Below are 137,598 nucleotides of genomic sequence, written 5' to 3'. Positions count from 1 at the left end.
AGACACTACCTTCCAGTTTGGCACCTGGGGCTATTCTTGTCATTGATCAGTTACATTTTATTCAAGAGACAGTATAGAGGGTAGTGAAGCTGGCCCAAGGCCCTCTTTCTGATAGCCAAACTCCTTGCGATGAGAGACCGCAAGTTCTCAGCTCCTAAAAATATTTGATGCTGGTTTTCAAGATGAGGAACCAGGCACAAGGCAGTTACTAATTTACCCAGTTATCACCAAGACAGGAGCTGACCAACAGGAGGAGGCTTGTGAGATTCAGGAAAGCTCTTCATTGCTTTCAGCACCGATTTTAGGGATCATGCATATTTTTATTAGCTTTGCTAGAGATAACTGAAAAGTTTTTTGTGGCCCAATAAACCTCTCCGCTGATGCAATAATCTAAATCAGACCAAATGAAACTGAATTAGAAAAAGCCCAGGTTTAATGGATTCTAGTGCTCCCTGGTGGCCTTCCAGGCCCTCAGAGAGGAGATGGGGAAGGAAGACTAGAAAACCATGTGTTGGTTCTCTTGGGGGAGGCAGTTTAAGTTGACCCCTCAAGACCACCCTGTGGGAGTGGTCTTGAGCATCTCTGGGGAGGGGTCACCGTTTAGGGACTTTCTCGGAGGTTGAGTCTGGACTGAGGCAACTTCCAGAGGAGGAGGCTTGGGATGGAACTTCCACCCAAACATTCCAGACTCTTTCAGTATAGGGATGCCAGGGGCTGGGGCACCATGGAGATCCTTGTATTTCTCAGGAACTTGAGGGTTTGAACCAATTTAAATCACTGGTCTTTCCCTGGGGCCTGCACAGATGTCCAAAGGTGACCTTTCAAGGTCTGAGGGCTTAAATTTCACCCTCAGAACTTGCTAATGTCACCAGTTTCTAAAACATATATCCTGTGAAGAGCTTGACAAAGATCCCTGTTTCTTTAACCCTCACCTACAATCATCTTCTGTAGTGCAGACCGCCATGTTTCTTTCTCCTATAGAAAGTCCCAAACCCTAGACTGCAGGAGTCAGGTCCAAGTTTGCTCGCATCTCCACACACTTGACAGTCTCGGGCATACCTTTTTGTTTGTTTGTTTGGTTTGGTTTGGTTTGGTTTGGTTTGCAAAGATGGTGCTTTCAGTGGCTGGCCTGGCCTGCAGCTAACATGCCTGCTTTGAGTAATTCCAGGCAGGCCTTTACCCATGGTTGCACAGTTCCCAGTGTAGGGAACCTATGAGCTAGTCCATGCACTGACTGGACCCCTTGTCCTGTGAACTTGGCCCTTTGTTGCCGACCTGCAAATTTCACTTAGCAATTGAGAATAATTTCTAGGCATGGAAGACATTTGAAAAAATTTGGGGTAAATAGCCAGATTCCCCATTTCTTCTTCTCCTTGTTTTGGCATTTGTTGTGAGGGTTTGGTCTTTTATTTGTTTGTTTGGTTGGTTTTTTTTTTTTCAACAGGGTTTCTCTGTGTAACAGTTCTGACTGTCCTGGAACTGATTTTGTAGACCAGGCTGGCCTGGAACTCACTGAGATCCACCTGTCTCCCAAGTGCTGGGGTTAAAAGTATGCATCACCACCACCCAACCTGTTGTGAGGGTTTTAGGTCTAGGTACATAGTATTGGTTTGGCCTCCACTTCAGGGATCTTGGAATACTGTTGCTTGGAAATTTGGTATTTAACCAGCCTTAGCTAAAGTGCAAACTCTGAGATTAACACCTAAGCTCACTTGAGACTGAGATAAAGAAATATGAACAGCAAAAGAGGCTTTTATACACCAGCCTGTTATAGCAACTTGCTTCATCTGAAAAACCTATATAAGATTTGAAAATGGGGCCTAGAGAGATGGCTCAGAGGTTAAGAGCATTGCCTGCTCTTCCAGAGGTCCTGAGCTCAATTCCTAGCAACCACATGGTAGCTCACAACCATCTGTAATGAGATCTGGTGCCCTCTAATAATGAGATAGGCACCCGTGCAGGCAAAACACTGTATACATACTAAATAAATATATATTTAAAAAAAGATTTGAAAATGGAAAATTAATCATATGAACCGGTAACTTTAACTTGTTCCATTCTGTCATAAAATAACTTAGATTCATCTGGGGTTTTTAATAAACTGGTAAACTGATATTATTATATTGTTCTATCTCATGGAACTGTTGATAAAATAACAAAATAGTTTCTTTTTTTTTTTTTGTTTTCGAGACAGGGTTTCTCTGTGGCTTTGGAGCCTGTCCTGGAACTAGCTCTGTAGACCAGACTGGTCTCGAACTCACAGAGATCCACCTGCCTCTGCCTCCCGAGTGCTGGGATTAAAGGTGTGCGCCACCATCGCCCGGCTAACAAAATAGTTTCTTCAAATTTCTGCATTATCTTGCCACTGCGGCCACCACAGCTCCCTGAAGACCACGACAGGGAGTCTATGTCCTCACTGCCACAGAAGAGGTCTGTTCCCACTCAGGGAACAATGACAGCACTCAGTGACACAATCGGGAAGATGTAGTTTCCCCCTCACCCTCTGCTCGTTCCACCTCAAGAAGACAACCCCCTTAGCCTCCTGTAGAACTGCTCCAAGGGCTTCCGAGAGATCCCGCCTTCTCTCCTTACCAATACCTTGAGAGGAATGGAAATGTATTGCAAAAGAAGAAACAGCTCCACTTAGACCCTGGCTGGAACCCCTATTTTGTCTTCATTACAGTCTGTAAATGAACACAAAGTATGTGAATTAATTTGCAGAAAAGCATTATGTCTCTCTCCAAACGAGGAGCTGGATAGATGACTCAGTGGATGAAGTGAATGGTATGCAAGTGTCGGGGCGTGAGTTCGGATCCCCAGCACCCATGTAAGAGCCAGCTCCATACCAGCCGTCATCTCCCAGCACCGAGTGTATGGAGACAAGCGGATTCTTGTTGGCTGGCTTGCCAAAACAGTGAGTACCAGGTTAAATGAGAGGTTCTATCTCAGAAAGTAAGTTTGAGACCGATAAAGGGAACCCCAACATTGAGCTCTGGCTTCGACATGCATGGGCATGAACACCCCACCTGAACATACATGGATCTATCACAAACAAAAAAGAGAGGAAAGAAAACGAAGAAACTAGCTCTGAGAGGTCGAAGTCCATTCCAGTGTTCAGGTCAGAGACAAGACATGTCGTGCATGGTGAAGACGGCTGGAAACCCAGCTTCCTGTCCATGGTCTCCCCATTCTTCCTATCCCTCCTTATAAATGATGGAACTTTGAGGAATGGCCTGTCTGTAACTGAAAAGCCCAGTTTCACTGTCAGCCAATGAGGTCAGTGGCTCAAGGGAAAGATGCCCGGAGAAGAAAGGACTTGGCAGACTGGCAACCAGCAGGTGGAAGGTGGGGGACTTGCAGCCAGATTCCATCAAGCCAGAGCCACAGATGCAAAACGTGTGTGGAGTTCCTGGCGAGTCTAATTGCAGCAGTGTCCAGGTAGACTGGGAGAATCGTTCATTCTTGCGGTAATCAAGTCTCTCTCTCTCTCTCTCTCTCTCTCTCTCTCTCTCTTTTGGTTTTTCAAGACAGGGTTTCTCTGTGGCTTTGGAGCCTGTCCTGGAACTAGCTCTGTAGACTAGGTTGGTCTCGAACTCACAGAGATCCGCCTGCCTCTGCCTCCGGAGTGCTGGGATTAAAGGCGTGCGCCACCATCGCCCAGCTTAATCAAGTCTCTTGATGTCATTTTGATTCTGTCCATGAGCGTTCCTGTAAACCTGAAGAAAGATGACTGGCTAGGTTGTGTGACTGGCGTCCTTGACAATCTGCCTATTGTTAATTTCAGGTCAAGCTGACTATTGTTGATGTTTTACTCTTTTGGCTTTTGGCAGGTGCACCACGCAGCTCTCAAATCAATCACACATAGAGGTTTATTTTTAGTTATGGATGCCCAGCCTTAGCTTGGCTTGTTTCTGGCTAGCTTTCTAACTTAAATTATTCCGACTACCTTTTGCCTCTGGGCTTTTTCCTTTTCCTGCTTCTGTGATCTTTCTTTCACTCTTACTCTGTGGCCGGTTGTGTAGCTGGGTGGCTGGCCCCTGAAGTTCTCCTCCCCTTGTTCTCTCATTGCTCCTCCTTCTCCTCTTCCTTGGTTCTCCTTCTATTTCTACTTTCTGCCTGCCAAGCCCACCTATCCTTGTTCCTGCCTCACTATTGGCCGTTCAGATTTTTATTAGGGCCATCAGGCGTTTTAGACAGGCAAAGAATCACAGCTTCACAACATAAACAAAAGCAACACACCTTATTATCATTATATTCCCCAACAGGTCAATTATTTGAGGATGCAATATAGGGAAGTGAGACAAAACAGAACCGATGCCAACAATTACTAGTGCTAGGAGTCCCTTAGTGCATTTACCAGCTTCAGTAGTGACAGAAGAAATTTGAGCCACTCACAAGCTTCAGTGCTAGGTGTGGCTTAACCCACTCACTAGCTTCAATGGTGAAGGATCACCCTAACTCAGTCATTGGTTTCACCGCTGTCATATAAAGATTTCCCACCTATGAAGGAACCCGATTCTTCCCTGCTAACTCCTGAATATTAGTTTTTGAGCACTGGGCACACCACTTAATTCCAGTAACAGACAGAGACCTGGAGGTCAACAGATAATGGGAGCCGATATGGAGTAGACCAACCAAGAACTCAGTAAAGTTGGGTTTTATCCAGGAGAAAAGAATAGCTTTCTGGGGCAGTCCAAGGATGGAGGAGAGCCCAGAGGAACAGAGATGAGCGGCTCCCAAGAGAGAAGACTGAAGAGAAATCGGCTTCTTGAGCAGAATCAGCCTTTGGTTGAAGCCAAAGAAGTTACAATGATATATGTTAAGTGTCACACCTTTTACTTCCTATTCTGGGTCAGAGAGTGTATCAGCATCTAGGCTAGCTTGAGCTTGTTCCAGCTGCCTCCACTGGGCAGGTGCAATGGCCTCAAGGTGGAGAAGCTAAAGTCCACTCTTATTACCTCCTAGTTAAAGAGTCTGGAATTCATGGGGCACTAAAAATGATCACAATACCGTCTCCCTGGTGTCACCAAATTCAGAAGCAAGTCAGTCCTCAGCTGTGTTATGGCTGAAGGATGGCTCAAGCACCTGTCAGGCATCTACAGGAGAACGGATACTGCTGGAAAGTGTTGTGCTCAGTTAAGCAAACCAGGCTCAGAAAGACAAACGTCACAAGTTTTCTTTGATGGGGGGAACCTTGATTTAAATGTATGTGTCTGTATTATGTGTTTATGTATGTCTGTTTGTAGGTCATGGACTAGAAAGGGGCTCGTGAGGGCAGAGGAAGAGATCTTAAGGGAAGTAGGTTTCTTCAACCTGTGTAGCTTGGTCCTAGAGACCTGAGTGGAACAGTGGGGGAACGGAGAGAGGACAGACACACCCACAGAACACGTGGATCACATGGGTCATGCACACTTTGATAGGGTGGCATCAACTACGCAGCTACCCAGAACCACAGCTTGTTTGTTCCTTACAGCAGTGGGAGGAGTTAGCTAGTCTTGGGAGGAGCTCCCTGTAGGTGAGCAGTCTCAGGTTGTAAACATCTGGGTGGAGGAAACTACAGTTAGTTCTTTGCACGCACATCAACACTCATACTTTTACACATTGCCACCATTCACACTTGGGCCAGAAGAAGACTTTGCCATCCCTCTGAGCCTGAGCCTGAGGGAAAGGCTTTGCTGATTTCCAATGAGTCTGAGGTCTTGGTCCTTGACATACCAGCTCATCTCACACAATGCATATGCACTTAAAACTTCACTAGCCCAGGACTTCACTTGTTCCCTACAGGTAGGAGATAGAGAGGGCACTGGAACACAAGTAATTGGAAAGAAGAAAGAGCTCTAACTGGGGAAAGAAAGGAAACAAGCTAAAGGCAAGGAGGGGTCCTGGGAAGACAGGAGGGAAAGGAACAAAAAAAAAAAACAAACTGTAATGACCCATATGCATAAAGATACCAGGAGAAAACCCATTATTCTGTATTCTAATCTTAAAAATTAATTTAAAAATATCCAAGCCTGTTGTACAGGTTCTCGCAGTAAAGATCTAGTAACATCTGCAATAGAAGGGGCCACTGGAGGTCATTCTGTTCCGGCCTCCTGAAATGCCTGTCAGACCAGGTTTACTTGGATGCAGACTATGCATCTCTGAAGGTGACACTGAGAACGCACACAGACACATGCACGCGCATACATACACACACGCACACACAGTCTCTTGTATCAAAGAGTTGCATTTAAATCTGCCTTTGTCAGTGAGGAAATAGAGTCCCTCTTCTAGGTTCTTAGTCTTGCAAATAAAAGGACTTAAGAAAGGAGCCAGAAGGAAACTCAAGAACAGTTCTACTGGAGTGTTAAGGGAAAAACGACAGGGCAGTCAGCCGCCAGGAGGAAGCAATGGGAAGGGAAAGGCAGTTCTGCTTTCAGAATTGGAGGTGGGAAGCAGGCAGCCCAGCAATGGAAGCCTTGTAGCAGCTGCATGGGCAGACAAAGAGGGCATGCCATAAGGAAGGAATGCCCGCAGCGTCTGGGCAAACAGGATGAAGATTTGGAACGATGCTCAGAGAAGGACAACAGAAAGAAGAAAAGAAATCTCTGAGCTCTCACCCAGAAAGCAGCAGTCTTAGCAGTGAAGGTCTGCAAGCAACCTTGAGGCGGGTATTTAAGTGTGGTCTATTCGGGGGCATGGTTGTTTCTCCCATTTTCTTGCCGTGTCTTCTGGTGAGTCTTGCTTCTTCCCATCCCTGGCTTTAGGCTGGTTGTAAAATGGAATTTATCCTTCTATGGCAGAAGGTCTCCAGCATTGTCTGGGCCTGGAAGGCACCTGCTGTGTCCATCAAAAAAGTATGACCATCCATTGACCAAGTAAGAGGGACCACTGACCACCAGCCATCCTATACATCTTCAAGACAGCTGGCATATTGATATTCACATCTCAAATGGTGCTTGGTTAATGGTTAGCATTAATGGTGAATGGCTAGGGATAGGCAGGGAGGGATTCCTCACATAGTCTGGGGGACAGTCGTCCTCAGAGGGTGGACTGGCTGCTGGTCTTGGTTAAAACACTCCCCAGGGTCAGAAGAGGCCAACTCTTTTCTATCTCCACTAGGTGTTAAGTAGCCAGAACGTCTGTGCCCTCTCCTTCTCCTGTCTGTCCAGCAGGCTAAGGTGTGAGCAGCCTTCTTGGGTACCCAGGCCTGGGATCTTGGGCACCAGGCCTGCTACACTTGAGGAATCCTAAGGGATGCTACCCAGACCCTGGGTGGAAGGGCCAGTATTCCATTTCTAGCCCCAGACTCTCCTCCAGTTTTCTTGAAACCTTAAGCAATATCTCTCTCTTCTCTAGCCTCAGTCTCGCTGTGTGAACAATGAGGGGATGAGGGCCTACTTGCCTTCTGGGCTCTTCCTACTCTAACTGAAGGTCTGTTAACTTGTGGAAAGTAGATTTCACTTTGACCAGCAGAGGGGAGCAGTTGCCTGTGAACCAGCACCTAGGTGGTGTGAGGGCTGGGAAAACTGGGCGCAGGCTCCACAGAGGCCTAGTACAGACAACTTGCTGATGAACTGTCTCTAGAGAGGATGCCAGGAAGTCTTCCAAGCCCCTTCCCCACTCTGGGGAAACCTAAATACACTGCTCCTCTTCTGCAGGGAAGGGTGGGCCAGCCATCAGAGAGTCACAGTGTCCTCTCTAGCCTTGCCAGTTTGATGGAGAAGTGGTAACTTATTTAAGCCATAAAAGCAAAATAGGCAAAAAGAAAAATAAACAGGTAAAGAAGAAGCCCACAAAAGTGAGACATATACACACAGGTGACCGATTTATTCCCAACCCTCCCCCATTCTGTTCCCTTTAAACTTTCTAATCCCAGATCCCTTAGAAAGTCCTCCATGAGGGCCAGGAGGTGGTGGCGCATGCCTTTAATCCCAGCACTCAGGAGGCAGAGGCAGGAGGATCTCTGTGAGTTTGAGGTCAGCCTGCTCTACAAAGGGAGTACCAGGACAGCCAAGAGACCCTGTCTTGAAAAACAAAACAAACAAAAACAAAAAAGAAAGAAAGAAATAAGAAAGAGAAAGTCCTCCATGATTTTTGCCTACTAGTTACCACACAAATAAGGTCATGAACCAGGGCTGGGCATGAGATACCTGGTTGACACTCCAACCACAGATAAGAAGGCAGGGCCACCACTGCCCTGACCAGAGCTCTCTCTGATAGAGCTCACAGACACACCATAAGGTACCTCACTGCCTGAGAAAGATCCTAGAAGATAGTGCGGGAGGGAGACAAGGTGGTGGATTATTTGGCCACCATAAACACAGATATGGAGCTATATGCAGTGACGGTAATGGCCTGCCTGAGAAAATAGAAGTCTCCACTTAGAATGTTTCTTATTTAAATTTGATTGTGTGATGTCCCACAGCCACAAAGCTCACCCTTGACTTCTCATATCCAGTTCCAAGTCCATCCTTACAAGGGCCTATGTCAGCCTCGTGTCTAGCCCATCCCTCCTCGTACTCAGTGATGCATCCCTAGTGACGTCCTCCACACCTAGCCTGTACCTCATATTGGTGAGTCCCCTAGAGAAACCAGGGAAACCGGGGCGGCTCAGAAGGCACAACACGGAATGAAAGTAGCCAGGGGTGCGGGTGGGGATTCAGAGTTGGTGAGATTCTGGCAGACAGGCTCTGGAAGATTTGGACCAAAACATCAGAGCAGGGTACTCCCTAGGAACTGTGGTCACAAGTCAGAGATGTGAGGAACAGAGGTAGAGAGCATGGTGCTGTTGCAGCTAAAGAGGAAGAAAGTGTTGGATTATTTGGCCACCATAAACACAGATGGTCAGATGGGAGTGGGGCCTAAGGACTCAGGGCTGAGTTCTATGAGCTTCTCTGACCTTTCCCTCTAAGCTAGTGGGTCTCAGTCTCCTGTTCACTTGCTGGGTGAGGAGATGAAGGTAAGACAGCAGGACATACATCCTCAGGAGCTCTCCCCACAGACGGCTGTCCACTTGTCTCTCTGCCAAGCTGGGTCATATTGTGTGAGAGTTACTCTTTATCTATCCGTTTGACTGGGTCACCGTGCTAGTCAGTTTCCATTGCTATAACAAAATACCTGAGAGACACGAATGAGGGAGTATTTGTTTTGATTTAGTTTCAGACGTTATGGTCGGTAGCTGGCTCGTTGTTTCCAGGCCTGTCGGTGGCAAAATAGATGCTGTTTACCTCGTTTAGCCAGGGGGCAGAGAGAGAAGGAGCTGGAGGAGGTGTAGTGGGGTTCCATCCTGCCAGCCCACTGAATAGATGCCCAACTCTCTAGTCTCCACGGTCATATACATACATACATACATACATACATACATACATACATACATACATGTCCCTGTTGTAGAATATTAGTCGAAGATGTGTTCCATTTACTTATGCTGTGGAACATTTGTTTAATGATGCAAAGATGCATTGCATTCTTTTACATTGCATTTGTTTAACTCTGTGAAGCTGTGTTACCTTGCCTGTCTAAAACACCTGATCGGTCTAGTAAAGAGCTGTATGATCAATAGCAAAGCACCCTGGGACACTGACCCCTTGTGTTCACAGTCCTGGGAAAATGGGCCATCCCTGGCTGTTGTGGGTGGAGAGATGGAAGCTCTGAGTCAGTGTCTCATCATCCTTTTGTGCTTTCCGCCTCGTCCTTAGGATGAAAATATATAGAAAGTGTGAAAGATGGGAGCCGTGCCTCAAGAAGAAAGCTATAGTGCTTCCAACATCACCGCTTCAGAATGACAGTCTTGCACTGTGCATCATGAAAACAATTCAATTATTTTGTGATCTCTGTAATGATGTTTAGGAGCTGTGCTCCGTCCATTCTAGAAGTTTTTGTTCCAGCTAGTCCAAACAAGCCAGGCTAGAAAGATTCAACACTGATACCAGATACTTACTGGGGACATCGAACTTATCCACTGTTGTCATCATCATCGTTGCAGGATGGGGGGGGTGTAAAGGCAGGTGAACTCAGAGACAGGAATTGGTGTGGACTGCCGGCCCAGTGCTAGTTGCTAGATGGAGTGAGGGCCTCACCCCAACTTGGCCTTAGTGTCCTTGGAAGGGTCTTGGTTTTTTGGAGATAGTGTTTCACTGTAAATCCACTGAGGGACCAGGACTTAGAAGACCCCTTATAGCCAGACAGAAAAGGAGGAGCCCCAGTAGATAATAAAAACGGCAAATTTCTGGCTTCTTATACTGCGATCACAGACAAAGGCATACAGGCCTTTTCTCCCGGGGGTGTCTGACCAGTCTGACAAGTTCAAGGCTAGATCAGGACATGTTTACCCCAAAGCAGTGAATTTATTTGCCTCACTGTTTTTGTTTAAACTGACCAACCCTAAGCGAGAGTCGAAAGACCTTAAAAAACCCCTGCCCTCAACTAGAGTCGTGGCTTCTGCTCTGTGTGTGTGTGTTGAGGGGGGTCTTTTACTCCATGAACCCTACTATGGGTGTTTCCTCACCCCTAATCAAAGCCTATCTTCTCTGGTTGGCTTCTATCTGCTGTGTCCAAGATTCTCAGGGCACTTGGCGTTCTCTTGTCTTTTAGTGAAGAGAAAATGAACCTGACCAAGACCCAAAAATGATTGTAGGCACCAAGATGACCTTGAACTCACTCTGTAAGCTAGGCTGGTCTCTAGCTTCTGTTCCTACAGGCTGGAATTAGAGGCACATGCCTCCACACCTGATTTGGGAAATGTAGCATTTAGTAATAAACAGTGAGCAAGCTTGCTCGTTCTCTGGGCTGGGGGGGTATGGTGTCCTCAAAGCTGCTCACTTGTAAGCGCAACCTGACAAATGGCCCAGGCAAGGAGCAGTCGGCGCCCCTTGTCATCTCCTGCATCCAGGAGCAGTCAGGGCTGGAGGTGGGTTGCCTCCACAAACACCTGCCACAACGCCTGACATATATATCATATATCCCTGGCCAAATTTAACTTTTCTTTGGCTGCTCTGACTCATGGGACTCAGTGGAGGAGATACTGCTCACTCACCTGCTCACTCTGGTTCCTACAGCATTTAAACCAGAGGCAGGACTGGAGCATGGCTCAGCAGTGAAGCATGAACTAAGCACACACAGGGTTTTAGGTACAAGTCTGGCCAGTCTTAGCTGAAACACTCTGTGGATGGCTGGTGCCTCATAGGTACCGGGTGTCTCAGTCTATTGTTTGCTGTGGTAACAAACCACCCAAGTCTGGGGAATTGATAAGGAATGGAGACATTTATCACCTTTCCAGACACTGCAATGTCTGAGATTGAGGGCCAGGGCTGGGGTAGGGGCTTCTGACTACATGATCTCTGATAATACCACACGGGAAGGTGTGTGCGTGCGTGTGAGCCACTTCACCTCTTTAAGAAGGCCATTTCCCAAATAATTAAAGCAAGCTGACGGCAATGGTCTCCATTCATCCATTCAATGCGCAAGCGTGCACCCTTCTTAATGATACCACAGTGAAGGTGGCCATGCCACTGGCTTCGCTACTCCATTTCATCTCTCTCTGGCTCTGTCTTTAATGTTTTCCTTCCTGGTAGTTTCCTTCTGCAGTGGTTACCTTGGCTTCCAGGGATGACAGGCAACTTTGACAAGGGACTGATGTGCCTCCAAGCAACAGCCTGTCTCACAGGACAGGTTACCACGCCTGTAAATGAGGATGCTTGCCCACGGTGGCGAGGCTGCACGTGGAACAAGAGCAGTCAGATCACAGGACCCTGACTGCTTTCCTCAAGTGATTACAGGGTAATGACTTATCAGAACCCCTTGCAGAACAAAGCTGAGATAGACCAGCCAGACCCTAGCCTGGTAAAGATACGAGCCATGCATGCCTGTCCTAGCCGGGATTTTCATTGCGGTGATAAAACATCAAGGCCAATAGCAACCTAAGGACGAAAAGGTTTATTTTATTTATAGTTTCATACTACAGTCAGTTGCCCAGGGAAGTCAGGGCGGGACCTCAGGGCAAGAACCTGGAAGCAGGACCTAAAGCAGAGTTCATGGAAGGGTGTTGCTTACAGCTGGGTGGTGGTGGCGCACGCCTTTAATCCCAGCACTTGGGATGCAGAGGCAGGCAGATCTCTGTGAGTTCGAAGCCAGCCTGGTCTACAACAGCTAGTTCCAGGACAGACTCCAAAGCTACAGAGAAACCTGGTCTCAAAAACAAACAAACAAACAAATAAATAAATAAATAAATAAATAAATAAATAAGGAGTGTTACTTACTTGCTTGTTCTTCATGGCTTGCTCAGCCTGCTTTCTTATAGAACCCGGGGCCACCAGTTCAGGGGTAGCAACACCCACAATAGACTGGGCTCTCCACCCATCAATCATCAATTAAGAAATTGCTTACCCATAGCATTTTCTCAATTGAGGTTCTTTCCTTTTGGATGCCTCTAGCTTGTCTCAAGTTGACATAAAACTAGCCAGGACAATGCCCAAGTGCCTTCCTTCTCTTCCTAACCCTTGATGGTAGACTTGAGCCCGTTTTCCTGTTCTTGCCTATGTGCCCTCATTCATTAAATCTCCATTCTCTGTTTCCCTACTGCTTGTCCACTGGGACCCCCAGAGCCAGGACTCTTGCGTTATTATACCCGTAGCAGCAATGGCAATTTCAGTATGAGTCTTGGACATCTAACCATAGCACTGCCTGCATTATTTGATTTTCATATATATGTTCATCTGTAGCCTAAATGACAGGGAAGGGGGCAGTTACGAGGTGCCTGGGGATAGCAAGCTGTATGTATGCCAGATGTAGACTCCAAGTTTGAGTAGTCCGGATAAAGAGCCACAGGTAGTAGCCGGTGAAACCCCATCTCACCACAACGTGGCTGGGAGAAGCCTACTTCTATACCCCTGTTAGGGCTCATGTGCTTGGAAGCAGAGGCGAAAGGAGCATAGCCTGGGCTCTGCCACTGTATCACTAAAACCCCGGGTCTCAGGGATGGAAACCCACCCTGAAAAAAACATTATAAGATGCTTGCTTTTCATGCTCTCTGTACCTTCCACACATCTAGATACATCCAGAGCAACCCTTGACCCTGCCCATGGGCTCTGGACCCTAGCATGGCCTAGACACTTCGAAGACCTAGTTAGGAGTCTAGATGACTGGGAAACTTGAGCTATGAAGAATCTAGGGTATACTACAGGGTTAAGGGAAGATCTAGTTAGGTTCTAGGAGGGTCAGACCACTTCAAGGACTCTTCTACCACAGGGGCTTGACTGCAATCATTTTTGGATTCTCATTCAGATTCGAATTCCCTGAAAATAAAGAGTTCCCCTGGGAACCCTCAATAGTAGGGTGCTTGCCTGCACCCATGAGGCCCTGGCACTGTAAAATAATAAATAGTAATAATCTAAGGAAGGAACTAGACCATATCAGCTGCTCAGGGATGATGCCATCTACTCCAGGTTTTGTTTTTGTGGAAGAAACACCAGGTATGTCATGTGTGGACTGTCCTCCCTGGAGAAGGCCTAGACAGCTTCACCAATGAAGTCACACAGTACAACAGCTTGGCGCCATCATCAGAAGCCTTGGGAAGAGACAGACAGCTCAGGCGGTCATGAACCACAGATCACAGAGCTCAGGAGCCGCAGGCGAGAAACTCCTAAGACCTGGGGCAAAGCAGGAGGCTTCTGAGCAGTGTTAGATGTTTGCTAGTTTCACCATGGGAAAGCTCGCTCGAGGCCCACGGAGGACTCACATTGGTACACTTTATGGTGCATTTCAATGTCCTTTTATCACAGCTTTGTGAGGCTTGCCCTCAACTCAAGAATGCACCTCCACTCTTGTGGTTCTAGGCACTCTGGTGAAGGACTTTCTGAAACCCACGCAAAACCAGCCAGGGGGAGTTCGGCAGAGAGAGGGTTCAGTTAACTTGTTACCAAGATCCCTACTTAGAAGTAGGCGAGGAAAAGGAAATTAGAGGAAATACTCAGATCTGAAATTGGAGAAGTTACCTTCGTGAGTCTCTTTAGGAAATGAATACAGGTTTCATGTTTCTATGTAGACATATGAACATCTTTATATATAAAGATCCCCAAGTAGGTAGACTATGGCACAGCCTTGGATGCTCTCCCAAACAAGGGCGAAAGCATTTTGATATTTAGGGGAACTGTTGAGAGTTAAGATCAAGAAGCTATTATTATTATTATATCTCATTGCTTCTTTGTGGTTATTCAATAATGTCTTGTGACTGTCAGGCCAGCACTCCTGAGGCTCAGTCTCCAGTATTATCAAACAAAATAGCACATGCTGGAGAAAGTTTGGAAGATTAAGAAATTTAAAGATCACGTCTCATTCTGTCACTAGAATTAATCACAGTTAATCATTTTCTCTGCCTATGGTTATAAAGAATGAACACTAAAATTGTAAGATTTATCCTTGGCCAGAGAACAGGAGAAGCCTGGAGAACAACAGAGCTTATAAGTCAGCCGTTCTCTAAGAATGAACATTGGCTTTACATACCCGTGTGGTGGGGTCTATGGTACACCCATGTCGTTGTCACACCCCACACAGAGAGTGCCACAATGGCCCTAGCTGCACAGAGGAGAAAAGCGCGATGTAGTGAGGCTAAACAGCCAGTCTCATAGCCCATGAGTGACACTGATTAGACTCACCCAAATCTCCCATCCTCAAACACAGAGTCAGCCCAAGGACTGTAACCAACAGACGCTCTGTCACTAGGAAGACAATGTAAGATCCACGTGATGCCAGAGCTCGGATTTTGTTTCCAGGAGGCTGTGGAATCCTACCGACAAATAAGAGTCGAAAGAGCTGTGTCTTCAAAAACAAAATAAACTAAAACAAGCAAGCAACAACAATCTGCATGAAACTTTGGTCTCTGCCAGCCGCAAATTTCATACATCATTTGCCTAGTGTTTTGTTTTAGCTGACGTTGCCCTGCCCCAAGTACTTTGACAATCAAAGCCATGTAGGACTCGTGGGAGGAGAGGGGGTATTGTCTGCTATCTCAGGCCTGCGCTGAGGGCTGAGCCGAAGCTAGCCCCACGTCCTTTGCTGATTTGAGATCAGGGAGAAAAATCAAAGAACTAACTAGGAACTGGAAGATCACCGCCTGAGAATAGCAGGGGAGGGGCGTAGATGGGAGCAGCTTGCAACCTGCTCAACTAGCTGATTAGGTCTTGCCTAACACAGTCCCTTATGTCATGGAAGCACTAGTCACAAGAGCCAGCAGGTGGCAGCAACTCAAAGGTACCTTGACAGCTGAAGAACAGGGCATATGTGGCAAGTGGACTCAGTCATAAAAGGGGAGGGGATATTATTACACAATACACAGAAAGAACCTTGAGGACATATGACAAGTGACATAGGTCACCTACACCAAGACAATGATCACATAATTCCTTTAATATGATGTGCTGGCTAGTTTTATGTCAACTTGACACAGTTAGAGTCACCTGAGAACAAGAAACCTCAATTGAGAAAATGCCTTCATAAGATCAGGCTGCAGGCAGGCCTATGGGATATCTTCTTTTAAGTGATTAAAGTTAGAGGGCCAGCTCACTGTGACTGGTGCCACCCCTGAGCTAGTGGTCCTGTATTCTATAAGAATAAATGAGAAGCAAGCCAATAAGCAGCTCCCCTCCACGACCTCTGCATCAGCTTCTGCCTCCGGGTTTTCTCCCTGCTTCAGTTCCTGCACCAAATTCCCTCTGTGATTGAGTGTGACCTGGAATTGTGAGCAAATTAAACCTTTCCTTCCCTAAATTGCCTTGGTCATGGCGTTTCGTCACAGCAATAGAAATTCTAACTGAGACATCCGAGGTAAAGAAGGTAGTCCTGGTTGTCGAAGCAGGAGGCTGTGGGCCATCGAGAGCTAGGGAAGGTTCTAAACACTGGGCTGTGAGGTCCTACTGCCTCCTGGCCTCCGTGGCTCCTGGTGAGGTAACAGCTTGATGTAGGTAGAAGAAACTCTAAGTAATAGAATTGACACAGCAAAGGATATGTAAATATATTTGCTTAGGAAACATTAACTTACACAAAATAGAATTTAGCTAAGAATTTTTGTCCGCCCAAACACAGCAAAGGTAAGTAGTGTGCTAATCATGCCTGTTAGAGATAAGCCGAATTTACCATGCTAGGATGTAACTGTTCACCAGGATTGAGCCGCTATTTGGTCCATCCCCGAAGAGCATGGTTCTATCAGGCATCTCAAGGAGGCAGCGTAGGGTCACAATCATCAAGTCCAGATCTGCCATTAAGTCTTATCAGGAAAGACGCAATTCTGCCAGATGGACAAGCTGACCCTAGGTAGCAACTTTTTAAAAAGAACAACATTTAAAATAACTCGGGCAATATGCAGTATCTTTACTGTAAAATAGCCTGTCTGCTCAAGCAGCCGGGCTTGCAGACTCCTGGCTCTGTTTTGGTTGTTCAAAATCCAACGTGGGGCCAGGGCCCAAAAGAGGTTTAGGAAGGCAGCGTTTGTGGGATGTGTAAGCTTAAGGTGTACAATTTAGTAACATCTGTTGAACATGGACGGTTATTGGGGCCTTAGCCCCCGTTGGGGGGAACTTCACTAAAGAGCTCTCCTTCCTCACTTGGTATGCAATGACTTCCCCCGAGACGGTATCGCATTTCTGTTACAGGCTGTCAGTCTGGTAGGGGTCTCCTGTCAGTTGTGTCTCAGTTTCCAGACTGTTCCAGCATTTTTAAGATGAGGTATCTGGTCCACACATCCATGTGTGTTTACCTAGCTTAGAGCTTTCATTCCTTGGGTTTCGTACATTCAAAATATTAATCAATAAATGTCTCTCCAGAACTCTGGAAAACTTCAGCCAGGCTTTAAAAAGTTTGCTGGTCCCATTTTGTCTCTTGCTGACTTGCGTAGACCTTGAACTCACTCTACAGCCCCAGGCAGACCTTGAGTTTACACTCCTTCTGCCTTGCGCTCCTAGGCAGCTGGATTTCAGGTGTGTGCTGTCACATCTGGCACGAGGAGTGTTTTTCAACCTAGGGGGAAAGCTATTGCCTTATTTAATGTCAGGCGTATGTTTAAATATGTACATACAAAGGTATAGGAATTAATTCCTGCAAGTCTGTGAATGAGAACTTAGAAAAAGGACGATCTTTGAAGACCTTTCTTTGTTATTTTTCTGGGGAGACTGTTCACCTCAGGCAGGTGTCAAGAGACCAGAGAAATGATTCTACCCAAGTCCAGCCAGGTGAATCGTGTCGATAGAGGATACTTACAGGAACACGGCACAGGGTTACATATAAAAGCACGGTGGCTCAGGAGTTCATGATGCCCACTGCAAAGTTTCTAAGGCTTCTACAGCCCGGGCATCCAGTCCCACTAACGATTTTGTTTAGTAAAAAGCCGTTATCTGCACTCTGCTCTGGAAACAGAAAGCCACTGACGTTTATGAATACAGATGACATGAGGTACAGATGGCTTCTACCCAGGACTTTCAGAGTTTTTTTTCAGATTATTTCATGGAATAAGCTGTAACCTTTTTTTTTTGTAATTCACTCTGAAGTTGCATATGGAAACTTCCTCCAAATTCTATTAACTGAAGGGAGTGACTAAATGCCACCTACCCTTAGAAGGACAGGAAGTAGAGTCTATCTCTGAAATAAAAGTGAACCAAAGATTTGTGGCCATCTTTTAGGTCTACCACAGAGGGCTAGCCTGAATCCATCCTTCCCTCTTGCACGTGGCTCATCAATGATACTCTCATATTTTACCTAGAGTAAACCATTCACCATGTCCTCCTACGATGTATTTCATGCAGGAAATGCATTCACCGTGTCCTCCTATGATGTATTCCGTGCAGGTAATGCATTCACCGTGTCCTCCTACCGTGTACTTCATGCCCGTAATCTCACCTCTGTAGCAACTCTGTTTGGTAGGGCGAGGCAAGTAGGGCTGAGAAGTTGCAGATGTTCAAGGTCACATAAATAATAAAAGTTTCCATTTCAACTCAGTCCTAGCTGGGAAGGTAGCACACATCTGTCTTCCCAACATTTTGGAGTCTGAAGCAGGAGGATCATCAGTTCAAGAGCAGCCTGAGCCACATAGTGAGTTTGGGTTCAGCCTGGGCTACATAGTGAGACTGTCTCGAACAAAGCAACATAACACAAAACTAAACAGAACAAACCCCACTAAAACAAAAACAAGAAACCCTAATCAACCTAGCCCTACTGGGTAGCCACGCCTCTCCACTAATTTACCCTACCCCGCCTCACAGACACCGTGTACCTCTAACCTCCCCATCAGCTTCTCCTCCCATCAGCTTCTCTGTTTCTTCTTCTTATCCTCATCACAAGCTCCATCACGATTTCCACTCCCTACATCTCTTGCCAAGGTAAGCTCTACATCCCACCTCCTTTTTCACCTTACTGCGGCAACCACAGTCCCGAGTCCTCCACATCCCTGCCTGCCCAGATGAACTAAGGCCCTTCTTTAAGGCCCCATAACTTCCTGACTCCCATGTTTACTGCTTCCTTTTTGGACCACATTCTGCTGTATTCCATCAATTCCAAGTTAGACTGTGTTTTTGTGATTTCTGAAATGGGGTTGTTTTCAAGTCAACCCATAACACTTGAAATTTGATCAATGACGTTGTTTGCTCCTGTTGTGTCTCGTCACAGCTCAGTTCCTTTCCGTGGAGCTTTTCAGTCTCGGGCCACGACGACCCTGTGCTGGATAGTCTTATGTCACCTTGACACAAGCTAGACTCATCCGAGAGGGGTGAGCCTCAGTTGAGAAAATGCCTCCATAACATCCAGCTGTAAGGCATTTTCTTAATTAGTAACTGATTGGGGAGGGCCCAGGTCATTATAGATGGTGCCATTCTGGACTTGTGGCCCTGGGTTCTATAAAAAGCAGGCTGAGGAAGCCATGTAGAGCAATCCAGTAGGGAGCACCTTTCCATGACCTCTGCATCAGCTCCTGCCTCCTCATTCCTGCCCTGCTTGAGTTCCTATCCTGACTTCCTTCAGGGATTACACTATAGAAGTGTAAGCCAAATGAACCCTTTCCTCCCCAGCTTGCTTTGGTCATGGTGTTTCGTCACAATGATAGTAACCTTAATGAAGACAATCTCCGTGGAAGGTTCTACCAGCTCTGCTTAGTCTTTTCTTTTGGCACTTCCTCCCAGCTACCCTCAGATGGTGTGGACAGAATTGTGATTAACCCCCCATTTTTATCTTGTGGGTCCCTGGGTCATACATCTCCTACAGCCTTCCTCTCTGCTCCATCCTTCATCTTTCCTTGCTTATCTGTACCACAGTTCTGTATGCTCCTCATCTCAATCCCCTCCTGAAGAAGTCTCCCCATTTTGCCCCATCTTTCACGCTGCCATCACCTTTGGAAGGAATGTTTCAGAGACAGTTTACCTAAAGCATGATTGACACCGACATACGAAGGCCATCTATCATATATAGATTGCTACTGGCTTAGTCACTGTTCCATTGCTGTGAAGAGACACCAGGACCAAAGCAATTTCTAAAAGGAAACGTTTAATTGGGGGCTGGCTTACAGTTTCAGAGGGTGGATCTGTGATCGTCATGGCAGAGAGCATGACAGCCAGCAAGTAGGCACGGCATTGGAGCAGCAGCTGAGAGCTGACATCTTATCGGTAATCTGAAGGCAGAGAGACAGCAAGACAGGCCCTGGTATGATGGAGGAAGGTCATTGGCTAATAAAGGAACTGCCTTGGCCCATATTATTGGTTAGGACATAGGTAGGTGGAGTAAACAGAACAGAATGCCGGGAGAAAGAGGAAGTGAGGTCAGACCCGACAGCTCTCCTCTCGGGAGCAGACGCCTCAGCAGAGACGCCATGCTCCAGGCTCCTGGGCAGACACACGCGATGAAGCTCTGAACTAGAATCTTCCCGGTAAGACCGGTGCTCACAGATTGTTAGAGATGGGTTGATTGGGATATCAGAATTAGCCAGTAAGGGCTAGAGCTAAGGGCCAAGCAGTGATTAAAAGAATACAGTGTCTGTGTAATTATTTCGGGTAAAGTGAGCCGGGCAGGCGGCTGGGGTGTTGGGGACGCAGCCCCGCCGCCGCTCCATATTACAACACTGGTATGGGCTTTTGCAACCTCAAAGCTCACCCCCATCCCAGTGACACACCTCCTCCAACAAGGCCACACCTCCTAATCCTTCCCCAAACAGTTCCATCTACTGAAGGCCAGGTGTTCAAATATTAGAGTCTACAAAGGCCATTCTCATTCAAACCACCACGGTCACCAAAGAAACAAAGCAATTACAAAGTGAAAACCCCAATAGTGGAGTGATAAGATGTTTATGTGGAGCCTGGGGAGGTGGCTCAGTTAGCAAAGTACCACACAAACGTGAGAACCTGAGCTCAGATTCCTCGTACCCTGAGGGTAGCTGGGATTCAGGCACACACACCATTCCTGGCCTAGTGTTTTTGATGCAGTTATCATCCACCAGATACTGGCTTGAGATAAAGCCCTTAGTAACACTTCGGCAGCAGGACATCAGACTGTGGAGGTGTTTTCACAGTGTGAGAGTCATAAATACAATTCTAAAAGACACTAGGACCCATTTTTTTGTACATTTTGTGTATGCGTGGTGTGTGTACCCATGGAAGCCAGAAGATAGCACTGGATCTTCTGGAGCTACAGGTGGGTATGACATACACAAGCAGGTACTAGGAACCGAACTCCAGTCCTTCGGAAGAGCAGTAAGCACTCTAAACCACTGGGCCATCTCTGTAGCCACACCCACAAATGCTTAGACTTCTAAGCAGTTCAGTTGGGAACTAATTGGTTATACAGCAGTAGATAATGAATACACCTTCCTTCCTGAAGCGTAAGGACATCAGAGAACAAGTAAAGGCAGGCACGGTTTGGGAGGGGAAGACGGGAAAATGCCAAATGGTGGCTGCTAGCTCTGTGAAATTAAATGTGAGGTTTGTCACCTGCTGACAAGGAGTGGCAAGGCAGGCAAGGATTGGAACAGCTGTGCAGAATGGAAAAGGGACTTGGCAGGGAACATAGCCTAGACCGTCGGCTTCTTTGTGCTCACCGTCCTCTGTGAAAGCTCTCCTCAGGTCTTACAGCTGCTCCTGAAGCTAGATCAGAGTCTGTGTGGTGAGATTAGGTCCCACATGGGAGATTCTGAAACAAAATTGTCTGAGGCAACCCAGAGACCTTTTTGGGAGCAAATTTCCGACAGCAAGTTCAGGCAGACGATGGCCCTGGTGCCCCGGGAAAAGCACTCCCAGTTATCAAAAGTCATCTGGTGCCTCTGGAGAGTTGCAGTAGGGTAGACTATCCCAGGAGAGGATCAGCACGTTAATGTCCCCCGTCTTCCTCAGCAAGCTTTCCGCAACAAGGGGAAGCACCATCCCAACACCACACCCACAGGTTGATAGCCACGGAGCCCTGGGAGTCACCTTGACTCATCACCCCGGCCTTCCGACTTCTTAGCCTGGAACAGAGCTCGGAAACACACTGAGAAAGAACCAGACTAGGCTGCCATCTCCCACCGTTCCTTTAAAGATTTCGCACAGCCCGGCTCCTCGGGTCCCCACTAGCTTTCTAGAAACTGCGCGGCTGTGTTGCCCTGCAGAATGCCAACTCCTCACTTCTTCCTAGCTTGGCTTTTCTGTGCTGACTGTTCAGTTTGTAAATCGGGGAGCTGAAATCGCCCTGCAAAACGGTGCCTTTTCTAGCTCACACAATAGAGCCTATTCATCCATTGAGTTTCCACTCGCTCGGCGATTTGATTACTTGGCAACCAGTTGCTGAATGCCTGCTTGGTAATCAGACTGCGAGTTTCCAAGGCCTGGAATAGAAGGCGAGTGCTCCAGGGGTAGCGTGTAGGAAGCACTCAGCCTTCGAAGTAGTCTGAAGAAGCACTCAGGACATGTGACTTGAATTGTATGTATTGAATGAAGGATAGTTTTGTTCTGTTGGGCATTCTGGTGCAACAGAGAAAACTTTAAATTCTTTAATACAAAGGTAAAGGAATAAATTGATGCGGTGTAATAACCAGGCTGGGCTTCCCCTACAATAAATGGTGTAAATTACAGCATATAACTAGAAGTTAAAGGTGGTTTGAGACAGGAGGTAATATTTGTTTGGTCTTGAAGAGCAAATAAGTATTTTCTAGATAAGTTTTTTGTAGGTATTCCAAAATATCTCTCTCTCTCTCTCTCTCTCTCTCTCTCTCACACACACACACACACACACACACACACACACACTCCATCCCTCTTATTTTTTTTCCTTTATCATTTTTGAGAGAGGATCTTACTGTGTAGCCCAGGTAGCCCAGGCTGGCCTGGGGCTCTTGAGTCTCCTGTCTTTGCCTCCCTGGAGCTAGATGGGATTAGGAGTGGGAACACCTATGCCCAGTTCCTTAGGCCTTCTTTTGGTACTATGTTTCAGGAATTGTTTAGGTTAGAGCCTGGACTCCTGCAACCCTACCAAGCTAGATTTAGCTACCTCTTCTCAATGTATAAAGACACAGGCAATGGTGAAAAGTAGAGGAAGGAGATTGCTTCAGGGTGGCCAGTGGCTCCGGTGCAGACTGATGGTCAGTTTGACAGACACTTGGATTGCCTAGATCAGCCCTGGGCTTGCCTATAAGATGTTATTAAAATTAGATTAGCCTTCTAGGTATGTTTGTAAAGTTTACCCAGACTAGAATAACTGAGCTAGAAAGATCATGTTGACTGCTACAGATGAAAAGAAGAGAGGGAGCTGAGCGTCACCACCCACTGCTCCCTGTTTCCTGACTGTGGATGTGGTGTGAAAGGAGCCCATCATCAGCACCCACTGCTCCCTGTTTCCTGACTGTGGATGCAATGTGACCTCCAGCTCCTGCCATCTAAGACTTCCCACCACAATGGATATACCCTCTGACTGTAAAACAAAATAACCTTTTGCCCCTTTTTGTCAGGGCAAAAAATAATAACACCCTAAATCCATCTTTAGGGTTCTAACAAGAAATTTAATTTAAATATCTGACTTGTTGTTGCCTGATATTTAAGCAGCCCTGGTCAAGGTGTGGTCCCACCCATCACTGCCTCTACTCCACGTCTTCCCTGGAAGGTGGTCTGAACTTTCTTCCTAGGAGACAAGTAGGCTACCCCTCTGGCTAGCTCCAGGCTTTCCAGTCTCCTAGCACAAAATTTCAGGGGAAACTCCAGTTCTGTTGGGACCACTGTTCCAACCGCCCAATAGCATGGGAGGACAGCTCCCTTCTTTAGGTGTCTTCCTTCCTGCCGGAACAGTCACAGCTTCAGTCTCTGCTTTGCTTGTAAAAGTGCTTCTCAATATCTTGCTGGATTTTCAGTCTTTGAGTTTATCTTTGTTATAACAGGTTAGTGAAATTAGATGCAAATAGGAGTGATAAAATTCAAGAAAAAATATAAATTCCAATTTTCTTCCTGACTCTTTTTTTTTTTTGTCATTTTAAAATCAGGTGAACGACAGTCTTCCTTAATAGTAACGATCTCTTCAGGGCTGGGGATGTGACTCAGTGGTAACTCCCCTGCCACCAACACATGATTCTCAGGGTTCCATTCTAAATGACACAATTTTTTTCAGTGTCTTTGCTACCTTTCAACCTTTTCACATTACTCTTAGTTGAGAAACTGCATCCTGCACCTTGTTCCACACCAGACCAGTGTTCTTAGTTCTTGGCTTACTTTGGAATGGTTCAGGGGACCATCAGACACTGTACACACTAATCCAAAATGGCAGAAGGACTTGGAACAGCAAAGAGCAATAATCTAATTTGTCACTATCAATTCACTAGTGATTAAGTATGCTGAGAAAATTCTTAACTGCTTGGCAGCACAGAAAATTACCTTACACAAGGGAGCCGAGCTTGCTAAGCCAACAAGCTCTTGTGACTGGAATTCAGAAGGAACTTTTATTTGCAGCAAGAGGGGAGGATCAATATTGACACTCACTGAAATGTTTTAATGAAGGAGCCCTAGCATGTTTTAAGATTCACCTGACCTGGTGAGACCTGCCTGTGTTGGCCATGTGTGCCCATACTAACTAGGGGTGTTCCCCGAAGCTGCCCAACCTGCTCTACTTCTCTTCTATATGATTTGACAATCATAAAAAATTACAATGGAATAAAGAGAGAAAAGTGGGGACCACTGGAAACCCAAGTCCACCACAGCTCAGTCGCTTACTCACTCTTGGCCTTTCAATCAGATTCTTATCTTTGCTAAGCTGCGATTGTTATTGTATTAAACAGAAGTTAATGAGCATTTTTATACATAGTGCTACAGTTTTAAACCAACTTCAAGGCATGCAAGTAGCAAAACCATCAGCATTTCTGAGTCAGCCTTGTAAGAAAATGTTCCCTACCACTGGCCAAGCCTGGACCAACCAGAACCAAACAGGGCAGAGATTTGTAAATCTTTCCTTTCCATCTAACACATTATTGCAGGTTATCAACTTTTTGGACAACTTGGGATTCTAGTGAATGATTCTTCATGATCCAAATACTCACCCTGAATGAATCAAGCCAGATGCATCTCCCAGAGAAACATTTCTAACTCTCTTGATACCTGGCTTTTCATATCAGAGTGGTGGTTCTGGAGCAAGGGGCCTTGAGGTGCTCAGTACTAAACAAGCTCCATAGGTCTCCTTACCATGCACACTCACATGCCTTCACATGCCATGACACACATGCCTTCACATGTCCATGACACACATGTCTTCACATGCCATGACGCACATGCCTTCACATGACCATGACACACACGCCTTCACATGGCCATGACACACACGTCTTCACATGTCATGGCACACATGTCTTCACATGTCACAACGCACCTGCCTCCACATGGCCATAACACACATATCTTCACATGTTATGACGCATATGTCTTCACATGGCCATGACACACATGTCTTCACATGTCACAACACACATGTCTTCACATGCCATGGTGCGCACGCCTTCACATGGCCATGACACACACGCCTTCACATGGCCATGACACACATGCCTTCACATGGCCATGACATACACGCCTTCACATGTCATGACTCACACGCCTTCACATGGCCATGACACACATGCCTTCACATGGCCATGACACACATGCCTTCACATGTCATGACTCACACGCCTTCACATGGCCATGACACACATGCCTTCACATGGCCATGACACACATGCCTTCACATGGCCATGACTCACATGCCTTCACATGGCCATGAAGCACACGCCTTCACATGTCATGACTCACATGCCTTCACATGGCCATGACACACATTCCTTCACATGCCATGATGCAATGCCTTCACATGGCCATGACACACATGCCTTCACATGGCCATGACACACACGCCTTCACATGTCATGACACACATGCCTTCACATGGCCATGACACACATATCTTCACATGTTATGACACACATGCCTTCAGATGGCCATGGCCATGAACAATACTAATCTTCAGGAGAAAATAGAGCCTGTAGTCAGCCCTCTGTGTTTATGGCCTCCACATTTTTAATTCCAGCCAACCATGAGTCAAACACATTGACAATGACTGATTCTCTCTTCCTACAGTGTCCATCAGGGACTTTCAGGGTTGAGGGAAAGCTTCTAGAACCATCCATTTCAAAACAAAGAGCCTCTCATTTGCTGAGTGCAGTGTACATAGGAACAGAGTGACCCATCTGTGGATCATGTCAAGTCTTTTAAATCTCTCACCCCACTTGAGATAAAAGGATCTCAATGTCCAAGTTGCCACAAATAGTCTCACTGACTGCATTCTCACAAATACTAAGAGGGGAGGTTCTGTTGTTTGTCTTTATTGAGATGAAATTTACGTGGCATGATATTAACCATCTTAAAATAAACAAGTCTGTGTCAGTTAATACACCCACATTGTACAACTGTCTCTGTTTTACAGTTCCCAAACAATTTTACGACCCCAAAATGAAAGTCCACATTCACTAACCAGTGCAATACCTCCTTCTCCTGGTCTTTGGTGACCCCTAATCAGTTCTCACCGTGGATTTACCCATCTGGATAGTTCGCATTTGGAACCATCCAATAAATGACTTTTGGTCTCTGCTTCTTTCAAATAACAATATGTTTATCCACACTGTATCATGTATCAGCCTTTCATTTTCTTTTCTGGCTAAATAATATTCCTATATGGAAATGCGTGGTTTATTCATCCTCGGTGGTCATTTGGACCTCTGACTACCGTGAATGCAGCTGATAGGAAGATTTGCATAACCATATTTTGTTTTCAGTCTGTTTGGAGATAGGCCTCAGAAGTGGAATTGCTCAATCACAGGGAAGGTTTTATCTCTACTGCTGGGAAGGATTGCAAAGCAAATAAAACACCCGTGTGGTTTTGTTTCATTTTAAAGACAAGTTCTCCATACGCAGCTCAGACTGTAAGGCTGCCGATAGCTCACGGTCTTGCTTCTGATTCCCAACGGCAAGAATTGCGTGAGCCCAACTTGTGTGCATAGAAAATGTTGCTTTAGGGAGGCTTAAGCCAGTTTCTTCCCGATATACAGAATTCACCTGTTTCTCCCATCAGTCAGTGCACATTTTGTGAGCCATTTGTTCTGCTACTGAAGGCAGGAACCGATGCAGAAGCTGTGGGGGACATGGCTTACTGGCTTGCTCCATGTTGCTTGCTCAGTTTGTTTTCTATATAGCCCGGGGCTACAATGGTCGGGGCCTCCCACATCTATCATAATTCAAGAAAATATCCCACGTACGTGCCCACAGCCCAATCTGATGGCAACAATTCTCAACTGAGACTCTCTCTTTCAAGATGACCCTAGCGTGTGTCAAGTTGACAAAAAGCTAACTAGCACAAAGGCTATGGGAAACGACATAAAGAATGCTGCATGGTTCTTTCAGAACCTTCTGGAAGTGACTGTGAAGGCTGGCAGCAGGATCCAGAGCAGATATATTGTGGTCCTCTCCTAAAGCAGCCTGGAAAATTCTGGCCCTTGTATTCACAGCAACTGCAGCCTCTCCAGATGAGGTCTTTTTATTCTGCAGAGCGAGGCTGACAGGATTCAGTATGATGTCCGTGGGCTTTTCCGCCAACAAGCTGGGCAATAAACAAAGAACAGAGCTGTCTTTTGGTAGCTCTATGATCACAAGGTGTGTTCATTTGAAGGCAGAAAATAAGGAAGAAAAAAATTAAAGATGACCGCCAACACTGGATCACCTATACTGGAAAGATTTGAGAATGCCCAAAGGTTTTTGGTTTTGCTTTTTAAATAGTCAACTAGAGTGCGTATGTCTCTCTGAGGAGTTAATTATTAATTAAAAGTCATGGGCGAGATTGACAGCATGAGCTCCAAGCGCTTTAATTAAGCAGAGAACTCAAGCATAGTTCCTAATTTCAAAAGCAATCAAAAGATTACTAAGACTTAAACTAGACCTCATTCCAAAACCCCTTCAAGGGAGGCATTACAAGAACTCTAAGTTCTTAGCTAATTATTAGATATGATGTTAAGAATTGACTGAGTTTAAACTTCTTTCTAGAAAACATGAGGCCAATGCTCAAGAAAAAAAAATCGAGGTTCCAATTAAGTAAATCTACTTCACTGCTGCAATTGTTAGTAACAGATGATAGACAACAACAACAAAAAAAAACCCTGCTTTTACATTTTAATTTCACTTGTTTTCCTGCTAACTTTTGAAGTTATCAAACAATGTAGTTGGTCTCATTTTTGGTCAATTGAATTTAAAGTGTTTCAAATACCATAAACCTGTAGCTAAGAAACAGGTATACTGACTTGATACTCTGAGAGGAGATGGCCAGTCCTTGTCATAACAGTCATCAACTGTGGTACGTCTGTCTCAGTCTGACAATATTGTCCTAGCTTGTTCCATATTCTTGTGATAAATACTACAACCAACAACAACTTAGGCAGGAAGGGTTTATGTGGCCTACATGTTCCAGTTCTGGTTGATGACTCAGGGAAGTCAATCCTGAGAGGAACTCAAGCAGAAACCTGAAGGCAGGAACCGATGCAGAAGCTGTGGGGGACATGGCTTACTGGCTAGCTCCACATTGCTTGCTCGGTTTGTTTTCTGTATAGCCCGGGGCTACAATGGTCGGGGCCTCCCACATCTATCATAATTCAAGAAAATATCCCACGTACGTGCCCACAGCCTAATCTGATGGCAACAATTCTCAACTGAGACTCTCTCTTTCAAGATGACCCTAGCGTGTGTCAAGTTGACAAAAAGCTAACCAGCACAAAGGCTATGGGAAACGACATAAAGAATGCTGCATGGCTCTTTCAGAACCTTCTGGAAGTGACTGTGAAGGCTGGCAGCAGGATCCAGAGCAGATATATTGTGGTCCTCTCCTAAAGCAGCCTGGAAAATTCCGGCTCTTGTATTCACAGCAACTGCAGCCTTTCCAGATGAAGTCTCCTTATTCTGCAGAGCGAGGCTGACAGGATCCAGACTGATTACCTGATTGACGTGTTCAGTGGCATTGCAACTTGGAAATGTGTTCACTGTGTGGGTTTCTCTTAGAGCAATCTGTTATCACCCTCTTTTTATCTACCTGACGTTAGACCTCTAGATAGAGACACAAAATTCTGTAAAATAGTTTTATTGTAAATTTAATACATGCATTTTAACAGTTTTTATCTATTTATTGTCTGGAAATACTCTACTACTGAGCAACAGCCCTTTCTTCACTGTGTGTCACTGTGGGATATTTTGATCACATTCTGAAACTCCTGAGACTACACAATAAAGCCAGAGGTTGAACCAGGAGGTAGAGCTGACTGGAATTGACCATAGAGAAGCCAGCAATTTGGATAGAGAAGACACACAGGAAGGAAAGAGCAGGGCCTAGAGTCTGAGTTCTGGGATGAAGGAAGAGATGTGTCTCTTAACAGTGTCTCCAGCCAAAAAATAAGGTCAGCTACTTGCTACTCAGCTTCTCTGAGCTAGCAGATTTTTTTTTATCCCAGCCTTTGACTTCTGAATCTTCTTGATAAATAGAACTTAAATCCATATATGGCAGCTGCAGCAGAGCCAGGGCTGTGGGAAAGGAAGCCCAGCCGGTCTGCAGCCTGAGTGGCCAGCGGGGTGCTGACTGAGGGGCTACGGGGCAGCAGATGATAACAAAATTATCAGTAGATTCGTGTGCAGTCGCTAAGCTGACAGAAAAACATCAGAGTGTGTGTGTGCTTGTGTGTGTGTGTAACAAAGGTAGACCCCCCAAAAAAATCCTCAGAAGCACCCAAACTATGAAGAATAAGGATAAAAACCAATCAAATGCCTAGCTGGACCTGGTGACACAAGCCCTTAATCTCAGCCACTTGAGAGGCTGAGGCTTCAGGACCACAACTACAAAGTTTGCCTGAACTACAGAGTGAGTGTAATGCCAGCCTGGATGACATATTAAAACCCTGTCGAAATAAAAGGTGAAAAAAGAAGGTGTGGACACAGCTTAGCAGTGGGTGTTTGCTGAGCATCCACCAGGCCCTACGTTCAACCTTAGTACTGATGAGAAAATGCTTGTGTTCAGCCAGCTCTCCTGCTTCTCACCTTCCCGCCACTCTGAGTCTATTTACCTTCCTGCAGGCAAGCATAGCTACCACCCTGGTCTGGGTGGTTAAAGAGACATCCGGGGAGCAGCTTACCAGGTACATATTAGAATTGCCTGCCAGAAACATTCTTAAAACATGAGTGCAGATTACCGTCAAACAAACTGAGAAACTGCCACTCGCTAGAATTTTAATAATGGAATCTTTATTGATGTGTGTGTGTCAGGGGATAGGGTTTACGCTCCATGGCATGTGTGGTGAAGGCCAGAAGACAATTTTCAGGTTCTGTTCTCTCACCGTGGGTCCTGGTTATTAAACTTAGGCCACCAGGCTTAGTCAGCAAACTCTTTTACACAGAAAATGATCTTGCCTCCCCTCCACTATAATTTTAGCATATTCCTTCCCTAATCCCACGCCAAGACATAGCCTATACTCTGGTTCACTTCCTGCCATGTGCCAAACCAAACTACCAAAGATGTAACACCAATACCACTATATTTGATCACCTTTGCTTAGAATATGTGGAAGCATTAGTATAAATCCTTAAATCTCAGCTTAGAACTGAAGGACAGTTGTTTCTCCTTAAGTCCGGGGAAATTGGAAGCGTCAGAGAGAAAAAGGATTTGGGAGCGAGGGCAAGGTCTCAGAGCCTTTTGACTCTGTATCATTAATTAGCAACTATTTAGTATTCATCTATGCTGTGGTAAGGACTGAAGGCATCCCAGGTGTGTTCCCTGACACCAAAGAGTTTGCCATCTACTGGCAAATCAGCTAGGCAGACAGAAGAGAATCAGATAACAACGGGCTTGCACAAGAGCCCAATTTGGTAAAGTAATTGACCAAAGACGGTTCCACAGGTTTTTACAGAATGGTGGGATGTGATAAAATCAGTGCTGAGCAACATATCTGCATCTGCTCCAGCCCACTTCATAACCACCTCTCGGGTCAGGCTTGCCTGACCTTGGCGCTGGGACGAACCTGTCTCAGCACTCCTGCCGTCTCCCCAGACTATCCTCTCCCAGGCCATCTTGAACACAGCACCAGGGATTTTTCAAAGGCATACAAGGAACACTGTCTGTTTGCAAAGAAACAATGACTCTCCTGTGACCCCCAAAGAGCCTTCTTAGTTTTTAGTGCAAAATTCAAGGTCCTCCCATAAACTGTGCTAATATCCTTCCAGGCCTGCCTTTCCTACCCTAGGAGGAATCCTGTGCTTTGTAGAAATGGAACCACTCACCATTCTTCAAACCCACTTTCCCTCCCACGATTCCCACCTTGCCCCCATCCCGGGCCCTTTTCCTTCCCACAGTAGCAGAATCAGAGAATGCACTGGCAGGGGAGCTGTTTCTGGCTGACTGGGAGAGGCTGGGAACTGTGCTCCAGAGAGGTAGGAGGAGATGGGGAAGAGCCGAGTGGGACACTAGCTGCTCACGGGTGGGAGGGAGGAAGCTGATTCTGGGTGCTCATTCGTCCTTTAGGCAGCATACCAAATTTTTTTCTCGATACTTCTTACTCCACATCCTTGCGATGATCAGAAGTACATGCTCATTTCACACAGTATAATCTGGGACACTATAGAATCGCTGACAACTTTTCTATTCTCCACATCATTTACATATGTTCACACTGGTTTTTGTATGTGAAGTGGGGGAGTGCGCAGGGATGCGTGTCCCTGTGTGGGAGGGTGCTTATGTGTGTGTGTGTGCGCGCGCACATACACACACACACACACACACACACACACACACACACGGAGGCTGGAAGTCATCCACGGGTGTCATTCTCCAGGAGCTGTCCACCTTGTTTTCTGAGACACAGTCGCTCACTGGAACACTGGCTGGTTGGTCAGCTGGCCTGCAGTATCCATCTTTCTCTGCCGTTCAGTGCTGAGATTTATAAGTGCACACTTCATAGCTGTTTTTTTTTTTTTAATATGGGTGCTGGGTATCAAAAACTCAGGTTCTCAGGTTTGAGCACAAGCACTCGACCAGCTGAGGGACCTTGCAGACCAGATACACAGTTATTTTGATTTTATTTGTGTGTATGTGTATTTCCATGTAAGTATATGCTACGTGCAATTAGGTGCCCAAGGCAGGCCAAAAGAGGGTGTCAAAACCCTGGGAACTGAATCTATAGATAGTTGTCATCTTGCAGGCATGCTGGAACTGAACTCCTCTGGAAGAGAAACAAGTGCCTTTTAACTGCGGAGCCATCTCTCCAGCCCTCTTATTTTATTGGTATTTGAGATTGGGTCTCACTGTGTTGTGTAGCCAAGGCTGTCCTTGAACTCATAATCCTCTTGCTTCCATCTCTGAGTGCTGAGACTACGGGTGTATGACACGTCTAATTATCTGAATTAATGCAGGCCCGCCCAGCAGTGCACTTTACTGTGGGAGGCAGAGATCTTTAAGGCACACCCTGAATTACTGATATGAGATGAAATACATTGCTTCCCAAACCACATGCATTTCGTAAGATTGGTGTGGTTGCCATCCTTGTAATCCCAGCATATGGGAAGTTGAGGCAGGAGGACTGCAAATTCAAGGCTAGCTTGGGCTACATGGCAAGTTTGAGGCTGACTATAGAGCAAGACCCTGTCTCAGATAATAATGTATTTATGCCCCCTAGTTCATTAACAGTGTTGCTTAAGGGTGAGATTTACAAGAGTGTCTTTGAACTAGGGGAGGAACCTGCTTGGTGTCACCAGTTGGGATGGCACCAGAATGTGCTCATGTTTTCTGCACCTGCCCTCTCTGATTTGGTTGTCACCTACTTTCCAATTCCCTGCTGCAGGTTCATCTTTATCTCTTCACCCACGTCTCCTCCACCAACTCAGAGCCGAACCACTTAGATTCAGGTTCAAACGACTGGAGGAAAACCAGACCCCTTTGCTCACCGACCCCCACTTCCTTCTCCAGAAGGAAGATCAAGAAAGACTGCAATGAGAGCCGACCAAGCATGGACTCACAGCAAGTCACCCGGCAGCTCTGGTCTGTGGAACCAGGTCAGGCCCTTTTCTCTGCAGCCTCACCCCCTCTACCCCAGTCCCAGGTACCATCTCAAGGTGTCAAATACGTGGGTGCAGGCTGGGGTGTGAGCACTTCCCTAGCATATGAGGCTCTGCATTCAATCCTCGGCACCACAAAAACAAACACAGAGTTCTGTCAACTTCGCAGTAGCTGCTCTGTCTCTGAACTACTGAATCTCCTCTCAGTACCCAGAACCACAGAGATGAAACAGAACTCCGGGGGCATATCCCTACCTAAAACACTCCACTGGTTTTTGTTTTTAAAGACCGGATCTTGGGTTTGGAGAGATGGCTCAACAGTTAAGAGCACTTACTGCTTTTGTAGAGGATCCTAGTTGAGTTCCCACTACCCATGCAGGGCACTCACTTACAACCACCTGCAACTTTAGTTCAGGGGATCTGATGCCTTCTTTCGGCCTCCAAAGGTACTCACATTCATTGTATGTACACAGACACAGAGATCAAAAGCAAATCTGAGTTCAGGACCAGCCTGAACTAGAGAGTTCCAGGACTCAGAGAAGAACCCTGTCTCTAAAAACAAAACTAAAAACCGACAGCAGTGGAAGAGTGAGCTGGCCTGCAAAAGTATGAAAATCAGTAAAATTCGATTTTTACTTATTTAAATAGCAGAAAGATTCTTGCTTCCCTAGTTTGTCTTTATTGTGACGACTAAAGAAACTTCCATTGTAACTTAAGTGAAAACAGCCCCCAGCTGATCTCTGCTGCATAGGTGTGAGAGATCTCAAGGGAAGGGGGGCTGTCTTGGGGAAGGGTTGACAGTGATGCTGGCCCTCACTCATTCCCCTCTTCTATATCAGGACTTGGCCATTTGCCCGAGCTTGGTGCCCGAGCTTGGTTAAATGTAGCCTAGGCAGCAGCTAGCTCTCCCTAGGCAGGAAGTAAAAGAGGCCCCGTTAAATTACAAATCAGCCTCCTAAAGGTTGAGAACAAAGAGCAGCAGCAAGCCTCCTGCCGAGGTCGGAGATCAGCCACACCCTACTAGGGTTGGCATCACCACAAATGGGCCAAGGTGAGCAGAGTGGGGATGCAGTGGAACTCGTCCAATCAGGCAAGCCGCTGGTGGGCAGCTTTGTTTGGGCCTGAAGGCCAGGCCCAAAGTGTGTGGGTGCCCCACTAGCCTGGCCCATATTTTGCGTACAGAATTAAACTATCTCAGTAGAAATTGGTCTTTGTATAGTTTCTGCCGTAAGTCCTAGAAAAAGGCCCAATGCAGGCAGGTCATCCATTTTATCCTCCTTGTGTCCTTCTGACGTGGGAGTCTTCTGTTTTGTGTTGATTTCATTGGTTAAATAAAGAAACTGCCTTGGCCCTTTAATAGGACAGAAAATTAGGTAGGCGGAGTAAACAGAACAGAATGCTGGGAGAAAGAAGCCGAGTCAGGCAGTCGCCATGATTCTCTCACTCCAGACAGATGCAGGTTAAGATCTTTCCTGGTAAGCCACCTTGTGGTATTACACAGATTATTAGAAATGGGTTAGATCAATATGTAAGAGCTAGCCAATAAGAGGCTGGAACTAATGGGCCAGGCAGTGTTTAAAAGAATACAGTTTCCATGTAATTATTTCGGGTATAGAGCTAGCTGTGCGGGCAGCTGGGTGCCAGGAACGTAGCCCGCCGCTCCTATTACAACATCCTTCCCACTCAGGAGTTTTCTCAGATTTTCTTGATAAGCTGCCTTTGCTTTGCTCACTTCTCCCTTGTTCGTGACTTTATTCCTCACTGACTTCAGACACAGAACTCCAGAGTGACTGTCTCAGGTTGGCTTTTGCAACTTAAGCCCATCTGGCCCAAGAGAGGCCCTGTCTCTCTCAAAGATACGCATCAAATTTACTTATAATTAACTGATTCTCACAAAAATGGAAACGTGATTTAAAAGATTTTTACAAAGAACTGAACCCATGCTGATGGAGGAAGGTCATTGGTTAAATTAAAAGAAACTGCTTTGGCCCATCTCATTGGTTAGGAGATAGGTGGGAGGAGTAAACAGAACAAAATGCCGGGAGGAAGAGGAAGTGAGGTCAGACTCGACAGCTCTCCTCTCGGGAGCAGACGCCTTCAGCAGAGACGCCATGCTACCTGCTCCAGGGAAGACGCACGCTATGAAGCTCCGACCCAGGATGGAATTAGGCTAGAATCTTCCCGGTAAGCGCACCTAGGGGCGCTACACAGATGATTAGAAATGGGCTAGTCCAGGTGCGAGAGTTAGCCTTGTAGAGGCTAGATAGGAATGGGCCAAAGCAGTGTTTAAATGAATACAGTGTCCGTGTAATTATTTCGGGGCATAAGCGAGCCGGGCAGGCGGCTGGGGTTTTGGGGACGTAGCCCCGCCGCCGCCCCATATTACAACACCATGCCCTTTCTAAAATTTAAGTACAAGTGAAGAAAAAAAAGCATTTTTCAGGCTTCTAGTACAGGCTCCTGTAGTACATTCTGGTAATGGTGACCTATAAGGCATGACAAAAAACATGGAACTTGTTCATGATCTGCAATTACCATACCCTACTTTCTCTCTCTCTCTCTCTCTCTCTCTCTCTCTCTCTCTCTCTCTCTCTATATATATATATATATATATATATATATATATATATATATATATATATATATATATATAAAACCTTGACCTACAGTGCTTTGAAACTGGCCAATAGGCAGATGTCAGAATTCATATGACCATTAAAATAGTTCATGATGGCTGGAGGATATTTTATTTAAAGGTAAAATCATGACTCCCGTTAACATACTCCACAACCAAATCATTGCTGTGAGGATGCTAGTGAGACATCACAACTGTTCTCAAGAGGAATGGAGGAATGAACAGCAGACTAGACACGTAATCAGCAACGTTGAAATAAAATTGTTACATCAATAAAATCAGATTATATTTTTTTCCCTTGAGGTAGAAAACACCCCAAAATGGATGAGGGAGTAGATAAAAGATATACAGACATACGCAGAAATGGAGGGGTCTCCTTGAGATGGAGCTCAGTCAGGCACGGAGTCCAAGGCCAGAGAGTGTCTGGGATGATGGTGAGGCTGGAGAGGAAGGATATTTCTTGATGTTCATCTATCACAGAGCTAATCCACCATTAAGGTCAGCAGGGGGAGAGAGTAGACTCATCATCAGTTGGTATTACATTAATGTCCACCCTGAAGGCGATAGAGTGGTGCATCATACACATAATCTATTACACACACACACGTGTGCACATGATATACATATGTACATATATGATGTCATATACATATGTATGGAGTTTACATTTCCCAAATGCCATTATTCACAAAGATTACAAGGAAATAAACACAAATATGATTTCACTCTGGAACATTATGCATTTACATATATACTTTATATATATGTATGGATATATATTGACACACGTGTAGTCACACAATGCTGTGGTCTGTGTGCATGTTCATTTCCTTCATAGACCACATCACTTCATTACATACTGTACCCAAGCTGTGTCCTGGACCGTCTCTGTTTGCTAACTACTGACCCAACCACACTCCTGAGAGATGGCCAAGCCCACCCAGGTGGGGATGGCTATGTTCACAAGGCTGCAGTGTCTAAGCAGGCACGATCTGGTGCCATGCATTGCCTTCCCCTTTCTCCTCAGTGGCATGGACCCTGAACTTGGCCCCCTCCAAGGATGCCATGTGGCCCCAAGGGACCATGTGTCCCCGCAGGGATGCCACATGACCCATAGCAGCACCCCATGGCTGCCTCCTGTCACTCGTAGGCAGGCAGACCAAACAGCTCAGGCTGGAAATCCTCCAGGGAACTCAGCACCACGGTAGCCTTTCTTGTTAAGTCTCTACTCAGGTTTTTATCAGGAACCATGACAACCTGCATCCCAGCTGCCAGAGCTGCCTCCACTCCATTGGGGGCATCTTCAAAGACGAGGCACATGTCTGGGGCAGGAGCGGGATCGAACCTCCGTGCACAGGAGAGGAATATGTCTGGGGACGGCTTCCCGCTCTTGACCTCGGGATCATCTCCCAGCACGATGTGGTTGAATAACCCGAAGAACTCTTTGTGCCTGCTGGTCTTCATTTCAAAGGACACAGAGCCTGAGCTGGTGGCCAGGCCAAAGGGGATGCTGTTCTTTCGGAGGTGCTTGATCAGCTTCTCCGCCCCTGGCATGAGGGCAGCTGTGGGAAACAGATCTGCCAGCTTGGCCTGGCTCTCCTCTACCAGCTCCTCCTTGGACATGGGCAGCTGTAGGGTGTCGATGATGATCTGCGCGGCTTCTGGAGCCGTCTTCCCCATCACCAGGGACTTGACCTCCCAGCTGTATGTCTTCCCGTAGCGGCCGCACAGCTCCTGAAACACCACCGAGTACAGTCGCTCCGTGTCCAGAAGTAGCCCGTCCATGTCAAAGATGAGGTGGGTGACGCGTCGAGGCTGGGGCATCGCCATGGTGCCTCCTTCTCAGCCTGGGGTGGATGGAGGGGTTCATTTATAAATTAACAAGTAATAGTACCTGTATAATGTGACATAATGCTATTGATTTTGTCTTTAATGTATAGCCACATAGGTTAATATATAGAGAATTATATTTGTTCATGCTCAAAATATTTATCACACAATCAAAAAACTCGAAAGACAACTGGATTAAAAGATGGCATTTGGGCCGGGCGGTGGTGGCGCACGCCTTTAATCCCAGCACTAGGGAGGCAGAGGCAGGCGGATCTCTGTGAGTTCGAGACCAGTCTGGTCTACAAGAGCTAGTTCCAGGACAGGCTCCAAAACCACAGAGAAACCCTGTCTCGAAAAAAAAAAATTAAAAAAATTAAAAAAAAAGACGGCATTTGGAAGACATCTGGCCTTGCTATCATTATCATCAAGTGACTGAGGCTAATGTTTCATAATATCTCGGATTTTAATAGAAGGTGTATCTGGAAGTGGTTATTATTAACTATTATAGTTAGAGCACCCTATTATATTATCTACTATACCTCTATAATAGATATACCTATTCTATCCAGAGTGCTGCAAGGTGGGCAGTCTGGGAGGCAGGACCCAGGAGTGGTGGGATCTGCTCCAGCCATTGCTAACTACAGCCTGCCTGTCCACACCCGTGACAGGATAACAGTACCTTCTGCATAGAGCTTTCTCCAGAGACAAGTGAGTTAGTAAATGAAGGAATTTAGGCTATGGCCTCAGTTAACAAGGGTTAGGTGAGTGTTAACTAGGATTAACTTGGGTTTGGTTGAAATATTGACAAATACAAATGCCGGAATTAACCTTGCTACTTACTGCCCCTTGCTGGCCAATAGTGCTTTGTACACATTTTCCATGGGATAGCTAAATAAATATTTGGAATTAGCAAGATTTTCAGAGTTTAAGAAAACATTAATTATTCATTTTAGAATTTTTTTTTCACAAAAAAGTGTAGAGAATAATTAACAGCCATGAAATTAAGCCATCTAAAAGATGTACAAGAAGAAAAAAAATAACCTTTAAAATAATTAAATTGCTGGATCTGCGGGGACTGGATTATAATGCCAGTACTTAGGATGGAGAGTTCAGCAGGTCAGAGACACCAGAGAGAAGATACGGAATAGGTGAACTGCTGGACAGATGCACAGACACACAGGGTCTTTTCTAGGGGCCGAAGCTTCCTTGTTCATTTATTTTTCTCTTTCTGTCACTCCAACTCAGTTCTTTCTCTGTTCTCTTCTTCTACCCTGATGCTCTCCTTCTTCTTTTCCCCAGTTGTTCTCCTTCTATCTCTTCCTAGATGTCTTCCTTCTATATATCTTTGTATAACTTCTATACCCCAGCAAAATCTTTCAAACAATAAAAAGTTACAATGTGGTTACAGTCTATTTTTTAAATAAATTACTACAATGAATGCAAGTAAAACAAACAAACAAACAACCCAGCATGTTTCACATTACCCTTAGATGATTAAACATTTTGCATAATACAGGTGAAAAACAAATCACTCCCAAGGACCCTTATACATTCACGCCTAAGCAACTTATTATAGATTAACAAAGCATAGGCAAGCAAGGGTCTCAGTCAGTTCTTTTACCAGCAAGCTGCATTTTGTGGTTACAAAGAAAGGACCAAACATTTTACTATTTATCTCAAAAGGTAATTTTATAAAAAAAAATCCTAAAACAATCACTAATCTAAACTTTTATATATATAAAAAGCTATTTCTACTTTAAGTCCTCAGAGTGCACACCCACTCATCACGAATTTTCTATTAAATCATACCAGGATGCCAGGGCAGAAATGGGTACAAGAAATTAATCATCGTCTTTGATCACCAGCTCATCTTTAGCAAGAAAGGCATGTCAGCTAGTAATAACCAGACTGCCTGCCTTTACTCTCATCCCTTGTTCAGCTATTAAAAGTGTGCCTTTCTAAACATTAAATCGTTCCCCAAGATTTTCTACATCAAAGCCAATAACAAAAACACATTAATCTAACTTTACTAAGTCTCTCTTCCTCTCTTCTCTCTGAGACAGGGTTTCTATGTATCTTTGACTTTCCCGGAACTCACTCTGTAGACCAGGCTGGACTCAAACTCAGAGATTTTCCTGCCTCTGCCTACCGACTGCTGGGTTTAAAGGCGTGTACCATCACCTCCTGGTTCTAAATTCTTTCCAAGGGTGGTGGTTAAATCATTAATAAACTCCTGCATCAATGCTTGGAAAAGGCCAATCACTATTATTTTGGGTACCTGTAATACTGCCCATTGAGGGGCTAGAAACTCCGAGAGTTTTCAGATAACTCATAGATTATGAGGGACATGGTGACCTCGAGGGCAATAAGCAGAGCTGTGCCCAATAACAGCATAAAGTCCTCAGGACACACAGTTCTTGAGCTCTCCACTCCAAGGCTCACCCAGCCTGTTTATGTTGACTCCATGAATCCCAAAGCTGCTTGCTGTTCCTCTCACGTGACCCCCAACACTAGACAACATTGCAAAACTTTTGTCTCAAAAAACAACTAACAAAAAAACGCAAACCCACAAATAAGCAAATTTTTAAAACAAAGCCTTAAATTGCAGTACTCTGCAGTATGGACATTACAAACTTCGCATAATTTAGAGATCAAAGGAAACCTGTAGGAGCTGAATCTTTCCTGGGACCTGGAGATCTAACTCTCAAACCTTCTGGCTTGGTAGCAAGTGCCTACACCTGCTTATCCATCTAACGAGCCCCAGCGTTACCTTTTATTATTAATCACAATAATTTAAGAGATAGGTTCTAGGTGTTCCTGACTGTTTCCACTTTTCCTTCCACATGAAAGGTTTCAAAAACAGGATGATATAAAAAGTTGATGTTGCGAGACCTTTGCTGCTCATAACTTGCAGATGCTGGAGTTCCGTGTTGCTTCAAATCAGAAGACCATATCGGGCTAGTCTTCTTTATTGGTGACCAGATTGACTTGCCATCAGGTGAGAGTTCAGGCTTCGCAGGTGGCCCTGGTCCCCCTCCCCCATGACTAGCAGTTATTTCTGGGGGACTACCTGAAACCCTACAAACACCCCTGTGGCCTTCCCGACAAGCAGTTCCACTGATGCTCCTGACAAGAAGGTTTGTTTCAGTAGAGACTGAATCATGATGGTCTACCCTCTTTCCTGCATTTAGCTGGTATATTTGGATTTCCAAAAATACAGCCAGCACTAGAAAGGCAGAATAAACACACTACAGGGTTTCTCTGTAGCTTTGGAGCCTGTCCTGGAACTAGCTCTTGTAGCCCAGGCTGGTCTTGAACTCAGAGACCTGCCTGTCTCTGCCTCCCCAGTTCTGGGATTAAAGGCGTGTACCACCATCGCCCGGCAAACACTATTTTCTTAAATAACCACTTTTTAAAAAGTAAAGAATGAATGTTCACCACCGACAGTGTGGCAATCTGGTTTTGTTTCCGTTTTAATGTGGCTTACTTCCTGAGGGCAATGACACATTTAATGCTAACGATCAGTTTAGTTTCCCATTGTTTTGAGGCTCGAATTGTTCTCATTTTGTCTAGTGGGTATTCTTTTAGGAAGGACCTTGCTTGTCTCAGGATTCTCCCTTTCTGAAGCATGTTCTAAGAGGTACTGTTCACTCCCAGCTTTGACCTGGATTCAATCTCCAGGAATCCTGGCCCCTGTCAGTGTGGAGTTGTATTTATATCAATATCTGAGGGCCAATGGCAGTCATTACCCTAGGCCTTCAGTTTGCACTCCTATCTTCATTTCAAGATTATTAAAGCATGGAGGTTTTGGGTGACTCGTTTTTAAAAAGAGGAAACGGCGAGCAAACACGAAAGGGGTCAAGTGTCTAGCAGATCCCATGTCGGGATCTGAACACAGGGAAGGGCGCCCCAGGCATCCAGAGTGAAGGATCCCTACAAAGCTTGTTGGATTAGCCGTCCCCGCTCTAGGGATGTTGAGGCAGGAGGATTGCCCCAAGTTCCAGGCTAGGACGGACAGCAGTGTGAGGCCTTGTCTTACCTGAGCGTGGGCAACCAGGGGCGTCCAGGCAGGAAGAACACGGAAACGTGTAGCCGCTCTCGCGCTGCCGTTAGATCCGCCAATCAGCGTAGCCTCAGGCAGGGGGCCGGACATCCGAGGAGTCCATCCAATGGGTAGGCGATCCTAGTGGGGGGGAGGTGCAGACGGACCAATCACTGTAGTCGGCTCACGCCGGCAGGCCGGCAGCCAATCCTCAGCGCGCTCTCTCCGAAGCTCCGCCCACTGCTCTGCGCTCACTCGTGGGTGGCGGCGCGCTGCTCCTGCGGCAGCGCCGGCCGTGCTCACCAGTACCTGGAGCTGCTGGCGTGGACTGGCAGATATGGAGAGCTCCGGCTGTGAGGACCACGCGGGCCAGGAGGGGGAGACGTTCCTGTATTTCGCCTACGGCAGCAACCTACTGACCGAGAGGATCCACCTGCGAAACCCCTCCGCCGTGTTCTGCTGCGTGGCGCGCCTGCAGGTCAGTGCCGTTGTGCCCGCTACCGGGAGAGCCGGCCAGGGACGACCCCTCCCCGGAACTTTTGGCTACCCTCAGGGTTCGCAGCCCTCCACCGGCTGTCCTTTCCCACCATCCTATCGGATGCCATCTATGGGAACTAGCTGCTTTCCATCCTGTGCATGCCTTTGTCACAGGACTTGTCCCCACATTTTTTGAAATTCTGTGTATCTGTCTTTTCCTCCAGATCTGAGTGGTCCTGGTCTTGAGACCTGGATCAGAACCTGGAGTCGTGTCTTTCATATGGAGGTGCTCCCTCAGGAGTCCCGTGTCCCTATCCGATAAACTTTAACTAACTCTGGCGAACTGTTGCTCTTGACCACAGTTCATTTGCTTATTTAATTCGTATTCTTCTGGCACTCAGTGCTGGGCTTACAAAGATGACTGAGCAGCCTCGCTACTTGGAAGACCTACCTGTGTACAGTCCGATTGTGTGTCGTGCCTTTGATAACTTGAGCCAAGTACGCACGATCTTTGCTAACCTTGTCAGAGTTCTTGGTTTCAGGCAACAGAAACCGGCAGGTCTAAGAAAGAAAGGGGGCGGGAGAGAGGATGTTGGAAGATGTTAGAGAGCTCATCCTGTTGAAAGACTGGAGTACGGAGCTGAGTCAACAGGCAGGTCCGGTGTGTGTAAAACGAGCCTCGGAGGAGAGGACCAGCCCAGGCCTGCGCTGCACCTTTCCTGAACTAGTAAATCGATGCGGAGCTGGCTCTTGCCTGCTGCTATGCCATAGCTCTGCAGTTTCTGACACCTAAAGTGGAATCCCCGATGGTCTTGAACTCTAGCTTTAATTGAGAGCCTCTCTGGGTACCCTAATTGGCTAAGTCTCGACATGTATCCGTGTCCTTACTGCAAGACGATCATTGCTAACCAACTTCTAGCCTTTGAAGTTTGAAAACTGGGAGTCATGCTCTGTACTGCCTACCCGAAACTCCAAAGTGTGCAGGAAGGAAGCTCAAATGCTTAGTCAGGGCACAGGAAAGAAATATCGCATAAATAATAAATTATAGCTGTGGATAGCCTTAGAAGAGGACATTATATGACCAGAGAATCTAACCAAGATGCTCAGGAAAGCCCTCCTGAATAGAACTTTTAAGCTAAGACCTGAATGGAGAGATGAAGAGCAGAAAACAAACAAACAGAAACCAAGATAAGGTACTTGTTCAAAGGACCTGAGAAAAGAGGAAGTGGTTGTTCCAGTCAAAGTAGCTGGAGTCTCTAACACGTGGCACGAGGACTGGAGAGATAAGAAAGTATCACATCTTAATGTGACCACAGAGACCTTTGGACATCTCTTGCGGGCCCTGAGGATCAAAGCAAATGACGGGACTTACATCTTTGTAAGCGCATCCTGGTTACTGTGCAAAATGGAGCAAGTGTGGCTATTGGAAGTCTAGTTGAGATTTTGCCATGTTCATTTCAAAGATAATGCCACTGTGGTCTAGCAGGGAGGTGTCAGGGAAGGTAGATGGCTCTGAGCAACACCTAGAAGATAACATCATTGAACGTTGATGATTGTGTGTGGAGGGAAGCAATACAAATATGACTCAAGTTTTTGCACAACCAGATAGAGGACGGTGGCAGTGTTTACCGAGGAGAATCAGGTTTGGGAGGTAAAACTTATGAACCAACTTTGAATATAATTGAGTTTGAGACGCTACCTAGACAGCCAGGCGAACAGGAAAATATCAGTGAACATTTGTTAGGCATTACTGTGCTCTAATTGCTTTTGTGTCTCGTAAAAGAGACGCGGACTGGTTTTAGAGGTGACCGAAGCATTCGGTGGTATTAGAAGCTGCCGGAGGTGGTGAGGCTGTCTGGGAACATTGCTAAATTCAAAAAGGACCTAAGTTGAACCCCAAGAAACCCTGGCATTTCAAGATGGGGAGTAGAAAGGAGTTGACAAAGAGGTGAGAAAATCAGGTCAACCTCAATCAGGCTGGAGAGGTGGCTGCTGTGTCACACATGTGCAGTGAACCTTGGAACCAAACGGAATGAAACTGCCTATAGGCAGAGCTTTCCTGTCCCAGCCGCCTGCTCTCAAATAACCAACACAGAGGCTTAATGCTACTTATAAATGCTTGGAAGATAGCTCAGGCTAATTACTAGCTAACTCTTACACTTAAATTAACCCATATTTCTTACCTATGCTTCACCATGTAGCTTATGGCTTGTTACCTCATTTTTTTTTATACGTCCTGCTTTCTCAGTAGCCAACTGATGTCTTCCCTGACTCAGCCCTTCATCCCAGTATCCTCAGTTTGATTGTCCTACCTAACTTTATCCTGCCTTACTATAGGCCAGTCTTAGCTTCTTTATTAACCAATGAGAGTGATACATATCAGAGTAAGGAAGGATTATTCCACATCAATGCCTGCCGCATTTAGCAAGCAGTATGCTGCCAGTCTCTTCTACTGATGTTAGAATACCCAGTATGCTGCTGGAAGGTCTTGGGTACTTGGACCAGCATTTTCTCTGTGTTATCGAACAAAATTTTTGAGAAAACAGAGGTGACCAAAAAGGACTACAGCACTGTCATTTAGTCCATCCTGTGTGCTGTGAAGAGATCAAAGGACATCTTAGGCCACACAAGGCAGATGCCCTAACTCTGGTTGCCCATCGATGATCGTACAAGCTAACTTAGAATGGAGGCTCTGTTATTTGTTAGTTATAAGACTTTAGGGAAGTGACTTAATCCTTCTACACTGTAATTTTTCTGCTATAAATTAAGTAAAACACTGGTCCATGTAAAGTAACAGCTAATGTATATAGCACGTAATGAATATTCAGTAGGTATTAGCTGCTCTTAGGTACTGAAAATAAAATGATACAGTTCATGAAGATTAATGCTCATACACCCTAAACCAGCTCACTTAGCATAAATACAGTGATTCAGGTAAGATACTGTGCAGACATGTAACATCACCCAGTCTAAGTGAAAATACACGTGCATTTAAGTAGACTGAGAAGTCCTTTGCAAAAATGAAAGCTAAAGCTACCATATGACATATTGGATTTCCTTAAGGGTTTTTTTTTATGTTTAGATGCCTTTATGTTCAGAGCAAGCTTCATTTTTAAAGGAAGGTAAGAATGAATCTATAGTCCTTGAGATTTGGGTCTTGGTCTGTTTATCTTTATTTTCCACACTTTTGTACACGAAAACAAAGGTTATCGAATGTTTTTTCTCGCATGGAGTTCAAGGCAAATCATTTGTATTTTGAAGAGAGGAATTCTTGCTAAAATAGGTATTGATCCTATATCGCTTTGTTTTCTTTGCAGGACTTTAAGCTCGACTTTGGCAATTTCCAAGGCAAAACAAGTGAGAGGTGGCATGGAGGTATAGCTACCATTTTTCAAAGTCCTGGCGACGAAGTGTGGGGAGTAGTGTGGAAAATGAACAAAAGCAATTTGAGTTCCCTGGATGAGTAGGTGGCTTCTAATTATAAGTTACAATAGTTCTGACAGCGGTCGCGTCTGCGGATGCGCTGTAGATACACTTTATGCTTCAGAGCTAGTGCGACAGTTAGAAACTGCGGTTTATTTGTAAATCTACAAGAGGCACGCTTACTGATTGGGTCAGGGCGATGTTCGCAGTCTCAGGCAAAAAGACAGAAGCCCTGGTTTTTAAATTCTGTTTCTTTTATTAAAATTATCTTTTTGGTTTCACAATGCAAAAAGTCATGAAACTTTTTATAATTGTTGCATTTTTTATTGATTTTTGAAAGTGTGTTGGTTCTGTTTTTTTCAATTCTTTGAGGTTACACTTGAATAACTAAAAAGAATTTGTAAAGACATTGAAAAATACAGTAGAACTAAAATTCTCAGAGTTGTGGGAAGGCGTGCCTGATATGATGCACACTGCCAGGGAGAGCTGGCCTTGAAAAGAGCAGAGTGTCCGGGTGTGCTGTACTTGGCTGAAGCTGGAGGAAGCAGAGCCTCTGCTTCCTCTTCGGGTACGCTCTTGCTTCAGGGTAGTGCTTCAGGGCACAGAGGTACAAATAAGCAGATTGAAGCATGTTTTCAGACAAAAAACTATACAGAGATCTGCATGAGTGTACCAGTGCGCTTGTTGTCTTTGTTCACAGGATCTATAGATGTTAAGTCCCTTGTGTAAAGTGATACATGCGTGCATGTGACCTGCCGGTACCCACATGCATTGCAGCATCACTTGGGGTTACTTCACTGCGTATACAATATCAGTGTAGTTACTTCACTGCGTATACAATATCAGTGTAGTTTACCGGAATAGCTTTCCTTTTAAGAAAATAAGGACCAGGAAGAGAATCTGCATATGTTCAGTTAAGACCCAAGTTTTAGAAAATATTTTCAGTCCAAAGTTGGTTGGGTCTATGGATCCAGAAGCCAACTGCAACATTAAAATGTTAAGCATATCGAACATGGTAATGCACAAAAGCAAGGCTGGGCAAATGTTTAATTTCAGCACCCGGAAGACAGAAGCAAGTGGATCTTTGTGTGTTTGAACCCAGCCTGGTCTACATAGTGAGTTCCAGGCCAGACAGGGCTGCATAGCGGTTACAAAAAAAAATGCTAAGTGTATATTTGACATGGTGACACTTAGTGAGCAAACATGCCTATGCAAATACAGGGTTAATCTTATACTTCAACTTGAGTTAAGCATCTTACCTTATAAACCAGTCTCCTAAATGTGGTTAAAATGTTCTTCATTTGGTTTCAGGCAAGAAGGAGTTAAAAGTGGAGTATATGTTGTAATAGAAATTAAAGTGTCAACTCAGGAAGGGAAAGAGATAACCTGTCGAAGTTACCTGATGACGAATTATGAGAGCGCTCCCCCATCACCACAGTATAAGAAGGTGAGCTACTGGGCTGTGCGCAATCTTTAACTCCAGTGGGCTGAGTTAGAGGGCGTTTCATTGTTAGAAAGCTTTTACAAACTTGAAATCCCATATCAGTGTTTTAATCAAAATGTTTTAAATAAGGAAAGTGTATTCTAATAGATTTATAGTATCTATTACATATGTATAATAGTCTATACATACTATAATTTTTTATAGTTTTATAATTTTTTTCTTTAACAAACAGTAGCTCATAGAACCGATTAATTTTTTTTCATGAAGGGGGAGTGTGTTTTCCGTTGCGAAGTATTTTCTTCCCTAAATGAAAAGGTCACTAGGCCTTTTGGAGTCAGGGAATCCACCCTCCAAAACACAAAATCCAAGTGGGATGAGGCCGGATGCCCCTTGGTAGAAACCCAAGGTTAGGTACCTTGTGTGGCCTGTGCAGACCTGGCTGATGTAGAGGGTAACACAGGGGCTGAGCCTCTGGCATGGTGCCCATCTTGGGGATCCCTTGTCCTCTGTGTCTCTTCTAAGCAGAAGTAGACAGTGGCATTGACAGCTGCTGCCTAAAAGCTTTGCCTTTTTTTTTTAAAGGTTGTAAGTTTTTGCCAGGCGGTGGTGGCACACGCCTCTAATCCCAGCACTTGGGAGGCAGAGGCAGGTGGATCTCTGTGAGTTCGAGGCCAGTCTGGTCTTCAAGAACTAGTTCCAGGACAGCTAGGACTGTAACACAGAGAAACCCTGTCTCTAAGAAACCAAAAAAACAAAATTATAATTTTTCTTAAAACATCACCTAAATCTTATACTATAACAGTACATTTTGTCTTAATATAAAACATTTTAAGTCATGCCATTGAGTGGAACTGATACTCTGGCAATGCTTCAAGCTTTGAGATCCCTTCTGCAGACACCCTCAGAATGAGGAACAGTGGCTGTGGCTAGGTTTTGTTTTTTTTTTTTTTTGTTTTTTTTTTTAACAAAGTATCGATTCTTTAGTCATCTAAAGCCAATATTGTGGACGTTTGACAGTACAGACCAAGCTATGGTACACTAAAGCATGCCCCTAATGAAAAGGACGTCCTTGTTTTAACCCCTTCTAGGTTATCTGCATGGGTGCGAAAGAAAACGGTTTGCCGCTGGAGTATCAAGAGAAGTTAAAAGCGATAGAACCAAACGACTATAAAGGAAAGATCTCAGACGAAATGGAAGAAATCATCAAAAAGGGGGAGTCAAAGCTGTATGGAACATAACAGGACCCGAGGGTATTTCTGTGTGCTGGGATGGAATGTTTTTAGTGTTTGCAAGCAGGAACCTGGGACCTCCTGTTTGTGATCTATTGGTTTTCAACAGTTCTGTGAAGGGACTTCTCACTTTGGCAGTTCCGTATTTTCAACTGTACAAAAGATTTGGAATGGGGATAAGAATTCGGCAATTAAAGGGGGCCAGGAGGTCCTGGAGTGTGAAGTGGTGACTGCTGTGTGTTCTCCCGCGGACATATTTCGATCCCAAGTCGCATGGAAGCATCTCAGTGCGCTCTTGCACGGGGTAGGTTTGCAGCCCGGTGGCACATTGCTGCACTTGCTCCGGTTTCTGCTTGTTTTGATCAGCTTGTAAGAGTAAGCAAACTGTGGAGAGTTGGTGACAAAATTTTGAGACGCAGAAAGACAATACACTGTCCCTCGAGGAGCATCCATGACTGTAAGGGGTTTCCCGGCAAGTGCTCCACCTCAGACTGCACAGAGCAGCCTCGGCCTCAGGGAGTCTGCCTTAAGTAGGGGTGTGGATCTGGAGCCACGCTAGCCTTGAACCTGTGTCCCTCTTGTCTCTGCTTCTCCTGTAGTTGGGAGTACATACAGTCCTGTGCCGCTAGGCCCCGCTGAGCCTCCCCACTGTCCAGTTGTGAGAATTGCGCTTTTTGGGGCCTCTGTACCTTAGCTGCCTCTCCTGTGTGAATGGGGATAATGCAAACGCCTATATCTGAAGCTTATTCTGAAGGTTTCGTGAGGAAACGTGGCAAGCTTGGGACAGCCTGGCACTTAGTATTAGCAATCATATCAAGTTTTAGGACTTCTTTTGTCTTTTGAGACATAGCTCACTCTAGGCCAGAGTGGCCTTGTATTCAGGATCGTCTTGCCTTTCAACCTTCCTAGGTCTAGAGTTCCAGGAATCCTATGATGTGTGGCAGGGGATTCACTTTTTTTTTTTTTTTAACCAGTGGTTTGGGCCCTTTAACAAACAATACAATTCTTGAAAAACTAAGAAAAGTAATTACGTTTAGATCCTAGATTGCAGAAAAATAAGAGAAATCTTCAAACTGTTCCAGCCCCTCTCCCAGGAAAAGAGAGGTGAATCGTGAACTGAAAGACAAATACTGGGAAGAAATGACCCCAGCGTCCTGGAATAGAGCCCTGGACGTTCCTGAACATTCCTGTACAGAGTCAGATAAGAAACCAGAACCCTTGGGAAGGACTGACTCGGCTCCCACTTGCTAGCCCTTGTGTTCCCACGAGTGAAAGCAGAGAGAATAGAAACTTAGAGCTGGGGAAACTGCTCAGTTGGTAAAGTGCTTCCCATACAAGCATGAGACCCAAGTTCAGTTCTTAGTCCAAAACAACAACAACAACAAAACCCAAACAAACAACAACAACAAAGCTGGGCATGGCATTGCAAGCTTGCAATCCTCATGCTGGAAAAGCAGAGACTGGTGGGTCTCTGGGGATCCCTAAACTAGCAACCCTAACCTGCTTGGAGAGTCCCTGGGCTGCTGAGAGACCCTGAAGAGGGAGGTCGGTGGCTCCTAAGGAATGACACCAAGGTTGGCCTCTGGCATCTGCACACCCTCCCCCACATGAACATACTCACACAAATGAAGGTTTTTTAGCTATTTTTAGAACAACAACCTAGCTAGACTGGATCTGTGTGCTTGTCCTAGCACTCGGTGTAGTCCCGGGTTGAGGTGGGAGGATTGCCTGAGTCCAGTCTGGTCAGTATAGTGAAGCCTCATCTCAAAAATGACAGACAGAAAACCCACACCAGTTTAAAATAGGGTTGTATGGAGACTGATAGCTGGGAAGACGGAGTAGGTATGCTTTTCTCTATTTCTCCAGTTAAGTACAACTAAAATCTCTTATTATTCATGCAACAAACTAGGGCAAGCCTGAATGGGGAAGTGGCAGAGACTTCAGTAGGGCCTCGAGACCCAAGGCCCCGCGTGCTAAATTCTCTGCGTTCTCTTTTGCCTCATACAGTTCAGGTTTGTGACTAAGAAAAGCAGCACTCCAGAAGTACCAAAGAGGACATGCTTGGACACACACGGTCTGCTCTAGTGACAGTACCAGGAAAAGGACAGCCTGGCTATGTAAAACGAGCCAGCCGGTCATAGAGAAACACTGTAGACTCCAATGCACCGTTTCAGCAGAGGCTCAGAGGAGAGCCTGGATTTTCACACGCTCCAGGGATAGTAAGACAGCCTATGGCCACTTTCCCACCGCCAGTGTGTGTCAAACATTGGGCAGGACCTCCTGGCAGCACCACCTTCCCTGCTTGTGTCGTCGGAGCCATGGGGACTCAGCTCCCATCCATCACTGGTGGTTCTTCTTGGCCCCCCCCCCCATGCTAGAATGGATTCAGAGCGAGCCAGCTGAAACAGGACCTAAAGAGACCCAGAGGCTCATAAATCTCCAGTATCCTCAGCTTTCAGCTGATGGTCAGGTGTCAAGAACCAGGAAAATCCTAGACAACAAAATGTCCACCACCCAGCCAAAGTGCCCAATTCATCAGAATGCCTTCACCTAACACAGTGACTGAGTAAACAGGTACTACTGAGATGCCACAGCAAGCCCCAGGATCATGCTAAAAGCCGGGGAAAACAGCCTCAGTAAGGCAGAGGATAGAAAGACCTGAATGGTGATTTTAGTATTAGAAACCATAGCTGAGATATAAAACCACAGTGAGTGGGCAAAGGAAAGAACAAATGAACAGTAGCTGCCAGCGTGGGAAAAAAATACAAGAGGTGGGAGGCAAAACCAAAAAGCCAAGAGATTTTTGGAGCCTGGTTGATTCCTAACAGAAAAAGCAGGAAGAGGGTAGGCTGCAGAGAGGTCAACACATCCTGACTTTTGCAAAGGACAAAGAAGCTGGGTGGGCCTCAAGGAAGCCCAAACACTCCATAGTCAAAGTTTTGAAAACCAAAACTTCTTGGAAGTAGTGAGAAGTAACACTTTGAGAGAGAAAGCAATGTTGATGATTGCTTCACCCGTCAGAAATGGTGGAGACCAGAGAAAGCATGTTTTGTGAAGACAAGAAACTAAAACCCACAACACCCCCAGAATCTCTAAGAATAAGGGCAAAGTAAGACAGAAGGAAAAGCCAAAATAAATTAATAGAATTATCAGCCATCCTGCCCAAAATAATGAGGAAAATAAAGAGAAAAGAAATAATAAAAGAAGGAGGCCTTGAGCATCATAAAAATGAAAGGGTCCTGAGGAGGAAAACCAGGAGGAATGCAATAGGCTTCCCTTCTCAGTCTCCTAATTATACTGACAATGCAGTGAAAGTTGTGACACTAACTACTAAGGTCCTAAACCACAGAGCACAGTTAAAGAGGAAAGCAAAGAAGATAAGGGTTCTATATTTGAATGTGGAAAATACACCAGGAGGCATTCAATAAAACAAATGCAGAAAGGATTTACTCAAAATGAAAAATTAAATTTAAGAAAAAGAAAACACCTCATATCTGTTAGAAGACAAGAAGAAAGCTTGTGTGTGTACCTATGATCCTAGTACTTGAAAGGCTGAGGCAGGAGGATCATGAGTTCAGCCAGACCCAACTTAAAAGCAAAAATAAAATGGCAGAGTTATATTTCAGCATGCTAACGAAGTGGAAGTAGTCTGAGTGTGCAATTGGAGCTGCTGAAAAATCTCAGGTTAAGAGTGCTTACTGCTCTTTCAGATGATCGGTTTTGGTTCCCAGCACCCACACAACCACCTATAACTCTAGCTCCAGGGGATCCCAACACCCTCTCCTGGTATCCTCAGCACCAAGCATACAAGTGATGTAGATAGATACACGTTAGCAAACACTTGAACATGTAAAAATCAAGTATGATAATTAAAGGATAGAAATTGGCAAAAGGTATTTAAAACATAACCCAGCCTCGTGCTGTCTACAAGAGGCTTCCACTGCAAAGAGCGGAGCAGTTTGAAAGGGGAGGGTCTGGGGTGCAGACATGAGCCAAAGCAAACAAGAACCTTGTTCGTCTCAGACACGGTAAATGTAGAGCCAAGGAAACAGACAGTGGCTAATTTACCTAATTGATTTTTATGACTCTGGTATTAACTTGGTACCTAAAACACCATAATACAAAGAAAAATAATACAGGTGGGTGGCTGTGGATTTAAAAAAAGAAAGAAGCTTAAGGAAATAGGAGTTAATAGGGTTGGGTTGTACCTAAGACTTGTGAGCCATGACAAAGTGGTTTATTCCAGAGACCTCATGATGGTGTTGTGTCTGCAAATCTGTCAAGTCACTTCAGTGACAAAATGAAATAAGAAAGAGAAAAAAGCCACATATCAACTGATGCAGGAAAAGCATTTGGCACAAGTCAACACCATTCACAATTGAAACACTAAGAAAAATATGAAAAGGAAAGTAAATTTTACAGGGTTTATAAAAACTGTTCATGGTGCCGGGCGGTGGTGGCGCATGCCTTTAATCCCAGCACTCGGGAGGCAGAGGCAGGCAGATCTCTGTGAGTTCGAGGCCAGCCTGGTCTACAAGAGCTAGTTCCAGGACAGGAACCAAAAGCTACGGAGAAACCCTGTCTCGAAAAATAAAAAAAAAAAAAAAAAAAAAAACTTCATGGTAACACTACACTGAATGCTTTCCCCCTAAAATTGAGAACAATTTTGTTGCCAAGCCTGAGTTTGATCCCTAGGACCCACATGGTAGAAGGAGAAAACCAACTCCTTCAGGTTTTTCGCTGACTTCTTTTGCAAACACACACACATTTTAGGTGTAGTAATTTTTTAAAAAGTAGGTTGAACCATCCTTATTTATACATGGTTGACATAATTGTCTATATAGAAAATACCAAGGGAGGTTTTATTTTATTTCTACAATTAACAAAGTAAGTCCAGCTGGATCAGGGGATACAAGATAAAATACAAAAAAAAAAAAAATCCACTGAATTCCTTTACACTAGAGACGAACACATAGGCGCTGAAAGTAAAATTACAACCTCCCCAGGGCTGTAGCTCAGGAGGAGACAGCTTGCCTACGGTGTGTGACCCTGCATTTGATCCCCAGTATAGCAAAAAAAAAAAAAAAAAAAAAAAAAGCGGGGCCAGAGAGAGCTCAAGTGCTTAAGAGCACCAGCTACTTCTCCAAAGAACTCGAGTTTTGTTCCTAGTACCCACATGGTCGGTAACTCAGGATCTGATGCCATCTACTGGTCTCCGCAGGTACCAGGTATGCATGCAACGCACATCCATGCAGGCAGAACACTCATGCACATTAAAAAGCAAATATTTAAAAAGAATACCACTTGCAGATTTTTAGCTCTATTTTTTATAAAGCAGCCATTTTAAGCCGACAGTTAACCTTTTAGATGCTCAGTGTTAGAACTACCTCCAGTTTCAAAACACACCACCCTAAGTGAAACAGGGACAAAGGTACTGCCTTCTCCCCCCTCTAGTCTGTTCCCTGTGTATGTGGATTTAGTTAGCATGTGTATTTCATGTAAATGGGATCATTCAAGTGCCTGTTTGTGTAGCTCCTCCAGTCCAGTGTCCTCCAGCTACCCTTACCGTAGCAGGCATCTCAGTCCCATCCCTTTCTACGAATGAACACCACAGCTGTCTGCATACACCTCATTTTGTTTAGCCTTCATCCCATCGTGAGCATCTGGATTGTTCTCATATTCAATTATTATGAATATTTCTTCCAAGAGCATTTAAGTAACATAGTTTTAAAATGTTTTTGTACACATTTTTGAGTACCACTTTCTAATTCTCTTGTATTTACAGCTAGGAGCAGAATGATGGAGTGTGTGGTAATTCTATATATTTACCTCTTAAAGGAATCACCACAATTCCCCACTTGGGCTGGAACATTGTAATCTTGACCAATCATGTATACAATGGCTTTCCAAAAAATGAAAATGCTAGCTATGCCTATAATCACTGCACTTGGGAGGCAGAGGAGGAAAGATTGCTAGTTCAAGGCCCACAAGGACCACACAATGAGCTTCTGTTTCAAAATGATAGCTAAAAAGAAGCCAAAAACCATAAAGATGTTTAAGTTTCAATCTTAGAAAACTATAAGTAGGGTGTGTGTGGTAAAAACTACAAAACACTAGTGAAAGGAATCAAAGTGGACATAAGTGAATGGGTAACAAATGTAACAGTCGTGTGTGGGAAGACCCGAAGGAAATATCCGCAGGGAAGACCCATAGTAAAATTGTTGCTTCTTCCTGAACCTGGATCAGAATGAACAAACTGCTATCAAAGTTGCAACATGACTCATTTTTCTAAAACTATCAGAGTGGAACAGGTAAAGCAATTTCAGAAGAGAGAGAGAATAAAATGAGAGCTCAGTATAATTGCTGGTGAACGGATATCTGCATAGAGCAATGGAACAGAGAAGAGAACACAGGAAAGACCCTGGAGAACACACCAAACTGACTTCTGGCCAAGGCATGCAAGAACCTTTATAGCTAACGATCCTGAATCAGCGATGGAGATACGGAGAAGGGGGATTCTAGAGCCTAAGAACAAATGTCTGCTGTGACCTGGTCAGCCATGGTTGCACAGACTATAACCCCAGAATTTGGGGAGGACCATAGTGTGAGGCCAGTTTGGGCTCTATAACAAGACCCTGCTAAAGGAAAACAAGCAATCCCAAACCTATAAAACTATTAGAAAAAAGTTCTAACTGTCATTTTTAAGATCTGGGAGTTGGCAGAGTTTGGATTTGTCTCCAAAAGCATTATTGGTCAAAGGGAAGGTGAGTAAGCTTGGACCTCGCAAAACGAAAGGGCAAGCAGGGGTCCGGGGTATGTAGCTTGGTTGCTAACAGCCTTTGCCTGGCATGCCTTGGGTTTGGTCGATGGTGTCTGACCATGGTGGCATATGTCTGCAATTCCAGCTCTTGGGAAGCGGACTAGATGTTCAAGGTCATCCTTGACAATCTCGTGAGTTTTAGGACAGCCTGGAACATGGGAAACCCTATCAGAGAGAGGGAAGGAAGCAGAGAAGGGAGAGGAAGAAAGAAAAGGCAAAGAATAGGAGAAAATATTTATAAGCCACACATAGAACAGCACTTAGAAAGTGAACAAGAGACACGGAGACAGGTTTTCTTCAAGAGAATATACAGATGGCAAGTAGGCCCATGCAAGAAGTCCAGCAGCAGCAGCAGCAGCTAAAACCACAGCGATGTCTCACCAGGACAATGCAGCTGGCCAGAGATGTCTCACCAGGACAATGCAGCTGGCCAGACGGCCAAGACGAAACAGCACCAGAGGCTGGTGAAGAGCCGTGAAGCAGCCCCTTGGCAGGTTGATGATGGGAATGGGAAATGCTTTAGCTATTACTGGAGATAGCTCAGCAGGCTTTTGAGAAATTGACCTGCAGAAACGAAGACTTCAGCTGACACACAAGCTTGTGTGGGAATGAGCAGAGTGGTTTCCTCACAGTAAACAAAGTAAAATTTGCTCAGTCGTCTGTGAACAGGTGAGCAGTGCTTTTTTATAAAGCCACAGGACTCATATCTTGAATAGTGCCCAACAATAACAATAAAAGGGAAGTAAGTATTGATAGAAGCAATGATCTATGCGAATCCTTTCAGGATTATACTAAATGAAAACACAACAGTGAAATGCTATCCAGAGCTGGTGAGATAGCTCAGTGGGCAAAGGATCTGCTGCCAAATTCGAGTTCAATCCACTCCCAAATCCGCACGGTGGAAAGAGAAAATCAACTCCTGCGAGTTGTTCCGTGACCTCCACATGTGCACCATGGTCTGCATGAGCTTACACACTTAAACACACACAAAGAAAGGCCATACAGCATTTAAAATGTTATCCCAAATTCAACCTATGCATGATCCCATGTATTTAAACCTTGAAAAATTATAGAAATGGGAACGAGTTTGCGGTTGCCAGAGACTGAGCAGAGGGCGGGATGATGTGAAGATATGCTTCTGGTGGACCTGGTCTGTATACTGACTGTAGTACTGTCTATTTTCTGCTTACCGAGTCTTTTGGGACCGTACATAGCTCCACAGGGCTAGGGAAAATTGGGTTAAGGATGCATGGCTCTGTGCACTACTTCCAAATCTTCATTAATATACAATCATCCACCCCCCCCCAAAAAGACCACAAGAACAAGTAAGGAACAGCTGTCTCAAAAAAAAAAAAGTGAAAAGATTAAGCAAAGAACAGAAGACTAAATGCAAGCAATGAGCCAGAGGTGCCCCGTGCATTTGGTCCAGGGTCTCCAGCCCTTGGAAACAGCAGACTCTTAGAAGAAAGTTGTCCCTGTTGCGCAAAGCACTGCGGCACACTGCCGAGGAGAATCGTGGGCTGCACCCCCTCCACCGCCCTCGCCCTTATACCCTTACACACTGCGGCGAAGTTTCGCTTTTGCTTTTCTCAAAAGGCAGCCTTCACGCGAGTTTTCATAGCTGTGACTATGTGGCCACGTATTCAAAAGCCCCGTTGATGAACTGTTAACAACGTTTAAAAATATTTATGCGGAAAATGTGTTAGCATGTTAACAATTCCTTCACGTTAGAGTAAATAAAAAAGGCTCTAAAACGTTCAGGGTCAAGAGAAGACTTCACGACAGACGGGAAGAAAGCTTTGGTCTCTGAAAGTAGATCAAAATGAAATTTGCTTAGTGGGCAGCTTCTTGCGAGGCACAGACTCCATTTAACAAGCCTTCCCGCCCCGGTCCGGGCATTGGTTGTGGTTACAGGCTCTGGGTGGCACTTTCAGGGGGCGGACCTTGGCTCTCAGCGGCCGTGGCAGAGCTGGCACGACGAGTTCCCAGTGTGTCACCCCTAGGCGAACTCTGAGGCCCGCCCACTACCGCTCCGCAGGGGGGGGGCTGGTCCAGGGCAGTGTGCCGCCGCTCCGGCGGGGGAGGAGTGACAGGGAACAGCGCCACGGCCGGTCCCCGCCTCGTCCGCCCGCTCCGCCCCATTCTCTCCCGGGAGCCCACCCGAGCCCGGGCGCGGCCAGGCGGAGCGACCGTGGTTCCCGCCAGTCCCAGTTCCCGGACCGCCAGCCGCAGTACCCGCGCTGCCCGCCTGCTGCTGCTGCTGTCCCTTTCTATCCGCGACCCTAGTCCCGGGATTCCAGCACTGCGGACCACGCCACCGGAGTCAAAGTCCTGTCAGTTTGGTAAGTCACGGGGGTTGGTGCGAGCATGCTCTCCGGATCAGCTGAGGAAATGTAAGGCTGCTGTCGAAAAGTTCTGGCTGAAACCGGGCGGAGAAGCGCCGCGAGCTCCAAATGAAGCCCAGGTTCGGAGGCGTGCATTTCAGAGACAGCGGAATCGAGGATCCCACTGTGATCTGAGGTCCCTATTCTCAGCCCGCCAGCCTGCAACTTAGAATCATCAAGTGTGAACCGTGCAGATCCAGATGACCAGACCATTCCACAGGCCAATTCTGTCGAAATCGCTAGGCTATTGCTTCAGAACTGTCCGGGCAATTCCAATGTGCACGTAGGGGTTAGGAGCCAGAGACCTAAGGGTAGCTGCCAAAAGAAAGTGCCTGCTAAGTGGGACCTTCCCGAGTGCAGCCTGCAAAGGGGCTGGCTGTTTCCAGGGACCTCCTAAGGTCCTGAGGTCGAGGGAGGACTTCCTTTGAGTTTCAAGGAATACAAAAGAAGGAAGCAGGACAATGCTTGCTTGGCAGGGTCGCCTTTAAGGGTGAAGCCAATGGTATGCCTGCAGGACAGAGTCTGACTGCTTCCTTAAACGCTTTAGATTTTAAGAATACCTGGAGCTGACGGTGCACACCTTTAATCCCAGCACTCAGGAGGCAGAAGCAGACAGATTTCTGTGAGCTCAAGGCCAGCCTGGTCTGCAAGAGCTAGTTCCAGGACAGGCTCCAAAGCTATAGAGAAACCACCTTGTCTGGAAAAACCAAACAAGCAAACAAAAAACCTGGACTGTTCAGGGTTAATTTCCAGGAAGTCTGTTGGAGAGGAGAGTCCCCCTGTTCGTACCTGGTAGCAGATGCCAGTGATTGTGATCCAGGAGCCACTGGAAAATGGACAGGCCTCCTGGTATATGCTGGCCAGGGGAGAGGCAGGCTTAAAACCCAGGCCCTAGAGGCTGCCAGAGTAGGTTTGGGTTTTGTAGCGTGGAGACCCAGTAAACTTGCTTCCAATCTTTGATTCTGTCACTTGTGATGTGATCTGCAGCAAGTTAAAAAGGACCACTCTGAGCCTCTCTTTTCTTCCTGATAAAGTCTGCACGGAGTGGGTAAGCCAACATTATCTGGTTCATGGCGGGGGCTCTGCTACGGGAAGACAGAGTAGTGGTAATTTATGTACCACAATTATCTATTTTATTACAGTGATGGAGTGTGTTCGTTCAGAAACTGTCTTCCTTAAAACCTCTCTCTCCTGCCCTTCCACACCAAATATATTTTTAAACAGTTGCTTTCAAGAAAGCTGGGCTGTCAGCAGGACTCAACATTGATGCGGCACACTTGACTACCGCTGGCAACAGCCTGAGCCTTTTTGATGCGGCACACATGGCTCGCATGCTGGCGACAGCCTGAGACGTTGCACTCGGTGTTCTTGCTTTGCTCTTGACTGTTAGCTAGGGACTCTTTCATCAAAGACCAAGGAGTCAGGAATCTGTAGAAGAGAAGTCCAAAACCTGTCCTTACTGATGCCTGCCTCTTACCTGAAAGCAGCCCACTCCATTGGGACTGTCACTGCCAGGGTTAACAGCAGTAGCACTGTTTAGATAAGACATTTAAAATATAAACCGTGAAGCCACAGAGGCATGGAGGACAAAGTATCTGTAACTGTATGTGTGGTCACTGATATCTGCTTCAACCAAACATAACAAGGCTGTGTGTCTCTTATTCAAAGGAAAAGGTTCACTTCTGAAAATAGTTGGTGTTTGATTTGTAGGATTTGAATTTTTAAACAACAGTTTCTTCTACGTTTTTCCTTTGGAGGGTTTTGGGCACGATGAAGTTAGGAGAGCTGACAGGGACTTGCATGCCTGTAGCAGCCTGCTCTTAGATGTCTGCGATTGTGAGTCTGTCTGTGGAGGCTCAGGGAGGGCAGGTGTTTCATCTAAACTTGACTCTGCATTAAGAGGGAGTAGTTGCTGTCTTTTATTTTAGCTGATGGAATTCAGCCAGGCCTGGAGCACTGGCCAAGACAAGACTTCCTGGCTTGGATGCTTTACTTAAACTTGAATTTCATCTAGAATTGGCAGGCACCAAACAGTGGGCCGAGAGTCCTAGGCCAAGTCAGCTACAGCAGGCGGCTCCACCCTTCCCATTTACTTTCCTGCCAACCCATGGAGAGCAGTCTGTCATCTGATGCGGCCCTAGCCTGGCCTTTGATGCAACAGGGTCTCTAGTAAGAGATGCACTTTTTTGTAGCCAACAAGGCAACGAAGTGTCATGCTTCCTTGAAACCAACCGGCTACTCAGAAAACTCACCTTAGGATTTGTTTGTGCTGACAAGTAATTTTCCTCTGAATTACAGAAAGCTGTATTTGAAAGGAGTAACAGATGGTTGAAGACAAGGGCCCAGGAAATGACCCAGTGAGCACCCGACTAGCACTAGGTCTCGGCTCATCGTCATCAGCATTGCTACTGTTGTGTTTGGGACTCAACCCAAGACTTCGCAAATACTAGGCAAGAGTTTTGCCATTGTGCTAGAACCCTGCCCTCTTCTTTTAAAATCTTGAGTCAGGGTCTCACTAAATTCCCCAGGCTGTCCTTAAACTCCATCTGTAGCCCAGTGAGTCTTCAAACCGAGCTTACAGGTCCTACCACTTCAATCTCCGGGTAGCTGGGGTTACTGGCCTGTATCCTGCTACGTATTTGTTTTAGAACGGAGATGTACTTACTCTTCTGTTGTATTGTCCCCACCACATAGGTTAGGGTTGTAAGAAGTGTGGGGGTGGGGTGGGGGATGGGGTAGTAGTTAATGACTCCGTGGATGCTTTTACAACCATGTGCCACTACAGAAGACAGTCACGTATTAATGAAGAAACTTCTTTGGTGGTAGGGGAGCTGTAAGAAGGTGAATTTTCCTTAGGAGAATATGTGTGTTATTTCTGATTCCTAGAAGATTGAAAATACAATAGACAAGAACTTCTGTGCTTCATGTTAACAAAATCCCATTTTCCCCCTATGACCCATAGAGCAAACTTTCTGGAAGGAAGTAGGTAGGACGCTAGGCTTTCCTTTGGGGACAGGCAGTCTCTGCATACCACAGGACAATAGACCCTCCCTTGAGAGGGTATTCCCGGCTCCATTTAACGATGGAGTTTTAAATTTTATTGTATTGCTCTTTGTTTGAGGCAGGGTCTCACTAGTCGCCTTGGCTGTCCTGAAACTCAACATGTAGACCAGACTGGCATTGAACTCATACGGATCCTCTTGCCTCTGCCTGCTGAGTGCTCGGATTGAAAGCAAGTATCGCCATGCCTGCTACAGTGGAGATTTCAAAAACATGCAACTGGGCTTGCTTCCTGGGCTTCAAGTGCGGGCTCTTGATCTCTGTAAAGTAGATACCAGATAATTGTGGAAGAAACCTTGGGCTTTAGACTCATGAGTGTGTGTGTGTAGGGGGGGAGGGGTCATGCTATTACTTTGCTCCTTAGCTAAAAGTGGTGTCTTCGTTTGTAAAATAGGACATTCTTCCCAAACAGGGTGTTTTGAGCCAATGATGAGCTAATCTGTGAGGCTCCCTCCACCTCACCTAGCTTGCAGTAAGCGGTAATTACTATGGTGATAGTAATAATGATGGCCACTGTGGTTCCACGGTTGGTTTTACCATCTCCTCCTGTGACCTTGGCCTGGGCTCTGGCATCTGTAAAATTAGGGTCAGCACTCATCTGGAAGAACTGGACTGATGCTCGGTTCGGTGATGAAGTGATGATGATACGGCAGATTCCAGATAAGGTCCGCAGACTTGCTGTGTGACAGGCTAGGCTAAGGGATGCAGGATGGCTTCTGGTTTTGTTTTGTTTATCCCCTCACTTAGTCTTCCCAGCAGCCCCAAGCCCTTAGTTGTACCTCCCATCTTCCAGGTAGGGGAGCTGAAGTCCCATGAGGTTAAAGAACTAACCCCAAATCAACAATGCTCCACTCAGGGTTTGAAGCCAGCCCAACAAGCCTGGGTTCTTAAATTCTGCTGGATGTTCAGTGGGACCCCGCCCTCTCCGCTGGCCCCACCCACCTCTCCAAGCTCCTATCTGTAATTAAGAGGTGTGTGCATGTTTCCTACAGAGCGGTGTTTCTGCCAGTTTAAGGAGCGGAAGTAGGAGCTTCATCCTGTGCCCCTCAGATAACTTAAACCCCAACCATTGCTTGGACTATAACACACACACACACACACACACACACACACACACACACACACACACCAGCCTTGTTACTGGTATAGACTTAACTTTATTAGAGTGTATTGTAATATTTAATTTGTGATAATGTCTCCTGAATGCAGTAAAATACGTTTTTATGGCAGGCAGGTGTGTGGGTGCGGGGTGCACAGAAACCCTACCAGAATGCCTCTCACGTGAAAGTGACAGAGTTTAAACTGTTCTAAATACACCCCAATTTTTACATTTTTATTTGTCTCCCCTATCCTTTACACCCCAATGGCTTGCTTCTCTATTTGATATCTGGCAACCTTCCCAGAGGTTACGTGGGGTAGGGTGGGGGACGGAAGAGTGAACGGCAAGAGTAAGTGGTAGGTGCTTTAGCATATCTAATAAGGAAGTGGACATTTCCAGGGCTGTGAAGTGCTTTCCTGGCTCCTTAGCCTGGGAGGAAGACTGGTGTAAACTGTAAATCCTGGTTCTTCCTTGCTCTTTGGAGTTTCAGTTCTTCAACACGTTAACTCAACACCTATTATCATAAGATCTCCCTGGGAGAAAGGGTGTATTAATACTTGAGAACCGGGGTTATAACACAATGATAGAGTTCGTGTCCGGAGTCCACAAGCCCCAGCACTACAAAACCAAACCTGAAAACATAAGGCTCAGGCATTGTTTTCACTGGGTCTGGCTGTGCTTACTTGTAATCCCGGCACCCTGGAGCGAAGCCTAGAAGAGAGTAGCTTTGAGGCCAGTGTGGGCTCTATAGAGTGTACCGCTAAAGGAGTCTAAAAGTTGGTGGTGGTCATCTGTATGACAAACTAGCTCAGATTCTATTGTAGTCGAAACAACAGCTATTTATTTCGTTTAGCCCTGGAGGCAAGGGTTATAAGACTAGGCCTCTAGCAGAGTCAGGGGTAGTCAGTTCTTTACCTGGTTCACAGATGGTCACCTGCATCCTTGTGGGACAGATGGAGAAAACGAGATAGCATTGCCCTGCCCCTTCTTCTAAGTCCACTAATCTCACCATGGGAACTTCATCTCCAGGGTATCATTTAAGCCTCTCCGAGGCTATCATGCTGGGGGTTAGCACTTTGACTCATGAATGGAAACATGGACGTTCACTCTTTAGTGGGGCAAGGTGTAAGCACGCAAGAAAATACATAATTATAAAGTGGGAAACGCTGACTCTTCCTGAGATCGAGCAGGGCATTCCTAGGGGTAGAGGTCTGGAGGGACCTCTCTAGAGAGCCTTTCCGCAAGGACTTGCGGATGGATGCAGGAAGAGGGAGGTTTGACAATCAGGGAACAGCCAAGAGATGGGAAGGAACTGGGTTTGTGAATAGTGAATGTCTCTCTTGGTGAGGCCTGAGGGGGAAGGGAATGAGAGAAGCTAGGGAACGAGCAAAGCTCAAGCTGAGCAGAGACTCCTGGGCTTAGTAAGGATGGATGTTATTCTAACACACAGTAGAGAGCTGCTGAAAATCATCCTCCGTCATGACCTTATTGTCTCAGTGTCAGTTTCCATTGCTGTGACGAGACACCGTGACCATGACAACTCTTATAGAGGAAAAACATTTAAATGAGGTGGCTTACATTTTCAGAGGTTTAGCACATTATCATCATGGTGTACGTGGTGTCATATGGACAGACATGACACTGGAGGAGCTGAGAGTTTTACATCTTGATATGGAGGCAACAGGAAGTGAACTGAGATTACTGGGCATGGCTTGAGCATATATGAGACCTCAAAGCCCACCCTCACAGGGACACACTTCCTTTAACAAGACTATCCCTACTCCACCAAAGCCATACCTTCCAATAGTGCCACTCCCTTTGGGGGACAATTTCTTCAAACCACCACACTTATTATCAGTATATAAGAAAAGACCATGGGAAGCATGTGCAGAAAGCAAACAGAGGACCTCACATGAGAGGGTAAAAGCTTGCTTCAATAGCAGACCTGCTCATGATATCTAATCCACTCTCTTGAAAACTCCATTGTGATAGCCATTTTTCTGTTATTGTGACGGAATGCCAGAGATGATCAACTCAAAAGGGTTATGGTTTCAGAGGGGTTGTGGCCATGGCTGCTTGGTCCTGAGGCAGACTATCATGACAAGGTGGTGGTCATGGTGGCCAGAGTAAAACAGAGAAGTGACAGGCCCTTCTACTCCTTCCAGTGCCTTGATCCTGTGGTGGGACACCTACTAAAGGTTCCACCGCTTCCCAGTAGTACATAGGTTGGTGACTAAAACTTTAATATATGGGGATTTTGGGGGACATTTAGTTGTGGTCTCTTATGAGGATGGGATCCCCATAACCAAGTCTTCCTCAAAGGTCCTACCTCCACACACCGCTAACTATGACATTGAGAGGCAGTTTCCAACACAAACGTTTTGGGAGGCAAATAGTTAAACTGTATCAACTATTGCACATTGAATTTAGAAAGTTTGTGCTACTCCATCCTCAGTACTGAAGAAAAACGGGAAGGGGTCGGGGGAGCAAGCCTGTGTTAGTGTGAAACAGTTCCGAAAGGGGTTGAGGGAGCAAGTCCGTGCTAGAACATGAAACCGTTCTTAATGTGGCAGTGTCTCCAAGCTCGGTGGGAACAGGTTCAGAGTCCCGTGTGCCCAGCCTGCAGTCCCTGCTCTGGAGTTTCCTGAGACAAATGAGTATGAATGGGTGAGGCTCTCCTAGGCCCTGAGCATCCTTCATCAGGAACCCCGGTGATGGTGTACGAGAGATTCTGGTCCAGCCTAGCTCCTGAAAGAAGGGATAAAAGACTCCCCAACGTTGACTGAGGTTGGGACTAAGTGGGATTAGAGAGTGTAGGTACAAAATACTGGCTTCCCCCATGGTTACAAGGCAGCATTTCATGCATCTAGTCTGCCAACTCTGGCTGAAAGAGGTGCTTCCCCCACCCTTATAATCTTTGAAAACCCAAATTCATCTCCTCAGGAATTTGCATATTATTGGGAGGTACCTGGTTGGTAATGTTTTGCTTTTTTGTTGTAAGTGCTGTGGGTTGAAACCAGCACCTCTTAGGTGCTAAGCATGCTCCATTTCTGAGCTACGCCCCCCGGAACCCAGGGTTTGCAAGAGAGAGAGACAGAGAGAGACAGAGACAGAGAGAGCACAGAAGGAGAGAGATTCTTCACTTGGCACATTCATGTCATAGAGAAATGCTCCACGACACACAGAAGCCCCACCTCAGCCTGCTGTCCTCCAGCTCGGTGGCTGCACCACCCTGCGCCTCTCTGTCGCATGGACTGTGACTGGTTAAACAGGTCTCCATGTGATAGGAGCTCTCTCATCAAGGCCTGACCCAGGCTGTGCAGGCTCTGAGAAGGATGGTTTGGGATGGTGGATCTGTCATCTCAATGTTTCCTTGACCCTTAGGGTCCAGGCACTCCTGTCTTCTCCGTCTGAACTCTATGACAGATTTGTGTCCCGGATTCTGCTGGCTGTGCACGTGTGTTCAGGTGAGGCAAGACAGACTTCATGGAACCCTTTGGCCACCTGGCAGCCGTGTGTTTATTTGTTCGCAGCCAAGTTTCACCTCAGGCTTTTGTGGTGACTAATACATGCTGTTCTGAAGAAATGCCCTTTCAGCTGAGACGCCTGAGACACTTTCTATGTAGATCCTAAATGCCACCTTCAGATAGCTTCTGTGGGAATCAATTCTCTCCTAGGAGGACCCAGGGATTGAACTCAGGCAGCAAGCCTTTATTCAAGGAGCCATCTTGCTGGTCTTCACAGGTAACACTTCTTAACTCCCTTTGAGGAATTCCAGAACTGGGTAAAGCCAAGAGTCTGATTTCCTCTGTTTGCTCTTCTTATTAGGATTTTTAGATTTATTTATTTTATGTATGAGTGCTCTATATGCATGTACTTCATGCCGGAAGAGGACATCAGATCCCACCGTAGATGGTTGTGAGCCACTATGAGGGTGCTGGGAATTGAACTGAGGACCTCTGGAAAAGCACCCAGTGCTCTTGACCGCTGAGCCATCTCTCTAGCCCCCGTTTTTAGGGTGTTTTATTCCCTGGTTCCCTCAGCGATGAGCTCCAGTCATGATCTTTTTCAAAGCCTACAATCAAACAGAAACAGTGTCTGTTAACAGTTGAGCATCAGTCTTAATAAGGGGCGTGGTCACTAAGTTGCAAGGTGGAAGCTATATAAAGGTCGTAGAGCATAAGAAGTGTCTGGATGCAAATCTGCACTCATCTGCCGAGAAACTCAGTAGGTGATGTTTCTGAAGGGAGTCTGTGTACTATGCAAATGCATCTATGTCCCTTATTGCCGGTGTCTCTGGACCTGGAAGAGGATACATCATTTACAAATGAAAGTACCACCTTCCATGAAAGTGGCAGGGATAAAGCCCCGTGGGAATCTGCAGTGAGGAGAGATGGGCCTAGTGGAGGACAGACTGAGGCAGGGTCTGGACCTTCTCTCATTCAATCCCTACTGAAAGATGGGAAGAATCGTTGCTTAAGGGGGCTACCCTAGCCAGAAGCAAACAGAGAGGGCATCTGCCTCACAGCCAGGAGCCCTGGGTTCCAGTTTTAGTTGATCTATCAAGTCTTCACCCTGCTACGGGCCTCGATTTTCATGTTTAAGTGGTTGTATGCAATGATCTTCTCTGCTCTAGAAGCTCAGAGTCCCTGCAGAGCAGCTGGCTTTTGGGCACTCTGTGTGAGCCTTTGAGGCCAGAGGAAGGAGACCCTTGGCTCTGTAGCTGTGGATGCCTCCACGGGGTTTCTCAGAAGCTGAGCGGTTGTGAAAGGGTTGTCTGTGCGTCATCGCTGAATTCCAAAGAATGCTTGTATCAGACGTGTCTGCATTCCTTTCTCTGTGGGCAGGATGGCAGTGCCTGTATGCCTGGAGTTATGTGGAGAGAGAGAGAGAGAGAGAGAGAGAGAGAGAGAGAGAGAGAGAGAGAGAGAGAGAGAGAGAAGCTTTGGATGGGGGCTGACTTCTCCCTTTGCTTTGAAATGCTGAGGGATTAAATGCTTTTAGATGCTGAAAGTAAATGAGAGCTAATGGAGTTTAAAAGCCTTCAGTAACCATGGTAGCATCATCCACCCGCCGAGAGCTCTCCAGATAGATAGATGTCCTGTCAATCATTTCCTGGTGTGGCAGAAACAGTATCAAACTGGACTCTTCTTCCAGGTTAAGTTCATTAAGAGACTGACACAAAAATAAGAAAAAAAGAGAGAAGTGTGGATTTTGGTGGATCGTGCAGCAGAGATGGCAGGACCCACTTGAGTGGCCGAGCATGTGTGCCTCACATTGCCATATTTGTGCTGCAGAAGAACAGACTTGGCATTGGTATCCGTTAGCCAGATCTTAGGATGAGTTAGCTTACCCAGCCACCGCCTGGATGCTGGAGGAACTGAGAGCCATGCTATACCTCATCAATTTAATCCTGAAAATCCAGGCAAGTACCTTATATGCAAATTCAATGCAATTGTCTTCATCACTGGGAAACTCCTCAGAGAGGAGGCTGTGGGATTAAAGTCCCCAGAAGGACTCTTGCATAAGACAGAAGCCACCTCATAAAGGAGGGCGTAAACACGACCCTCAGCATCCATGGATGTATGTTATAAGTGATGCCTGAGGTTTTGGTCATGCTTTGGTCTGGACCTGATATATACTGAATGGTATTTTTCCATTCAGTTTATTTCAAGTCTGTAATGGGCAGGCACTTACTTAAATTAGGACGGAATGGTGGGTTTAACTTATTTCGATTCAATAAACAAATTCCACTCATATTTCTAGTGCCCAAGACTGCATGAACACAACGCTTTTGCAAGCCCATATTGTGCCCATCAAGTTCTAATCCTTGCTGCAGATGTTATTTGCATTTTAGTATGTGTGTGTATGTGCGCTTCACTATGTAGCCCCGGCTGCTCCAGCACTCATGATCCTCCTGCCTCAGTCTCCCAAGTGCTAGGATTTCGAACATGCGCTGCTACACCCCACTCTAATATGTGCCTTTGATAAAAAGGGAGAACGAATGTGAAATGTTTCATTATTATTATTTGAATGGGTAGTAATGAGAGAGGTCCCTTACCATTGTCCATTTACTGCAAAGAAATCAAATTACCGCATTTCTGGGAAAGGGTTTAAGGGCTGGGGTACGTCTCAGTGCTAAAGGGCTGACCTAGCACCCACAAAGCTCTTGGTTTAATCCTAGCATTGGGGGCTGGCGGTGGGGTAGAAAAACAAACCAACAACATGGAAGGCAGATAGGGCACCAGTCAGAGACTAAAGTAAAAGCTCCACCGTACTCTAACTTGGAGAACCAATGAATCGGAGCTTGCTTACAGAGTAAGGAAGAGTTTACTCACAGGAGCATGCGTGACACCAAAGCCACCGCATCACAAGAAGTCTCACCCTGGCCTGAATGGTGGCTTCCCCATAGCTGACTTGATGAAGTCTCCTCTGAGTTCACTTAACCTTCCACACTCTTTAAACGCTAGTGCCTCTGGGCGCCACGCAACCACATGCATCTTGGGCAGAACTACATACTGCTGGAAGGGAGGGGAGCAGGGCTGGAATCTTCGGTGAGGGGCTAATAACCCCTCCCCTCTGTTTCTTCTGTGAGGGACGTCAATACCGCCCAGTCTGGAAGGTCACTTCAGATAAGCCCAGGTTAAAGCTCATTCACGGGTCACCACAGGTGGCCTGACGGAGGTGGCAAGGGACAGTGTTCTACAGCATGATGGGAAAAGGGGGGAGGCCGGGGTGGGGGTGGGCTCCAGGGAGAGAGATCATTCTATAAAGTGCAACTATAAAGATCAGAAACCCTGTTATTTGAAAGGCAGGCATGCTGCTGTGCACTGGAAATCCCCACGCTGGAGAAGCAACAAGTAGCTCCCCGGAGCTTATTGGCCTGTCAGCCTAGCCTGGTCAGCAACCAGTGAGCCCCAGCCTCATGAGAGACCCTCTCAGAAAAGGAAAGAAGAGGAACCTAAGGCACACAGCCGAGGAGTTTGATCTCTGTGGAACATGCTCATTCACACAACCCACACACACACACTCCCCACATCCCCCACTCCCCTCCCCCACATACACACATGTGAAGGAAACAAAAGCAATGTAGATGTGACCGGTAAACATTTCCTCTGTATGGTGCTGCTTGATGTCTAAGGATTAAAAAAAAAAAATCAAAATCTCTTGAGAGTTTCTTGGCTTTTGCAAGAAAGCTATTTCTGTGGTGAGCTCCTCCCCCCTTTTTAGGTTCTAACTAGGCTCTCAGTGGATAGACCCTGCCCAACTGAATATAAAATAAATCTGTTCCACCCAGAAACTTATCCTATTTCCTGGGGTATTTCCCCGAACCAGAAAAAGGTTTTCTTATTCCCCGGCGCACAGGTGGCTCTACATGTCAAAGGAGTCTGAGGCTTTAATGACCGCTGTTTCCTTAGATAAACACCCTTTCCTTAGCCTCTGTTTCCTTGGCTGGGATATTATTTCCGAAGGTGGACGCCATTTCCTTAGATGGACACTCTTTCCTTAATGACTTCTAGGAGATGAGATGGCTGAGGTGAAAACCCGAGTGACCGAATGGTGCATGCTGTAATTCGGCTTCCCTACGATAGGAGCTGTGGTCTTGTGAGGGAAGAGGAGGGCAGGGTGAGCTTTCTGAGCAGATGGATGTCTTAGACACCCCCATGCTGCTTCCTGTTTGACAACCGGTTTGAACCCAGCTTCCTCATGGGTCCGGTACTTTTCTTGTCTAAAATTATTGTATTCAAATGATTGGAAAAAGTTTGTCACACTAACAGATAATGAAGAAGGTTCCCCATATCAAACGGTTGTAGCTCATTGCTTGCACATTCTTCATTCCACGCCAAGGTCCTTTTCAAGCTGGCAAGATGCTTTGCTCGGGCCAGAGGAATGGCTCGGCAGTTACCTTCCAGCCCCCCACCACACACACACAGGGTTTTCCTCACAACCACCAGTTCCAGAGAATCTGAAGCTCTCTTCTGGCCTCCAGCATCAGGAATACACATGGCACAATACAAACATAAAATAAAGGTTCTCACACATATTCATAAAGTATAAATCAGTATAAATAAAAAAAATATTTTAAGCTGGTCATTAGTGGTACATGTCTTTGGTACATGCCCTTGGGAAGCAGAGGCAGGCAGATATCTGTGAGTTTCGGGGAAGCCTGGTCTGCGAGAGGGTTCCAGGACAGCCGGGGCTATACAAAGAAATACTGTTTCAAAAACCAACACACACACGCATGCATGCAAGCGCGCACATGGACACACACACACACACATATTCCACATATTCTCACAACAGGGATTTGTGAGCCAAGGTTGGGGAAGCAGCCACCTGTCTGCAGGGAGTCTAGCCATCATTCCAGAAGAGAAAGATTGAAACAGGAACAGCCGTGTCCCCACCCTGACCACTGAAAGCCCAGGAAACTGTTCCTCTATGCTCAGTTCCTAAGCCACAGCAAAGTGCTGAGGACAGTGAACCAGGCCTTAGGCGGGATATCAGGGCTGCTGAGAGGACAGCAGATGTCAATCAACCTGTGTCTGTCTTCAAGAAAGGGAAAGGCAAGGTCGGTAAGTCATTGCTTTACAGACTGGGCCTTTCGGTGTTTACAAAAGCATTGTTCTTCTGTGGCTGCCACAGACCCTGACTCACAGGCTTCTTATGAGCCCTCATTCCCGGAAAGGAGCTGGAGGAGAGAGCAACAGGACTGGAGAAGGGAATAGGGTGGCCAGATTCTAACTCTGCCCTTGCTTTTGTTTATGTTAGTGTTTATGCCCAACCCCTAGACAGAAATACTTCCAATGGCCTGACCACCTAAAAGCAGCTTGGGGTATAACTCTAATTAGCATCTGCTATGCTCGTAAAGCTTATTTTTCTGGGAAAGATTCAGATCTACTTGGAATCTTATCTGCTGGTATTGCAACACCAATCTGAAGAAAGATGGGCTGTATATTTGGAAATGTGTCGAGTTTTTAAAAGAACAGTGGGGTGTATAAGGAAAGGGGGATCCTAAGGCTGGTGTGGCTGGTGGGAAATGACTGCCTTGAGGTTCCTCTTCTTGGCTCAACCACCATCACCGGGCTTGGGTCTGAATTCTAGGTGTCCTTCTGAGGAGATGGTCACATTCCAGGCAGGGAAGCCTCTGCAGACCGGGAACCCGCGATGGCGTTGAACAGAACGAGTGTTTCCCAGCTGCAGGCAGTTGCGTGGATGGCCTCTGATCATGGACACTTAAGACAGTGGTGACAGGTCTGGGTGCGTGTGTGACATCTGGGTGCGTGTGTAACATCTGGGTGCTACTCAAGGGCTCTGTTTTTCTGGGTATCTTAAGTACAAACCCCCTAAGAGAGAGGGGCTCTCCCTACACTCATCTCCCAGTAACCTTCTGCCAAGAGGCTTGCATGGGCCCTGCACCTTTGTGGTCATGGTGACAGACCTGAGGATGCCTTCCTCTCCCCGAGCAGTTCCCTTGCTTTCATGCCACAGGTACTCCGTCACCTCTTCCCTACTCTGTTAAGATCTCCTTCTCCCCCTTCACAGACCCCTTCCTAGTTTTATGACTTACATGTGAGTCTTACACACTTACTTGCACACACAACGAGGGAATGAGAGAGAGAGAGAGAGATTTCAATCTAGGTTCTGCATGCGAGAGAAAATAGGGCATTGGTCTCTGAGTCTGGCTTATTGCACGTAATGTCGTAATCTCCATTTCTATGTGTTTTGTGTGCCAAACGGTATGATTTCATTTTTCCTTTAGTCTCCAGGCATTTACTAATCACAGTCACTGGACTTGTAATGCCTCGTTCTGAATCTGTCTAAACTGCCAGGTTATAAACACTAAGGGTGGAGATCTGCTTGGCCTCATTGCACTCAGTAAAGTGTTCCTCACAGTGACGGTCACCTGAAGCTGGCATAAGGATGGGGATAGTAAGAAAGGTGAGCTGAGGAGGTAGTTACTGGGGTTCTGCTCTCCGTGCCAGCCTGGCAGGGATCTGCTCTGTGCCAGCCTGGGGTAGGCCCTTCCAGCACATTAACTCAAAATTGCTTGCAATACCCTAAGACAGGGACCTTTACTTGGGGATTAATCAAAGCACAGAGCAGTAACTTGCAGAGAGCGCTGGTCCTGACAGCGAGGGATCACCTCCCTGTGTCTCGTCCCCTGAAGCCTGCAGAGTTCTGGCCAGCAGCCCATTCGGCAGAGGTCCAGGTAGCTGATCTCCCTACTGCTGGCAAAGGCTGCAAACGTGGGTAAGTGGGAGTGGGGCGGGTCTCCAGAAGTCCTGCATTTGATCCCAGGGATCTTGCCTCTCACAGCAATTGTAAAGTAACTGATGAAGCTGGGGACCCAATGAAGAGCTGTGTTAGCTATTATCATCGGTGCCCAGCTGGACCCCCATATAGCAAATCTGGGGAAAGAATAAGCAAGGCGGTGACATCAGCAGATTCTCCTGCTGCCCTCCACCCCTGGTAGCCACTGCTCCTCACGGTGAGGGTGGAACCCTGCCGGTGATGATACTGGCATCTAGACTGTTGCAGCTCTTTAGGCCACAGGGTCAGGCCGAGAAACACGCTCCGCCTGGCATCGTTGTTCAACTTCTTGGATGTGGGGCTTGCTCGGGCACAGAGCTCTGAAGCTTCAGTCCTGGCCCTCTAGTTCTTTTGCTCTTCATAAAAGGAAAACCACGCCAGGCAAAGAACTCCGCTGCTGGAAAGCCGGACTGTTTAGAAAGCAGTTTCCGCAGTTCAAAAGAGAGCCTTGGCAGTCACAAAGACACATCAGGTAATCACGAGGGCACAAGGAAACAGTATGATAGCAACCCGGCCGAACACCGCTGTGCGCACAAAAGGGTGGAGGCTTAGGAGCTGATAGACAGTTTTGTTTTGCTCTCTAAGTCTTTGGTTGTTGTTACTATTTGTTTCCTTTCACAATTTGTTTTCCAGTGACCAGGTGTTTAGTTGACAAGTTATAAAAACACAGCAAGGATGGGCGCATGAGACAGTTAAGTGAGCTAGGGGCTTGCTGCCAGGCCTGGCTAACGGAGTTCACTCTCTAGGACCCACATGGCGGAAGGAGAGCAGCAGCTTCTGCAAGTTGTTCTCTGGCGAGGACAGGGCAGCGGGGTTTCAGCCTTGTGTTTCTTATCTAACACATGAACATGAGATTGTGTACATTTTGTTTTCTACCAGTTTGATAGTCTATAATTTCATCGCCACATACTTCAAAATGCTTTCTAATTCCTATTTTTCCTTTGACCTGTGAACCTGGAGATTTTCCAGATGTCTTTTTATTGTTGATTTTTAACTTAATTCCACTGTGGTCACAAAATGTAGGATGAACAATTCCAATCCTTCGCCAGGCATTAAGAGTTTGCAGTGAGGCCCAGAATGTGGGCAACTTTTTAAACACTACACGTGTACTTAGCACCAGGTCCTGTGCTGTTGTTAGGCACAGTGGGATATCCATACTGTAATGGATTAAGTCGTGGCTCCCTGCCCGGGACCAGCCGCCTTCCAGGACCTGCAGAGACCTGTGGCATGGTCTTGTGGTGTGCCCATCAGTCTGTCTCTCCTCATGGGACTTGCTGCCCCTTGTGGCCCACTGCAGCCTCTTGGGGAACTGTGCTGTCCCTGCCTGGGACTGACTGCTCTCGGGACCTGCTGCCCACTGACGCTGTTGGTGACTTGCCGGGACCTGCCGCTGCAGACACTTGGGGATCCGCAGCATTTTTTACTTAATCCATTATTTATCATTACACATACAACAAGATAAGCTTATGATTTTGATCTCCCAGGATTCTTACTGGTTCCAAGGTCTGACTGTTCTTTCAGCTATTATATGAAGTATCTTATAGTACCTGACTATGATCATGTATTTGGATATGTTGGGTTTTTTTTTTTTTGCAATTTTTTCCTTTAATGTATTTTCAAGATATACAACTAGACGAATGAAAGTGAAAGTTCTTCTTTCACCACTCAGAAGTACTATTCATCAAACTGTTGTGAAATTCTTAAATTCCCATCTAATTCTAGTTTAGCTGTGCCAGTCACAGAGCATCCTTCCTCCTTGAGTGACCACGCACTGACACTTTATCAAAGATACACCTCTTTGGGTAGCCTGCAGGGTTTTTCCTAATAAATCTGCCAAATTATGTTTTATAATCATTATACTTATTCATATTTGATTTAATACTAGTATTTGGGGATATAGATACATACTGTACATATGTATGTCATTTATTTTGTTCCATTACCTCCTTTTCAAAGACTTACTTGTGCTGGGCACGCCTTTAATCCCAGCATTTGGGAGGCAGAAGCAAGTGGATCTCTGTGAGTTTGAGGCCAGGTTGAGCTTATTTGTTATTAGTATTATTGGTTTTTGAGACAGGGTTCATCTGTGCTGCCCTGGCTGTCCTCGACTAAAAACAGCACTTCTAGTTGGGCACGGTGGTGCATGCTCTTAATCCTGGCGTCGTGGAGACCGAGGCAGAAGAATCTGGAGCTGGAACTCAGACTGGAGTACCCAGCGAGACTCTCTCTCAAAACGAAAACAAAGCACTTCATTACAGTACAATTTCATACAACATTTCCAAGTTTAAACATACAGGTTGATGACATTTGGCAAAGTGTGTGTGTGTGTGTGTGTGTGTGAGCACGTGCGTGTATGCGCACTCTTCCCTCAGTATCTGCAGGGGTCAGTGTCAGGATGGTCCAAGGAAAACAAAATCTACCATTGCTCAAATCCCTGATAGAAGGCACGGTGAGTGTCTTCATATCACACATACACTCCTGAACACGTCAAATCATCTCTAGATGATTATGATGCCGAACACATTGGAAGCGCTATAAAAGTTGGTAGACGATTCAATTTCAGGAATGATGACAATGAAAACATCTATAAATGACTCCATGTTTAGTGAGGCGTGATGTTTTCCTGAATGTTCTTGATCCATGGTTGATTGAATCGAAGGATGTGGAATCCATGAATGCATACACACTACACACACACACACACACACACACACACACACACACACACACACGTGTACACATATGATACACATAGCACTCACTCAAGATACACAGTGTTGGGCTGGAAAGATGGCTCAGAGGTTAAGAGCACTGCCTGCTCTTCCAAAGGTCCTGAGTTCAATTCCCAGCAACCACATGGTGGCTCACAACCATCTGTAATGGGGTCTGGTGCCCTCTTCTGGCCTGCAGGCATACACACAGACAGAATATTGTATACATAATAAATAAATAAATAAATATTTAAAAAAAAAGATACACAGTGTTTCCACGTCCTAGGAGCTTGCCTGGCTCTTGTTCACAACTAGCGTCTCCACAGCTGCCACCTCCCTGGCTCCCCAGGAGCTGGTTCAGGATCAGGATGCACACGGAGCCATAGAGTACATCCTCTTTCTCGGAGCCTGACTTTCTCAGCCTTGCGTCTGTGACACTCCTCCTCTGTTTTATTGCTCTCAGATGTGCTGCTGCCTGGTGCTGCCTTGTGGGGCTGCGGACACTGTGTTGACTCAGTCACCGGCAGCTCTTCTGGGAACTGCCAACTGCTTTCTCACAGTCAACCAGCAGGAATCTTGTTGGAATGAAATAAAACAAAAACCGGGTCAGAACTTCGGATTTCCCTCAAAGGGCGCGTTTCTAGGAAGGGAAGTTGCTAAAGGGACTTCTCTCTCAGGCTGGTCATTGTTACTGTTGAGATAATAAAGCTCACCACAAGGCGAGGGCCAGGAAGCTTTGGGTCTTCGACCTGTCATGTCCATGGACTTTCAACAGCTTGGTTAAGACACGAGCTCAGACCTTAAGTCCAGAGTGCCTGAAAGCCTCTTTCTACCCCATCAGCTAAAACTACTGAAGCTCAATATGGCCACAGAAATGACTTCTAGTAGATCCCAAACCCCTCAAAATTAGCTGTTACTGAGATAAAACCGGGTCCTAGAAAATGTCCTTAGAAAGTTCCCAGAATCTTTCAGTTGACTTGGAACCCACCAGGCCTGCAGGTCACACAGCAGGCCACTATTAAACTAGCCGTGGACAACACCCCCGAGGTGTGGAGTGTGACAGTGACATCGCCTAGTTACTCTGCAGGGTCTTGAAGCTGCTTTGGCATAACAACCAAAACTAGAGATAACCACTGACTCTTAACTTGGATTTCAAAGTCTAGAAAGATGGGAATCCTTTCTTCCTAATACAGCTTAACAGGGACTCTCATGCTCTCCAGCAGGAATTTACACGTGTGCTGGGGAATGCCGTCATATTGACACTGACTCCCTTATGGTATGGGCATTGTAGACATTGGACCAAGACACATGTTACAATTAGGACTGTAGCTCACGAGCAGGAGGAGCTGACAGGGATCAAAGAAGTGGTCAGGCTGCCCAAAGGAGATTTATTTGCCCCAGAAGGATAGAAGGCAGGGAGTAAGAGATAAAGACAGGAGATAGAGGATGAGGGAGAAGGGAAAAGGAATAAGGGAAAGGGGAAGGAGTATTTGTCCTGGGGTGGCACAAAGAACTCTCTCTGGATAACGAGGAAACAGATGTGACTATAGGAAAACTGTGGTTTGTAAAAGTGAAAGGGGAAACCCTGTGTTAGGATGAGGTGTTTAATTTTGATTGGGCATGTTCATTAGGTCAGCCAAAGGGGGCTTTTGGTTGTTGGATTTCACTACTTTGACAGCTGGACCTTGGTAGTCAGCCTCAGGAAGAGGAACAGGACAAATAAGGGAACAGACCTTGGGGCTAGCTTCAGGAATGTAATCTAACAGTTCTTAGCAAGGCAGAGGAAAGGGGGGAGAAAGGCACGGCCTGCCAGAGCCATGCCTGCCACACTCGAGCTGGCCAGTGTCCCTTCACTGACAAAGAGCAGGAGGTTTCTATTTCAAGTGTACAAAGTTGCTAAATGGCTTCTACCCTGCGACCACTGAAACACTTTCCGGGCTGCTGACCGGAATCTAGATATCCTCTCAGATTTCAAAACCTCGGCATGAAAAATAAGAACACAGCTACTCCTTCCTAGATGTGTGCCATGTGACACTATTTCTGGGGAGACATGAACAAGTGTTTGCTTACCCCAGATAAAGAACCAATAACAGACCTAAGGATAGACACCATCAAAGTCCAAATTGATGAACATATAAGTTTTATTGGGGTTATTTAGAGGAATATGGGCGAGGGATTATTTATTGGCACAGAAATGACTCAGAGATCTGCATCGCCAAACCCCACCCCAGTGTGACCACAGCTCACCGAGGCTGGACACTTGAAGCACACTGCACAGCCTTCAGGCAGCTCAGCAGGTTGGAAAGTGTCATTTCCAGGCAACTCAACCGGCCTCTTCTTGCAGGGGCTCAGTTGGACCCAACTCTTCGGGGCAGCTAATAGTATCATTGGGCTGTTCTTACAGATTATATATATTTAGGGAGGGAGGAGTCTAGTGTATCTTGTCAGTTTCAGGGACTTCCTGATGCCCTGAAATGTTTACCTCTTGATCTTAATGAGCTTCCTTGAAGGGTGGACTGTTTCACATACCCCCCCCCCCCCTTAGAACAGTGGTTCTCAACCTTGGGATCGAGACCTCTGTGGATCACACATCAGATATTATATTACCAGTCACAACAGGAGCACAATTACAGTTCTGAAGCATCAATGAAAATAATTTTATGCTTGGGGGTCACTACAACATGAGACATTGCATTAAAGGGTCACAGCATTAGGAAGGCTGGGAACCACCCTTAGGACATCTTGTTCCACCTCCTAACATCCTATGACTTACAGAGCTTCTGGAAGGTTTTCACCTCAGAGGAAAGGGCTGTCCAGCAGTGTTATACTGATGATGCATTAGAGCGGTGCTTTGCACGTATGTAATTAATGCAGACATCTCATCAGGCCACCTGCTTGCCTTTATTCTCATTAATGAGACTACTGGAAAAATCTAAATTGCCAGTGTTAGTGAGATGGCTCAAGGGGGAAAGGCCCTTGCCCGCAAGCCTGATGGCTGGATTCTGGCACCCAGACCCTCAGGGCGGATGGAGAGAACTGATTCTGGCGTACTGTCTTCCCCCACCACACACGCGCCCTGGTGCTTGTACACACGCAACTGCATGCACACACACTAAATAAATAAATGTAAAAAATTATTTTAAAAATAGTAAAATAGAACTACCATGAGGATTGTATTTATCTTATATTAATAACCCTGCTCTACCACCTTTAGAAATGATTCTTTTTAAGCCCAGTGTTATTTGTGGATACTCAGGATCCTGAGTGAATCCCGTGAGCTCATGGGTTCAAGACCAGCTTGAGAAACTATATTTAGAGAGCCTTAAAAGAGAAGATGCCAGGCGCTGTTGGCACATGCCTTTAATCCCAGCACTTGGGAGGCAGAGGCAGGTGGATCTCTGTTAGTTCCTGGCCAGCCTGGTCTATAGAGTGAGTTCCAGGATAGCCAGGGTTACACAAAGAAATCCTGTCTCAAAAAAACAAAACAAAACAAACAAACAAAGACTGTTCCCTAAACTTTTTTTTCTCTCAGGTTTTGCCCTCCCCCAAATCTATCGCAGATTTAGTTCAAAAGCCCAAGTAGCAAGGCGGGATGTAGAAAACTATTTCTCTCTCTCTCTCTCTCTCTCTCTCTCTCTCTCTCTCTCTCTCTCTCTCTCCTCCCACCAACATACTCTACCTGCCTAGGCAGTGGGCTCACGGCCTGCGCGTTCTATCTTCATTTTTCCACTTGGTGTTCTATCTTGCCTTCTGCAGCCCTGGAAACTTGTTTTCTGGTCACGTCTTCGGCCTTAAATTGTTTCTTTGGCTGTTTCCTTGGACTGTCTGGACAGGATGTCCCTTCAACACCCACCCTCGGGGCTCCGTATCTGGGGGTGGGAAAACCTCCCCTACAGAGAGGCCTGGCTCCCAGAAGCCCAGTGCTACCCATTGTCCTTTCTCCTTCCTCTCCCTACCCCTTTTTCTTCCCTTTTCCCTCCCCTCCTCCAGCCCTCCCGTTCCCTTACTCCTCCCCTTTCTCTACCACTGTGTCTTTTCCCCATGCCTTCCATTTGCACCCAGGACTGAGCCTTTGCAGGTAAGACATGGAGGACCTTTCTGAGTCAGGGGACATCAGCTCTCTGTGGTGCATGCTCATGAGCCGTAACTCTCTGAGGCGTCTCACGGGCAGTTCGGTCTGTCTCTGGCTTCTGTTTTCCAGGCAGTGTTGTTTCTTTGTTTCCTTTGTGACTTCCATCCTTCCTTAAATTCCTGCCAAAGTAAGCTAACTGACCTCGGGGAAATTACAAAAGCAATCAGCCTCCCGGCCAGCTAGTTGTCGTGTGACCAGTGACTTTGTTCAGGTGGTCAAAAATCAGGAGACAGCTTCCCCCTTCGGTGGGGTGTCTATGGTGGGTATTACGGGACCAGTTTGGGAAGCTAGGGACAATTTTTGTGGGGATCGCAGGCCCAGGAAAGAGAAACAGAGAGTTAACAGAGCCCTCCCAGTGATAAGAGTGAGGACGAATGAATGAAGGATGTTGCTTAACCTCCTCCCTCAGCCTTCTAAAGCATGCTGACTCACCGAGGGAGAAGGCGCGGCCTTTCCCTGTGCTTTCCACTCTGCGCTTCAGCGATTCCCACAGCCCTCCCTGAGAAACCAGCCTGGGAGCTAGGACTGACCTGCTGCTACCGCTGCAGTTCCCCCACCCCAATTTCCTTTACTTATTTATCTAGTTAGTTATGCTTATAAATCTATTCTTTTTGGCTGTCACAAGATAAATTTTTAAAGCATTTAAAATTTTTTGAGATTATAATTTAATCACAAACCTTTCCATCTCCTTCTCCCTAGTCTCCTTCAAATCATGGTCCTTTTCTCACTAATTGTTATCCCATGCATATATATATGTATTTGTGTATACATATCTATTCCCAAATAGAACCTGTGCAGGCCATGTAATGGTACTTGCACGCATGTTTCCGGGCTGAGCATTTGGCACTGAACAACCAATTGGTGTGCTGCTCCCTAGGGAGTACCACCTTGCCCACTCCCAGCCTTCCTCAGTTGCCACGATTCTTTATGGGTGTATTCCTATTACTGGGAAACACAGGCTCATAGAAAACTTTCTAATTCTCTGTCTGTGACAGAATTTCTGCCCCCTCTTCCAAAATGTTTCCTGAGCCTTAGGTGTGGTTCTGTTTTGTAGACACATGCATTGGGACTAGGCTCCAGAACCTGGCATTTTGATTAGTTGTGTTTTTCTATACTGGTCTCCATCTGTTGCAAAAAGTTTCCCTGATGAAGAGTGAGGAGTACCTTTATCTGTGGGTATAAGACACATGCTTATAAGTTGTTGGTTGAGATTATGCTGGTTGAATAAATTAGTAGTTTTCTTTCAATAACCATGCTTTGATTAGCACTGAATAAGTAGCTAGGTTTCAAGTCCTAGACATTGTTCCCTATTGTTGAGCAGGTCTTAACTCCAACTAGAGAGCTGTTGGTTACCACCAAAATCTGTGTGCCATTACTGCACCCTTCGGGTTATTGTGCCAAGCTGATCATTGATGGGACTCATAGGCATCACAGTTGGTAAGATTACTGGTAGCCTCCCTCCTTTGGAAGCTTGCATGGCGCCTTCTGGTATCAGGAAAGCCAGTCCTCAGGGAGGGTACGTTCAGGTCAATTCCGGCTCAGGGGTCTCTGGGCGGTTTCTGAAGTAGACAGTGTCTTCAGGGATTGGGACTTCCCTTCCACTTCTGGGGAAAGGGAGTGGTAACCATGGACAACAGTAGTCTCTTAGCTAGCCATGCCCAGCAACTCAAAGAGGGCTTCTAATGTCTACTATTAAGGTTTTGTTAGGTGGTCTTTGGCGATTTAAGGGAGCATTGTCAGCTCAGATGAGAAAATTTCATTAGAATTATAGATGTATGTTTATGCATAGAATTGCGTGTATCATAGGTGGTTTTTTTTGATAAATAGTTAAGAGTATGATTCCTTGTGGCATTTTCATCCATCCTTGTTGGCACTGTACCACCTCCCTCCTCGTGTGCATACCTCGTTTCCTAAGGAGCCTCCACATTCCCCAAAGCAAAAGGTTAAAGTACAGGTGAGACTTAACTGTGACAAAGAGACATGGTGCCCAAATGACCCGGGTTTGAGAAACATTGTCCTAGAAGAAGAAAAGCGCAGAGAGCACTGTGAGCTTCTGTTACTGTTTGCAGTCATTCCTGACTCAGCCCAATGGCATTGAATATGGATCAACAGATTGTGTCTATGCATATGTGCCCATGTGTGTGATGGCCAGAGGTTGATACTGTCTTCTTCAGTTGCTGTGCTACTGGATCCAGGAGACTGACTGGCCAGGGAGCCCTCAGGATGCTCCTGTCTGGCTCTCCGGTGCTGGGATTCCAGGCACACGCCTCCATCTCTGGTACTTTCCAGTGGTGCTGAGGGAATCCTTATGCTTGCGCAGAAAGCACTGTACAGCTGAGCCGTCTTCCCAGCATCCTCAGATACCACTTAAAAACAAAGACAAGGTCGGGCATGCTGTAGCAGTCAGAGCTATATAGTGAGACCCTGTCTCAACAAACAAGACTGAATTCAGGGAATGACCACGAGCGAAGGGGGTATAAAACAAATTGTTTTTCTAATTCTAATCTGTCACAGAGTTTTGTTTGGAGTGGTGAATGAGCATTTGATTATGGAAGGACAATACCCAACGTGAAGCTCCACAGCTTCCTTTCCAAATGGTTAATTTAACTCTACAGAATCTCATTGAGATGTATAGTTTCACGATCTGGTTAATTTCAGTATGTGATTTTTTGCAAAGTTTTTTTTAAAATAATAAAGTTTAATTATAAAGAAGAGACCCTCTTTGTATGGAAGGGGTCCTTTGGGCTTTACAGCTGTCAGGGAAACGATCTGCAAAAATACAAGAATAAAACTCGGTACAGTCCGATTTTGGTACTGGGCCAGGATTTCTAGGGTCTGACATCAGATCATTTACTTTAGCCATAGGTAAGCACAGCACAATTTGGGAGAAAAGTTTTCCGAAAACGATTAACTCAGCCCTGTGAGTACAACAAGCTTAAGACATGTTTACATGGAAATCCTTTACAACGTACGCTGGCTTCATCTGTAAGATTGGCTTTTGTTGACAGAGAAGCCATGCTGAAGGTAATGGTCTAGGGAAAAGGGCTGAGGTAAATGTAACAGCTGGCCCCAAGATAACAGAGAAGTCACTTAAGCTGTTGTAAAGTACAAATGGCATCTCTCACAAGGATGAGTTTTATGACCTAGAAGTCATGCTCAAGGTTTTAGGGGGAAAGGTCTGGGAGGAGTAAAACATAATCAGACAACAAGGGTTCACCAGGTTGTAAGCTGCCTCCATTCCTGGCATTCCAGGGGGAACGTCTCTTTCCTTTGAAGGATGCCTGCGAGTTTCTTTCCTGGCTTCTCCAGCACTTAGCTGTGTGCCAAAGTATTCTTTTGCTGTCTACATCTTTGTTAGCTTTGCGGATTCTGGAAAGATAGCGATGGTCTAAGAGGAGAAGGCCATGTTAGAATATTTTATCTTCTTTCAGAGGCTGATGCCAGAGACTCGGTATGACTACCTATTTGACTTTGGTGGTGTTAGCTGAAGGCCTTTTGGGAGTCACTTACTGAAGCCATGGGTCCTGAAATGGGTCCTGGTTGCCACCTTTCCTCCCTCTTTCCCCCCTCTCTCCTCTCTGGTCTCCATGAAGAGACAGAGGTGCTCTGCCATGCCTTCTCCAAAGTGAAGGATTGAAACTAAAAGGTAGGCTAATCTTCCCTCCCTGACATTGTTCTCTTGCCGCAGTGACAGAAAGGCGAATACATTTAGTGGTGCAGAATCCCAGCAACAGCAATGAATTACGATCGTTGTTGAATAACTCCCTGGTAAAATTCTTTGGCATGACACTCTCCTGTTGGAGTAGAGAAATGCAAGAGACAGTGGAGACGGGGGAGAGGGAGAATCCTTCAGTGACATTTGCTTTGTTGACAGTGTCCTTTATCTCTTCAAGGTCAGCAGTGAAAGGCAAGATCCTGGACGGTGGCCCTGAATCCTGATTGCCTGTCTGTCAGGGAGACACATGTGGTCAAAGATGAATTTGAGCAAATGTTGACAGTGTCCTTTATCTCTTCAGGGTCAGCAGTGAAAGGCAGGATCCTGGTCGGTGGCCCTGAATCCTGATTGCCTGTCTGTCAGGGAGACACATGTGGTCAAAGATGAATTTGAGCAAAGTAGCTGCTGGCTACTCGAACTATGGAAAAGCAGGGCCATTATGAGATGGGAGCCGTCCCACCGGGTTGCCACTCCCACATTAAACTGCTGAAGATCAACAGGGAACATCTGGTCACCAACATCCGCAACACTCAGTGTCTGGTGGACAACTTGCTGAAGAATGGCTACTTCTCAGCAGAAGATGCAGAGATTGTGTGTGCCTGTCCTACCCAGCCCGACAAGGTATGGTGAGGGACATTGGTGCTGACAGTGACTGACCTGGGTTTCTAGCAGCTCTTCCCCTACCCTGATCCCGGAAAAGGGAGGATTTGCTATGCTGGACCAAATTTCCCACTGGGGTCTTTGTTTTTGTTGTTATTGCTGCTGCTGTTGCTGTTGCCATCCCCAGCTCAGCCTCTGCAGCACGGGGCGTATTGATCACAGGTGTGCATGCACACTGAGCTCTGCGGGTTATTTTCATCCTTGTGCCCCTTATGCATTACAGAACAGCTTGATTACAGATGTGTCCTCACGCTGGGGCCTTAGTAGAACATAAATGAGCTTCCTGCCAAGCCAGTTTACTTCTGTTTGAGGCTGGAACAAGCCCTTCCATTTCAGCTCTCCCTGTAGCGAGTGTTGATCCCTAGGCCAACTTGTGCTTTAAATGAGTAGGTGAGAAAGAGCATGGCACTCGGTGTCTCAACACCCCAAGGGGCCAGAGGCACCCACAAAACCAGATTTAGAAGCGACTGCCTCCTTAGGTGGGACCCCATTGAAGACTTTCCCACGCTATGAATGAGGAAGTAGAACCATCAGTTCCCTCTGCTTGGGAGTATGGTCTGCAAACTAAGAGAGTACCCCAAGTCTCTGGATAGAAAAGTGAAGTGCCTGTTTGAGATGAGGCAGGCAGGGGCTAAAGACACCCAAAGAACTTCTAGGGGGGCCCACAGCACACTGGTATGCTTTCGTTTCTTCTCTTGACACCCCTTTTCTTGGCTTTTTGAGACAGAATGCCCCTCTGTAGTCTAGGTTGAGTTGAAACTCTAATCCCCCTGCCTCAGTCCTCTGAGTGCTAGGACTTAGCTGTGTGCCGCTATATACAGCTCCCCATTGCTTCGCCTGTGTTTTTAATATGAAGGCCAGTTTGAACATGAGCTTTGGTGGGAGTCTGTTACCCTCCTGCAGCTAGCCCGGATACGCTTCTTCCTCTTGTCTCTAGGGTGACTACCTCCTAGCACACTTGTCCCTAGATGACAGTGACAAGAGGTTAGGAGGGAAAGTCCACAGCTGGAGGGCTTTTCCCATGTCTCTTCTGTTTTTAGGCTCACAGATGCTTCCTGGCTTCTTATTGCCATGGGGATGAATTCTTGCTAATGAGGCCCACTTTGCAGATTCTATGCAGACTCTTACACAGGCTGTGCAGATGGTCAGGCCATTGCACAGTACAGTAGTACTAGCACCTGGAGCCCCGTCTGGGAGCCCCTGGGATCCTTTTGGCAGGGAGATACACCCTCACACCAGCTCACACTCTTTTTTTTTTTTTGTTTTTCGAGACAGGGTTTCTCTGTGGTTTTGGAACCTGTCCTGGAACTAGCTCTTGTAGACCAGGCTGGTCTCGAACTCACAGAGATCCGCCTGCCTCTGCCTCTCGAGTGCTGGGATTAAAGGCGTGCGCCACCACCGCCCGGCCAGCTCACACTCTAAATGTTTGTGCCATCCATAGGTCCGAAAAATTCTTGACCTGGTGCAGAGCAAAGGTGAGGAGGTGTCTGAGTTCTTCCTCTACGTGCTACAGCAACTCGAGGACGCTTATGTGGACCTCAGGCTGTGGCTATCAGAAATCGGCTTCTCCCCTTCCCAGTTCATTCGAAGCAAAATTATCGTCAATACTGACCCAGGTAGGAGTCAGCTCCAGCAGGACTATAGGCATGGGTATGAAAGAAGGCACTGGGGTCTGGGAGTGCTATCATACTGTGGCCCAGGTGGGCATAAAAATGTAACCAGCAAGGCCAACCTGGCTGCCTGGGCTCTATCTCACAGAGGAAGCCCCGGTGCTCCTTCCATTTTGGAAAGAAGAGATGGTCTCTGGCATCAGAGTGCAGCCTAGGTCATTGCAACTGAACACAGGGAGCTTGTCTGCTTCCTTTTGCTTGCTTTGGTTCTGGGGATGAAACCCCGGGTCTTATGCATGCTAGGCCAGGGCCTTACCAGAGTTATACACCCCAGCCCCTCTCATCTGGTTTATTTAGGAGCCCTGGGAATTTTGGAAGGCCTTAGCTCTAAGTGCTTGTGCAATCAGACACAGCACTAGCACAGTTTTGACACCATGTTTTTCTATTTTAAAGTTTGTTCTAGGTGGGCTAAGATGTCACTCAATGGTGATGTATTTACCTAGCACCTAAAGGCTTTGAGCTCAACCTCCAATATACAAGTAATAATAAAGAAAAATACCTTCCCCCGAACACAACGAGATTCTAGGCAAAGTTCTTCGGTTACTCAGGATCCAGTGTATATTTTCAAAGTGCTGCAGACCTCATGAGTTGACTGGTTAGCTCCATAATTTTTATGCACAACCTACACCTGTGGAGGCACTGTGCTGGCTTCTGAGGATGCAGCGATAAGCAGGGACAGAACGCGACAGTCTTCCAGGACTTCAGAGTCTATGGCAAGGCGACCAGGACAGCAGCAGAGGAAGGTGCAAGTGGTTAGGGCGGAGTCTGCTCTGGGAGGGGGCCACCTGTTTTTACTCTCTCTGTTTTGTGACAGCCACCGGGAGCACGCCAGCAAGTACCCCACACTCTGGCTTTTAGACTCCACTTTGACCTGGTGTTTTAGTCACTTTCCATGTCTGTGACAAAATGTCTCAGAGAGCAACTTAAAAAAAAAAGCCAAGCTTTGCTTTAGTGTCTCAGTGCATGGTTGGTGGCTCCTTTGCTGTGTGCCTGAGTAGGGCTGGAACATTATCATGGAAGTGCCTGGCGGAGAACGGAGAACAGCTACTCCCAGCAGCAGTGAGAGACAGCAGGGGAGCTGGGGACAAGATACAGCGTTAAAGGGCATGTCACCGTGAAGGTGTAAGTCGCAAACAATGCCACACCAGTTTGGAATTATGATTAATAGGGTGATATTTATTTAAAGGGGAAAAAACTCACAGATAACCGTCCCCAACAACAACCCTCTGCGCAATCAGGAAGGAGTCTAGTCGCAGGAAATGGAGCAGGAAGCGAAGAAGGCAGAAGGGAAGTAGCCGTTTTTTTTAAAAGGGAGAGAGACCACGCCCCAATGGGCTGGTATCTCAGCGGCTATAGGCTGAAGGAGCGGAAGGACCTTCCGCAACATCACTGTGACCTGACTCTTTCAAATGACTCCACCTCCTAGTTTCTGCTGCTTCCCAACAATTCCATTAGATTATGAAGCCATCAGTGGATTAATCTTGGGGAGGTCAGAGCCTTCAAGATTGCATCACTTCCCCAAAGCTCACTGACTGGCCCTGCCATTGGCCTTCGGGGTCATACCAGATTTAAGACATTACGGTTTAGAAACAGAGAGAAAGGGCCTTCCCAGAGAGTGAGTGTTTAGAGAGAAAAAGGCCAACCAGCAGTGCCAAGGGCCAAGGCTGAGCTTGCTCCTGTAGCCCAGAGGTGCCAGCTGGCCTTAGCCAGCGTCTTGGTGATACTGCTCTGTGTGTGTGTGTGTGTGTGTGTGTGTGTGTGTGTGTGTATCTGTGCCTGTGTCTGTGTCTCTGTGTGTGGTGGGATATTTAGTCCCAGGGTGAGTGGCTCTTTCAAAGGACTTCTCAGTTGGTTCCTTCAGCCATGACCGACTTTAGAGAGTCGTTCACTCTACAGGACAGCACACATATGCGACAGATTCATTTCACAGGTTATCATATGTCTGAAATGTCCAGCAAACACACGTTCATAAAGAAAAGGAGTCCGCCAGCAGCTGTCGTTGTCTGGCGTTGGGACAGAACAGAGGCTGGCTGCACACCAGCTCAGGAACTTTGGAAGATTGATGGATGCTTCATTCTAGAAATATAGTAGTGTTTACTGAATTTTATTAATTTACTAAAAATTAATTGACTAGGATATAATGCAATTTATAAAATTTTGTAATATAAATTATTATGAGTTATAACCAAAATAAGGTATAAAGTACCATTAGCGTTAAACTTTTTTAGTGGGGATTTGTGTTCTGGGCAGGTTTGGCCTTGAACTTTTTTTCTTCCCCAAGATAAGGTTTCTCTGTGTAGGCCTGGCTGTCCTGGATCTCACTCTGTAGACAAGGCTGGCCTCAAACTTACAGAGATCCACCTGCCACTGAGTTCTGGGATTAAAGTCCTACAGCACCACTGCCCAGTGGCCTTGTCCTCTTGATGCTCCTGCCTCAGTCCCCTAAACACAGAGACTACAAGGGTGTGACACCGCACCCATCCCTCTTTGCAAACGTCGAACAATCAACCGGACTAAGTTCATGGGAAAAGCTATAAAGGAATCTAGAAGTATGCATATGGGTATCTGATTTTTACTAATTGAATAATTTAAATTCAAAAACTATTTTAAAGGAGCATGTAGAATGCCTTTCTATTTGCCATTAAGTCCCATTTTTTTGTTGTTCAGGTATGCTGGGGGCATGGAGATAACAGGAACAGGTTATGGTGTCTCTGCTTCTCGAGACAACTTGGGGCTCACCCTTGGGGTGAGCATTTATGCCTCAAGGTGCTCACCCTAGGGGCCAGGGGTTGCACCGGTGATAGCTCAACAAATTTAGTTGGGATGTTTGAGGCCAGCCAGCTACGGAGCCTCTGTAAATCAGATTAATGTCCAGCCTTGCATTTTATATCTAAAAGTTTTGGCATCCAGTTTTGTCAGACCCCACTTCAAGAACCAAAGAAAGGCTGGGGTAATGTCCCCCTGTACAAGGCTTTCGGTGGGAACTGACTCTGCCATTCAAATAGGGCTGTGGGCAGCGGTGGGGCAGCAAGACTGGCTGGCCTGGCCCTCGAGTGTGAGTGGCTTCTGTCTTTAGAGTTCAATGACAACATTGTGCATTGGAACAAGGGAAGCCTGTCTCAGACACTTGACCTGGAGGGGCCTGCAACTCTCCAGCTGGCTAAACCTGAAGCCAAGCAGACGAGAAGGCCCGACCCTTAAATTCTGAGACACTGGCTCTTTGAGGCCCTGGGGGCTCCTATTAAAGGAGTAAACGACTTGGCTCAGGATCTGGGCTGTGGGTTTGTTTGCCTTTGTGCTTGCCACTCTGTCCCTAGCCGCCTTGTTTAATGCATCTACTCCTTGTCCCCTCACCTGGTTGCCGGGAAACATTCTTTCCCCGCTCCAGTGAGCAGATACACCCAGCAGCTGCGACACCAACTGGGCCGGGACTCCAAGTTCATGATGTGCTACGCCCAAAAGGAGGACCTGCTGCTTGAGGAGACTTACATGGACACACTTATGGAGCTAGTAGACTTCAACAACCAAAACCTAGGCAGCCTGGGAGGCCTGGACTGCCTGCTGGATCACAGCACCGGTATCCTCAACGAGCATGGCGAGACTGTCTTCGTGTTTGGGGACGCGGGAGTGGGCAAGTCCATGCTGCTGCAGCGGCTGCAGAGCCTCTGGGCGTCCGGCAGGCTGACCTCGGCAGCCAAGTTCTTCTTCCATTTCCGCTGCCGCATGTTTAGCTGCTTCAAGGAGAGCGACACGTTGTGTCTGCAGGACCTGCTCTTCAAACACTTCTGCTACCCAGAGCAGGACCCCGAGGAGGTGTTCTCCTTCTTGCTGCGCTTTCCCCACACGGCGCTCTTTACTTTTGATGGCCTGGATGAGCTGCATTCGGACTTCGACCTAAGCCGCGTGCCGGACAGCTGCTGCCCCTGGGAGCCAGCGCACCCACTGGTCCTACTGGCCAACCTCCTAAGCGGGAGGCTGCTCAAGGGGGCGGGCAAGCTGCTCACTGCCCGCACAGGCGTCGAGGTCCCCCGCCAGCTTCTGCGCAAAAAGGTGCTGCTCCGGGGTTTCTCCCCCGGCCACCTGCGCGCCTATGCCCGCAGGATGTTCCCTGAGCGCATGGCTCATGAGCATCTGCTGCAGCAACTGGATGCCAACCCTAACCTCTGTAGTCTGTGCGCCGTGCCGCTCTTCTGCTGGATCATCTTCCGCTGCTTCCAGCATTTCCACACGGCCTTTGAGGGTTCCTCGCAGCTGCCGGATTGCGCAGTGACCCTGACCGATGTCTTCCTGCTGGTCACTGAGGTGCATCTGAACAGGACACAGCCCAGCAGCCTGGTGCAGCGCAATACGCGCAGCCCGGCGGAGACACTGCGTGCAGGCTGGCGCACGCTGCACGCGCTCGGCCAGGTGGCGCACCGAGGCACCGACAGGAGCCTGTTTGTGTTCAGTCAGGAGGAGGTGCAGGCATCAAAGCTGCAGGAGGGGGATCTGCAGCTGGGCTTCCTGCGGGCTCTGCCAGACGTGGGCCCTGAGCAGGGCCAGCAGTCCTATGAGTTTTTCCATCTCACGCTCCAGGCCTTCTTCACTGCCTTCTTCCTGGTGGCAGATGACAAAGTGGGCACCCGGGAGTTGTTGAGGTACTTTCGAGAGTGGACGTCTCCCGGGGCAACACCAAGCACGTCCTGCTATCCTTCCTTCTTCTCCTTCAGGTGCCTGGGTGGCGGCAGCCGGTTGGGCCCTGATCCTTTCAGGAACAAAGACCACTTCCAGTTCACCAACCTCTTTCTGTGTGGGCTGCTGGCCAAGGCCAGACAGAAACTCCTTCGGCAGCTGGTGCCCAAGACTATCCTGAGGAGGAAGCGCAAAGTCCTGTGGGCTCACCTGTTTGCCAGCCTGCGCTCCTACCTGAAGGGTTTGCCCCGGGTCCAGAGTGGAGGCTTTAATCAGGTGCATGCCATGCCCACATTCCTGTGGATGCTGCGCTGCATCTACGAGACACAGAGCCAGAAGGTGGGGCGCCTAGCCGCCAGGGGCATCAGTGCCGACTATCTCAGGTTGGCCTTCTGCAATGCTTGCTCTGCTGACTGCAGTGCCCTGTCCTTCGTCCTGCACCACTTCCACAGGCAGCTGGCCCTCGATCTGGACAACAACAACCTCAATGACTATGGCGTGCAGGAGCTGCAGCCTTGCTTCAGCCGCCTTACCGTGCTCAGGTGAGGCTGCCAGCTGAGATGGGTGAAGAGGGACTCTCCCAGATGTCTCCGCCTCTGTCTATGCTTTCCCTCACATCTACAACAAACCCTCTTCTCTACCATACCTAGGAGCAGTCACGTCCTCCCTTTTAATTCATTCTCTCATTCAATCCCGAGTGGACTTGACCAGCAGATCCAGCCAGGCCTTGTGAGAAGCAGGGTGGGGAAAGCCAGGAGACCAGGAGACTAAAAGGCCAAAAGGACAAAACATATTTTTTTTTAAAAAAGGGACCAGTGTAGCCAAAGTGGCCAAATTATATAGGGAAGAACAGCTGGGGGAGTAGTGTAACCTAGCCCCCTGGACTAGAGAATTTAGGGGATAGAGAGGGTATGTCAGCCAGGGGGATCCTATAACAGGTAGAGACTAAAGAATGCTGGGAGAACTGGGCAGCCAGGGTCCACTTTGATATGTTACTAGGGCATCACAGCCATTGGTCCTGGGTTTGAGACCTAAGAGGGATGACTCTTCAGTGTATACCTTGTGCTCGCATCTAGTCTGATACTGTAGGGGACAGGTCCCGAGAAGCTGCCCTTATCTTTTTGATGTGGCTTTTCTGTTCTCTCTTTAATTGTCGTGGATGTCAGCTTTGGGGGTCAAACTTAGCCCGTGGCTTGTGCTTTTAAATAAAGTTTTATTGATGCGCAGCCACACCTGTCATTTGCTTCTGGGTTGTTTCGCCCTGTATGTAGGGTTGAGCAGTTGTTTGGCCCAGCAGCACAGCCTTCAGCATTTTCCAGCTAGTCTTGGTGTAGAAAGTCTGCTGCCCCGCCCCAGTCCAGTCGCCTCCCGGGGTTCCTGCTCTCATCTTGCTTCTCAGTTTCTTTCTTGAAGGTCAGGGTAGCTTGTTACAGAGATTGCTTGGATGAGTAGGGATGGAAAGAGAAAGAAAAGGGGGAAAGCGGGAAGGGGGAGAAAAGGCTATTGGGACTCAGTGGTACCCTTGCTTAGCATGCTGCAAGTCCTGGGTTCTACCCCTGGATCTTTGTATGTATTATTTACCTAATAAATACATACACACACGCACATTTTGCTCATGAGAAGCTATACTGCTGGGTTTAGAAAATTTTCTAGAGAATTTGCAGTCTGTGACTGGCCCTTGACCTACAGGGAAGCAGTCCCAGAGACCCCATTTTCCTCTTCTATATGCCTGCTCCCAGCCTGGCCTGCACAGGCAGCATTTGCACTGGGAGAGGCTGGAGAGGGTTGCTGCTGCCAAGACCCGCCCTTGCCCAGAAAGCAGCCAGTTTCTCCTGAGACTTCCAACCCAGAGCTGCTTTAAAAGAGTTGTTTCCCTGGGCAGCAGGATGCAGGCCTCTTCCCGCATCTGAGGTGTGCCAGTTCTAGTGGGGACTATCCTGCCCTGTATTTTGTAAGTTAGCTCATGTCCTTACTCCACTCCTAAAATGCAAAGGTACCCCCAGTGGTAGTGATCCCTAAAGGCGGTCCCTCACGTTTCAGACCTCATGACCCGCCCCCACTGTGCTCAGAGGATGGAGAAGTCACACCCAAACGCCGCCGATGTTGGAGACAGCTGGAGGTAGCTGGCTGTGGATACCCTTATTAGCCTCTGTGGCTTCAGGGCTGGGCTGCAGCCTTGTTGCTGGCCATGGACCCTAGGCAGCTGGATTCTTAAGCTGAGCACTTCCTCTGAAGTTCCTCTGCTCTGACTGGCAGTTGTCTTCACTGGTGTGTTTTAGACTCAGCGTCAACCAGATCACAGACACAGGCGTGAAGGTGTTGTGTGAGGAACTGACCAAGTACAAGATCGTGACATTCCTGGGGTAAGTCTTGCTGGAGGATATTGGGCCTGCTACCTTGTCCTAGTTCTTAGCATCAGAAAATTGGCAGACATGTGGTCCACTGGTGACAGAAACCATGGCCAGTGCTGGCATCCTCTGGCCTCAGCCTCCCACATGCTGGGGTTCCAGGCATGTACGTGGCTCCGGGTTCTGTTCTGGGCTCAACTGGTAGGCTCAGTTCTAGGTGGAATTGGAGCTAATCAAAATGCTTATGGAGCCCCCAGCTTCCTTACTTGTAAAACTGGGACCCAATCCAGGCAAGCTATTTTGGAGGCTACGAAGAGGAAGTATGTGGGGATAGGTTTTGTAGACGTTAAAATACCTGTCTATACATCAGACTTGACTACTTTGGATCTACTCCTAGGTCCAGGGCAGAACCGTATATATTGAATAGTAGTGGCACAGCCAAAAGGGTCCTAGGTAGAACCCTCCTTGAATACTTCAATAGTGCTGCAGAAAAATAAACGAATACTCAAACCAGGTAGTGCTAAGTAAAGGCCACCCATAGACCCAAGTCAGTTGTTAAATACGTTACACGGAGCTTTGAGTTTGGGGGTTGAGATGAGGGCACGTGGCCCCATGGCTGCTGCTGCTCTTGTCCCTGGAGCAGTTGCTGAATATTCCTGGACCACTGGATCATGAGGACACGTAAGCAAAAGGTCCCATGCTCCCCTCTGTTATGCATGACGAGTGAGAGTGGAGAGAAGACTTAATCAGAATGATTTAAAGAAAAGGACATAGGACTTTACTCTTCAGAAAACCTAAATCAGCACTAGCTGCATTATTGAGCATTGTGTGCTGGGCTGCGCATGACGGCATATGCTCCCTGTCACCACGGGGTGGAGAGGTGTATGGATTCGGCATAGAGGGGAAGTAAGAGAGCTGGCTTTGGAGCCAGGCTGATGCAGAGCCCAAACTCTGGTCTCTGTGTGTTCCCCCTTTCAACTTAGACAGTGGAAATCAGTAGGCAGCGCGTACTCGCTATAGGAGGGGGTGTTTGTGTGACACCGGGACTTACAGAGGCTCCTGGCTGTGCTTTCTCTCCAAGTTTATACAACAACCAGATCACTGATATCGGAGCCAGGTATGTGGCCCAAATCCTGGATGAATGCAGAGGCCTCACGCACCTTAAGTAAGTGGGGAAGGGCTGGGGACTCCTTAGAGGTTTCTTTTCTTTTCTTCTTCTTCTTCTTTTTTTTTTTTTTTTTTTTGGTTTTTCGAGACAGGGTTTCTCTGTGGCTTTGGAGCCTGTCCTGGAACTAGCTCTTTAGACCAGGCTGGTCTCGAACTCACAGAGATCTGCCTGCCTCTGCCTCCCAAGTGCTGGGATTAAAGGTGTGTGCCACCACCGCCCGACAAGGTTTGTTTTCTTTACCAATACCTGGGTCACCTCTTCCTTTCCAGTGTCATCATAAAGAGGTCTCACCCTAAAGCCCCTGCCAGCCCCATGGCCATACTAGTCCAGCTGGCCAAATGTGCTCATCTTGTGGAGGAAACATGACCCAGTGTGGGGTTTGGCTGTTGGCGGCAGTGGAGAGTTAGCTCTTTAATCTCCCTAGCTACTGGCTGGAAGGAAGGGTTGTATCTATTGCCCTTTTGGGGATACCAGGCAAAGATCCTCTTCTCCTGGGGAGCTTGATCCTTGGCATTGTCATAAATGTGCCCCTTCAGGCTGTCAATCACCCAGCCCTCTTCGTAATGGAAACACTTACTTTGACCATTGTCAATAAATGTGGGCATTCTCAAGCCTACTAAAGAGAGTGGTAGTTCTGGGGTCATTCTGAGAATCCCAGGCAAGGCTCCAATGGTTGACTACCAGCAGAGATCGTGGGCCACCTCATAGGGTGAACCCAGGCTGTGGGTCCCTCCCTGAGAGGAGGCCACAGGCATGGATATATGTGTGAACAAGATCACACTGGCAAAAAAGCGTAGGCGGGCTCAGTGTCGGGAAGAAGGGTGGCCTACTGTGGAGTCCCTATACTGAGGCTAACCATGTATGTCTCTCCCTGCAGACTGGGAAAAAACAGGATAACAAGTGAAGGTGGGAAGTGTGTGGCTCTGGCTGTGAAGAACAGCACCTCCATCATTGATGTTGGGTAAGTAGAAGGGACACCCTATCACACACACACACACACACACACACACACACACACACACACACACACACGGTGTATACAGCCTGCTGTCTGCGCGGGCACTAGCTGCTCTTCTGGACATCAGTGTGCCTGCCACAAGGACCCTGGGGCTGGCAGCACGGACACCCTGATGGCTTCTGCATGAAAAATGGGTGGGAAGTGTGACAACAGGGACTTCACACACTTTTACTTATTTAGAAATCAGCATCATCGTGATTGGGACACGGGAGCCTTGCTCTCTGTGTTCACTGCTGCCAGACATTGGTCCTGTTTTTAAGAATTTACTATTCTCTGCTTAGCTTGTTTTTTTTTAATGTTAAAAATTGTGGTAAAATTCACATGATATAAACTCAACCACCTTTCCCATGTTTAATTATGTAATTCAGTGGTGTTAAGTGCATTTATGTAAGGCAGCCATAACACCATCTTTCTCCAAGGAGCTTCTTGGCTCTGGCTGTCCATTCCTAGGCATCCAGATCCAAAGTTGAAGACATCACAGAGGTTTGTTGTTGTGGTGGTGATGGCTTATTTTACTTGCACGACACCCGCAAGGGTCATTCCCGTTGTCAGATGTGAGAGTTCCATTCCTTTCAGGCTGACCACCCTCAGGATATCTGCATTTCATTTTGCTCATTGGTTTCTCTGTCACTGGATACCCGGGTTGTGGACAGTGCTGATGGCCTTGGGTACACAGACATCCCTGCTAGATCCTGCTCGTACTTTCTGTGCTTAAACGCCCTACTGGGTTGCAGTAGAATGTTGACTCAGTTTCTGACTTCTTGGTTCATTATGATTTTTAATCTAAACTTTTATGGATATTGGTCTTTTGCCTGCATGTATGTTTGTGCACCACATATATGCCTAGTGTCACTGAGGGCAAAGAAGGCATCTGATCCCCAGGAACTGATTTTATGGATAAGTGTGAGCTGCCATATGGGTGCTGGGAATCAAACCCAGGTCCTCTTATTCTCAGAACCAGCTCCCTATTTTTTCTGTCTAATTTCTTGAAGGCCGCACGTGGTGTTCCTTAGAGCAATGCTTCATTTTACACTGCCGGTGGGAGTGTATGTGGGTTCCATACTCCCACTGGCAGTGCGTGTGGGTCCCATTTGCTCCACCTCTTTGCCAGAACTCCTCCCCCCTGTTTTGTTAACAGCAGCCATCCTAATGGTAGGAGGGGTATATCTCATGGTGGTTAAAAAACTTGCTGTGGCATTGTCATTTTTCCTGAATTATAAAAAAGAACATGGGGCTGGAGAGATGGCTCAGAGGTTAAGAGCACTGACTGCTCTTCCAGAGGTCCTGAGTTCAATTCCCAGCAACCACATGGTGGCTCACAACCATCTATAATGAGATCTAGTGCCCTCTTCTGGCATGCGAGCATACATGGAAGGAATGTCATATACATAATAAATAAATAAATCTTTTTAAAAAATAAAATAAAAGAGAACATCGGTGGTTTTCTTGAGATACTATGGGGAATATGAACAATAACAAAAATTGTCTTCCCAGAATTGCTTTTAAGGTGGGTATAATAGTACATGCCTGTAATCTCAGAATTTGGAGGGTGAAGGCAAGAGGATCACAAGTTCAAGACCAGTCTCAGCTATATATCAAGTTCAAGGCCAGCCTGGGCTATTTAAAATAAGAGACTCGCCACTGACATTTGAGAGCATGGGAACTCTTTTCAGTTCCCTCTCTCCCCCATTACTCCTTTTATAGAGCAGAAACCAACCCACGTGGACTTAATTCTGTCTTCATTTTTCACACAGTCTCTTGTCATAGTCTGACAATTTCTTACAAAATTGATGCTACTCAGTTGGTATTGTGCATGTATTTTCTCCGCAAAGTACTGGAAACCGGGGTCTCATAGGCCATGCCTGAAAGCAGCCTGCTGGGTCTTACTGCAGAGGTCAGACCCTGTTGTGCGTGGACTGGGTACATCGTTCTGCTCCCTGGAGACAGAGGCCAGTGCTCACGTCTGTGAAAGCACAGAATCTTCTTCACTGCTCTGCGAAGAATGACCTCATTATTTCATTTGACAGAGAAGGAAACTGAGACCTAAGACATGTTAATGTTTATGTAGGGTTGCACAGCTGTCTTTAGTTGTGATAAAGACCATGGGCCCAAATCAGCTTGGGGTGGGAAGGGTTTGTTTGGCTTACATTTTCCCATCGCAGTCTATTGCTGAGGGAAGTCAGGGCAGGAACTCAAGCAGGAACCTAGAGGCAGGAACTGAAGCAGAAACCACAGGGGAATGCAGCTTACTGGCTTGCTTCCCAGGCTCACTCAGCCTGCCTTCTTAGACACCCCAAGATCTCCTGCTCAAGGGTGGCACCGCCCACAATGGGTTGGGCCCTCCCACATCAATCAAGATGGGAGCATTTTTTTCCACTAAGGTTCCTCTTCCTAGTGGCAGAGCCTGAGGTGAGGGTCTCAACATGCAGAATGTGTTGGATGATCCTTTGAGAGGTCTTTCTGGAAAGGGAAGTCAGCTTCATTCATTGTTCTAACGCGCCACCGAGACTCGAGTGTCACACAGGGCCTGGCTGGCAGCATTCTTACCACATACAAGGAAGGTTGCTAGATGGTTTTAGCCACAGTTCCAGGCCTTGGTTTCCTGGGAGGCCAAAATCATCAATGGCCACTTTGCCTGCCCACTGTTGACCCAGGGTGGGAGGCTAGCCCTCCTTTCAGGCCAGGGTAGCCTGGGAGTTACTTTCTAGGGCAGTTGTTGGCTGAGGGTCTCAGTGAAGAGCGTTTGCAAAGTTCAGAAAGGCTGGTCTCAAACCGCACCACCGGCCGATCTGCCTGTCTGTGTTCGAGGTTGCTACTGCTTTCAGGCCTCTCTGTAACTGGGAGCCCAGGGCAGGCTGCTTGTGCAGCTGCAGGCTGGGGCCAAGGTCACCCCTCTGGCAGTTGCCTGCTGAAAGTGAATCCAGAGGGGCAGCTGACGTCAGGAGATGTGACTGTGTAACAGTCCATTGCTTGCCTCTGCTTTCAGGATGTGGGGCAATCAGATTGGGGATGAAGGGGCAAAGGCCTTCGCAGAAGCATTGAGGGACCATCCCAGCCTGACCAACCTCAGGTAACATGCTTTCTGAGAGGTGGGCTCCTGGGGCCCATGGGGGGGCTGCTGGGAGGGGGTGGCTGGCTTTCCTACTGGGGCAAATTTGATTGGCACATGACTTCTTTTGATCAAGTTTTTCTCCGTGGGTGTGAGGCGTGCAGTGAGGTGCTTTGCTCAGTGAACAACAGAGAGACTTGGGACACCTGCAGTCCCTCAGCCATCCTGAGGCACACCCTTGGAGGAGGAGGCTGGGAGCAGTTTTAAAGCCCAGACAAAACCAGAGGGACCCTAGCCCCTTTGCTGCTCTTTCTTTTTTCTGAGATAATGGACAGCCTTCCGTTAGCACCGTGGCCTGATTCCAGCATCTTGGAATCTTGGAGTATTGTAGGCTCTACCGTGGAAAGGGGGTTCAGGACTTTCCAAGGTCTTTTCATGGGCCTCTGAAATTCTCCGGTGATCTGAGTTGCCCGATGAATGCCCTATGCACAAGCCTGGCACAGTCCACTTTGGGGGCACCAGGATTCCTTGGCCTTCAGCTCATATGCGAACCCCTGAGTTCTGCCTTTGTTTTCCACCTGGTCTTTTCAGAAACAGTCATAAGCCTGACTTCACACTCTTAGGCTGCAAAGCCCAGGCTACTGTGGGCCAAGCGCTCTGCTTCCTGCCTGGGTCTGTGTCTAGATAAAAACTTTCCAAATGTCTGAATGTTGCAGGCAAGGCCCCCTGTGGATGTGTCTGTAGTAACCCAACCCCTGTGTTTTTCTTTCTAGTCTTGCATCCAATGACATCTCCCCTGAGGGAGGGAAGACCCTTGCACAGGCCCTGAAGCACAACACCACTCTGAAAATATTCTGGTAACATCTTGAGTCATTTCCAAGGGTTGGGTTTTGTTGTTATTCCCAAAGTTATGGAATCTAAACTGAAAAGCGCGTCTCCATTATAAAAGAGAATTAAATTTTCCCAAGCCATTTCCCCAAACCCAGGACTAATACACGGACGAAGTGAACTTTGTCACCCTCAGCTTCTGTGAAGGTGCCAGAAATCCCTTCAAAATGCTCTCACCCAGGCCTGGCTTTCATGGACCTTGTCCAAAATACCCACGTCCCCCTCTTGCATGGCCATTCACCCATGCAGCTGCCTCTTACCATGTGCACACATTACGATTTGGCTTCTGTGCCCCGCCTGTTACTAGAGACCTGGAATTCTTATACTTCGTCACCCCTACCTTTCTGGTAGGCCATTTAATCCTTCGTTTTCCTTAGCTTTCTTTGTGAGCAAGTTGCAATACCCCGTGTGTCATCTTCTTGCCTCCCGGTGCCCATTAGATCTTGCTAACCTAGTATTAGTTACTTATCTTGTGGCTATGACAACATGCCTGATAAAAGTAACTCAAGGAGAGAAGGCATTTACTCTGGCTCACAGTTTGAGGCTACCTTCCATCTCGATGGGGAAGGCAGGGTAATGGAAACATGAGCATGAGTTGATGCTGTCGGGACTCGGAGAGATGAATACTGATACTCAGTTTGCTTTCTTTCAATTGGCTGTGAGGCTTGTGCCCATGGGATGATACCATCCACATCTGCCTGCATTAACCTACCCCATTAACCCGGGCTGGAAACTCCCCCTACAACACGCAGAAGTTTGTCTCCTCAGTGATTCTAAGATCCTGGCAAGTTACCATCAGTATATATACCATTACACACAGTTATTGAAAATCCCATCTTGTGCCCAGTGTAGTGGAGAACACTTGTAGCCCCAGCATTCAAAAGGTTGAAGCTGGAGGACTGCAAGTTTAACACCAGCCTGGCCTTTGTCGTGAGAGTCTGATTCAAACAGTACCACAAATCATCTCTTTGAGAGCCCTGACTCTAAATCTGTTGCCATGAACTCATTTTTAATTATTTTCCTTCCAAAATGTTAATATTTTTAAATAACATATACTTTTTAGAAAAAATGTGCAGATGAAAATCTGAAAAGTAGGAGAAGAAAGGATTTCTCATGGTTTTCAAATACTACCGTTCTCCAGATGTTTGTATGTTCAAATACATACAAATATATGTATAAATATATAAATAAATATAAATGTGTTAGTGTATAAATAGGGTTCTTCACTATGCATTGCATACTGGACATGTCCATTCCAGTCAGGATGTCTCACTGCCATGCTGCTGACGTTTTGCTGGGGCTGGGGCTGCCCAGTGCATTGGATGGGCTACTGAAGCATCCCTGGCCTCTATCTGTTAGATAGAGCACCTCAAATTGTGAAGGCCAAAAGGTCTCCCTCCAGGCACTGTTAAGTGTCCAAGGACAGCTAAACCACCCTGGTTGAGAGCCACTGCTCTCCATGGACAAGAGTGCAAAATTTTTAGCACAAGCCATGGGTCCTTCCGCACCTTTCACACGGGCGGATTCATCCCACAGCAAGTTGGTCTCCTGGGCACCCTAGCACGGCCTCCTTATTTATTCTCTCTTATTGTCTCTAAGACACAATGCACCTTTGAATGGATGTTTCCTATTTCTTCAGTTTCTTCTGTTGGCAGGTACTTAGAATAGTCCATATTTTGCATCATGAGCACAATACCCCAGTGTGTGTGGCAAGGCCTAAACCTTTGTTACACATCTTTTTCCTTTTCAGCACTGAGGTTCAAGCTCAGGGCTTTGGGTAGGTTGGCCAAGAGCTCTGACACTGTGCTGTATTCACAGCCTTTCAATTATTTTTTTTTTAATTTCGAAATAGAGCCTTATTAAGTTACCCGGGCTGGCCATAAACTCACAAGTCCCCTGTCTGTGCCTCTGAGAAGTTGGGATTATAGAAGCCAGATGCCACATTTTTTTTTCTTTTTTTGCTTTGATGAACATCTTGCAACATCAGGGTGAATTTCTAGTCTGATGACTTTCATCAAGTGCAATATATTTAAGTTTGGGGTAGATGTGATCGGAGAATGATCTTTTAAACGGTGCCATTCTACTGCTGCCTTCTTCTTTCACCCATCGGAACAGGAAGGTCCTCTGCTGTTGACATTTGGGAGCATCAGTGCTTTGTCCCATCAGCTGCTGGGCGCAGAGCAATCGAGAGGCTTCCCGAGTTTGTCACGGGGTCTTTGTCCTTCACAGTAGCTTCAGAGAACAGCTGAGCTTGGTTCACCATGCAGGGTTTTCCCAGGTCTCCATGGTGACCTGGGCATTGGGCTGCCAGTGGCATTCAGCGGTTTAGGGGCTGGAGGCTGACCTGCAGGCACTGGCTCCTTGTCATGTGGGTCCTTCACTTCCATAAAATCCAAGTCTAGGTGAGGAGCCACACTGCAGGAAGGTGGGCAGGAAACAGCTCAGGGAAGGACTGACTGGAAGCAAGTGCCGTTATATGAGTTTACCTGCCTGCCGTGATGCAGGATTTCAGGGTAGACTGGGAGCCTGGACCTCAGCATGTGATGCAGGTCTTCGGGGAAGGCCCTGAACGGCCTCTGTGAACTCATAAACATCATCTGTCCATCAGCACTCCTGACTCAACATTTCCTCTCTTCTAGGCTGACCCAAAATGAACTTAATGACGAGGCAGCAGAGTGCTTCGCTGAGATGCTCAAAGTCAACCAGACACTGAAGCACTTATGGTAACTCATGGGGCTGGGGCCTGGACTCTGCTTCCCTGCACAGTCTTTGAGATGAAATCTACATATCACAGCATCCCACCCTCGATAGATGGTTTTTGTTTTGTTTTGTTTTCTTCTGTTGTTATTTTTTTTTCCTGGGTGGTGTTGGTGCACGACCTTAATCCCAGCACTTGGGAGGGGCAGAGGCAAGTGGATCTCTGTGAGTTCCAGTCCACCCTGATCTACAGAGTGAGTTTCAGGACAGCCAGAAATACACAGAGAAACCCTGTCTCAAAAAAAAACAAGAAAGTTTAGAGGTTTCTTGTATCACAAAGTTGTACTGCTGTGACTGTGTAGGTCCAGACCGTGTTCACTGTCCTCCCCCAAGCCCTGTTCTGCCATCTCTGTGCCCTGGTGACAGATTTCTGACTTTTGTCTCAGTTGTGGGCATTTCATAGAAATGGAGCCATTGAGCCTGACCCTTCATCTGTGCTCATTAGCACAGCTCCCAAGGTTAGCCCACGCATGGCAGGCTGCGTGCAGGGGATGGAGATGCATTTGCTCATCATCTGTTGATAGATGTTGGACCATTTCTTCTTCCTAACTATTCGAATGCTTCTCTAAGAGTTCACACACATATTTTTGCAAGGGCGCATTTTCATCTTGCTTCTGTACATACGTAAGCACCGACTTGCTGATAGCTTAGCGAGCAAGCTTGTTTGACTTTCTGAGGGAACTCCACACAGCTTTCCACAATGGAGGCCAGCACTGTGAGGATCACTTTCTCCCCATTCCCATCAAAACTTGCTTCTCCTTTTTTTTTTGCAGTGGATTTGTTTGCTTTGTTTGCTTTCTTTTTAAAATGTGATTTATTTTTAATTTCATACCTATATAAAATGTTCTTTGAGCAAAGTGCCAATTTATCCTCTCTTGTTCTTCTCCTTCACAGAGAATTTCTTCTTCCTCCTCTTCTTCCTAAGTCTTCCTCCTTTTGTGTTGTATGCGTGTGTGCACAGGTGTGTGTGCACAGGTGTGTGTGCACAGGTGTGTGTGCACAGGTGTGTGTGCACAGGTGTGTGTGCACAGGTGTGTGTATATGTGTGTGTGTGTGTGTGTGTCCCTCTGTGTTTCATTATGGTTGCTGGTAAGAGCATGAGTGGAGGGTTACTTACTAGAGCTGGGCACTACTGACCGCATCACTGAAGAATATGACACCCCCACCCCGTTCTCCTGCCCATAGCTTCTGTGGGAGGAATAGATCTCATCAGCCCCTTTCCCAGCCATGATGGAATGTTGCTGGCCCTGTCTTGTGCAGACTGCCATGTCTTCTGCGAGTTCATGGGTGTGACAGCCATGTCACGTATAGAAAACAATCCCCTCTCTGCCTTCCAGCTCCCTAAGCATTGGAGGGACGGTATGTACATCCCGCTGCACTCAGCGGTCACCGACCAGTTATAAACTCTACACTAAGAGTCACCTGCCACGAAAGTATTGTCTCTCACCGAGACCAAGTGCAGCATTTTCTACGGGTACAAACATAAATATTGAGAGGATAGTTTGACACCGTGTCCCAAGGATCTGTTGCCCCTCTTGGAGTATAGCCGTATAGTGAGTATGAACGCACACTGTGCTTTTGACACGAGCCAACAGTGTTGAACATCTTCTCACACACCTCTCTCTTCCTGGGCACCTATCACTGACGAATATTTCCACACCTTTAGCTCGTTTAAAAACCCAGTCATTCGTCTGCTTATTGTTGAGCTGTAAGAACGCCTCATTCTGTGTGCTAGACATTTTGTACGTAGGTTTGCAGGCATCGTCTCCTTCCTCTGGACTTTTCAGTCCGTGATAGTAATCTCGGAGGCACAAAGCCATTTCTGGTTTTGATGAAGTCCAATTTGCCCACCTCTTCTGTAGCTATTTATGTTTGAGGAATTTTACTTGATGGAATATTGCCTAACCCAAGGTCACAAAGATTTATATATAAGTTTTTCTCTTAAATTAGGTGAACAGTTGTGGACATATTGAGGTGTGTGTGTATATATGTGTGTGCGTGTGTAGAGATCAGAGGTCAAAGCCCAGTGTCTTTCTTGATTCTTCTTCATTTTATTTTTTTAAGACAAAACATTCCATAGAACCTAGTGCTCACTGATTTGACTGTACCAGGACCCACAAGCCCCAGTGATCCTCTTTTTATACGAGTGCCAGAAATCTAGACGCGGGTCCTTATGCTCGAGCATCAACACCTTTCCTGCCGTCTCCCTGGTCCCCCATTTTGAGTTAACTTTAGAATGTGGTATAAGGTAGAAGTCTTCATCCTCTCCACATAGACGTCCGTTCTGAGGGAGCATCAGCTGAGCAGCTCAGACCATCAGTGCATGCTTGTCCAACAGTTGATTACACATCCAGGACGAGTCTAGCTTGTCATGTTATGTGTCGGTTCTTATATCAGAATCTCATTGTGTGGACCAGTCTTGTCTCGAACTCAGGATCCTCTTGTGTCAGCCTCCTAAGTGTTGAGGTCACAGGCATGCACCACCATGTCTGGCCTCGCCGTCCTTCTGTAATCAGTTTTGTTCTCTCTCCAGACAGTTCTAGCTATTCTGAGTCCCTTACATTTGAATTTTTGGGAAAAGCCAGGTTTTTTCCTTTCTTCCTTTTCTCTTCAATTTTCAGATTTCCCCTGTTCCCATCTCTGGGTGCTGCGCCCTCCAGGTTGCAGAGCCCGGGAGGCTCAGAGAGGGGGTGCACAGCCATGCTGCTCTCATTGGAGATGGGGGCGGTGGTAGCCAAATGTGCCCAGCTCTGCCAGCTTCCTCTGGTACACTAGGTGTGCTACTTCTTCCTGTTCTCTTGTCGCATATTTTGTTATTTTATTTGTTTGAGATGGGTGCTTATTCCATAGCTCAGGCTGGCCTAGAGCTTATTCTGCATCTCAAGATACAATGATGAGAGCTTTGCCCCTCTGGTCACTGCGCTCTATCTTTTCCTGAAATGACACACATCAAGCATGCAGGAAAGTCCTGTCCAAGTTACTCCATCTTACAGGTGAAACATAGTGAGGGACACAGGATGCTCGCCAGTGCTCTTCAGCCAGACACGGGGGTGGTGAGAGTCTCTGACAACCTTGCTGTGCTGTCTTTCTGTGGGCAGGCTAGCTCCCATTGTCCCTAGTCCCTCGTCCATCCTGCTAGCAGAGGCCTTGTCTTCCTGGAGGGGCTCCTTCATGGATTAGTAGCCAGAATTTCGAAGACTTGGGGTTAGCAGTGGCCTCATATGCCCACAGCCTGGTGGAGACGAGAGTCCATACACATCCTTGCCTCTTTCTGAATCTATTTTCTGGTTGGGTGAAAGCATTGCTACAGACCCAGGTCCAGGCTGCAGACCAGGGGCTTTAGTATGCAGATCAGGGTTCAGCCTTGAGGCCAGGGCTCCAGGCTACAGACCAGGGCTCCAAGCTGCAGGCCAGGGCTCCGGGCAGTGCCTGCCCCCCAGCCTTGCATGTACTTTGCTTGACTTGACTCATGTCTGTCTGCAGCACAGATCCTCTGTGAAACTCTGTGTTTCAATGCCCCATCACTGGTACCGTGAGTAACAGCAGCAGAAAACCCCTTCCCTGCCCACTGTTGGGAAGAACCTGCCACCATCTTACAAGTCTTTGGGTTCCCAAAGAATTGATGACAAGTTGGTAGCTACTTTAAGTTCTGAACTTAAATACCCCAAACCTTAAATTCTGCCCTGCCTTTGCCTAACTATCTGGAAGGAGATGGCAGACAGATTGCTCTTGTTGTTCAGTCCTTTTGGGCTGGGGATCCCTGCAGTGAAGGACAGGGACACACACACACACACTCACACATACACAGGGGTATCTGTTGGCAATTACGCTATGTATGAGTCTCGATATATCACAATCACTATGTAAAACGCAAACATTAAGGAGTTTCAGGGCTATTCATTGTTCTCGTGTGTCTGAGGCCCTGTAGTCCAATGAGGAATTATGGGGATCCTGTTACCCCCTAACTCTGACCTCATAGGATACAGATTGGACCCAGTCTTCTGTGTTGACACAGGTGTACTCTCCTTTCAGGCTTATCCAAAATCACATCACAGCCACGGGGACAGCCCAGCTGGCTGAGGCACTGCAGAAGAACACCACCATAACAGAGATTTGGTAAGACCACGCTCTTGTCACAACACCCGATTTCATGGTCTCTGAGTGAGTGCCACTGATCATGTCATGGGATCCTGAAGTGATTCTCCCTTCCTCCTTGACTGTGAGGACGATGTGGGGAGGGGGCAGCAGTTCCACGGCTGGAGGGGCCCCAGCTCTTTAAAGCTCTTGTTTGCCTGATGCAGTGGCCCCGAGTATTCACGAATGCTTTGGAAATGTGTCCTGGAAGCCAGGCCTGGAGTATTCCCTCCCAGTGTGATCCAGGGAAGCTGGCAGCAGCAGAACCAACTCTTGATGAGAACACAGAGGCAACTGTGGATTCCCTGAGGTTGACGGAGCAGCCTCGCTAGGAGCCCAAGCCCCAAGTTCAGGGGGTGGATCCCCTTAACCACTTTCTCCCGTGTGCCTGGGGAGAGAAATTCAAGCCCCGAGACCTCCTGAGATGTAGTCCTCCCCAGTTATTAGCTGCTGAAAGGTGTTATTAGCTTTGCCTTGGAAATGTCGCTGCTTCACACACTAGCCCAAGGGCTGCAGCCAGCATTATTTTGAAATGAAACCCCGTAACTGGAGGTTTCTCTCTCATGTCCCAGTTCCTGAATAACCACTCTGAGGCTTAATGTTAATTACGAACTGTCTGGTCTATTAGCTCAAGCTTATTATTAACTATCTCTTACAACTTAAATTAACCCATTTCTGTTATCCTATATCTTACCATGAGGCTCGTGGCTTGTTAGCTCACCTCTTGTTTCCCTGGAGGCTGCTGGCGTCTCCCTGACTCCGCCCTTTTGCTCCCTGTATCTGTTTGGGTTTCCTGCGTAGCTCTATTCTGCCTGGCTATTGGCCAAATTAGCATCTTTATTAACCAAAGATATTCACAGCATACAGAAGGGCATCCCACATCAGAAACCAAGGGCAATGAGGTACCAACAGCATCTGAGCTGTCTCAGCCACCTTGCCTGAGGAGTGCATGTAGACAAATTTGTTTAAATGCTGGTTCTAGATGGTTGCCTCTTAGGTAATCCTACATCCTTTCGTGTAGACCATCATGGAGAATGTGGCTCTTACTCATGATCACACAGCAAAGCGTTTATGAAAAAAGACTGTCACAGAGATTAGAGCCCAACTCCAACAGAACATACTGTGGTGTTTGTGCTGAGGCCAAACTTTCTGTGAGGCAGTCCTGACTGAGGGCTTTAGGATCAGGTCTGCCCTCCTGATACTGCCAGGCACTCGCGTGATGTCTCCATCTGTCACTGAGTAACATGAACTTGAAAGCCCGCCTTGGGCTGCTGCTAAGACTCCAATGATGAACACGTGTGAACTGCCTCATGGGCTCACTCTGAGATCAGGAAGGAGCACAGAAGGGGGAAATAACCAAGTGTAACCACGAAGGCTGCAGGATCAGGCAAGGCCAGGAGGGAGCTGGACACAGGGCAGACCTCCTAAGGAAGAAATTTTAGACTAAGCCGTCAAGGATGAATGGAAGTTGGAAGGTTGGGGTAGGTCTCAAAGTGCTACATGCTAGAGAAGGGCACACACAAAGGCCCAGAGTTTGAGAAAGTGTCCACCGAGAACTACAAGCAGCCAGATATGATGGTACATGCATTTATCAGCACTCAACTCTATGGGAGTCTGAGGCTAGCCTGATCTCGAGGGAGACTGAGGCAGAAGCATCATGGTCAGCCTGCTCTACATAATGGGACCCTGCATGGTGATTAATATTGACTGTCAGTTTGAAAGGATCTAGAATCACCTATAAGGGAAATCTCTGGGCATGTCTATGAGGAAGTTTTGATTGAGTTAACTGATATGGAGAAACCCATGCTAATTGTGGATGGCACCATTCTGTGTGCTGGGGCCTCAGACTGAATAGAGGTAGAGATAGGTATATAGATGGATGATAGATAGATGATAGAAGATAGATAGATAGATAGATAGATAGATAGATAGATAGATAGATGATAGAAGATAGATGGATGATAGAAGATAGATAGATGATAGATGATAGAAGATGGATGATAGAAGATAGATAGATAGATGATAGATAGATGATAGATAGATAGATGATAGATGATAGAAGATAGATGATAGAAGATAGATAGATAGATAGATGATAGATAGATAGATAGATAGATAGATGATAGAAGATAGATGGATGATAGAAGATAGATAGATGATAGATGATAGAAGATAGATGATAGAAGATAGATAGATAGATAGATAGATGATAGATAGATGATAGATAGATAGATAGATAGATAGATAGATGATAGAAGATAGATGATAGAAGATAGATAGATAGATAGATGATAGATAGATGATAGATGATAGAAGATAGATGATAGAAGATAGATAGATAGATAGATAATAGATAGATGATAGATAGATAGATAGATAGATAGATAGATAGATAGATAGATAGATGAGAGAGCAAGCAGAGGGTCAGCGCTCATCTCTCTTCCTGACTGCGGATGCAATGTGACAAGTCACCTTGGCTTTTCTGCCATTCCTCCCTCAAATTGCATGTTGAGATAAACCCTTCCTTCCTCAGTTGCCTTTGTCACAGCAACCAGAAAATAAACTAATAGGCCCTGTCTAAAGAACTCCACAGTAGGGGGCTGGAGAGATGGCTCAGCGGTTAAGAGCATTGCCTGTTCTTCCAAAGGTCCTGAGTTCAATTCCCAGCAACCACATGGTGGCTCACAACCATCTGTAATGAGGTCTGGTGCCCTCTTCTAGACTACAGGCATACACACAGACAGAACACTGTATACATAATAAATAAATATTTAAAAGAAAAAGAACTCCACAGTAAGCTGGTGTGCCATAGACTCTGTGGGTGTGGAAGAGGGAGCCCCTGGGGGCTGAGGAGATAGGCAGAGCCCAGGCCTGAAAGGTCTCGGGGTCAGATCATGAATTTTGACCTTTATACTGGCAGCAGGGGAAAGCTGGTGACGGGCGTGAAGCAGGAAGAGGATGTGGTCAGCCTGAGCACATCTCCTAGAGCAGTCAGTAAGACCCTGCTGGGTCCACAGAAGGGTCTGGGCACTCAGAGAGCTGTGGGGGAACTAGGACCGCAGAGGGGCCTCGGGGCTCTGACCCAACTGAATGAAGGGAGGGACTCTTTAGTGAGCTGGGGCCTCTGGGCTGCTGTGGCAATGTTGGACTGTGTGGAGACATCCAGAGAAAGATGTCAAGAGGAAGCTTGCCTAACTGACCCGGCTGTGGCAAGACAGAGGCCAGGAACCTAGGGCCCAGCTGGTCCCCAGCCTTGGAGGGCATGAGAGAGCAGGCCAAGAACAAGTACCCAGAGACAGGAGAAAGACGAAGAGTCTAAGGTGTCCACCTGAGAGAGGACACAGTCCTGCAGAGAGGAAGAAGTCAAGACAGCTGAAATTCTGTGAAGGCTCAGAAGACCCGAAAGTGTCACTAAACTCGGGCTTATAGAGGCCGCTCATGAGCCCTGTGAGGTGCAGTAAACAGAGGAAGGGCAGCAGGGAAAGGCTGGTATTAACATTGGGTGTGCTTTTTAATTCAGGGTTGTATGACGCACACAGTGTGTGGAGTTCCTTATTGGGACAGGATGGATGCTATCCTATAACACTTTGTGTAAAGTTTGCTTTTTCTCCTTCTCACTAGTCTCAACGGAAACCTAATTAAGCCCGAGGAGGCCAAAGTCTTTGAGAATGAGAAGCGGATCATCTGTTTCTGATGGACTCTCCTGGGCTGGACCTTTGGGAATGAGAAGTGGATCATCTGTTTCTGATGGACTCTCCTGGGCTGGACCTTTGGGAATGAGAAGCGGATCATCTGTTTCTGATGGACTCTCCTGGGCTGGACCTTTGGGAATGAGAAGCAGATCATCTGTTTCTGATGGACTCTCCTGGGCTGGGCCTTTGACCTAGGTTGCTCCTCGGTCACAGACAGCACTGCACAGTCAGCAGAGATACGGGACGCTGTGCAGGGCCTGCAGCAAGGGGACTGTTAGGAGCCCTCCCCTGCAGATGCTCAGACTGGCAGTGCCCAAGCCGTGGCTGGGACTGTGCAGACGTAGAGTATCTTAGGAGCCACTGTCATCACTCAAAACCAGCAAGCTTTTCTATACAAAGAGGTTCCCGTACATATCCACAACAGTGTCTGAAGATGAAAGGATAGGAAGCAGGGGGCCATCCTCAGCTCCCACAGATGCCTGCTTGCAGGATTCACGGGACCGATGGCACCTTCAGGAAAGAGCTGGGATCTTGGGCAGAGCCGACAGCAGCTTTTCGCAAAGAAGGCACCTGGTGACCACACAGTTATCTTGAAAGCTCCTTCCTCTGCTCAATACCCCCTCCCACTGTGCAGATTCGTTTCTTCCTCCTAGCCGTGATTATTGAAGTAGGTCCACCGTGGGGAGGGCTCATTCAAGGGCCCCCAGCGAGCTGGTTGTCAAGGGCTCATCACAGACTTTGGTTTCCGTTCTGGATTCTCCCTGGCTGCAAATGGGAATCAGAGGATGCCCTCTAGATCCATCTCAGAGGAACTCTAGGCCTTAAAGAGTACTGAGGTCCTGCCTAGAGTTTTCCCCCATCTCTACCTGCCCTGCCCCCGGGGGGAGAATCAGTTCCCATCCTCCACAGCAGCAGGACTTGCCTCGGTGGTCCTGCGATCTCAAGCAAAACTCTCTCCCTTGCTTGTGAGCAGGAAGTATGGTCATGTTCTCAGCAGTTGGAGGGTGACTGAGCATAGCCAAGACTCAGATCAGCCAGCAAAGCATGGCAGATACCCACCACCATGGTGGGCATGTGGGGATGCCCAGCAGGGTGGGACGGTTGGGGATGTTGCCAAATAACATGTTCTTTTACCACCTCATTTGTAAATAAAATATACTTGCTATTTCTAGTGGCTAAGTCTGGGGGTTTTCTGAAGGACGCTGTCTGGAGGGAACACTAGGAGACTTGAGCCGCAGCCTGGCTCACTGCAGTGGGGGTCCTGGGGAGTCATGCTATACAGCAGAGGTGTCACCAAGGGACAAGAAAGGTGGAGGCAGCATCCAAGGTCGCTCTACCGGGTCTCTGAATCCAAACGGGCTGTTCCTGAGTCAGACACATGGGCATGTCGGGGTGGAACAGGCCCCATTTCACACCTTCACGAAAGCACAGTGGCTCCTGTAGGCCAGCTGTCTCCAGGGGCTCACCGCTGGGTGGAAGGCCAGAGGAGCTTACCGCAAGAGGCTCTGAGTCAATAGTGGTAGCAAGAGACAGTTCAGGGGACCCTCTGACTTCATCTTTTTGGTCCCAGAATTTGTGTGGTTTTGAAAGGGAGGGTACAGTTGAGGAAGCTAGGGGGAACACTGTAGGGGTTGACAACCCCAATCCCATCAGGGCAGTTCCCTTAAAAGCACTACTGTGGGGATCCCCACCCTCTCCACTACAGGCCCCGATATTCACCGAATAATCACTCTCCGGGGTGACAGCATTCCCCTAGCCAGACTGGGAGGAATCTACCAGAAACACAGGAAATAGCAGCATGCCACGGGTCAGTGACGCTTGCAATGCGCCGCACGCTCCCCATGTCTTACAAGAACTTCTCCGGGACAAAGCACAGATTTATCAACAGTCAAAGTGAAACCCTTGAGAGGCTAAAACATTCTCATTATTGCCCTTGTGCTATCAGAACTGTGACCTGGGGCGGCTGGGCATGAGTGTGGGTTTGGATTGCAAGTCTATCATACTTCATTCAGTCCTCCTGGTGGTGAGAGGCGGGCTCTGCTTTCTCAGAAACCGAAAGTAGCTCCCTGCTTTATAGCAGAGGCTTTGGGCCTACAGGTAGGCAGAGGCTCCATATAGCCGAAGAAAAGAAAACTAGTCTTCCAGTGGCCCACCCCTGTAATCCAGCTGTGAAGAGGCTAAAGCAGGGCCGTTAGTTCAAGGTCAGCCTGGGCTACTACAGGGAAGAGGATTTGCCTAGGAGGTGCAAAGCCTGGGTTTCATCCCTGGTATTTATTTCCCTTCCAAATGTAAATGACAATGAAAATTTTCAATATGAATTTTGAATATAATTTATTTCCATAGGATGCTCTGACTGATTTGAGAGAAAAAAAACACACAGTTCCTACCGTTCATAGATGCTATCATGACATATCCAAGCTGATCTGGAACTTTTCTCTTAAAAATATTTATTTATTTATTTGATGTGTGTGTGTGTGTGTGTGTGTGTGTGTGCTTACATATGTATGTGTGTGCTTGCGTGAATATAGAAGTCTGAGGAGTTGTTCCTCATGTGCTATTCACCTTGTTTTTGAGACAAGGTATCTCATTGGCCTGGATCTCACTGAATAGGCTAGGCTGGGAGCCAATGGCTTATAGGGACCTCTGCTTGCCACCATACCTGGCTATTCTTTTAAATATAAGCTGTGGGGGTCACATTCTGGTCCTCATGCTTAAAGATAAATACTTTGCTGACTGAGTTGTCTCCCTACCCTGGATCGTACTTTGAAAAGCTGTGTAAATCACTACACACCTGCTGTGTGGGAAGTCCTTCTGTATGTGTGTTGCTTTCATTGGTTAATGAATAAAGAAACTGCTTTGGCCTGTGATAGAGTAGAATAGAGCTAGGCGGGGTAAACTAAACTGAATGCTGGGAGAAAGAAGGAGGAGTCAGAAGATGCCATGGAGTCACCAGAGGGGAAAGAGGCAAGCTGCCAGCTGAAACCTTGACAGCAGACCACAAGCCTTGTTGTAAAATATAAAATAATAGAAATGGTTTAACCAAAGATATAAGAGCTATCTAGCAATACGCTTAAGTGATTGGCCAAGCAGTGATTTAAATAATACAGTTTCTGTGTGATTATTTTGGGGAGTCTGTACGGCCGGGAAATGAACAAGCGGCCTTCTACAACACACCTGAGTAGAATTAACTTCATGGCACGTCTCACTCTGCCACAGCCTGCCTGTGGCTGTGGGCTGGGCATAAGACTCTTGGGATCTTGATTTCCTCCTTGAAAAGGAGAACCCAAGAGTTGTAACTGAGGAGCGTAACTGTTGAGAGCAGGAAGGGAGGAAGGAAGGGAGCGGCGCTGGCACAGGATCCCCACTCTACAGCACGAGCCCCCACAAGCCTGCCTTCCTCTCTCCCTGTCAAGTGGACTCCCCACTTGTTTCTTCTCCCTCAGGCTCAGGGAACCTCCCAGCAAAGTCAAACAGGACAGTCAGCTTCTCATCCCCTCCCCAACAAAACTGGGCATCATGCTTCGTATACTCCTCTAGCTCTGCCAATGAAGACAGCAGCTAGTCCTCACCAGAGTCCCTGAAAGGCACTGCGGTCCACGGGTGGACTTGCCGGGCACGGGTGGACTTGCCAAGCACGGCTGGTTGCCATGTCTCCACCGCAGGAGTAAGAGCAGGGTCGGAGCTGGCACTACAGTGCAGACCCAGACCCTTTCAGGTTCTGCTATGGCTTCATTTTGAAATAATCCCCCCAGTGTTGATGTGTTGAAGATTTATTTGGTCCTCAATATGGAAAAGTCCCAAAGCTGGTGCTTTGGAAAAGTAATTGTGCAATGATGATCTGACCTCATCGAAGGGTTAATCTACTGATGGGTTATTGGAAGAAGGTATAAAACTCAGTTGGAGTCTATTTTTAGGTCAGTGGAGGCATGGCCTGGAGAGGGTGTTTCTTGTTCCCTAGCTGCAACCTGTCACTCACTTGCTCCCTTATTATCACTGCTTCCTGGCCACCCTGAAGAGAGCAGCTTTCCTCCTCCCCACCCTTTTGCCATGACTTCCTGCCTCACCCAGGCCCATAGACAGAGCCGAGGGACTGTGAGTTGAAACAGTGAACCGAGTTGAACATTTCTTCTCTAAGTTACTTGCTTCCTGGTATTCTGTGACAATGTTGGGAAGCTAGCACTACTTAACCAGGAAGAAACATTAATATTTTTAGTTCATTTCCAGATGTGGCACATGTGGTAGTTTCTGGTAACGAACTACCTACCTAGTTGACAGAAACAAACAAAACCTTGCTATGGTGCTGAGAGGTAAAACCATGGCCATTATCCAGCTCTACAGAGCATGTGATCAGCTCCAGAGGTGGCCAAGACACGCTCACAATCACGCAGACAGCTAAAAGCATCCTGTAATAGAGTTGCATGGGTGCGGGGGAGGGGCATCCCAATACTGTTTGCATCAACTGAGATGGAAGGAACCTCACCCACAACCAGCTTAGGAAAACAAGGATGCTAAACAAGCGTGTGGTTCCCCTCTTAATTACTTGACTACTCTTTTGAGTTGGTATGTATCAAAATGCCTCATGATTTTCCCTAAATTGTTTGCTCTCTCACTGTAGGGAAACTCAGAGTCAGCTCAGGATGCCCCAAGACCAAATTCTCAGCACAGAGAGAATTTATTTGCCCCAGAGGGACAGAAGGAGGGGAATAAGAGACAAAGACAGGAGATAGAAGAAGGGGAAGGGAACAAGGGCAGAGTTATTTGTCCCAGTAGGGGTTGGGGGGCAGCAAAGACAAAGGACTGCGTCTAGATAGAGGATACAGATGTGGCCCATGGATAAATGGCGGTTTATAAAGTAAGATAGGAAATCCAGTGTTAGGATGAGGTGTTTAATTTTAACTGGGCATGCTAATAGGTGAGCCAAAGGGGGCTTTTGACTTTGATGGCAGTATCTTGGTCATCAGCCTCAGGAGTAGAAAGTGGCCTTTGTGGGATGAATCTTGGCAGCTAGCTTCAGGAATGTAATCTAATGGTTTTCAGAGGCAATGGGGGAGAAGGGCAAGGCCTGCCAGAGCCATGTTTGCCAGGCCTGAGCTGACTGGAGCTTCTTCACTCACAGCACACTTGTTTTTGTTAAAACCGACCTTATTATGTTGAACATTTAAAATACTGCACATTATCACGTTCCTTTTCTGTTGCTTTGACCAAATACCTGAGAAGTTCAGTATAAAGGGACGATTTGGGCTCATGATCTTGGAGGTGTCAGACCAAGGTTGGCGGGATAGGTGACTTAGACATATGTGGCAGAAGAGGCTGTTTACCTCCTAGCCATAGACTAGAGAGACCCAGAGGCTAGGGATGAAGGCCTGTGTCCCAGTGTCCACAGAGACCCAGAGGCTAGGGATGAAAACCTGTGTCCCAGTGTGCACAGAGAGACCCAGAGGCCAGGTATGAAGGCACGTGTCCCAGTGTGCACAGAGATCTAGAGGCCAGGAATGAAGGCCTGTGTCCCAGTGTGCACAGAGAGACCCAGAGGCCAGGAATGAAGGCCTGTGTCCCAGTGTGCACAGAGAGACCCAGAGGCCAGGTATGAAGGCACGTGTCCCAGTGTGCACAGAGATCTAGAGGCCAGGAATGAAGGCCTGTGTCTCAGTGTGCACCGTTTCCCAACTGTCCATTGAGCTACAAGTCTACCACAACTCTCATCATCCAATCACCTCTCAGTTAGTAGATCTGCCACATTAGAACTAAGTCTTCAACACATAATCTTATGGGGTACACTTCATACCAGACCAAGATAGTAACTACAGCCATTTAAGCTTTTCAATAATCTTCTACACTTTGCATTAATATCTTTAGGATTAAAAAATTGTTTAGTGTGTGTGTGTGTGTGTGTGTGTGTGGTCAGTGTACATGCACACCACAGCATATATCTGGAGGTTAGAAAATTACTTCATGTGTTGGCGTGTTAGCTATTCTCTTCCATCATGTGGGCACCAAGAATGGAACTCAGGTCACCAGGCTTGTCAGTTGGTATCTTTACCCGTTGAGCCACCTAACTGACTCCTGAACCCCGTTTTCACTGTTCCAATCATGGCGCATGCCCGCAGTTCTTTTTATGTAACTCTGGCTGACCTGCACCTAACTATGTAGGCCAGGTTAACCTTGAACTCACAGAAATCTGTCTGCCTCTGCCTCTAAAGCGCTGGGATTAAAGGTGTGTGTAACCACACCCTATGTCTGTTGTTCCTTTAATAAAACATTTCTCTCACATTGTTATGCTCTTAACAACTACCATTTGTGCTGTTAAGAATTGGAGAACTCAATAACATTCTAATGATTAGACATTCGTGTTTTCAGACTGGTTATGGAGCTGGTGATGACAGCAAACAATGTTTTGGTAGAACTGGAAATCTTTAAGTTATTTCTTTGGAGTGGTATGGTCAAGGCTCTTGTTATAAATTTTATTTCTTATCCATGTTAGGAGTGTGAGAAATGGTTTAGAAGTGCAGAAAACAAGAGAACAATAGAATGTAATGCCAATGGTGTTTCCATGGAAGAGCAAAGCTCTGTACCCTTGCCCCTGAGTATAGATGGAAGTTTCTGTCCCTCCCAGTCCCACAGCCATTCAGTCCCAAAGAAACACACAGAGGTTTATATTAATTATAAACTGTTTGACCTCTTAGTTCAGGCTTGTTACTAACTAGCTCTTACAACTTAAATTAACCCATAATTCTTATCTATGTATAGCCACATGACTTGGTACCTTTTCTCAGTGAAGCATTTTCATCTTGCTTCCTCTGTATCTGGGTTGCAACTGCAGACTAAGACTTTCCTCTTCCCAGAATTTTTCTAGTACGGTTGCTACACCTATACTTCCTGCCTGGCTACTGGCCAATCAGCATTTTATTAAACCAATACAAGTGACAAATCTTTTTTTTTTTTGATTTTTCGAGACAGGGTTTCTCCGTGGCTTTTGGTTCCTGTCCTGGAACTAGCTCTTGTAGACCAGGCTGGCCTCGAACTCACAGAGATCCTCCTGCCTCTGCCTCCCGAGTGCTGGGATTAAAGGTGTGCGCCACCACCGCCCGGCCCAAGTGACAAATGTTTACAGGGTACAAGAGCATTATCCCACAACACTTCACCTTTTTTTCTTTTCAAAACAAGAACTCTGAATCTAATCTCCATTATTTAACTTTTTCCTAACCATCATCAATAACAACTTATAACCAACACTCTAAACAAAAACAAACATCCATAATCCATTTTTTTTGGGGAATGTAAGCATTGTTTTCTAGGAAACTTCCTACTGATTGGGGGCACTGATAATCTTATAGGGACCTCAAAAAATTTAGGATATGATCAAGTCCTAATTGGAGTATTCTGTGAGGCTGGATTATTTCAGACAGCAGTCTTGAGACTATTCTGGATGCAGAACTCAGAGAAAATGGCAACAGAGGTGCTCTGAGATGTTGGATCATCTAGGTCATTTGTTCCGACTGGAGATTTTTCAGGGGGTCTTCCTTGATCAAACCTTATTTTTCTTAAGCCAGAATGAATCCACAGCCAATCATTTCCTGTGGAAACAAAAGCACATCCTCTTCTCCAAAGTAACATATATTCTGACTTAAATTTTAAAGTCAAGGCATTTTCCAAATATATTGGTTGGATTAATCTAGCAGCATTTATAATTAAATGTCTTCTTGGCTGCTGTTGCTCCTTCCTCAGCAGTTAAACAATTCAAAGACAACACAATAACATACAGTATCCACAGTCTCTGTATATTTTCCATCTTTATGTGACTTTTTTCTTACTCCATTTCTTTTATTTTTATTTTATAAATTTTTTTTTGTTTTTTTGAGGCAGGGTTTCTCTATGTATATTTAGCTATCCTGAGATTCACTCTGTAGACCAGGCTGCCCTTGAACTCACAGATATCCACCTGCTTCTCTCTGCCTCCCAAGTGCTGAGATTAAAGGCGTATGCCACCACACCCAACTATTCTTCCTTCCTTCCTTCCTTCCTTCCTTCCTTCCTTCCTTCCTTTCCCTCCCTCCCTCTTCTTTCTTTCTTTCTTTCTTTCTTTCTTTCTTTCTTTCTTTCTTTCTTTCTTTCTTGACTTTCTCTATTCTTTTTCTTTTCTATCCCAAGTCTACATATATTTTTAAACATACTGCAAATGGTTTCCAAGGGTTTTTTTTTAAATATTTATTTATTTATTATGCATACAATATTCTGTCTGTGTGTACATCTGCAGGCCAGAAGAGGGCACCAGACCTCATTACAGATCGTTGTGAGCCACCATGTGGTTGCCGGGAATTGAACTCAGGACCTCTGGAAGAGCAGACACTGCTCTTAACCACTGAGCCATCTCTCCAGCCCCCAAGGGTTTTTTTTTTGTCTGAATCTGTCTTTATTGTATATATCTTTTTCTGACCACGTGAGATCTTTAATTTGCTAAACAATATGGCTAGGATTAAAGTCACAACTTTGGTGGCTGGATCGGCCCCACTCCTTGGCTTTCTCAGAGTGTAGCTTCACGATGGAGATATTGGCAGGAGCCACTTTTTTTTTTTTAACCACAACTCTGTGGAGTTTCTAGGTTCATGCCACACCAAGAAGTCTGCCACTGGCTGCTCATAAACACTGTTTAAGTGTTTGGTGGCAGAGCTTCTTAAAAGAGCTGCAAGGTTTTTGCCACTAACGCTGAGTCAGGAAGCCTCTCTTAAAGGAGCCCCACCTCTGCCTGCAGCCAGCAAACAGAGCCTACCAGAGTAAAGACAGTTACCAAGAAGCTGTGCTTAACTCTGTTCTTGTTTGTCTGGAATCCTTTTTTTTTTTTTTAAGCTTTCTCAGGCTTCATGTGGAAATACTTGCCAAACACTTGGGCACCAATTGTATACAGAAGTTTCTGTCCCACCTGGTCCTGCAGCCATTCAGTCCCAAAGAAATACACAGAGGCTTGTATTAACTGTTTGACCTCTTAACTCAGACTTATTATTAACTAGCTCTTACAACTTAAATTAGCCCATATTATTATCTATGTTTAGCCATGTGGCCTGGAACCTTTTCTCAGTAAGGCATCTTGCTTCCTCTGTGTCTGGCTGATGACTGACTGCATCTTTCCTTTCCTCTTTCCAGAATTCTCCTAGTCTGGTTGCCCTGCCTATACTTCCTGCCTGGCGATTGGCTAATCAGCATTTTATATGAAACTAATATGTGTGACAAATCTTTACAATATACAAGAGCACCATCCCACAGCACCTCAGCCTAGACACTGTCCAGATGCTGCCTATGCCCAGGATGTGCATGTCTGAACACCACTGGTGGTGGCAACAACTGCCACAAGAAGGAGTTAGCAGGCCCAGGAGCAGCTCCTGTTGCAAGGGGAACTGTATGAAATAGTGGGGAGTGGGAAGGTGTTGGGCTCTCCTTGATGTAAACATGTAATATCTCTGAATGTGTTCACTGGACCTGAACAAATCCAGCCTAAGCCCAGCACTGAGGCCTGTGGAAGCTTCTTCCCTGCACAGACCTTGTGAAGTGGGAGTGTTTAAACAGCGACAATGGAAATAGGGATCCAAATTGTGCACATTGTCTCGTTAGCCAAGACGTGCCTACGATGAAGCAAAGCAAACCGTGAGGATGGGACCTTGGCAGATGTGGAAGACCATACTTGTCCTGTTAGGTACTTGAGGGACATGATTCAACCCCTCAGTCCACCAGTAAGGAAGCTGGCATCAGACGACAATGGTGTCAAGCCATGAGCACACAGTTTACTACTGACAGAGTTTACTACTGGAGTGGGAACACAGGCTTCTCCCTGACTGGTTTAACATTCCCTCTGTTTTAGTGGGGTGCACGGTCTTCCATTTGCAGCAAACCTGTCCACCACGCCTATTAAACACTGGCAAGCCAAGCAGAAAAGGTCTTTCCCAAGGGCACAGGGTGTCTGTTTGGCATCCAGTATTTCTTCAGAAAGCCTCACATTTACTCCTTCAATTAAGATGCTTGCATCCCAGGACTCTGGAGTCAGGCTGATGGGCCTCGTGTGTGTGTGTGTGTGTGTGTGTGTGTGTGTCCATCATGGAGAAGGCAGGAAGACCGCTAGAGCAGACAACTGCATCCCCAATCTCCAGCCAGGAAGTCAGCAGGTGCATTGCAGAGCAGCAGTTCATGTGTGTGTGGTGGGGGGTAGGAATTTTACCACAAGGGGACCCGAAAGAGCCATCTGTACAGGGACCCTGGTAACTGTCACACTATTCCACTCACTCTTTTTTTTTTAAATAAATTTTTTAATTCTTACTTCACCTGTGAGCCCAGGCTCACGCTTGCATTCTCCTGTGTGTGTGTGTGTGTGTCTGTGCAGATGTCATGACATACATGTGGGGGCCAGACTCTGCCGTCTCCATCCACCTTGTTGAGACAGGGTTTCTTTTGTTTCTGCTGCGGTGCTGCCCTCTTCAGGCCAGCTGGCTGACAAACTTCTAGATGATGGCATCTCCCCTCCACGTCTCACTTTAGGGGGCCCGGACTACAGATGAGCACGCCTGCATTTTGGCTTTTTATGTGTGTTTCAGGCATCAAACTCGGGTCATAAGGCTTGCTAACAAGCATTTTTACCAATAGAGCCATGAAATTCAAACCAAAGCATGCTTCACTAAATAAAAGAAACTTTATCTTAATTCCACTTCTTCATCAGGTCAAAGACAGCAATACATGAAGAAAACTGGTCAAGGACACATTAAAAGAGTATTTGGTGAATCACTGTAGTGCTCAGGGTCTGGGTTCAAATCCCAGCGCTACCTGCAGCTGTGTGTGACCTTGTACAAGTGACTTAGCTTTTCTGTTGTCAAGTTTCCCATCTGTAAGCGGGGTCGATCAAACAGTGCTCCTCTTGCAGGGTTGTCTGAGCAAGTGGGTTAAATAAATTAGTATAAAGCTCTTACCCAGCATCCACTCACAGTCAAGGGGTAAGGCAGAAATAATGACTCCCATTACCTCATCATTTTGTTTCCCTCTGGTCCTGCCTCGATGGAACTGGGAATTAGAGTAGGCAGGAGCAGAGATGTGCTGAGGTACCCTCCCTGACCTTCAACATGCAGCCAAGACAACATCACCCTTTTACATAGCCAGTCAACTTAAGGCTTTTAGACCAGACACACAAGGCCATGTGCAATGACCAACCCACATTGTATCTGCAACAGCCCTCTTTATTTTGTAAAGTAGCCTTGTGTCCAGGTGTGCTGGGGAAGATTATTTTCTGGTGTGTGACTTTGTTTACGCTGCATTTGGTTAACTGTGAAGCTGTGATTCTTTGCTTGTGTAACACACCTGATGGTCCTAATAAAGAGATGAACGGCCAATAGTGAGGCAGAAGCACAGATACGTCGGGCTAGCAGGCAGAGAGTATAAAAAAGAAATGGGGACGAACGAGGAGGAGCAAGAGAACAAGGAAAAAAGGACGTCCGGGGCCAGCCACCCAGTCACCCAGCCAGTCTCAGAATAAGAAGGAAAGAAAGGTATACAGAAATAGAGAAAGATAAAAACCCAGAGGCAAAAGGTAGTCAGGATAATTTAAGAAAAGCTGGCAAGAAACAAGCCAAGCTAAGGCTGGGCATTCATAACTAAGAATAAGCCTCTGTGTGTGATTTATTTGGGAGCTGGGTGGCGGGCCCCTAAAAAGTCGAAAGGGTAAAATATCCTCCAACACAGGTGCACAGGGCATGCATGGTTCAGACAGATGAGGCTTTCCACAGCGGTCTCCATGGCTGCAGGTTGCTTCCATTGTATCAGTCTCCTGCTTATAACATGTGAGGTCCCCACCCAACAGCCAGGGTACAGGAAAGATCGATGTAGTCAGCGAGCTCCCAAGCTACTGAGCCCCCCAGGACCCCAGGACGGGCCAGCTGCCTGTTGTGGAGCTTAGATGTCCAATCAGGTGTCCACTCGGTGACTGCTAAGACTCTGCCTCCTGCTACTGAGAAGTGCTTGGTTCTTTACTTGGAAGGGGCCGAAGGCCTCACTACACAGTCCAGGCTGGCTTCGATGCTATGATGCTCCTGCCGCAGCCTCCTAGGTGCTGGGAAGGCAGGCACCTGCCAATACAACCAGCCAAGAGAATTCCTGTCTGCAATTAATTTCCCAGCACAACTCATTAGAGACCAAGCAGTCCGGTATTTCCCCACGCTGTCATGGCCACCTCCTAAAGTGACTACGGTGTATTTTCTCTCTTCTCTCCACTCAGCGCACTTAGTCACTCGATGTGATACGTTTCTGTTTAAGTCCCTCCCAGAGGCTCACACTCAGAGCTAAGCTTCCTACCACCCCCAAGCCCTCACCTCTGTTTCTGTCTCTCCCTGGTGCTGCTGCCCTACAGAGAGAGCTCTGCTTCCCTACACCTGGGCGTTCTCTCCCTGTCACATCCAGAGTCCCTCTGCCCTGCCATGGCTCTTCCCACACACTGTGCGGGTTTCAGTTCAGCAAATCGTGGTCACAGGCCTCACAGTCTGCATTCTTTTCACTCACCTGTCCTGAAGATCATCTTTACCCATGCAACAGCTTTGCCTTCGTTATGTTTCTGACGCCCCTCTAGAAGGGGAAGAGGCTGCTGTGGGAGCAGTGGCCAGCAAAAGCCCATGAGGCAGCTGTCCCACAGCATTTCCTCCATGGCCCCTGACTCCTGAAACCACAGGCAGAGTGACAGGTTTCCCTGTGTGAGCCGCTGTCATACTTCCTCTTATTTCTTGGGTTCCTCCCATCCTGCCCTGCAAGAGACCAGGGCCTCCTTCCTCTGTGGGTACCCACGTTGGCCTCCTCACCACACACGTCGTGACACCTCACCACTAAGCTGGCTAAGGGTCAAGGTCATGTGGAGGTCAAGAGCAAAATACAAGTGCCTGCGCTCTCTGCCTCCCGCTTGTCACCAGCAGACTATGCAGGTGATCTCCTGAAGCCTCCCTACCACCCCAGGCCTTTGCCTCAGCCGCCAACTCTTGCAGGCTCCCTGGGAATCCACCACACTGGCCAGAGAAGCAGGTGGGTGACTGTAGGGATAAGTCCCGCCCCTTAGGGGGCATGTTCTCCTCGGGCTAATGTTTACCTATAAATCTGGCAAGTGTGCTCGAGAGCTCGCTTCTGCTTTCCTGGTCTCCCGCAGGAACGGTGGTTCTGTAAGTCTATTTCTCCATTAAAGCTGTATATATATTTTTACAATCTGTCTGCATTCGTTTACGCCGGTACAGGTGACCTTCAGACAGTCACTCTCCCTCTTTTCCAAATCCAGTCCCGCCCCCAGCTAGGTAGTAAACCACCTGCCATGGCCTCCCTTTTTCCTCTGCCCCATCGACAGAGGGTTACACAGATTCCCACTGACATCCTCGCCACCCCGAGCCTTTGTCTCGGCCGCCAGCTCCACGCAGGTATTTCCTGGGACCTTGCCTGCCAGGAAAGCAGGCAGGCAATCTTCAGACCCTCATTGTCCCTCTTCCCCTCCAAACCCAACACCCCAGGCTCATTATTAGCTCCTTAGCAGACAGCTGTGGCATGTCCTCCCTCCCAGTCCCCACCCGGGGGACTAAGCAGACCCTGGTGGCACACCCTGCTTTCCTCCCTTCCATGGGCCCTCTTCTAGTCAATCCCCATTATTTATTGTCAGCTCCCAATACCAAGAAACACATTCTACCCAGAATAATCAGTGGTCGCATTCCCTACCATGTGACCCACAGCTACCACAGGAATGAGAAAATCAACAGAAACCAAGGAATGGAACACTCACCTAACAAAGACAAGAGCAGGTACAAGAAATTAGAATTACAATCACTCCAAACCCAGATGCCTAGATGCCAGCCCCAAACCACAATCAATAACAACCCGAACAATGTGTCTCCACTACAGCCCAGCCACCCTACCGCAGTAGGCCCTGAGAAATGCAATACAGTTAAAGCACAAGACAAGGACATCAAAATGGCCTTTATGAACATGTTAGAGCCGGGCGGTAGTGGCACTTGCCTTTAATCCCAGCACTCAGGGGGCAGAGGCAGGCGGATCTCTGTGAGTTCGGGCCAGCCTGGTCTACAGGATAGGCTCCAAAGCTACAGAGAAACCCTGCTCAAAAAAAAAACCAACCAAACAAACAAACAACAACAACAAAAGAACATGGTAGAGGTTTTTAAAGAGGAAATGGACAATCCATCAACGAAGTTTATGAAAACAGAAACAGTGGAATGAAATCAAGAAACCAGTTCAAGACTTTCAAGTGGAAGCAGAAGCAACAAAGTAAACCAAAGCTGAGGGAAAACTAGAAACTAAAAATTTAGGAATCTCAGAGGCAACCGTCACCAACAGAATAAATTGGTAGAGGGGCTGGAGAGATGGCTCGGTGGTTAAGAGCATTGCCTGCTCTTCCAAAGGTCCTGAGTTCAATACCCGGCAACCACATGGTGGCTCACAACCATCTGTAACGAGGTCTGGTGCCCTCTTCTGGCCTGCAGACATGCACACAGACAGAATATTGCATACTAAATAAATAAATAAATATTTTAAAAAAAGAATAAATTGGTAGAACAGAGAATCTCAGTCACTGAAAACAAGATAGAAGAAATGGATACGCTGGTCAAAGGAAATGTTAAATAACTTTGCCCATGGTGCCACCCAAGGTCACATGATGCACAGAGTGAACTGCATCCTGTGGCCATGTTAGCATCCCGGGGCTGTGCTGATCTGAATGGCCTACACTGTTACGTGGAGCTATGGTGTCATCCAGGCCAGGGCTGCTGCTGAGGGTCATGTCTGGGTCTGTGGTCCTACCACAGCCAGAGTATCTATAGTGATGTCTATGGTCCATGGTGACACCAAAAGCCACACAGATGCCTGGGGTCTAGCCCACAATCTATGGCCATATTGGTGCCTTGGTGGCCTTCTGGGCTGCTGCTAAGAGCCATGTCTGGGTCCGTGGTCCTGCTGTAGCTGGGCTCTGTGATGATGTTCATGGTGCATGTTGTCACAGGGGATCATAAAAATCTTGCATGTTGAAATCCAAGGGTCATGCTAAGTTGGCCCCGCCCCTCACTGTCCCTGAGATGGCTGGCCCTGCCTCTTGTTGGAACACTGCAACAGGAAAGCTGATCCTGCTCCCCATGGGAGAACTGGCCCCCACACTTGGGAGAGATATCCTCACCCCACACCATGGACTTGGGAGAGCTGGTCTCTATGGCATGAGCCTAGGAGAGCTAGATCCACACCTCACCTAAGGGGGGCGGTTCCAGTGGGTCAGGTAGACTAACTCAGCTACTACCCAAACCCACATCCTGGACCTTCACTTGGCCCACGCTAACATCTTCCACATCTGTGACCTGCTGGAATGCATGAAGAGACTGGTCCTGTGGAATGAGGGCCACAGGATCTCCATGACCCGGGACAATAGCAGGATGTCTGAGGAGTTTCAGTGAGGGTTCAGTGATGGTGGTGTGCCAGAGACCTTGAACCAGACCAATAACTCCTCACAATGAACATTTTGTGGGTGGGGCTGACTAGGAGATAGGGTACACTGTGTGACACACTGCAGCACCCAGTGCCACTGGGAAGAAGGAAGAGGTGTTGGAAAGGCAGAAGAACAGGTGTTTATGTTTGAGTGTTATATTTTGTTTTAAATTGATTTGTGGGGGAAATCTTTGCAGGGAATGCTGTAGGGGTGAGGGGAGATTATGGTGGGGCTGGGAGGTGAGCAGGATTGGGGTGCATGATGTGAAATTCCCGAGGAATCAATAAAGAATTATGTCTTTTTTTAGAAAGAAAGAAAGAAAGAAAGAAAGAAAGAAAGAAAGAAAGGAAGGAAGGAAGGAAGGAAGGAAGGAAGGAAGGAAGGAAGGAAATATGTTAAATCTATCCGGGCATAAAAATTTCAGGAAATCTGAAATCTGGAACACTATGAAAAGACCATAACACAAATAATAGGTAGAGGATAGAGAAGGCAAAGAAAGGCACAGGAAACATTTTCAAAAAAATCATAGAAGAAAGTTTTCCTAATGTGAAAAAAGGAAGGTACAAGAAGCATACGGAACACCAAATATACTGGGCCAGAAAAGAAATTCCCAACGGCACATAATAATAAAAACACTAACCAAACAAAATAATGAAAAAAAATATTAAGAGCTTCAAGGGAAAAAGAACAAATAACATATAAAGGCAAACCCATTAGAATAACACCTGACTTTTACAGTGGGGACCCTAAAAGCCAGAAGAGCTTGCACACATGTTATATAAACTCTAAGAGACCACAGATGTCAGCCCAGACTACTATATCCAGCAAAGCTTCCAATCACAATAGCTGATAAAAAAAAAAAAACAAGTCCTATGATAAAACAAATTTTAAGCAGTTTCTATCTACAAACCCAACCCTACAGAAGGCATACTTCAAGGCATATTTAGAAGGAAAACTTCAACCTGAAAAGGTTAAACACACCCAAGGGAAGTAAATAATATCAGACCAGCAAGTCAAAGGAAGAGGGGGAAGGGTCCACACCATCACAGCAAACTAACAAGATCAGTAAACACAGTAGACACAAATCAAGTCTCAACAGATTCAAGAAAACTGAAATAACACCCTGTATCATATTCAGAGCCCCCCTCCCCATTAAAGCTGAACATCAACAACAGAAAGCTTACAAACTCCTGGAAACTGAACAACACACTTCTGAGTAAAAAACAGGTCAAGACAGAAATTAGGAAAGACAAAAGACATTGTTGAACTGAATAAAAATGAAGATACAACACACACAAAACTTATGGGACACAATGAAGGCAGTTCTAAGAGGCAAGTTCATAGAGCTAAGTGCTTCCATAAAGAAACTGGAGAGATCTTATATTAGTTACTCAAGAGCACACCTGAAATTTATAGAACAAGAGAAAAAATAACACTCTAAATGAGTAGATGGCTAGAAATAAACCCAAGGCTGAAGTCATTAAAATAAAAACAATACAAAGAACGAATGGAACAAAGAGTTAGTTCTTTGAGAAAAAAAAATCAATAAGATTGACAAGCCAAATTAACTAAAAGGTAGAGAGAATACCCAAATAAATGAAACTAGGTATGAAAAGGAGGACATGAAAACAGACACTGAGGAAGTCCAGAGAATTATAAGAACATGCTTCAAAAGCCTGCAGTCTACCAAAAAGGAAAATCTAAAAGAAATGGATAATTTTCTTTATATACACCACCTACCAAAGTTAAATCAAGATCAGATAAGCATTAGACAGACTTAAACCCTAGTAAAATAGAAGCAATCTTTCAGACTAGAAGTCTTCCTCCAACTCAAAAAGTTCAAGGCCAAATAGTTTTAGCATAGAATTCTACCAGACTTTCAAAGAAGAGTTAATGATAAAACTTCTCAAATTATTCTACAAAATAGAAATAAAAGGAACATTGCCCATTTCTTTTTATGAGGACACACAGCTAGCCAAATACCTAAACCATATAAAGACTCAACAAAGAAAAAATCACAGGGGCTAGAGAGATGGCTCAGTGGTTAAGAGTACTGGATCCTCTTCCAGAGGTTCTGAGTTAATTCCCATCAACCTCATGGTGGCTTACTACCATCTGTAATGAGATATGGCATCCTCTTCTGGCCTGCAGGCATAAATGCAGACAGAATACTGTGTACATACTAAATAAATCAAAAAGAAGAATTACCACCATTTCCCTTGTGAACATAGATGCAAAGATTCTCAACAGAATACTTGCAAACAAACAAGAGCAAGTCAAAATGATCATCACGATCAAATAGGCTTTATTCCAGAGATGCAACAATGGTTCACCAAACTGAAATCGATAAGTGTAATCCACTGTATACGTAGACTGAAAGACAAAACCACATGATCATTTCATTAGATATAGAAAAGCCTTTTGACAAAATCCAACAGTACTTCATGATAAAAGTCCTGGAGAGATTAGCCATATGTAATAAAGGCAAGCCTGTCGCGACAGCCTTGACCAGCAAGGATGACACGACACCGGAGCTCTTCTAGCAGACAGTTTATTCAGGACCTTTTTTTACAGAACCACGATCTTTTCTTTCTCTCTTCTCTCTACGGGCAAGCCTCTCCCAGCCCTTAAGTAGCCCTGGGCTACCAACCCTGGATAGCCACGTAGGCACCGTCCATTGGTTCACACAGACGCAAAACAGCTTGCGGTCATCGGGTGATGATCGCAAGAGTCCGGTCTTAGCCAAATAAGAAGTTGTTTTGTCAGAGAGCGCACACTTTCGGGATGGTGGAGGGTGGAAGCCAGCGCCATCTTTAAGGTGCGGCTCCATGCAGCTCTCTACACAACCCCATAGTCAACATCAACTTAAATGGAGAGAAATTCAAAGTATTTCCACTACAATCAGGAACAAGGCACGGACGCCTACTCTCTCCACACCTATTTAATAGTACTTGAAGTCTTAGCTAGAACAAAAGACAACTGAAGGAGATCAAGGGGATACACATTGGAAGGGAAGAAATCAAAATATCGTTATTTGCAGATATTAGTATACATAAGTGACCCTAAAAATTCTACTAGACAACTCCCACACTTTTATGTAGTGTTTTTGATAAACACTTTTAAAAAAGTTGCAGAATACAAAATTAACACACAAAAACCAATATTCAGTTGGCAGAATGGCACCAGTGTACCTCAGAAATAAACTTGATACTCCCCATATTCACTTATGATGAATGAAGTCAAACATGCTCTTATCCCAGTTTCATTGTTTTGTTTGTTTGATTGGTTTCGTTTTTTTTTTTGAGACAGGGTTTTTGTTTTCTGTGTAGGCCTGACTGTCCTGGAATTTGCTTTGTAGACCAGGCTGGCCTTGAACTCACAGAGATCCTCCTGCCTCTGCCTCCCAAGTGCTGGGATTAAAGGCTTGCGTCACCTCTCCCTGTGACTAATGATGCTTTTTAAATATCAGTTTTCATTGTTACGTTAATCCCACCAATTCAGAAAAAGGCCACTACCGCAGTTTAAAGCCAAATTTGAAGGAAGCTTTAGTTAAATACTGGCCAGGTAGATGGACTCCGGCCAGGTCCATCTCCGGGTTTCCAGAAGATGACTCTGAATCAAGGTTTGCAGCTGCTTAAATATTTCCCATCAGGTCCAATCAGGGGCACGCATAGGTCCTGCCAAACCTCCAGCCTACCTCCAAATCAGGGGCAAGCATGCGTCCTGACGTATTTCCTGCCTGTGAACCTCCTCCCCCCACAAGTGATCAAGCACTTTTGGTGCAGATGGGTGGATCAAACTTGGTGGATAAAAAAACAAGTGGCTTGTTATCTCCCATAAACAATAGCCTCCAGCATTTCAGGAACTACCTGTCCTTGGGCAAGGGCCTTGCAGATCAGAGGCATTTTTTGTTTCCTGGCTCTCTAAGGCATAATAATTCAAACTTAAAATGTAACTTTGGCTCTCACAGTTACACAATGAACACACAGTTTTCATTATTGTATCAACAAAAGAACACCCGGTCTGGGTAACTTTATAAAGAGATGTGTGCAGTCCGCCCTTCTGGGGTCACAGATGACAGCAGAGCTGGCGTGGCTCTGTGAGGATCTCCTAGAAGGTGGTGACACTGTGGTAGGAACAGGAATTAGAGGAAGAGATGGGGATCTAGAGGGGAAAGCCAGAGAGGCTGGGAGGGGCCAGGCTCCTTTGCTTGCAGAGTTTTGCCCAGTTGTGAATAAGCTGTCAGTGTCCCAGACTGGCCTCAAGCTCACGGCGGAGTTGAGCTTGAACTCTGGATTCTCCTGCCTCTACTTTTGAATCTCAAGTATGCACCTTCACACCCAATTTTATGGCCACCTTTTGAGAAATAACTCCGGGATCCAGTGAGAACTATCCTAATTCCTTCCAAGGGTGTTTCCCCATGACCTATGGACCTCCCTGTGACTTCACCTCTTAAAGGCCCCACACTACTTGCCAACATCACCACAGGAGCCCTGGGAGAAAAGCCACAGCCCAACCATGATGACTGGCAAATACCTTAGTCTCATATCCAGACCTAAAAAGTAATTTAAAAATAATTGGAATTTTATTATGCCCAACACTTATTCAGTTGATTTAGATGTGGAACGCTGAGGCCCACACCTACAACCTCAGCTCCTCGGGAAGCGTAAGCAAGCTGGAAAGTTCAACGCCAGACAGGGCTGTGCGGTGGCAAGACTCCTTCCTCATCGACCCCCTCCCACCGAAACACTTTCAACTCATTCAGGAGGTAATGAGAACAGCTTCCCAGCTGGACTTTATTATCAACTATGTAATTAAGCTGTTAGACAAATGTGAACCAAGCCCCTACTTGGCATACTTGTGACATATGTAGCAGACAGCAGCAAAAAGTGGCTCCCATAAACCCTGTGTCCTTCCGGCCTGTGGAATGCATCAGGGCTGTGGAGCCGCGGTGTGCACTAAGCCAGAGCAGCTTAGAAAGTATTTTCAGATTGGGGCCTGTCCTCTCTTGCTCCTGGGAAGGCTTCCACCATCACATGAACGAGCTCAGGCAAGCGTGCTGAAGCACGTGGTACAGCCAGCAGCCAGCACCTACCAAGGAGCTACAGCCCAGCTAGACTCCTTGAGATCCACCTGCTGATTGTAGCTGCACAAGCAAGCACATGCAAGAGCCCACACTCCTGGCTTATGTAATCAGGGGTTAATTAAGGTTGACTGTGGTCTGAAGTCACTAAAATTTCAGAGCATCTGTTACCCCAGTAAAGGGTAACTGAAGTAGTCCACACAAATTAAGAATGAATAGCCACAGAAAGAAGCAGCTTACATATAGCAGAAGCCTCTCTCGGATTTCTACGCAGCCCAAGGAGGCCTTAATGCTGGTGACATGATCCACAGAAATCAGGACCTTGACAGGGCTGAAGAACCCACTTCACCTTTCCAGTGTACTGGTTGCTGGATCACATGTCTGTCCTTGTGGCCATCATCCAAATAAGGCAGAGCTATGTGGCGGTGTTTTCTTTAAGCACCACAGACCCAGCAGATCACAGAAAGAGTTGTAAAAACTGTAGACTCACCTGCTTTTGGACTAGAAACAACAAACCTGCAGGATGGTCATTGCAGATGGAAGGTACCTACTCAGTGGCTAGCTAGCACTTAAGCTTCTGTCCCATCACTCAGAAAGAGGGCACAGGGGCTGAGAACCAGTCATTTCTTTCTTTTTCATAAGAAACATTTTCTATAAAGGCAAACCTTCAGTGTCTCTTGGTGGCACTCCAGGTATGCAAGGTTTGTAACCTGCTGTATGAATTGGCAGCATTAAAGAAAGTAAAGACAGGATAATAGGAGAAAGACAGATAACTTTAGAAAGAAAAGACCAGACACATGAGAAATTAAGAATTTCTTGGCTATGACTTAGTACTTTGATATACATATATTATCTATGTATGTATAGAAATTTAACCATTTTAAGTAGACCTCTTTATATCTCTGTCAATCAACCTTAATGCTTATATCATACTGCTGTGTCTAACTCATTTTCAATTTTGAGGTATGCTAAATTGTCTTTTCCAAAGAGGGACAACTGGTCTACCCACCTCACAGGTATAAAGAGGGGCAGATCCACCATATCTCACATGATCTAACCCACCTCATTAGCATATTCACTTTGTTAGCACGTTAACTTTATATACTCCTTCCTGTGGGGTGGGCTTTGAGATTTCCTATGCTCAGTGATGTGGAAATGTAAAATGAAATAAACCCTTATTTCCACAGGTTCGTTTTGGTCATTGCCTTAGTTAGGTTTTTATTGCTAGCTTGATCTATCAGCTTTAGATAAGAATGTTCATCCAGTCTTACGTAAGACATTTACAAAACATGGAGGAGTTACTCAACCATGGCATTGTTAAATATTTATTATTAGATATAATTATAAAATATTAATAATATCTAATATTATGGCACAATTATGAATTGGAATACTATGCAAAAATGACAAATGGGATGAAAGTGATTCTAACAACTATAAATAAGTCTTCCAAGAATATATATGCACAGAAAAAAGTCAGGAAAAGTATTTACCAAAGAATTAAAAGAAATCAAATCTCTGGCCAGAAGAGAAAGGGGGAAATATAATGAATATTTTTCTTTGTGACTTACTTACATTTTCAAAGGTCCCTATAACAAATATCCATTATTTTGCAGGAAGAATTTTTTTTTAAACTAAGGATAAATTATTATTATTTTTTTCGAGACAGGGTTTCTCTGTGGCTTTGGAGAGGATAAATTATTAAAGCCATTGTCCAGGGTGTTTTTTTTTTCCCACCAACTTGACATAGCTAGAATCATCTGGGAAGAAGGAGCCTCAATTGAGAAAATGCCTCCACTATTGTCTTATGGGCAAGCTTGTGAGGCATTTTCTTGATTCATGATTGATGTGGAAGGGACCAACTCATTGTTGGTGGTGCCACCTCTGGTCAGATAGCCCTGAGTTGTACAAGAAAGTAGGCTGAGCAAGCCAGAAGGATCAATCTAGTAAGCAGCATTCCTCCATGGTCTCTGCATCAGTTCTTTTCTTGAATGTCCCTTGTGGTGGTTTGAATAGGAATGGCCTACACAGACTCATGTGTTTGAATGCTTGGCCCATAGGGAGGGGCATCATTAAGAGGTGTGGCCTTGTTGGAATAGGTGCAGCTTTGTTGGAGGAAGTGCGTCACTGTGGGGGTGGACTCTTGGGTCTCAGATGCTCAAGCTAGTCCTAGTGTGACTTGGTCTCCTTTCTGCTTTCTGTGGATCAAAGTGTAGAGCTCTCAGCTACTTCTCTAGCACCATGTCTGTCTACACGTTACCATGTAGACTATCCCGCTACGATGATAATGGACTAAACCTCTGAATTGTAAGCCAGCCCCGATTAAACGTTTTCCTTTATAAGAGTTGTCATGGTCATAGTGTCTCTTCACAGCAAGAGAAACCCTAAGACACCCTCAATGACGGACTGTGATGTAGAAATGTAAAATGAAATAAACCCTATTTCTACAAGTTGGTTTTGGTCATTGTCTTAGTTAGGATTTTATTGAAGAGATACCATGTCCATTCTTATAAATGAAAACAATTAATTGGGGTAACTTGCTTACAGTTTCAGAGGTTCAGACCATTATCACTATGGCAGGGAGCATGGTGGTGTGCAGACATTGTGTGCAGAAGTTATGCCAGAGTAGTAGCTGAGAGTCCTACATCTTGTAGGCAACATGAAGTCAACTGAAACACTGGGTGGTATCAAGAGCATAGGAAATCTCAAAGCCCACACCCACAGTGATGCACTTCCTCCAACAAGGCCACACCTCTTAAGAGTGCCACTCCCTGACTTTACAGAGGCCAATTACATTCAAACTATCACGGTATTGGTGGTATTTTATTGTTGTTTTGTATTTTGTTTTTCAAGACAGGGTTTCTCTTCATAGCCCTGGCCGTCCTGGAATTTGCTCTGTAGACTAGGAAGACCTCAAACTCAGAGATCTGCCTGCCTATGCCTCCCTAGTTAATCCTGGGGTTAAAGGTACGCATCCTGCTGGTTATGGTGTTTTATCACAGCAATAGAAACCTTTCTTTAGTTTTACCTTAAAAAGATTTACCTTGTGTGCTCCATCTCCTTTCTGTGATAATCACCAAGCCAGTAACTGTCATGTGAGCAACTCCCTTCCTAGAAGGAACTGCTGACACTTAGTAATAATGCCTTACAGTGTTAAAGTGAGCAGACTTAATTCTTCTGAATGGTTTCTACCAACATTCTCTTTCTTTTTCTTTCTCCCACTCCCTCCCCCCTCCTCTGTGTGTGTGATGCCCGTGGTGGTGTAGAGGCCCGAGGTTAACCTTGGGACACATTCCTCAAGAGCAATCAACCTTGTTTTCCGCTGGGGTCTTTCATTGGCTTGACTTTGCTACTGGGCTAGTCTGGCTGGCCAGCGAGCTCCAGGGATCCACTTGTCTCTGCCTTCCTAGCACTGGGAGGCACACCCAGTTGTTTTCGTGTGTGCTTTGGGTGCAGAACCCAGTTCCTCTTGCTTCTGTGGCAAGCACTTGTGACCTCAGCAACGGCTTAGCTCCTTTTCTTTCTTGAAGACCATAGCTCTCTAAGTTTATGCATTCCCTTTCACTTTGAGATTCTCAAATATCCCAAGACAGAAAACACTTTGTGTGGATAAGAACAGAGGATAGAAATAGAAACCTATTCGGTGGCCACGAGTAGAAGAGTGAGGGACCAAACCTGGGGTTGTCTATGGCCGTCAGCTCTCATTGTCCTTTAGTGTGTCCAACCACCTCATCCCTAGTGGGATACAAAGACAACAGTCACACCTTCTCAAGTCCCTCAGTTCTCAAAATGGGCTGGAGCAGCAAAACTCCCTCCCTCACTCTGGCATCTCACCTGGGTGGCTGCAGTATGACGGCAGCTGGGGAGAGTCATCTAGAAGCTTCCTCCATCCACTGCCAGGTGACCAGCCTGTCTCAAGTACAAAGCTAGGAACCATGGAGCTTCTCCAGAGACAGGCAAAGGTGCACCCAGGCTTCACGTGTGTGGACACTTTCCCAGCTGGTAAGGCTATTTAAGAAGATTTTTGAACTTTTGGGATTTGGAGCCTGATTGGTGAAAACAGACCAACAGTTTGCTCGCTAGCTTCCTGCCTACTCTGATAAACCATGTTATGATCCTACTGGCCCCTTCCGAGCTACTCTGCTTGGCCACTTTCTGAAGCCATGAGCCCAAAGCTATCTTTCTTTCTTTCGTTTTTGTTTATTTATTTTTTGAAACAAGGTTTCTTTGTAGCTTTGGTGCCTGTCCTGGAGCTAGCTCTTGTAGATCAGGCTAGCCTCAAACTCACAGAGATCTACCTTTCCTCTGCCTCCCGAGTGCTGGGATTAAAGGCGTGTGCCACCATCGCCCAGCAGGAATCTTTCTTAAATTGTATCCATCATTCGGGCAGGTATTTTGCCAGAGCAGCGAGGAAAGCCACTTCCCTGAGTCTAGAAGTTTCCACTCAGCCTTTGGAAGCAGACTGTTCCCCAAGGTCCTGGGCACATCTGCGCTTTCCCTGTGTGACAGCTTGTCTCACTGTTCACGGCTGTGGTGGTTTGAATAAGATGTTGTTCCACCCCTCCCCCATAGTATCAGGCATTCGAATAATTGGTCCCCAGCTGGTGGTGCTGTTTGGGTAAGGAGAACCTATGTCACTCAGGGTGGGTCTTGAAGCTTAAAAGGTTCACTCTGCTTTCCGCCTGTGATTCTGATGGAAACTCTCAAGCTTCCAGCTTCAGCCACCATGCCTACCTGCTGCTACCTCTCCCCTATATGATGGAGCCCAAGTAAACCCATCCTCTGTAAGTAACTGGGTCACACATTTTTATCACCGTGACACAAAAATAACTCATATAACCGGCATCAAAACCAAAAGAAGACAGAGCATCTGGTGCTAGGCAGTCCCTAGACTCAGGCCCTGCCAGCCTTGACCTTCTACACCTCCACTGCAAACTCGTTTCTGAGGCAGGAGTTCTGACCCTCGTAGGTCTGCCTTCAGCTGTAGCTTCCGGAGACCTGCAATCGGGGGGCAAACCACTTCACCTCTCCATTTCTTCACTCCAGGCTTTGCTCTGGGCAACTGTGAAGATTAAATAACTCTGCTTAGCATGACAGTCCACACACAAGAGCCACCACGGTATGAACATCACTTCATGACTACCAAATCCTGATACAAGCACATCAAAAGACCGGTTACGTAGCTTCCATAAGAGTGTTATTTTTGTCACTCTGTGGTCAACCTATGTGTCATACACCAGATCACTCCAGTTTTCTATTGAATTACTCCCTTCTATTGAAGAGTCTGAGCGATGTGTGTATGTTCTGTGTGGACAGGCACTTATGTACAGGTGGGTGGAGGCCAGAAGTTGATTCAATCACTCTCCGCCTTACTTTTAGAGATGGATTGACTCACTGAACTTGAAGCTTATCGATTCTTCCAGGTTGTCTGCAGACCGTGAGCTCCCAGGATTTGCCTGTTTCCACCTCCACCTCTACAGTACTGGGAGACAGAAACACAGGTTGCCATCGCTGGCTTTTTATGTGGGTGCTGCTTCATCTTGTACAGCAGGTATTTTTACCAACTTGACCATCTCCCCAGTTCCTATTGCCTTTTTAATTTATGACTTCAGATATTGTTGGATTGTTAGTTTCTTGACTCAATGGGAATCAAAAAGCTTAAGGAGTTTATTTCCCCAAAAACAAAAATGCACTTGTGATACTCATTTCTCAGTATTGCATGCAATAAAAACTTCTGTAGTTTTCAAAGTTATAGATGGATTAAATATTTAGATGTTTTTCAAATGAGCTAAATATAGAAGTACTAGGAGAAAACAGAGGTAAACATGTCCGCAAGTTGAGATGTATAAAAATCTTTTTTAAGCATAACCACAAAGGCCAAAAAAACATTGGCAGCGTTCCGGTCTGGGACCGGCAGAGAGATGCCTACTAAGAAGGCCAGTTAATAAGGTGCTATCTGAGAATGCACCATTAACATTCATAAGTGGGTCCATGGGACAGGCTTGAAGAACTGTACAGGCATAGACGCAGTAGTAGGCCACTTGTTTAATATGTGAGGATACTCCCACTGCCAAAGGAACAGCTAGTGTCTAGGACAACACCAAGGAGCCAAGACAGCCATCAACAACTCAGTATCAGCGAAGGAGGCTCAGCTGAGGTTTCTACCTGCATTATTGCTGTCACTTGATAAGTATAAAAAGGTGTCTTAATGCTTACAAACTAACTTTCACACAAAGCTAAAAAGTCTGAGCCAGGTGGTGGTGGCGCATTTTTAATCCCAGTACTTGGGAGGCAGAGGCAGACAGATCTCTGTGAGTTCAAGGCCAGCTTGGTCTCTAGAGCAAGTTCCAGGACAGGCAGAGCTATGTATCGAGATGTTGTCTTGACAAACAAAAACAAACAAATGAACAACCCCCCAGGTCTGAGCTTCAACGCATACCACAAATATATAGTTATTAAAACCATGTGGTATTGGCATTAGGACAGGCATATAGCAATAGAAAACATTATGAGCTTAGGAAGAAAATACACATTTAGTCATTCTCGACCAGATGCAAGACACTATACAGGGAAAGACTATAACGATGTTGGGACACTGGTTGTCAACATATCACAGAATGAAGCTAGGTTTCTACAACTCACATAGAAACTAATCCCGGGTATAGAAAAAACCTAAGTGTAAGAGGGAAAATGATTAAAAAAATGGGAGAAAACACAGATATAAATCTTTATGACATAGTTTAGGCAGTAGTTTTTTAGATACACTTGAAGCTCAAGCAACCAAGAAAGAAAATAGATAAATGGTACTTTATCAAAAGCAAGGTTGCCAAGGTCTGAAGTAGTGGAAAGACAACCCTCAGGATGGCAGAAACCATCTGCACACCATATATCTGCCTATAGGCTAGTAGGCAGAACTCAGGAAAACTAATTTTAAAATGAGCAAAGGATCTAGGCAATTCTCCGGAAGTACAAGTGGCCAATAAGCATATGAAAAGAGAAATAGCAATGCAACAGAATCTTTCCGGAAAGGTCAACCACAGGCAAGCACTCCCCACCTCATGGCTCCTGGGAAGCCATGAACTGTGAAACTGTGAAATGGTACAGACAAAAAGCTTGGCCATTTTCAGACATCTCACCAGAATTACCACATGGTCCCGCAATTCTGAGGTTTAGACCCGAAGGAATTAAACCTGTGTTCACACTAATGCAAATGGCAACATTATTTAGAATCACCAAAGTGGAAACTCCTGAGGGAATTCAGTCCAAGAGCCAACTGTATGGGACAGCTTGGTCCAACGGGCGTGGTCTTCTCTGGAGAAACGTGACCCCACGAGGGGAAGGGTCACAGCGCAGGATCCCCTGGACTGAGGAGGGCCTGCGGAGGCACGGCTTGGGAACTTCCCCAGACCTTCCCTATCGCCACTGGGAACTAGAGGAGGGCCAGTTCCCTGGAGGGAGGCATTGTAGCCTTGATCAGTATTGTGAGTATACTCCTTTGATTTGCACCTGTTAACAAATCTGACTTGATCACCGAGTTCCCTCCACCAATACCATTCTTGATCTCCAGCTGGTGGTACTATTTTGAGGGTTGTGAGGCATAGCACGGCATTGAGGGAGGGAAGTCTGTGATCAAGTCAATCAGTAAGGAACCCCACCCCTACCCTACCCCACCCCCGGGTTTTATCGGGTCACTGATTTCCAGAAAAGACCACACCTATTGGACCAACTAGCCCCATACAACTGGCTACTGGACTGAATTCCCTCAACAGGAAACACCAGAGGATATCAAGGAAAAAAAAACTATCCATAGGACTATCCATAGGACATAAAGAATTCATGGTAGCACACAGATGAACCTTGACAACATGATGGCTAAGTGAAAGGAACAAGACACAGGATGCCACATGCTGTCTGATTCCACTGATGAAATGTCTAGAACAGGCAGAGACAGAAAGTAGGTCACTGATAGTTCCTGGGGCACAGGGGAAGGGGGTGGTGAGAGTTAAAGAACACAGACATTCTTCCTGGAGTGACAGAATTATCTGATGGAAACAGCTGCCTGAGTGTGTGCAGACCAAACACGTGGCCTGCACACCTGCAGACAGCAAGTTTGATGCTTGTGACATCTGATGCTGTGAAGAATGTGGAATAGGAAGTCCCTCTGTCTATGTGTTGCTTTCATTGGTTAATAAAGGAACTGCTTTGGGCCTATAGCAGAGCTGTAGGGGAACAGAGCTAGGTGGGGAAAACGAAATGGAATGCTGGGAGGAAGAAGGCAGAGTCAGGGGGAGACGTCATGGAGCCACCACTGCCAGAATCAGACATACTGGTAGGCCACGACTCCGTGGTGATACACAGATTAATAGAAATGGGTTAAATTAAGATGTAAGAGTTAGCCAATAAGAAACTAGAGCTAATGGGCTAAGCAGTGAATTAATTAATACAGCTTTTGTGTGATTAGTAGCCTGGTGGGTGGGAACCAAACAAGCAGCCCCCCTCCCTCCAAGAATTACTGAAAGAACACAGAGCAATCAAGACAATGACACATTTCATGGGCACAAAAGACCACAGGGGCTAAAATAACAAAGGGGACCAGAAAAGGGTGGGGAGAGAGAGAGAGAGAGAGAGAGAGAGAGAGAGAGAGAGAGAGAGAGAGAGAGAGAGAGAGGCAGAGAGAGAGATATTTTTTAATGAAGTTATCTGGAACAGGCTAGAGTGTCATATGGAGGAACACAAACCATAAACCTCTTTGTCACACAGTGCTCACATGATTTCAGCTCTATCACGGATTATTTTTATTCACACATAATTTTTTACGAGCTACAGAGGAAAAACCTGTGACTATGTATTAGGCAAGAATTTCTTAGGACAGAAAGGCTGGAAGACAGGAAGAGAACACACTAATAAACTGACATGAAAACAGAACATTTTCAGAGGTAAGCCATAGACAAACATTTACAAAATCCCCAGCTAGCAGACAGATAAAATGTGGCAGAGTCATACACGTTATAGTGTTGACTGGATGAAGAACGGCTAATAAGAAACTAAGCATGAGTGAGGGATAAGGTGCAAAACATCAAATGCAAGAGCACACTGGAGTAGACTGACACGG

The 137,598-nt window shown here is 46.4% G+C and overlaps 3 protein-coding genes across 5 annotated transcripts; 2 read left to right on the top strand and 1 right to left on the bottom strand.

Annotated features, from left to right (window-relative positions):
• Positions 1-35,286: 35,286 nt before the first annotated feature.
• On the bottom strand, positions 35,287-41,146 carry Pudp (pseudouridine 5'-phosphatase). Of its 2 annotated transcripts, none has more exons than XM_075955507.1 (2): positions 41,068-41,146; positions 35,287-37,045 (listed from the first exon to the last, which is right to left on the bottom strand). In XM_075955507.1, the coding sequence occupies exon 2, from the start codon at positions 37,021-37,023 to the stop codon at positions 36,334-36,336; it is 690 nt and encodes a 229-aa protein (XP_075811622.1). In that variant the 5' UTR covers positions 37,024-37,045; positions 41,068-41,146; the 3' UTR covers positions 35,287-36,333. The 2 variants fall into 2 exon arrangements, with proteins under 2 accessions (XP_075811622.1, XP_075811621.1); XM_075955506.1 differs by having other exon boundaries at positions 35,287-37,040; positions 41,063-41,140.
• A 164-nt stretch (positions 41,147-41,310) lies between these two features.
• Ggct (gamma-glutamylcyclotransferase) lies at positions 41,311-47,861 on the top strand. 2 transcript variants are annotated; one of them, XM_075955535.1, is made up of 4 exons: positions 41,311-41,543; positions 44,860-45,005; positions 46,277-46,412; positions 47,498-47,861. In XM_075955535.1, the coding sequence occupies exons 1-4, from the start codon at positions 41,403-41,405 to the stop codon at positions 47,645-47,647; spliced, it is 573 nt and encodes a 190-aa protein (XP_075811650.1). In that variant the 5' UTR covers positions 41,311-41,402; the 3' UTR covers positions 47,648-47,861. The 2 variants fall into 2 exon arrangements, with proteins under 2 accessions (XP_075811650.1, XP_075811651.1); XM_075955536.1 differs by lacking the exon at positions 46,277-46,412 and having other exon boundaries at positions 41,320-41,543; positions 47,498-47,697.
• Positions 47,862-56,451: 8,590 nt separating this feature from the next.
• Positions 56,452-109,114, top strand: Nod1 (nucleotide binding oligomerization domain containing 1). The gene is made up of 12 exons (XM_075954978.1): positions 56,452-56,800; positions 82,172-82,491; positions 83,972-84,146; positions 87,589-89,413; positions 91,151-91,234; positions 92,301-92,384; positions 93,265-93,348; positions 96,392-96,475; positions 97,228-97,311; positions 99,982-100,065; positions 104,132-104,215; positions 107,855-109,114. Exons 2-12 carry the CDS (start codon positions 82,291-82,293, stop codon positions 107,925-107,927), a joined length of 2,862 nt encoding a protein of 953 aa, XP_075811093.1. The 5' UTR covers positions 56,452-56,800; positions 82,172-82,290; the 3' UTR covers positions 107,928-109,114.
• The last annotated feature ends 28,484 nt before the right edge of the window (positions 109,115-137,598 follow it).

This window comes from Microtus pennsylvanicus, chromosome 21 (assembly GCF_037038515.1).
Source record: "Microtus pennsylvanicus isolate mMicPen1 chromosome 21, mMicPen1.hap1, whole genome shotgun sequence".
NCBI lineage: Eukaryota > Metazoa > Chordata > Mammalia > Rodentia > Cricetidae > Microtus > Microtus pennsylvanicus.
The sequence above is the reverse complement of the archived record's forward strand: the minus strand, read 5'-3'. Positions and strand labels throughout refer to the sequence as shown.

What these genes read in the sequence shown, in the direction of transcription:
- Pudp (XM_075955507.1), bottom strand. Translation starts at nt 37,023, where the DNA reads ATGGCGATGCCCCAGCCTCGACGCGTCACCCACCTCATCTTTGACATG.
- Nod1 (XM_075954978.1), top strand. Translation starts at nt 82,291, where the DNA reads ATGGAAAAGCAGGGCCATTATGAGATGGGAGCCGTCCCACCGGGTTGC. An exon ending in CCCAGCCTGACCAACCTCAG is followed by an intron (nt 96,476 to 97,227) that starts GTAACATGCTTT and finishes TTTTCTTTCTAG; the next exon opens with TCTTGCATCCAATGACATCT. An exon ending in ACCACTCTGAAAATATTCTG is followed by an intron (nt 97,312 to 99,981) that starts GTAACATCTTGA and finishes CCTCTCTTCTAG; the next exon opens with GCTGACCCAAAATGAACTTA.
- Ggct (XM_075955535.1), top strand. Translation starts at nt 41,403, where the DNA reads ATGGAGAGCTCCGGCTGTGAGGACCACGCGGGCCAGGAGGGGGAGACG. An exon ending in GCTGCGTGGCGCGCCTGCAG is followed by an intron (nt 41,544 to 44,859) that starts GTCAGTGCCGTT and finishes TTTTCTTTGCAG; the next exon opens with GACTTTAAGCTCGACTTTGG. An exon ending in CATCACCACAGTATAAGAAG is followed by an intron (nt 46,413 to 47,497) that starts GTGAGCTACTGG and finishes AACCCCTTCTAG; the next exon opens with GTTATCTGCATGGGTGCGAA.